Source organism: Styela clava, chromosome 2, assembly GCF_964204865.1.
Source record: "Styela clava chromosome 2, kaStyClav1.hap1.2, whole genome shotgun sequence".
In the NCBI taxonomy this organism is placed as follows: Eukaryota; Metazoa; Chordata; class Ascidiacea; order Stolidobranchia; family Styelidae; genus Styela; species Styela clava.
The window spans coordinates 7,220,083-7,338,702 of NC_135251.1; the positions used below are offsets into that span (position 1 = coordinate 7,220,083).

Genomic DNA, 118,620 nt, shown 5'->3' on the forward strand with positions numbered 1-118,620 from the left:
CCACCATCAAGTCCATGCTTCCGAGAACTGATAACTAATCCCAAAACCGACATGGAATGGTAACCGGACGAGAGGCCGTGGTTCGCCATATGATTAAGCCGTATTATCGGCTTTCCCGTGGGGTAAATCCTACCTTGACGGCGAACAAGCTTGACAAAATGAAGCGTCCCCAACGTCCTAAACAGTGTTTCCAATAATCATAATGAAACAGCAACATTTTGAGTGAAATATTTTGAAGGATTTTGGAGATGTATAATAATAGCAAATGGTCAAGATAATAATCCAATAAAATTTTCACCATACTTCTATTTAGGAAAATCTCAGCACCAAGAAGTCTTATGTGGTTATCCATTTAGCTAATATTTAATATATGAATTTATGTGATGAAAATGAGAACAGAGACCTGTAAACCGTAACATAAATTAGTCAATCTATAACAAATTGTATTTGACAGTGAATAAAGTCTAGACCAGTAGTCCCAACATTTTTTGTCACATTCCTCACTTTGCCTATTTTTATCTCTCTATTTCTCCCCCACTACACGTAAAACAATATTTGCATTTGTTATCCAATCTTTAACAGAACATTCACTTGCGATAAGTGCAAATTTTGGACGCTCCGGAAATATGTGAACCAAGATGGCAGACACTGGAACGAAGTATGTGTACCAAGTTAGGGTTAGGCAATAATTTTATTCCAATTTTTCTTATTTAGTTCTGCCGTAGTATTTATACCTGAAAGTATGGCCTAACCTGGTACACACACTACGTTTCGGTGTCCACCATCTTGGTTCACATACTTCGGGAGTACCAAATTTTGTGTATTTTTAATAGTTTATAACATGTGCACAAATATACATAAGTTAACACTAAATAAGCAAAAATTTAGGAATACTACATGGAAATACAGAGTAAACTCTCCTTCCCAAAAACATGCAAATACATCCCCAGTTGGGAGAGAGAGAGAGAGTTTATCATTTTTTTCAACCAAAATACAAACCAATTTTAAAATGATAAATTGCACAGCATTAATTTTGGTATAGACTGGGAGATGACGATACGATCAAAGTCAGTCTACGTTAGGCTCAAAATTGTGAAGATCTAAATGATAACAGTAATTACAAAAGATCACAATATGCAACAGAAATTTCACCAAACCCTTCAACTTACTTTTAATTTGAAAGCTCTGGTTGCGCACAAGGAATTTATTAAGCAAAGATATAATATATTAATTTAGTTAAGAAAAATGTGTACAGAAAACTACATATTGAAAATATATTAATCGTATCCAATGATCTATATTTGAATCCAGGGAGTTGGAGAAGACGCGCAATGAAATCCAGGTTTCAAAAGTGTTTCACCACCAGGTTGGAATAATTTAACGCTGGCTCGATGTAATTTTCGACTCCAAACAATAATGGAAATCAAATTTTGATGATGAAAACTTTTTTTCAATTTATATAAAAATTGATTTTATCTAAAAATAATTCTAAAATTTTAGCGTATTCAAAATTTTGTTTCCCAGGAGTATGAAAATACCCAGCACCGACTCCAGCGAAAACAAGTCAAGAAAGAGATATTATCCTCAAAACAAAGTCCACGCTATTATGAACATAATCTATTAAAACATATTTTTCAACAGTAATAACAGTGACTGATTATTTTATGAGGGTCAAACTACCTAGTATTCGATCCAATTTTGAGTATGATTCCAACAAGTTTGCAAAAACGAAAATATGCCTAACTTTGCAGCCCTCTTTGAATCCAGCAGTGGCAGTGATAACTTCAAATATTCTCTATCAGTGATATTTATCCTTTTAGAAGAGTATTTTAAGATTTAAAGAGTTAAACATATAAAGTGACAATCCTTTGTTAGAAATTCTTTAAAAAATTAAAGACTTTCATCGCAAGACAAAATAATTTTCGTAACATCAGCTTTGACATTTTCAAATTCCCCACTCGACAAAGAAACATCATTTAATGCTTTCACAATATCATTTTCATTCATTGAATTAAAGACATCTATATCCCCAAAATACAAGTGACCCATAAGTTCTGTAACATTGACTAAAAATTGACGATAACATTTCTCACCATATAAGGGTTTTCTTGGATAAATATATAAACGACCTACTAAAGGAATTGATGATACTTTAGGATCAATATCTTTTAAACCATGATATGGTGTCGCATCGTCTTTAATTTCAGGTATATTTGAATATTGAAAAACTCCATTTTTGTCTGATAACGAATTTTGCCCGTTTGAAACTCTATCGAGACAATGTGAATGAGCAGTATAATCAATGCCACAAGGTGGCAAACCTCGTATTATGACAATATTATGAGGAATTTCATTGGCATTGAAGTACTCAACAATTTTATGCGTAATAAGTGGTAAACGAAACGCATAATTTTGTTTCGTTATCAAAAAACCAAAACCCCTTACACAAGAATCATTAAAGTCCAGTTCAAAACAATCGGATAGAACATTTTTACAATTCTTTTCAGAACTAAATTCATCTAACAATGGTATCATCCTGAAAGCTTCACTATTCAGCCAATATTCTGTGTAATAGCAATGCAAGTGCAGGTGATTGACACTTGCTCCAGCACATAAACTGTTGTACATCACTCTGAAACCAGTATGGGAACTTCTTAGCAATACTTCAATTCCCATTTTAATTGCATTAAGTGTGATTGATTGTATATGAAGTTTGTCTAGTTCAGGTACAAGTAAGGAATGCCCGAATTCGTAAGGAGAATTATTTATTATTATACTAGTCTTAAAAAATGAGGGAACTGTGCTATGTTGTCTTTCAGAGTCTATATTACCATTTGTAAAATTGTCACACTTATTGGAATTTCCCTCAAATCCTACTTCTGGTGTTTCTGAACTTGTTATATCTTCAATATTTTCAATGTCTATTGTGAAAAGTTTTTCCGCTTCTTTCACTTTTGTAAAATTGAATGATGTTGAATTAATTGGCTGTTTAATGCTCATAAATGATTGCGGCTTTCTCTTTTGAGATGCCCGATTTCTACATAGAACAGCGACAAATTTTCTATCTCCTTCCACACGAGATGGCTCAGATTCCACTTCATGTAAGAAAACTCCTTTTTTCAGAGCGTCGTCCCAACTTTGTCTTAATAACAAGTCAAATTTAGATAACTTGATGTTGCATCTCTGACTCCAAGGAAGAACTTCAAAGTGAAGATGTTCCTCAGACATGCTGGCAACAGGGATCGCCATTTTTATAGCCTAGAAACAGATAGGCCTACCTATTTTGATTACATTCTGAAATAATATTGAATGAATTTTAAAGCGAGTTATGTTGAAGGGAAAAATCAGGGTATATATTTTCTATATGGTGCTTTCAACCCTTTCAATTCTATACATCAGCCACTGTTATCTAACAATACAAGTCCATGCTTTCGAAAAACAAACAACTAAAACTAATCCCATACCCGACATGGACTGGTAACCGGACGAAAGGTCGTGGTTCGTCATATGAATAAGCCATCTTATCGACTTTCCTCTCCCCCGGGATAAATATGTAAATCCTATCCTAGCTAAGGGGGCTACTATTTTTGTAAAGGATGTTATCATTATTAGGGGTCAGCATTGCTCACTCAATTTATTACAACGTGGTTGAAGTGGGAGGAATGGGATTGGAACCTGTGTTGCCAACTCTGAACTAACAATTTAATCGCTGAGTCGCATAGGGTACTGTATGTATGTATGTATGTTAATTCGCCTCGTAAAAGCAAAAACACAGGAGTTAGTAAATATCAACATCAGAACATTGAAGAAGGGATGTATACACAGGACCATACTGGCCTAAAACACATGAACGTGCGGCATACACCCTTTATGATAAGCGTAAAATGCAATAAATCGAATGAGTATAATATGGTCCTTTATACAGACAGTTGTGCGAGGAGGGTGGATTAGGCAACATGGGTAATGGTGGAGTATGCCCAACTGTTTGTACAAAAGAGTTGGTAGGACAAGACAACATCAATAAATTTTACTGACATATTCATGAAGATTGATTTTAAAATAAACTGTTTTGATTGGTTTTCTACTGCCAGACGGCAGACTGCAGGTATCAAAAATTAAATCAACCTAACACAGATGCCAATCGCACAACATGACATATTTCCAACTGGCAATATAGTTTATAATGCTAGTCCTCCAGGCTGCCAGGTCCTCTGCAAATTGATTGATTGAACCGACCGGTGATATATTCAATGGCATCAATTCAACTTTCCTCTATCTCAGTATCTGTATGCGGGTCTTGTGTAGTTTCGTACCTAACGTACTTCTAGTAGGCATAGCATACCAATTTTTTGACAGGCCAATCCTAACCCTTACCTGACTACGCCATCCAAAAATTACGTCACTACAACGTCACAATCACGTCATAGAGCTTGCCAAATACTCGTACGATCGCCCGAAATGGCATCGGCGCCGAGGATAAAGAACTGACTAACGTCAGCGATCTCTCTCCTATCGGGATGGTTGCGACGAGAAAACGAGAGAAATGGCTGTTCGATTTCAGGTTCTCGTCTGCGCGTCTTGGATGACAGTTCGCATAGTTTGAAGGGATCTATTACGTCACTGTGACGTAATTTTTGGATGGTGGGGTCAGGTGGGGGTTAGGATTGACATGTGAAGAAATTGTTATGCTATGCCTACTAGAAGTACGTTAGGTACGAAACTACATGAGACCCTCTGTTGTACCGGTATGCGTACCGGTACTACTGTACTAGATTAAAACTACTAGACCAGTGCGTTTTATTCAATTACATAGGTAATACAAATTTAATATTCATCCTGAATCCTTAAAGAGAGGAAAGCCGATAAGATAGCCTAATCATCGATGAGAAGAGCAGCAACCATTCCACAACATACCGTAATGAACCGCCACTCATCTCTGTGGGCTGTGGCAAGCAGGCTTTGGTGGCAAGGTGGTTAGCCAACTGTTGGGGGTTTCCCCAACCCTTGACCTCAATCAAATCTTTATATTTTCGGTATTTCGACATGAATGTTTCCCCGAGTATTGACTTCCTTGTCTATTGGCAATTGCCGTAATCACAACCAATCAGAAATAATTCAACAATGACGCAACAATTGCAATTTTTGCAGCCGCTCAGATACACCTAGGGTTGTCAACCGTTCTTTTTTTAAAGGACAATCCTTTAGGTCCTTGTGCTTTTTGGCATTTAGAATAGATGCTAATTGTCTATTATTCTTTCTAACGTCGTTTTGCCCGATAATTATAGTACTGTGTTTGATATTGTTCCGTTGTTGAAAAATCACCTCCGTTTATGTATTTGCAAGCTTTTAATTAATCTTTTTAGTTTCGCTTTGGTCCGGCTCAAATAGCCAAATATATTTTATTAACATTTCAAATATTTTACAATAATTTTCCGAAAATGGCAACACTCCAAGATGTGAGTAAATTTTAGTTCAATAACTCAAAATTCTACATATAATTGGTCTTTGTGACTTCCACAATCTAACAATGTTGTTTTTGTAAATGCTTGTGTAATCATAGTATGTTATCAAATTATCTAAAGCTAAAACCGGCGAGATATATCTTTCTAGCTTGTATATAATTTTTATTTCATTGTTTTATATTGTTCTTTCCTGCAAGTTACAAAATAAATGATGACGGTAGTCTATGTCCTTTATTAAAACTTTTCATAGTTGGCAACCCTAGATAAACCTATCACTCGGATATTCGAGCACGGTTGTAAATATTACCTTGTTTTCTGCTTCTTTTAGGTACAAACTTTCGATTTCTGAATTATTTGATTTATATCTAATTATCGGAAACTCGACTAAAAACTCGGCGATGTGGCACATCGTGCTAAGCATTAGGAATACGCTCGCCACCGCACCACTGATTATCCGGTGCTCCCGAAGTATGCGAACCAAGATGGCGGACATCGGAACGTAACATGGGTAACAGGTTAGGCGATAATTTCTTTCCAATTTTCCTTATTTTAGTCCTATTATCAGTTCGAAGACTAGCCAACCCTCCCGTAGTATTTATACTCAAAATTATGGCCTAACCCTAACCTAATACACATATTACATTCCGATGTCCGCCATCTTGATTCGCATACTTCGGGAGCCCCGATTATCCTACTTTGGTTCGCATCCCATGCAGGGATGGGCATGTGCGAGAGGATTGCTGGACTCCTCGCCGCCGTAGAGAGGTGCATGTAACCGCTGGTCGATTTCTTCTTCCTGCGCCATCAAGTCCATGCTTCCGAAAACAGATAACTGTCTAACTAATCTCATACCCGACATGGACTGGTGATACTGACCGGACGAGAGGCCGTGGTTCGCCATATGATTAAGTCGTCTTATCGGCTTTCCTCTTCCTTGGGATAAATATACAAATCCTATCCCAACTGATTAAAAGCATGTAAAATCATGAAAACGATGTTGTTTATCGGTACTCCCATTACTGAAACTCGTCTGAGTGGAAAAAGTTCATCAGTAGCGGCTGCATTTCACTGTTGAATGGAAATGGATTATTTGTAATTAATTAGTCCCGGCTTTGTTAAAAGTTAATAATTCACGTATACTTTGATTTGTATATGCCTTTTTCTGTACTGTTGTATGATTATTTTTGGACCTCCTGAAGTATGTGAACCAAGACCCAGCCCAGCCCACTGCGCTATTCTCCAGCCTTCCTATCCTCAAAGCTTCCCCATCACTGGCCAATTATTTACCCTCTTTCTGAGCCTTCCTATTCCCAAACAACTTTTTATACGCTTCGTCCAAAGAACTTCCCCCAATCCCACCGTACCTCGCCCAATCTTTTTTGGATACTTTAGTGGACATAACGATCGTTTCAATATTATGTTGTTATTGTTATTATTTGTCTCCATCATTTTAAAAAAAAATCGCTTTTTTCTCTAAGTACTGGACTTGCTTTGAAATTTTCAGTGAGTAAAGATTGATTTTTTGCCAGAAGGCTATTACTTTTATTTATTTCTAAATTTCGCATGAAATCTGATATTTCGTCTGAAATTTTGCTGTATTATTTTATCCATGGGAACACTGACTGTCTGGTTTGATTCTGTAAATTATTTCTACGCGAAACTCGGATTTTTTGTGGGTACCGGTGGCGTCAAAGGTAAATACTGCTTCGCTCTGGTTAACGTGTCCATATATTTGAGCACAGCTCTCTTGTTTTTTATATACGGATCAGACATCAGAGAAATTTGATTACCTGGGCCCGAAACTTGGTAGTTACTTTTTTTTTTATCGTATGTTCTTTTGACGATTGTTTCGGATGTTGAGAATTGTTTCAGCAGGTTGCACGTCGTTCACTACTACGTTTTCTGGCAGACGGTCTTTTTTTTCAAAACCGCCAATCAGGAATGACGTTTGCACGTTATAGACTTGGGTCCCTCGATACCAATTCTTCACAGCATTTCTGACCGCTCCACAGCCTAGCTGGTTGTTCTTCGTGACCGCCCGATTGTACGATGTTTCTTCCAAGATTCCCCGTATGGAGATCCGGACATGAGCTTCGTTTGGCAGTGATACTTCAATGGGGATCTTAGCCGTTTGTATCTGCCAACCTGTAGAAGAAAGAAAACTCTCTCTGCAACTGGAATTCGGGCTGTCAGTTGCCGCAAAGGTTAGGATCCAAGTCCTTCTGCGGCCTTCAAACAGCCCTTTGATCTGATTGCAGAACCTTCTTGTTGTGAAGTTGTTTCGGGGGACGTCCATCATCTTAGGGAAATCCATGTCTTCTTCGGTCTTCAGAAAGAGCGTCCGAGGTCGAGATGGTGCAGCGGAAACTTCTTCTGGAGCAGGAGTCGAGGATGTGGCGGTGGCGTAGCTCATTGTCTTTGTCTTTTGTTTTCTTCGGATTCCTTTGCTGTCGAGGGCCTAACCCAGAGAAGGGTTGCTTTAGTCAAACAGCAATAATCTTTCCTTTTTTTAAATAGTAGGCCTCGACCCACCGATACTTTCCTATTTATACTTACTTGTTGCAGGGGAGGCTTGTAGATGGTATTCCTTTTCTGAAAATTAAAAAAGATAGAGTTAACAGAACGTCTGGCCTCGACGAAACATTTCCCGCCACATAGGAGGGTTCGGAGAAATGCACCCTGATGCACACTCATTGAACCCTCTAGTAGCGAGTATTTAGTTTTGGCCAGGCAAATAGGAAATGGAAGAGAGAGAGTCAGAATGACGAAGTAAAAAGATTAGACAGAAAATGAAGGAGAAGAAAGGGCTATAAAAGAGAGGTGAAGAAATAACAAAAAAAAATAAGAGTATAAATGAAATGAGAACATAGTTGCCAGTTAGGTGTATTTGGCGTTGTAATTATTATACAACTATATCATAGTTGATTTTATTCTGCCAATATTATTAGCAATAGCCAGTAATATTAGTATCGATAGAGTTATATGGTTATAATGAAATGGTAATTGTCCAAAAGATATTTTTGACACCGCAAATCATTCCTTCGATAATGTATTAGACACCAGAGATTTTATCTTTGGAAGTCGTATCCTGAAAGGATTTCTTTCCAATTTGGGACTAGTTCGTACTGGATGTTATGCCCATATTTCATCTCTCGGGCTAATAAGTGCTGGCTTATATGGAGCATACGGAAAACTTAAGGAAGGAAATTTTCTCGTATCAAGAAGTCACCAGCTACTGATTCAAATATGTGAGTCGTGTCGTCTGCCTTCGCACAGCGGTCTTCTTTATCTAAAATCTTTTTTATTTTTATTACATATACTTTAAAGATTTAAAAAATCTTTAGGACAGTAAGAGTGCAGTTATCACTGTACGTGTTGTAAAAGATGTCATCCATATCAACACCACTGAACTGGAAATATATGGAACGATCTTCTCTCTCATTTTGCGTTGGGTCGCCACGGGACAATTTGATCGCCGCCATCTTGGCATTTATGCTTCCAAAGTTTCCTCGTGTTGCATATGGTTTAGGCCAGTTTTTCGTCTATTTTACTACCCAGTGCGCCGCATATGGATGTGTATGCGACACTTTCAGGGTAATCAAATACAATTATATTCGGGTTGTGATTTCAGAGCCTGATGTGGATCTCGTTCTTGAAAAATTTTGGTTGTTCATGCGATTGCACAATAGATATAAGTGGAAACAATTGTTTTCGCCTGATATCATAAAAAAGCAATAACCTTCACGGAGAAGATTTCACTTAAGTCTCCAGTTGATTCGAAAAATATATTCGATTCGATTCTGAAACCATCATGTATTCGAAAATACACAGCCCTAGTGAATATACATTTTAGTTCCTTTACACAACTTGATGTTAAGTAAGCGGACAACATAACTTACCTCCATATTGGTACACACACGTCTGGAGCGCCCTCTATTTATTTATATGCCCTAGTTCTATTTATATCTCTGGTACTACGGGACCAGGCCAAGCAACCGAGTTCTGGGACTGTGTGTGTTATCCAAGTGAATACATCCTTCAGTCCCTTTACACAACTTGATGTAAAGTAGGCGAACAATATAAGCTTCTTCATATTGGTATACACCACGGGTTCTCAACCTTTTTATCTCTATTTCCCATTACCTCATTTCCCGTTGCCTCATTTGATGGGGCTGCATATAACCATTGGATATGGTCTTAGTGCAATAAATGCATTCGGGCAGTTTCTCAAAATTTTTCCTCACAAACGTGAAAAGTAGCCGAGTTGACTATGATCGTACTTTATTTTTTACATAAGCCATTACCTTTTATTAACAATTTAGCAGAATGAAGGGGTCAAAAGCGCATGCCGACCAATATCACTGAGACATTTAAATAAAAACGGTTCTGTTTCGAGGCTCTGCAACGAAAGATCTTCTTGCGTAACATTTAAAGCATTGGTGCTCGTTCGAGACATGTCTGTGAGGTTGGTATCGGCCGGCCAAAAATCAAAATGAGTTACGTAGCACGATCAGAATATCATGGCGAACAACGTGATATTTTAGTAAAGAATTAATTGAATGGGAGTCATTTCCGCTTCATGGCATATATTGTGATTTTCATTGTGTAATATTTAAAAATTTTGTTGTTGTGCGTACATTTTTTAGAGGAGCATTCTATTTCCCACCTGCAGCCGCCAAATTTCCCACTAGTGGGAAATTTCCCACCGATTGGGAACCGCTGGTATACACACTTCTGGAGCGTCCTTTAAATCTATTTATATGTGTATTTCGGATACTACGTAACCAGGCCACGCAATGCATATTGAGATCGTCACGCAAAATACTTAAAGCGATAAAATAATGCCAAATACAAGTAAATATGGAAGTGATTCCGATAAGCCATCTTGGCTGATGTTCTGTGGTCGTTTTTGTTCGCTTTTGACTGATACGTTGGCCATATTATAATCCACGACTTACGTAAATTCATATAACTTTCAAAATTAGCACCGTATGGTTGTCTGGGATATATTAGCGTTTGATATATAATGAAAAACGAATCAAGGTCAAGAGAATATGCGAGAAAAATCGACGCAAATGATTGATTTCTGTCATATAAGTAATGCATTACGCGCCTCGGAAAAGTTGGAAGTCTATCGTCGAAACGAGAGAACCTTCAAATGCTCCCGTAGAAACGAGATAGAAGCGCACTCTATTCATTTATCTCTGTGATCAACACGTACAGTACTCAAGAAGATGTTATTTAAGATTTTAGATATTTCGGCCGCCATGTTCAGGCAATAAACTATGATGAAATGTACATCTATTCTAAGTAGGCTTATCTTACGTCCCGCTTTAGGCGGGACAGTCCCGCTTTTTAGCGTCTTGTCCCGCCGTCCCGACAAGTCAGCCAAAAGTCCCGCTTTGGCGTTCAGCCATTCAGCTAACATTTCCCGCTAACATTGTTAGAGATCGTATCACATGTAAAATCAATTCTAATTGGTCCTGTTCGTACGTTCACGTGAATGTAACGTCGAACTACGTCTTTTTGAAGGTGCTATCTACAGAAAAGTATGCTTTGGCGAATAAGTAAATTATCAATGCTTGAAAACGGCAAACTATTTCATTATACTTTATTCCTTTTATTGTACGAAAAAATCTAAATTCGGATCATTTGTATCGTTAGCGTCTATTCCTTTCTATTTTTCGACTGAACGCAAGATTTAGACAGAGAATATGCGCATGAACTCTCGATGGTCAATGAAGACAGCCGGGAAAGCTTTAAATGTAGGCCTATGTAGTAAAATCGGAAACTGTAAAGTTACAGGATCACAGCTAAGGGGTCGTGTCTTTGAAGGCGTCCCGGTTTGAAGTCAAAAAAATATGGTAACCCTAATTCTAAGAGATATGAATGTGGATGGTAATCCACCCATATAAAGAAGAGTACAGAAAAGGAAGGTTATTAAAAAAATAGTCTTATAACTCCGATAATAGTTAATTAACCAGAAGGCAAATCCGAAAAAAATCGGGATTTAGTTGGGGGGGGGGGGGGGGTGCGCTGAGGAAGCGTCAGAAGAAGAGCTCTCCTGACCCCTCTTTTCATCCATGAGGGTAGAAGTGTCATTAAGTGGACACGTCGGTGTACATAACGATCGTTTCAATATTATGTTGTTCTTGTTGTTCTTTGACACGTTTTGAAAAAGTCGCTTTTCTCTTTGATTACTGGACCAATTGCTTTGAAATTTTCAGCAGTTTAGGGTGGAAATTTTTTCTTGAAGGCTATTATTTTTATTAATTTCAAATATTCCAGTTTTATGGGATTCGTTTTTATTTTGAGCTTTGACGTCATCAGAATTTGCCACCACGTGGCGATTCCGCAAACACATATTGATCAAGTGATCGGCGAACAGTTTCCGTGGTCAAGCCTGCTGGTAAGTTACCGAACGCGTCCATATATTTGGGCGTAAAAAAATAGACTCACTGGAGCGGGGTTTTGACGCCCAAAATGACTCCATCCATCTGCTGTTGAAGGTAAGTGCGCGCCGGAAATGGCTTACCTTAATAGACAGCAAATACCCAACTGCTAACAGACTCACTGATTCAGAACAATAGCAAATCACGCTACAACTGTCAAATCAGGATGCATTAAACTAGAGAGATACCGTTACGAAATGTGATGATGACGTTTGGTTGTCATGAGGATTTCATAGCTTCGAAATAAAAGAGTTTAGACATAACGTTCAAAACGCTCTGTCTCAAATCTTGAAAAGTTGTGAAAGCTGCGATGCCACTGCGAAGTCGCCTTTTCCGGATATCTGATTATCAAACTCTTCTCTAATACCTGACTCGCTGTATCAGAACAAGAACAAAGAAAACCACAAATGATCGAGTCAATGTTTATTATCATGTTTGGTTATATACAGAAATCACATGGAGACAGCTATGAATTTATTTTCCTAGCAAAAAGGTTCAATAGACAAGGCGACCAATTCAAAGCATGGGTTATGCGGTTAATTATAGACTAATAGTAAAGAAACAATGTATAAGTAAGCAGTGGCAGGATTCAAGGGTCTCTCGCAAACCGTTCTTGTTTCATTGGGACCTCCTGAAGTATGCGCACCAAGATGGCGCACAACCTGAACTCATGTTGTGTACCTGGTTAGGGTTCAGGTGATGCGACATCTTGGTGCGCATACTTCAGGAGTACCTTTCATTGTTGGTTTAGTTCAGCATGTTTCTTTTAAATGAGGGAACCCGTTGTTAGCGAGTTCGATATAAATAGAACCAGTTCTTAAATTTCTTATATCCCGACACTGAAAGTAAACAATAAATAGTAGAAGCTAGTTTCATTTATAAAGAAGAGCATACTTGTGTGGCCTTTGTCTAATCATAATCACAGGCCGACTTCAGCGTGAAATGAAAATGCAGAAATAAAAATATCAGTAATTTAACTTTCATAAACACGTAATTCAATCTTCTCTCAAATAAAATCGGGTTTTAATGCTTGAAAACAGACATTGTAAAAATATGCGATTTAGTAAAATTGGAATAGTAATTTAAGATTGGATTATCTGTGGGCCGTTTATGAATTATATGTAATCAGGCATGGGCCTATGATAACTAGAACATTTAGGAATTAATAGTTTATAGAATCAACCACCATAGAAAATCGGGCGCATGTTCACTAAACGCCGTAAGTACTCCTAGTTGGCGTGGCACAAACATTTTTGCTTATGTTAATCCCAACCCTCCCCTGGCTACGTCATCCAAAAATTGGGTCTCTAAGACGTCACAATCACGACATATAGATTTTCGTCCGAAATGGCATCTCCGCCAACGATAACGAACTCGCTCACGCCAGCGATGTCTTTCATATCGGGATCGTTACAACGAGAATACGAGAGAAATAGCTTGCTTGATTTCGGGCGATCGCTTGCATCTTTTGGACGACAATTCGTATACTTTGACGCGCTTTATTTCGTCACTGTTACGTTGTAGTGACATCATTTTTGGATAACGTAGTCAGGTGAGGATTAGAAATGACACATGCAAAAATGGTTATGTCACGCCAACTAGAAGTACTTAACGACGTTAACTAGTCCCGAGAAGCGAGCAAAAATTTTAATAAAATCTATATAGATAATAACAAGTCATTTGCCTGTTTTTGTCTTTTTTATCATCGAATCCATCAACAAAGTTCTGTCAGGTCTTGAGCTGGTTTTATATTTCACAGATGACACCGTAGTGTTGGGAGGATGACTCATCATTGAAAATTCCCTGATATTTATTCTTTGGTTCTTTATTGACCACAACAGCAACAATTGTCCACGATGCATCCCAAGACGGATAAAGAGGAAACCATACTTCTGTTGCTATAGTGATTGGTCTTCCATCGGACAGTAAAAGCCGCTTCTGTAAGAATTGAATAAACAGTTTTAAAATCTGTTGCTTGAAATGTTAATACGACTGACATATTAGATAAAGAATAAAAATGAAAAGATGAAGTTTTAAAATCTGTTGCTTGACATGTTAATACGACTGACATATTAGATGGAGTATGAGAATATTTGCTTGTAGTTTTGAGCTTCATTGTGTAGGTAGCCATCATAGACAAAATATGGGGGGTAACGTTACTTCTGTCACTCGTGTGTTGGAAACTACATAAAAATGAATTAAAACCAGAAATCAATGAATTACAAATTCTAAAATATTAGGAAATTTGAAAAATACGCGATCAGACGGCCCGTCTATGACGTCACGATATATTGGATATTTTATTCAAAATTTTTGACTTTTTCTAATTCTCCAATTTCGGTACGCCTGAAGTATGTGCACCAAGATGTCGCATCTCCTAAACCCTAGCCTGGTACACGACCTGAGTTCAAGTTGTGCGCCTTCTTGGTGCGCATACTCCAGGAGGTCCCCAATTTCTTAATAAATCATAAGGCATCCTTAACGTGCCCACTATTTGGTAATTTATTGAAAACCCGCTTTTGGTTGGCATGATGAAGTTTACAAAAAACAGTCGAGCTCTGTTGAGATTGTGTATTATCAAACTGACCTTATACTCCATCCCTGTCCAGAGGGAAGTATCTGTCTTCCCAGAAGGCACTATTGAGCGTATGTAAGATAACAACGACTGGTAATGAGCGAGGTCGTAAATATTCGCGAGTTTCCCGTTTTTCTTTGATTTACAAATTGGTTCAGCTTCGTTGAAGGTGACGTTCTTTACATCATATACAACTACTCGATAGCATGTTTTCTTGTATATGACGTCACACTTATCTGAAAAATTATTGTGTCGTTGAATATTTTTTTTTAAAACCACAGAATAAATACGACGGAATAAAAGTATGTCGGTTTGTTAGTTCAATGCGCCTTCTTCCTTCTATTAAATCCGGAGAGAAAAGTCGATAAGACGAACTAAGGAAGGCGGAACAGATTGCAAATTCAGATGTATGGTGGTGGACGGAGTTGTAACCGACAGGTGGTGGAGTTAATCACGCAGCGACGACCAGGAGTTCAGTACTTTTGATATTAAGTATTTAAATCTATTTTTAAACCTACGTGCCATCCATTCCTAGCGCTTTGACGGGTGTGGCATATTTTATAGTCAAGTCATAAAACACAAATATATATATTACTTTCAGCCTTTTCCTTCTCATCGCGACTCTTCTTGATCAGTCTGACGATATCTGTAAGAAAATTGATATTTTTTATTCGTGTGTAGGGTAAAGTGTTAAAATCAGGTTTCGTCATGTTATAATGTCCAGAGTTTTTTCTCTTACGACCATAAGTAACTTTGTCCAACATAATATGAAAACACACTATAAATGCGTCGTGAAAAATATATTTTGCACAGTTTAAAGTAAATCCTGATATATAATGTTAGTCACAAAAATTATTGTGAAAAAGTTTTGCCAAACTTTTCTTCCAAGGTTGAAAATTACAGGCACAACGCTGATCGCCACACCCAAGGTGTGATGAATAAGAACGCAATGCAGAAAAACTACGGGGAGCGCCGTTTCACTAATTAAAAGTTACATGTTCAGAGTCTAATTCGGAATAAAAGTCTTCTTTTTAAAAACCGGGATAAGTTATTTTGGACCATTGCGTAATTATGAATCAAAATTCTGTGATATATTCAGGACAGAGTAAATATTAGTGAACCCAAGATCGTCGACGCTTTGTTTATCTTTGTAACAACTGTATAATTTAACTATCTTACACATCGAGAATATTTTTGACCATTGCGTAAACATGGCTTTATAATGAAGTAGTGCAAACTCACCGGATCCGTCATTTTTCTGTGAAATAAATAAAAAATGCAGATGATTAGTAAAGTAACTATAACAAGACGTTGTATTAGTTGCTCTGCTTCAAAGCGGGTCAGCCAAGTATCATCGGGCCAATATAAACGCTTTTAAAGTTTTTGGATCGATGATGAGATAGTTGGAGAGTTGGACCCAACAGATTTTGCATCCAAATATTAAAATCCCCCCCCCCCCCCCCAAATGCCTTCGCCTAGCACAGAATGCAAAATACAAAGAAAAGAAAAGCTTCCAATCATTCAATAAACATCAGTGGATGCTTCTTCGGAGCCTAATTTGGAGTTGGAGTTGGAGTTAGAATACACATGGCAACAAATAACAACTTTAATTTTACCTCGCAATCTCCAACTTGGACGAGTTTCCCATCCACGATCTTGGAAACGCAGGCTCCAGCTGTCAAAAATAAAACGAGGTATTTTGAAGTTAAAGAAATCATGAACATTTTGCGAAAAAATTTAAAAAGATCGCCAGACTACTGATTGTGTGTGGAATCATAAGAAATGACCTGTTATTAACATTATAGTCCTTTAGCACCAGCGGTGGAAGTATACAAAAATTGACTGCTAACCATTGTTTCAATTTCTAACTAGTAATTCCATCCAAAACTTATCTCACCGGGTATTTTTATCTCTGCAAGAAAGCCACATATGAGAGAGCTAAACAAAATTAATTTGACGAATTCCATATTCTCTTCTAGAAGGCTTTGATGATGGTGATATATACCTAGCTATGTAGCAAATATCTGAGAAAAATAATTTAGCTGTCTTAATTGCCATGTTTAAAGTATTCACCTAAAGTTTAAGTGCAAAATGACAATATTTAACGCATGGGTTATCGACCCTTAATGAAGCTCAGTGATTTAGAATTACGCGACTCGTGGTTTTGGGTGACCCGGCTTGAATTACGCATGTCCCAACAAACTATAGTCTCAGTGGTTCTTAAACTTTTTGAGCCGCGCCCCCCTTTGAAAATATTTACAAACTTCGCGCCCCCCCTATTTTTGCTTTGAAAAAATGCTTTTGTGATGGGCAGGTTGCTATTTAATAAGATGGCACTATAAGAGTGTTGGTCTCATATCGTCATTGCTAAGATTGTTTAGGCATAAAACGCTTCGGAGTACAACTTTGCCATTCACTGTCGTATGTATAAAGCCAAATAATGGTTGGTCATCATACATTCTCGTATTTCCCCTCAGTTTGTAATACCTGGTAAAGACAAACTAATTTTTAAGTAAAACTAAACACGCAATGAACCTATGCTTTAATGTATTTTCTGCTTAAACATTTACATAAGAACTTAAAATTTCAATCAATTGTTTACTTCATCACTATTGAGCGATGCCAAAATTATTTACTGTGTGTTAAAAATAAGCAACAATTACAGACTTCTTGGCTTGCCTAACGTTTCAAACAAAATGGAGAAGTACAAATGAATTTATGTAAATTTAAAAGCAGTTCATTTTTTAATAGTTATTATGAATGTGGACGTTTCCTCGGCCCTTGACCACTGAGAAATAAAGTCGCTAAGGGGTTTGCGATTGCATTTTGTTTAAATCTCGATTGTTTTCGTAAGCGTGGCCCGCTATGCCGTAAAAATCTTGATTTTGGTGATTTTTCTCCCTAAATCAGAAATTTCCCTCGACATATTCTTGTGCCGCGAAGACGATTATAATTACTTTTTTTATTTTCGAATAGAACCATGACATCTCTGAGGAACACGAGTTAGTTTTTATTATATAATCATCAGCGACGAGATGCTAAAGATAGAATAAAGTAGTGAATCTGCAACCAAATATTTCTTCAAAGTAAAAGCGAGATTATAAAATACTGAAAATAAAACTGAAAACACCATGAGTTTTGTTTTGGGGTGGACCGCGACAGATTAAAAACACTTTCTTAGACATTGCAAATCTCATGAATTCCTTGTGCCTGCGGCACACCAGTAGTGTTCTAAAACTACCGACTTGAAATAAATTTTACTCCGTGGGATTTCATCGTAGAATAAGGAATTAATCGAGCATTGCGATAAAGCGGAGTAAGAGTTGCAGGGACACCTCATAATGGTGACATTGGCAAGAATACAAATAAAAACAAAATATAATCGGGCACTTTGCCACACATTTTTATGGTTGCGGATTACCGTGGTATTTTGGAGTATTATTATTACATTATATATATATTATATATACATTACATATCCGTTGACAAAGTTGGGTTGGCTCTTATAAGGACTGGCGTAATGTCGAGGACAGACTCAGGATTCGTACCGCGGGGATTTCGAGTCGATGAATATGTATTTTAATTGTACTAAATTAAGTATACTTTCTGGGATATTATACCAGATTTTTCTAATGAAGTCAACGAATTCGCATCAGTGCAATATATATCAAAACGAAATATAATCGGGCAGTTGATCACACTTTGATATGTCCGCGGATTGGCGTGGTATTTTAGATCGGTAATGAGTTTATTTTGACATGAGTCGCCGCAACCGCAAGTTTCCTTGAACACAAATGAATTAAAATAGAGAGACATTTTGAATTTTTTTAGTTATTACGAGACGGAAAAAATTATTATACCACGAAAAAGCCGGTATTTTTAATGAACGCGGAGACCGTTTCAGGAGCCGTTACATGTCAATTTCCGATTCCATCTTGTGACCTCTTGCGCCCCCCTGTGAGCATCTCGCGCCCCCCAGTTTAAGAACCACTGGACTCTAAACAAACCACAAATATACCTTGCTGACCTGGCGACAATGAGTCACCCTGAAAATTATTCATTGAACCTTCTCAGCACGACTACCAAAATTATACATTCCTATCCCTATCTAATTTTAGAATACACGTATTCATACCTCAAGCCACCCATATCATATGTTTTCATTTACGTAATTTTCCTCCACCACAGTGAAATTTTACGCGTTTTGGCCGAAACAAATTTTACATGAGTCACCCATTACGACTGTGGTGGAAAAAACAGTTTGCTTGATCATTACTTATCGATCTTAAGATCGGTAAGTATGTTGATAGGTATTTGTCTGTTTGTTTGTCTGTTAGATACACGCGATATCTCACGAAAGCGAGGTTGAATCTGCTTCAAATTTTGCATGTCATCATAGTTCGGAACAGGAGCCTATCGATTTTGGATAGATCATGTCGTATAATTAGTGCGTTATTAATTAATTAGTGATGGGACACACAGTGTCACTATGGAGTAAGACCACTGTTTTGGGGGATCCCCTAACCTCCGATCGATAAGTCTTCGGTTTCCAACCGAATTCTAGTTTTACATTTTGTCGAAAATTTTGTTTCGCGCATTAGTAACGCGACTAAAATAGTATGAGCGCCTTTCCTCAATCCTTACTTGACATATTGCTACATCTCTACGTCATTCGTTCGGATATTCAGAAAAAATGAGTTTTGTGTCCCATTGTCTTTAGCAACGTCCGCTCAAACGCTTTTTTATAAAAAACTTAAAATTGAAATATCTTTGAAATTTTGAACTCCATTCCGGACTTGGTCGGTTCTTATGAGAAATTCCAAAGATATCAATAACGACCATTTATAATTCTAACTTGCCTATAAAAGACAAATGAACTGTATTCCACTATGTCGATTGTACCTGGTACAACCCAGGTCGGTAGAAATCATAGCGCTGGACGATTTAAAATATTAAACACATATTCCTAAAGTCACCCAAAAAACTCGCAATGAACTCGGCTCGGCTCATGAAGTTGTCCCTGAATTTCGCATGACCCAACGAACTGGTCTGACCGGACCGGCGACAATGAGCCACCCTGAAAAATTTTCACTGAACCTTCTCAGCACGACTACCACAATTATACATTTCTGTCCCTATCTAATTTAAATTACTAGTGTTCATACCTCAAGCTGCCCATATGTTACCATTTACGTAATTTTCCTCCATCACAGTGAAAATTTCCGCGTTTTGACTGAAATTTTTTTGTGAGTCACTTTTGCGGCTGTGCTGGAAAACCCAGTTTGCGTAATCATTTAACATTTTGTCGGGAATTTTGTGTTGCGCACAAGTAACGCGAATAAAATGGTACTGTGTTTTTCCGTAATACTTCAGTTTTCTTTTTTTTCAAAAGTTACATTAGAGGGTATTTTGGAGGTATGTCATTTAGTTTCATTTATCAAAAACAAAATTACAAAGTAAAGAATAACGAGATTTTTAAATATACAAAATATGAAAACCGATATCCATTTACTTATAAATAGCACGTTTTTATTGAAAAAATCTGCTAAGCATGGAATATTGAGGTCATTGAAACTTGTTCTCCTCAACACGTTTTATAGCAATCCTCTAAAACCTGTGGAAGAGATTTCACGCTAAATTCCCTGATATTTATTCTTTGGTTCTTTATTGACCACAACAGCAACAATTGTCCACGATGCATCCCAAGACGGATAAAGAGGAAACCACACTTCTGTTGCTATAGTGATCGGTCTTCCATCGGACAGTAAAAGCTTGTTCTGTAAGAATTGAATAAACAGTTTTAAAATCTGTTGCTTGAAATGTTAATACGACTGACATATTAGATGAAGAATAAAAATGAAAAGATGAAGTTTTAAAATCTGTTGCTTGATATGTTAATACGACTGACATATTAAATGGAGAATGAGAATATTTGCTTGTAGTAATGAGCTTCATTGTGTAGGTAGCCATCATAGACAAAATATGGGGGGTAACGTTACTTCTGTCACTCGTGTGTTGGGAACTACATGAAAATGAATTAAAACCAGAAATCAATTATTTACAAATTCTAAAATATTAGGAAATTTGGAAAATACGCGATCAGACGATGACGTCACAATATATTGGATATTTTATTCAAAATTTTTGACTTTTTCTAATTCTCCAATTTCGGTACGCCTGAAGTATGCGCACCAAGATGTCGCATCTCCTAAACCCTAGCCTGGTACACGACCTGAGTTCAAGTTGTGCGCCATCTTGGTGCGCATACTCCAGGAGGTCCCCAATTTTCTTAATAAATCATAAGGCATCCTTAACGTGCCCACTATTTGGTAATTTATTGAAAACCCGCTTTTGGTTGGCATGATGAAGTTTACAAAAAACAGTCGAGCTCTGTTGAGATTGTGTATTATCAAACTGACCTTATACTCCATCCCTGTCCAGTGGGAAGTATCTGCCTTACCAGAAGGCACTATTGAGCGTATGTAAGATAACAACGACTGGTAATGAGCGAGGTCGTGAATATTCGCGAGTATCCCGTTTTTCTTTGATTTACAAATAGGTTCAGCGTCGTTGAAGGTTATTTTCTTTTCATCATATACAACTACTCGGTAGCATGTTTTCTTGTATATGACGTCACACTTATCTGAAAAATTATTGTGTCGTTGAATATTTTTTTTTAAAACCACAGAATAAATACGACGGAATAAAAGTTTGTCGGTTTGTTAGTTCAATGCGTCTTCCTCCTGGGTTCTATTAAATCCGGAGAGAAAAGTCGATAATACGAACTAAGAATGACGGAACAGATTGCAAGATGTATGGTAGTGGACGGAGTCGTAACCGACAGGGGGTGGAGTTAATCACGCATATTTTGTATATTTAAAAATCTAGTTATTCTTTGCTTTGTAATTTTGTTTTTGATACATGAAACTAAATGACATACCTTCAAAATACCCTCTAATGTAACTTTTGAAAAAAAAAAAAATTGAAGTATTACGGAAAAACACAGTACCATTATATTCGCGTTACTTGTGCGCGACACAAAATTCCCGACAAAATGTTAAATGATTACGCAAACTGGGTTTTCCAGCACAGCCGCGAAAGTGACTCACAAAAAAATTTTCAGTCAAAACGCGAAAATTTTCACTGTGGTGGAGGAAAATTACGTAAATGGTAACATATGGGCAGCTTGAGGTATGAACACTATAGTAATTTAAATTAGATAGGGACAGGAATGTAGATCAAAAAAAAATTGCGCTATCGACTTGGTCAAAAAACATTGCGCTATCGACTTGGTTAGTGGTGTGCGAAATGTGGCTCACAAGGACATATTGTGCGTCTCATGGAGAAGTGCCAATTTTGAATGATGTGCCCGCGAAAATAGATCTTCATTTAGTTAAATTGGTACTTGCGAGAAATTCCAATCCTTTGCGTACTAGAGTACCACTGTCATATTAGCAAAACTAGCTAGCAAAATCCCATTGCAAAATACACGATGTTCTAAATATGACGAAAAACCGATTCCAACTATTTGTTCTGGATCTTTGCCGTGCGCATTTTAACAAGGTAGGATAGGATTTTACATATTTATCCCTGGGGAGAGGAAAGCCGATAAGACGACTTATCCATATGGCGTACCACGGCCTCTCGTCCGGTTTCCATTCCAAGTCGGGTATGGGATTAGTTAATATTGTTTGTTTTCGAAAGGACATAGAGGAAGCCGTAACCGACCAGCGGTACGTGAACCACCCAACGACGTAGTCCAGCAATCAATGTTCCCTCTAATTTTTTGTAGTATGTGTGCGCAGAAATTTTGGTATGTGCGCACTTTTTCGGAAATAACTAATATTTGTGCAAAAACCAATGAAGAAATTTAGGCGTTCTAACCGGGTAATAAGTGGGCCAACAACAGACTTTCTCAATCTGCCAAAGGAGCACATTGTTACATTACATCGAAATACGTCTGTGCGCAGTAAATCTATGCGTGTGCGCACCCTCTGAAAGCTGTGTGCGCGCGCACACGCGCACACCTTAGAGGGAACACTGCCAGCAATCCTCTCGCACATAACCATCCCTGCATGGGATCCGAACCTGCGAACCCATGTAGAGTAATTAGAGGTGCGGTGGCGAGCGTATTCCTAACGCTTAGGCCGTTGAGCCACGTAAAAGTAATACATTTTTATGCCACCAATGATGGTGGTCGATATTCATTTGATATTTCAGACAATAAGCCTACGTTTGAATGACTTGGCAAGTGGTTTTAAATAAACGACATTTTAACGACTTCAACCATTTTTAGTCATCATTCACACTCACTGGAGCTATAAATTTGTTTCAATATTTGTATATAATCATAACAATATCTTACAAATGCGGCCACGGCCTTTATTGACTTATTTTCTTGAAGTACTCTTCAAAATTATCATTGGCACAGTTGAGCCGTATAAAGCCTGAAATTTTGTGTAATCGGTAGCGAAGAAGATTAAGTTTGATGTCAGGGCGTGGGTAAGGGACAGCTATATTAGGCAGAGATCGTTAGGCTAAGCTTATGAAAGACGGATCGGGGATAGTACCGCGGGCCAGGGTTTTGGGAACCGGGATATTGGTCAGGGATAAGAAGACTTGGGCGATAGCGCAGTGGGTTGGAGACAGGAAGGATGATGTAATAGCGCAGTGGGTTGGGGATAGAGAGGCATGGGGGATAGGGCGGTAGGCGGAGGATATGAAGGCTGGTGGGATAGCGCAGTGGGTCGGGGATAGGAAAGCCACTGGACAGCGCAGTGTGGCGGGTATGGGAAGGCTGATGGATACCGCAGTTGGCAGAGGATAGTAAGGCCGAAAAAGAATTCGTACAAATTTTGAACTAATATAAAGAAATAAGTTCACGACAATTATTTTCATTCATTCTGCAAAAATCATTGCAATCGCAACGAATTTATCAAATATTTAAGGTCAATTCGAATTTTCTGCAAATATAAAATCCGATTAGGCTCCGCCCTTTCGGGTTTTACGCATGAGTAATGCCGGTGGCGTGATTTTGTGTTTATGTTTTGCATCAGTTTAGGCGTGCTCGATGCTGTTGCCAAGCTGCCGAGGTCAGGAAATTGGAATCGAATATTTACAATTAGGCTACATATTTAAGTTTTCAAGACAAGCGGATTCATTCTAGAATTCTATAACTTTTCTAGCATTTGGATATAACGGTCTTTAGTTGCACAGGCGTGGACTGAGCGCGGTACAGTACCGTGAACAGCTGCAACCAAAAAAAAGTAATTTTGAGATCTGGATAAACCAGTAAAGTCCACTGTTCAATATGGATGGGATGTATCATGAACATTTTCTCATTTGTATGTTGATTTTGTTCTGTTGGCTAGAACCAACAGGTGAGCATTAATTCAGTATTAATACATAATATGGTGTGGCAAGTAATTTTTATTTATTTATTATTTTTAATTATTTTGTATACTACTGTACTACCGATACCGTATGTAATTACTGAATTAATCCTAAGTTTAACACGGGTCTGGTATAGTTTAGTACCACATGCACTTCTAGTTGGCCTGGCTCAACAATTTCTGCATATGCCAATCCTATCCCCCACCTGACTACGTCATCGAAAAATTACGTCATTTCCACTTCACATTGGCGTAATAAGGCCCGCCAAAGTATGCGGATGGTCGTCAAAAACGTGCATATGATCACCCGAAATCGAGCAAGCTATTTCTCTCGTTTTCCCGTCATAACTTATACTTTGCCGGCTTTTATGGGGTCTAAAGAAGAACACATTGAAAGCGCTTAAATAATGTCAAACAAAAATGTGATGTAAAAATACTGCCTGAATTTTTATTTTTTTAGAATAAAAGTCAGTCTCACGCGGAACGCTATAGATACCCTATTTGGCATTAGACATACCTGCTTGATTGGAGACTGAGTGGGTTTGATTTCATCCAAATTTATCTGTCAAGATGTTTTTTAAAAATACAAAAAATTTTACATCACATTTTGGTTTGGTGTTATTTAAGGTGTTACAGAGTTACCTTTGCTAGACCCCTTTATATCAGGGGTGGGCAACATACAGCCCGCTGGCCGGACGAGATTTTGACCGGCCCGCTGACTGTATCCAACCACACTCTGTAATGTGGTCCGACGCATCATTCATAAAAGTTGCCGATTGCTCTACTCTCACCGCACTGTCAGTGCGAGCTGGTGAAATAAACAATTGCCTTAGTGAACAAACAATTGCGTTAGCACACTTGTTAAACAAACAATATAAGGTCAGAGCAGAGAGCGTTGTAAACATTCCCCACTACTGTTATCAGTTATATTTGGAACCTAAATATAAAAAAGTTGACAGAGAGTGTCGAGCATTTAACATAACGAGCATTTTTTGTAGTAATCCGGCCCACCGAGGGCTTTATTTTTTCTCATCTGGCCCGCCGACTAGAGAAGTTGCTCACCCCTGCCTTATATGGTATCAAGGTTTAACTTAACTTGTGACAATGTTTTTTAATATTTATATTTCTATGAATTTAAATTTGTGATGATTTGTACATGTGTCTTCTATAATCTTCTATAAAAATAGAATATATTCAATGTTGCTTATTTGAAATGCAATTTAAAGTTCTTTAGTTCAGTAGTTGTTCAGTTATCAGCATGCCACGGTTCTCCGATTCTGAAAATAACCCCCATATTCTGACATTTAAAAAAAACAAATTTTAACAGTGAGTGCAAATCCCTTTTTTACAAACCAGCCTGGCGCCTCTATATTGACAAAAATCGACACTGTGCACTAACCTAATAGTAAGCACAATGTAAAAACGTTTTCATTGGTTTTCTCAGAAAAAAATAATTGCTGTAAATTTTACCGTAATATTCGAAAAAATTTTTCTATTCTATGTATTTAAACCGTTTTTTTATTTCTCAAACTTTTATTTTTAGCATCAAAATCTCCTATATGTGATGCAGCACACAATCTATTTCAATGCAATACAACATCACAATGCGTCACTCTTACTCAAAGATGCGATTTTAGGTATGATTGCGACGATAGGTCAGACGAACTAGGATGTGGTGAGTTGATTTACGACATATTCAAAATCTGATTCTGTACATTGTACTAAGCATTGGTAATACACTTGCCATCGCACTTCTCGCATCACCCTGCGCGAGTTTGCAGATTTGATTTCTGTGGAGCAGGGGTCGGCAACCTACGGATAATGCAGTCCGGCTCGCGAAGCTTCACTGAATTGTAGTACCAAAACAGCTGTTTGGACGATTATATTTTTTACGCAACAGAATTTTTTGTGAGACGCATGTAAACTAAATTATATTATAATCTAACAAGTATATAATTCACAATTACTGGTTTAATGAGCCTATAAATTAATTATAATTAGACAAATGGCAACAAAACGCAGAAAAGTTGATGCCAATGGCAAAGGGTTCAATGGCGCTGAAAATATTCAAATGGAACTTTTTGAGATGCAATACAATGAGGGAATAAATCTATATTCTATTCGAAACTCAAGAGATGTTATAATGCCTGATTTTTACTTATAAAAAAGTATCATCCGTTCGGTTTTCAACTTTCTAAAAATATGTGTGGCACACCAATGACTTGCAACCCTTAATTTTGGCCCGCGAGCGACAAAAGGTTGCCGACCCTGCTGTGGATGATTATTATGGATTAGAGAATTAACTCGATACCCTTCAAGGTTCATGCAACTGCTTGTCAGTAACAGCTTCCTTCAACATCAAGTCTATGCCTTTGAAATAAATAACTGGTTAATTATTCATTTCCTGACTGACATGGATTGATAAACAGATGAGCTTGTGGTATTACTAACATTCTTCACCTTTTTAGTATTACTGTGATACTTATTTATGCACACATTTTAAACTATTTAAGTTGCACATATCATTAGCTAATTTCCATTAAAGATGAAAAAATAGAAACAGATTCCATACTTAGGATTAAGTTGCAAAATAGGCGATATGAAGAATGTTAAAGAATTAATTATTTTTCTTAACTTTATATCTTTCAGTTCGCCCATCATGTAACGCTACAACACAATATACTTGTGCAAATGGGAAATGTATTCACAGTAACTGGATATGCGACGGAGAGAACGATTGCGTTGATAGATCTGATGAAACTGACGAACTTTGTTGTAAGTTGAATTTATTGCGGCTTCTTTTATATTGTTAAGTCTAACGCCTATGATAGATAGATTTAGTCAAAAATCTTTAACAAGAGCAAGGTATAATAACAAAATTGTGTTCTGAAGTTCATGTCCTTTCTTCTTGTCTAGTTAAGCTTCGCTTTCACCACCCGACCATGACACCTGATTTGATGTTTAGGGACTTTACCCAATACTGAGTGAAATTATTTATTTTTTGATGAATTTAAATTTAATCAAACGCAACTTTTTGTTAACTCAGTATAAACCTATATTTAGTGAATGCCCATGAACATAAACAAAGCAATTCTCAACAGTCCCAAGACACACCAGCAGTAATGCGCCCTCAAGTATAGAAAAAACATGGCTACTTCACCTTCACAGCTGGTTGGTCATGCTCAGCCATTTGTGACTGATGACAACACAGATCATGCTCAGCCATCTGGGAAAATGCTACTTGCCAGAAATACAATAAAGATACATTTAACACTCTTTCTCTTTCCACAGCTGGGGATTGCAAGAAGGGTTATTTCAGATGTCAGGGATCGAAAGCTTGCATGCCAAATTCTTATAAATGTGATGGAGACGCGGACTGCACTGGAGGAGAGGATGAAGAAAATTGCCCTGCTGTGAGTATATTTCGTTTGAGAGAGTTAGATACAGAAAAATGAACTCAACATTTCAATAATTTAAAATTAGTCCTGGGCGTGGAAATGGTACTCCAGTAGTATGTAAACCAAGATGGCGGACACCTGAACGTAGTATGTGTATCAGGTTTGGGTTTAACTTAAATTTTTTTTAATTTTCACATTTGCTCCAAGGAATCTTTTTTCGATTTGAAAGATTGCTTCTGAGGGTAGTCTGATGATAGAACAGGAAATAAACTCAGATTAATAGATTATTCAGTTTTATCCAATCCTAGCTGTGAAATAACTCACTCCTATTTTTACCTTCAATGCAGGACTGGCAAATTCCAGTGTTTAAATAAGCAGTAATGTTTGATTAAGCAAAACGTCGTCTTAATCACTTTCCTCTCTCCCAGGATTAATATTAATATCCCATTCCAATTAGCTAATTGTACAAAGCCTTTTGTATAGCAAAACTGTAAACCTAGTCATTTTAAAAAATCTTCTATTTTTTTACTTGCACGTACCAGATTAAATGAAATGGAAAACTCGTTTAGCAGGCCACACATCATTTAAAATTGGCACTTTTATGCGGGCAGCATAATTTTTCCCTGTGGGCCGCATTTGTCCCATTTGCAGGTTGCACAACCCTGATTTAGGCGATGATAAATTCTCCACCCTGGATGTGCTCATAAAAGTGTAAACTTTTATTTTCAGCGCGAATGCAGGGCTGATGAATTCCAATGTTCAAATAAGCAACAATGTATAGACATTGACTATCGCTGTGATGGTGTGACTGAATGTAGAGATGAATCTGATGAAGTAGGATGCACTGATATGATATGTAAAGGTAGGTTTTTATGCCCATTTTTGTTTAGAGAATTTTCAAACTTTGTCCCCTGTGGCTCTCGCGTTTTCGTGTAGGGTTAATGAGCAAGTGGCTTAACCCTTGATGGCTTTCTCGGCATGTTGGAAAAGGCTTCAGAGAAGAAGTACTTGACTTTACGACGTGGCTGTTCGCTGGTGCTTGTTATGTGGCAGGAGTGGTATTGGTAGTAGCGTCCGGCAAGGAATTGCTTGGATAGCATTTCATTGTGAGCCTTCACTGGCAGCAACATTGTTTCTCGATGGAGATGATTTTTGCTTGCCATGAGGTGTGACATCCTGTGATAGTTCTGAGAGTCGTATTTTGCCTTCGTTGTTGGAAGTTCCGCTCCAGTGCATAGTGCTGAGCTGGGGCGATAGTTTTAATAAGTCTAACCACTAGGTCATGATTTGTATATTTCTTTCGCTCTATTGCATTTATTTATTGTTTGATGGCTTTTATTATTAAAACATTTCTTATACCAGAATTTATTAAAATTACTGTATTGGTGGGCAGTGTGGTTTTGAATAGACCAGTGTTTTTGTGACTTGAGAGTTACAAACTAAGCTGAATACTGTTTTATGCTTTTATTTTGTATGGAAATATAAATTGCCAGATTAACCTTAATCTAATACCAGTGTCTGGATTCTGACTGTTCAACTCCAGTACATTTCTGATGATTTTGCTCTTGTTCATGGCAGAATATTCTTAATGTATTAATAGGGTTAGAAATTCTGTCTGTTCTGCCCTATTGAATTTTTAAAATACTTTCCAGATAATCAATTCACCTGTGCTGATAAGACTCATTGCATAGATGAGGATTGGAAATGTGACGGAATCTCTGACTGCAGAGATGAAAGTGATGAACAAGAATGTGAGAATGAAAATAGAAAGTAAGCGCTTGATTTGGCTTTCTCAAAGAATTAGTGAATTACCTTGTATATCCTTGCATATAGGTCGGCTTTAAAACTCAAAAAAAAGTTGCCAAACTTAAAGTGGTCAGCTTATACGTGCCTAACTGATTGCACTAAGAATCCAGCTTATAAGAGCATAACTTGGATGGCAGCGGTGCTTGATACGCTATGGCAGTGATAACAGTCTTTGATTGGTCGCTCAATAGCGTTGAAAACCGTTTTGTTGTTTTTGTGAGTTTTTTTTAATCACATAGAGTCAAAACAGAAGTACTCCTTTAGTATGTGTACCAGGTCAGGGTTAGGCTATACTTTTATTCCGATTTCTATATTTTAGTTCTATTACGAGTTCGGGGACTGTCTGTGTTAGCCAAGTGAATATATCCCCTGCCCATAGGCTTCAGTCCCATTACACAAGTTGATGTAAACTAGCGAACAAAATTAGTTACTTCCATATCGGTACACATACTTCTGGTGCGCCAAAACCGGAGATGGAGAGCCTTTTAGTCATGACATTTTGTTAGAGCTGGCGCCAGAGCCCCAGAAACTATAGGCTCTAGGAATAATAAAATCTATATTTTGAGGTATGGTAGTTAGAGGTCATACCATTAACATTATTAATATCTATGTAGGCCAGCAACCTTGAAATGTTGAGAAAGGGGGCTCCCGAAGTATGCGAACCAAGATGGCGTACATCGGAATGTAATATGTGTACTAGGTTAGGGTTAGGCCATAATTTAAGGTGTAAATACTACGGGAGGCTATTGGCTAGTCTTCGAACTGATAATAGGACTAAAATAAGGAAAATTGGAAAAAAATTATCGCCTAACCCTAACCTGTCACCCATGTTACGTTCCGATGTCCGCCATCTTGGTTCGCATACTTCGGGAGCACCTGAGAAAGACTAAAATTACATAGATTTCTGATGGTATGTTTTGTACAAGTATATATCGAAATTGACTTTGAGCGAAGTTACGGATTGGGAAAGTTTGTGAGAAAAGTCACATATAGCCACTGAATAGACAAGAACTATTGAAAATATATAGAACCTATTATGTGTCAATTACTGCTGATTTGCACAAGACTTAAAAACAAGTCAAATCAATATGACCAGGAAAACAGCTGTGACTGTGAGGTAGTGAGTTCCATTTAGCTTTTTTAATATTTAAGTATATGACCCTTTTTACAATGGAATCTGGAAAACCTGGGGTTGCGAATTCTGTATGACTGAAGTTACGTATTGATAAAGTACCGTATATGACCCCCTTCCTATGAAATCGGAAAACATGGGGAGCGAAATCCTTATAACTGAAATTGCTTAATATTAAAGTAGTATACCCTTTTTCAAAGGAATCAGGAAAAAAATGGAGTGAATTCTATATAAATGGTGTTCCCTATTGATAAGGTATTTGAACAACTCTTCCAACAGTCTATCACTAAATGTTAATTCAATCTTTCCGTTGACCTGAGTGTTGTCATATCAAGACTCAATGTTTGCCCAGAGTAAATACTTTGTAATAAACTTCCATGTTTGAACATGATGATCAGGGGGGCGTAGCCAGGATATTTTAAAAAGGGGGGGGGGTAGCGTAAGAGATAGCAGGTCTGGATGAAGGCCGGGAAACATGGGTTTTCAAGAAGTCATGAAGGTCTAAAAAGCTTTTCAATCTACGATAAATTGCATGTATGATACAGGAATAGGCCTTTTTACATTTCAAAAAGGGGGTTTCCGATTCTTAATCTTTGAGAAAAACTCATTTATACCATTTCCTAGGCTTTCAATAGTTACTGCTATACTATAACACAAAAAATAACCGTTTACTAGATGTAGCAATCTTCACGCACGCCAACCATCAAAACCATCGCTTAGCCCTGCTCCTGAAAAAGATGTATTGTATTTTTCGACGAATAAGTCTACCCGGAAAATAAGACGAAGCCTATTTTTGGCACAAGAAAGGAGTTTTTCTATATAACCCTCCAATAAGACTGACAGAAAAATAGCTTCTCTGTTGGTCAGTTAAGCACTAATATGCACTCATAATTTTATTTGGTTAGAAACAGGTCATGTTTGTTTCAGGTGGAATCCTACAGAATTAACCATTCTTAACAATAAAGGGGTAATTTTATTCATTTTTAACAATCTATTAACTGGAACGTTTAAATATAAGTACAGTGATGTACTTCGATGGGTTAGTTAACAGCTTTGTTTTTCAGTCTGGTGTCGTTTTTCCTGAATCCGTTAAAACAAAGGGTCATAAATCAATCACTTTCTCTCATGCTAGTCGTTTTCTTTTTGAAGTACCGATATCAGGCATAAATAAGACAGACAGTGCTTCATAAAGAATGTGCTTTATAAAATATGAGACAATAACAGCTGGCAGTCCAAAGTTCATTAATTAACGTGATTGGTAGACACTTTGATACATACGCGTGAATACATTATAAAATATATCAATAAAATTTCGTGTCAGCCAAGTGAATATGCCCCCTACCCATAGGTTTCAGTAACTTTACACAACTCGATGTAAAGTAGGTGAACAAAATTAGTTACCCCTATATTGGTACACATATTGGAGCGCCAAAATAGGAAAAATTTCATTCAAAGTAAAAACCAAAGTTTTTATCTCTTGTTTGCTCTGAGTAAATATTTTCCGAATATAATGTTTGAATAAGTAATGATGCATTTACCATGTGGCGTTTTACCCTTATGTATGTTTGACGATGTTCAAAATTGGGTTACATACGATAGAAATGTTGGGAATCTATGTAATACTAAGAATCAGTCACTGTATGTCATTGAATATTAATACTTATGATGTCCAAAGGATGACAGCTCACGTAACGATTTAATAATATGCCCCGCCGAACTTGAGTGAAATAGTTTATATTTTTTTTACTTTTGTGTTCTAGACACTGTCAATTGTTACATTATTATTACAGTTGAAGCCCATGTATATTCAGTTCGGTATCTTAACAATTCAGCACCTTATTATGCGTACCAGTATCTTCAGATTCTAATTTCAACCCGCGGTCAATTAACTTTAGGAACCACTGGCGTAAAATATTTCAAATTATGTAAAAATTCAATCTCTATCAATATAAATATTTCCCTGAGTTAAGGTTTGTTAAAATTCATAAAGTCTCTTTGGAACAGTGGTTCTCACAAAGAGGTGTAGATAATTTTCTAGGAGGTGTTAAGCTAATTAAAAATTAAGGTGCTCCTGAAGTATGCGAACCAAGATGGCGGACATCGGAATGTAACAGGTTAGGGTTATGCGATAATTTTTTTCCAATTTTCCTTATTTTAGTCCTATTATCAGTTCGAAGACTAGCCAAGAGCCTCCCGTAGTATTTATACCTAAAATTATGGCCTAACCCTAACCTATACACATGTTACATGTTAGATTTGATCTTGTCCGCTTTATTTTGGATATTAATATTTATATATTTGGGATATTAACACTCCATTCAAATATTTTCAAAGTGATTTTTGAATGAAACATAGTTTCGCCTCACTATCTGTTATTTGTAACTTATCCTTAGGTACCTTAGTTATTTTCCAGATGGGACGCGAGACTTGAAAAATTCTAAAAGGGGGGCCAACCTTGAGAAGTTTGAGAACCACTGTTGTACTTCGTTTGAGAATCATCATTTGAGTCTTTGGAATTGTCATTACCGATTGATCTCAATTGTAATTTCCTTTTTTCTATGTAGGAAACAGCTGGATGGTTATTGATTGTTGTGATTTGTTACAAGTAGTTCAGCAAGATCTTGATATTTTATCATACTATGATCAAAGGATTAAACCAAGCCAACCATGGTTAATATAACTTTGAACAATTTGGTAACATCTGGCCCTAAATCTTACCTGGAAAATATAAATTCAACATAAAAATTTGAATGAAGTCTTTGTAGCTTTTTAGGTAAAAGCAGTGAAAAACCATGCAAAAATGAGCAATTCATTGATAAAAATATGAAAAATATAAATTCAACATAAAAATGTGTTGCCATAACAAGTTGGAGTCTTTGTAGCTTTTTATGTAAAAGCAGTGAAAAACCGTGCAAAAATGAGCAATTCATTGATTGTTGTGATTTGTTGAAAATAGATTAACAGAATTTAGAAATCTGAACAAGGATTTAACGTAGCACCCTAAAATGCTTATTTCCAACATTTTAATCTTAGCGTGACACCCCAAGTCTTGTCCAAAATTACAAATTCAACATTATTACTCGACTAAAATAATGAACCCAAGGTATATTTGACATTTTGTTTTGTCATAGCAACTTTATTAAAAGTCATTGTTATGAAAGAATAGCTTGTTTCTTTGTGCAGAACTGGAAATATACCTTCCTAGCGTATTATTAGATATCGATGGACTTCTGGACGGGAAATTAAATTATAAATGTAACATTTTTTTCAATCTCTGGACGAGAAAATATCTGAACTGAAAAATATTTTAGATCTTCTTATGTTGTCTTAGAAACTTTAAAAGTCTTTGTAATGAAAGAATGGCAGGTTCCTGTATGCCTTTATGATCTATAATAAGTCATTGTTATTTTGTCTATAATAGGAAGTGGGTGGGTGGATGACTCGCCTGTTTGCTTTATTATACCGGTATGTGGCCTAAGATTTTGATTAATTTAAAAAACAAGTTCTTGTTGTAGTCATTTTCTTTTTGAAGTACCGATATCAGGCATAAATAAGGCAGTACCTCATAAACTATGAGACAAATAACAGCTGGCAGTACAAAGTTCATTGAGATGATTGGCAGACACTTTAAAATACATACATATGAATACATCATAAAATATATCAATCCAGATATAAAGTTTACACAAATCATGTTTAAGAAGACTCATGCAAAAAAGAAGCCCACCTTTTAAAAATGAAACGAGAATATCGGTCAGAGACCGAAGACTTATCGATCGAAAGTTAGGGGATCCCCCAAAACAGCGCTCTTACTCCATAGTGACACCTCGTGTCCCATCACTAATTAATTGATAACTCGCTAATTATATGACATAATTCGCCCAAATTCAATAGGCTTTTGGTCCGAGATAAGATGAATGCACATGCAAAATCTGGAGCAGATTCAATCTCGCTTTCGTGAGATATCGCGTGCATCTAACAGACAAACAGACATACACACAGATGGACAAATACCTATCAACATACTTACCGATTAAAATCGATAAGTAATAAGCTTAGCCGCCTAATATGTGTTTTTTATATGATGCTTTTTCACACTCCAGAATTTTCTTTGATCTGATAATGCTTGGCTAACTCATTGCACACTGGGTGGGGTGAGGAGCAGGGAATTAGACCTTACATGTGATGTCACAGTTATATCTTCTCATATAAGCTGAGCCTCTAAAAACGGCCCTAAAACGTTGAGTTCATAAAAATTCACATAAAGTGACCCTACAAATCGTGACACGCAGAATGCATTTATCACAGCAAATGGTTGCAGAAGAGAATTAATGAAAATGATAATTATTATTGTTTCACTTACATTATTTTATAGGTAAGAATTGTCTCAAAATCCTGTTATAGCGTAAACATGTAGTCGATCATGTGCATGACAACCAATCACAGACTGTTATCTCTGTTTTTAGTGCGAACAGAATTATGTGCATATAAGCCGACCCCTTGGTTTTGCAACTTTGTTTTGAGTTTTAAAAACTCAAACGTGAGGATATACAGTAAGTCTAATGCTATAATTGCTGAGCCATTGCATCCTCTATGCACTTGCATGAAGGTAATAGAAACTGAATTTAAAATGTTCCATTTTTTCAGGTGTCTTCCGCAATACTTCACTTGCAAATCTGGAACAATACCTTGCATACCTTTAAGTTGGAAATGTGATGGAAATAAAGAATGCAGTGATGGATCAGATGAGTTGAATTGTGGTGAGTATACCCAAGAGGTTTCTGAACTCTCATGACTACTGAAATGCCGGTACTCCTGTGGCTTGTGAACCAAGATGACGCCCACCAGAACGTAGTATGTGTACCAGATTGGGATTAGACAATAAATGCCGAAATAACAGCAATAACAAAACGAGAATATCGGTCAGAGACCAAAGACTTATCGATTGAAAGTTAGGCGATCCCCCAAAACAGCACTCTTACTCCATAGTGACACCTTGTGTCCCGTCACTAATTGATTAATAACGACAATTGATTAATAACGATTAATTGATAAATATACGACATAATTCATCCAAAATCAATAGGCTTCTGGTCCGACATATGTTGAATGCACATGCAAAATGGAGCAGATTCAACCTCGCTTTCGTGAGATATCGCGTGCATCTAACAGACAGACAGACAAATACATATCAACATACTTACCGATTAAAATCGATAAGTAATTAATCTTAGCCCTTCTTGCGTTAAGAAATGGCAATTGACACAAGAGCAGTTGAAATGTAAAAGGGACTCTTTCCGAGCAAAGTTACTGGCAACCAATATAACAGAATTATGGTGGCACTTCATTAATTCATTAAATACTAATTAACGTAAGACCTGAAATTATTCAAGTCAATTACTCAGAAGTAAAAGAGACTCAATCCTGAGCAAGTTATGAGAAGTTACTGAAGGGCTTGAAGACTCATAAAATTATACAGCATTAATCTTCACTCTTTACGAACCAGTAAAGTATTAAAGAAAAGAAAATCAATTATCTTTAATGTTCATTTTCAGATAATATAAAAGACAGATGTCCATTTGGGGAATCACATTGTGCTAATCGACGCCAGTGCATCAGCAAACGCAAATTTTGCGACGGCATTTGGGATTGTGTGGACAAGTCTGATGAATCTGATTGTGCCGGTGAGTTTTATATTGGTGTGAATTCATTTTGAAGGCACCACTGATTTCATAGATAAGCGAGAACCAGCGGTGCAAACATGGTTGAATTTTATTTACAAAATTAAAACATATGCAACGCGCCTCTGGGTTTAATTAATAAACTGGATATGCCCATTTTTATGCTGCTTATTTGAATCCTTGAGCGAAGAACCTGGCGCAGTGCTTCTCAAACTTCAATTATCCGTGGCCCACTTCCAAAGATTATTAGCACTTATGTCGCCTGCTTTTTAATAAAATGAACAAGTTTTCCCTTAATGAATTTCTATCAGTAACTTGATTCCCCCATGTTTCGAAAGCCAGTAACGAAAGAGCGAAAGAGTGAATGCATTACAATCAAAGAATTCAATAAAATGCAGCTAATATACTTAATTTAATGTAGTCAATTTGTCTGTTGACATGAACTATGTAAGCTCCTTTTCCAGGTAAAAAGCCAGCAAAGTCGCCACAATCTTGTCCACTTGAGACACACTATAGATGTCCAGGGGACGCAGGCAAATGTATTCCTGCTAAAAGGTTGTGTGACTCTATTAAGGATTGTCCTGGGGGAGAAGACGAAAAACAAGGCCCGCACTTTTGCAGTAAGTTCTTTGAGTTTTGGATTCTTGAATTTATTTAAGAGAAATGGATTTTAGTTGTTTAGTGAGCTACAAAAAGAAGTTAGACATTTATTAAAGTGAAGGCGTATAATAATATGTGTAACCAAATGTTTACGAATAGATAAGAATTTCGTTACTCCTGAAGTATGCGCACCAAGATGGCGCACAACCTAAACTCAGGATGTGTACCAGGTTAGGGTTCAGGTTATGCGACATCTTGGTGCGCATACTTCATAATTCTGGAGCACCAAAGTTTGTGTGCAAGCATTAATGTAGAAATTGAAAATTGATGTAGCCAGTGGAAGCCTGATTTTCCTGGAAAACCAGAATTCTGTGGAATATATATGGGAAACGTGGGCTTAGTAGGAAGAGCCAAGTTTGAGCAACAGGCATAGAGGTCAGGGCTACTGTCTGAATCCAGATCTCTGAGTGCTTGATTCAGATTGCAACTCATTCTTTATTCCTGATCACTACTTGAATATGTGAATGTTTCTTTTTATCGTAAGATTTTTATAGTTTTGAAAGTTATTACTTATCGATCTTAATCGGTAAGTATGTTGATAGGTATTTGTTTGTCTGTTAGATGGACTCGATATCTCAAGAAGGCAAGATTGAATCTGCTCCAAATTTTGCATGTGCATTCATCATATCTTGGACCAGAAGCCTATTGATTTTGGATGAAATATGTCGTATAATCAGCGAGTTATTAAGTAATTAGTGATGGGACACGCGGTGTCACTATAGAGTCATGATTCGAAACCGCAGTTTCGATCGATAAATCTTCGGTCTCTGATCAATATTCTCGTTTTCTAATTTGTTAATATTTGCACCTGACTTTATATGATACGAATTGTATCGCTATACCGCTTGGAAGACTGGACCTCAGTAATTTTAAATTTTTTTTTTACGGATTTTTGGTAAAAATAATTGAGTGGTCTTGACATGGGCAATTCCAACTGAACGCTATTTTATTCTTTTTTATTTTCAGATTATAATGAATGCACCGATGCCACTTATTCCAATTGCTCACACACATGCATTGATATGAGAGTTGGTTTTAAATGTGAATGTAGAAAAGGATACAAATTGGCAAAAGACAAGCACACTTGTGAAGGTTTGTATCCACAAATGATTTCCCTACATCCCCCCTGAACAACCCCCCCTCTCTCTAAAATTTCAAACACCCCCTTATTTTCAGGTGTGACCCGATACTTTAATTCTCAACGTAAATTAAATTGTATTCAAATACTCAGAAAGTGACTTAAATGCCAGTGAAAATATTCAGTCAAATACATAACACATTTTTATAAGTTGCAAATAGGTTTACCATTAATAGCAGAATATATACCACCCCCCAACAAATTTGGAAATACCCCCCCTAACTTTCCAGGGGAAGTTCTAGTACTATTCACAAAAAGGGTTGCTGCCTGCTGGATGCCTGGACCATCATCATCAAAATTTGAATTATTATTATGAAAAATTATTGCCTAAACCTAACCTGGTACACACACCTACTGGAGTTTTTTTTTGGTAAAAATTACCATATTTATTTTTTCAGATATCGATGAATGCATTCGAGGTATTTCATATCCCTGTCAGGAATTTTGTTTTAACACAAATGGCTCGTATAAATGTTCTTGCTATGAAGGCTTCACTCTTTTGCCTAATGGTGAATGTAAACCTAATGATGAAAAACATGACGTCTCGTTTATTGTTAGTGGGATAGAAGATATAAGGAAAATTACTTTAGATAGGTATGAAGAGATTTATTATTGGACATGTTAGTGGACATACCGATCGTTTTGCATTATTGTTGTTCTTGTTCTTATTGGTATTCTTCTTGGTATCATTATGAAAAAATCGCTTTTCTCATTGATTACTGGACCATTTATGTTGAAATATTCAGTAAGTAATGATTATATTTTTCGCTAGAAGGCTATTACTTTTATTTCTTTCAAATATTCCGGTTAGCTGTATGGGATTCTTGTTTTTGGTGTGCTATGTTGTCATAAAAATTTGAAGGGGCGCTACGTATCTATATATTTGAACATAGCTTTCTTGTTATCTAAAAAATTTTCAATGCAGCGTTTTCACATTCATTTCACAAGCAGCCACTGAATTGTAAAGTGTTGCTCCAGTTTTGAGGGACTCTAATTATTTCGTTTCGTCATTGTCTACCCAAATTATCACAACCCCCGTTTCAAATTTATACTAACCAATCCCATGTCCACATTTGGTTACCAGTTCATGTCAGGTATGGATGCATGAACGATAGCGAAGGTAGCTATAATCGAGTGAACCACCCTACGACATCGAGTAAACCGGCAATCCTCTTGCATATTATTATTCCACTCCTAGGCCACGGAAAGATTTTGAAGTGGGCCTCAGGACTGTTAAAAATCGCTAGTTTTATTTTGATTGTAGTACCAATGATTGATGATGCTGTTTTCTGCTACTGAATGGTCATTTTGATTCTAATTATTGAAGGAAAGTGTCCATTTTCACAGCAAGATTTTGATTTTTCATTTATTTTACCCTCGCAGAAAAAATTCAATGGGCCACGAAAATTTTTGTGCAATGAAAATGGGCCACGAAAGAAAAAGGGTTGAGACCACTGGTTTAGAATAATAACCGTAACAAAAATTATTACAAAAACTCACAAAACAAAATAGAGCTTCCAGCTCAAATTAACTTGATGTCGATGATAAATAAACACAACCGGTGTTAGCGAAGCGATTTAATTTGCTGTTGTTTCAAATTTCTATTGTCGTCAGTTGGATTTCTAACATCAGGCAAATTAAATCGTTTTGCTAACACTGTTGGGTGCTCCCAAAGTATGTGCACCAAGAGGGCGCACAACCTGAAGATAGTATTTATACCAGGTTAGGGTTATCAGGTCGTGCGCCATCTTGGTGCACATACTTCGGGAGCGCCAAATTCTTAGTATTATTGAGTCCATGTCCTCTCTTAAATTTTATTTTTCGTTTTTTTTTCAGGCATCGAGGTCATAAAGTTGTTGTTCCTAATATCCCTGCTGTTGCTGTTCGCTTTTTAGCCCTCGATATTAGAAATGGCTTTGTTTACTGGACGGATCCCAAGAATGAGGCCATTTCAAGGTGGGTTTATTCTGGTGGCCTGTATATTTTTTAACCCATATATGCGCAGGTTCAATTTATATGCGGGTGCTAAAATCGATGGGTTAGGGTTAGTATGGGTTCAAATATTCATAGGTGCAATAGTGTGCAAGTGCAATTGTTGTGGGTTCAAATGTTATGGAACTGTTTATTCTTTGTGAGTGCGTCCCGCTTGTAAAGATCACTGAAATGTTTGTATATGGCAAGGCTTCCTAACTTTTGTTGTTGCTGTGAACCCCTAATTTTTTATTCAAAGTTGTATGGACTAGAGGTAAGATCGGGCCCAAAAATTTTGGCCCGACCCTGGCCCGTGGGTATTAAACCCGGCCCGAGGCCGACTAATTAACTGGATTCGCAGCAAACCCGAATTTTATTTAGGAGTTCATTGAATTGCATTGCAAGAGTTTAGTACAGTATGTATCGTGTTGATGAGGTAACTTCTGTTTTTTTTTTGCATACCACGGTCTCTCATGGCCAAAACACGGCGAAACGCCGCATTTAAAAAAAAAAGTGAGCCATAGAGAAGCCCGACCCGAACGTAATGATTGACATTTCAGGCCCAACTCTGTTCGAATTTCGGGTCGGGCTTCAGATCTTATCTCTAGTATGGACTCCCAAGTATTAATTCGAGATATCGGAGGTACATCACTGCAAATTTTTTTTGTTTCAGGTATAAAATATCGACATTAGATAGCTTGAAAGCATCGCCACCGAAGCCAAAAATATTGGTCCGTTCTCCGACAATCAAATCTCCTGGTCGTATTGCCCTCGATTGGGTTCATGAGCTATTATTTTGGGTCGATTCTGACAGAGAATCAATATCTGTGTCAAAATTAGACGGAACGATGTCTAAAACTTTGTATAGGTTTCCTAATACGATAGTGGCCGGATTTGCTGTCCATCCTAAGTATGGGTGAGTGAACATTTTATAATTTTTTTTATAAAATCAATCTTTTCTAATCAATCTTTTTTTGACCTAAAACAGAGGTTCCTCAAAATACAAATCATGACACATAAAAATAAAAATTTGACTTTTTTATGTCTAGTACTAAACGCATAAAGATAAGGAATTTTTCGTGTAATGAATTGCCATTTTGTGGCGCACTCAAAATGATGGAATACACGACACAATATGGTATCGAGAAAATCAGACCCCGACGAATTAATCGAACTAGTGTCCGAGCTATTGAGGGGGGTATAGAGAAATTAAATAAGTCCATCAAAACTGCAATTTACAACAAAGCAAGGCGTTTAATAAACTAAAAAGTATGCGTCAACATGAAACAAACAGGCCAATGAGATGGCAGGGCATCTGACAGGGCAGCTACCATGTGTTGATATTGTATTATTTGTACTATTTCATTTTGTCTATTTCTGGCAACACTGCCTGTTAACTTCTTTCATTGTTATTGTTTTACGCTTCGATGATTTTGTATCTGCTTGTCCTTGCATATGATGATTGCAGCATGGGTGCTGTGTATCTATTCTGATTGTGTAATATAAGGTTGTATTATATGATAATAGTCAGTTTAACACCATGGGCTTCAATGTTTATTTTGATCAAGAAACCGTCCGTTAATTCAGAAAAACGCAAATGTTATTACGCGATCATCAACATAATGTGTGAACCTGATTACCAAATCTATCTGCCAATGATGGAGAATTAAGACCGAAATTGTGTTTTATTTTCCGATTTGATGTTGATTTGAATTTTTTATCCTTATGATGAGTAATTTTTCAAATATCAAAGTTCTTGAAAAAGATTTCAGGCTAAAATCGAGAAGCAATAAACACAAAAATACTTAAATCATTAATAGAGATATTGGTTTATATAGCTATAGCTATTGCATAATTCCATATTAGTATATTACGTTTGGAGATAATCAAATTGGTGAATCGTTGTTGCGCTGCAGAATTATATAATAGTTAGCTGTCAACCAGCAGTTATTTTCTATACATTTCGTTCTCTATTACCTTTTTACTCTTATGATTTTATTTTTGCTTATAAATTAATACAGCCAGCTTTAACTGAATGATATTTTTCACCTAGATACATATACATGGGATGCATCTTAAACTCAGGGAAAGGTGAAGGCGTGATTCGTAGATGTGGAATGAATGGGAACAAGACTTCTTGTGTGTCAATTGTAACGAGGCAGATCAAGGCAGTATATGACATTGCTATTGGTAGGTAGTGGGCGCTTGGCAATTTTCACCCTCTCTCAGATTTCCCATTGTAAATTATACTAACCCTAGCTTTACAAACTTTTTGTTTGTTAATTGTAACGAGGCAGATCAAGGCAGTATATGAGATTGCTATTGGTAAGTAGTGGGCGCTTGGCAATTTTCACACTCCCTCAACTCGTAAACTACACTAGCCCTAACTTTACAAGACTTCTTACAGACTTTTGTCAATTGTAACGAGGTAAATCAAGGCAGAATACGAGATTGCAACTCAACCGCAACCTCCTTTTTTCCCTGCTAATTTCGCACCTTTCACTTTGAACATGGCTCTCTACAGATAGCTACCGATACGTAATGACCTGCTCAATTTAAAAACTTTCATGTCTATTGTATCAATCCAAAATAATTTTGTAAAAAATATTATGAAGAAAAATGTGCTTGCGATGATTTTGTTATCAAAGACATCACATTCACCCGAAGTATATTAATAATAAAAAAGTTAGATGTTTTCCTCACTGTACCAAAACATTTAATTTTTAAGTTTTGCACTTCTGGATTAAAGCACTCAGTTACTTGACAACGATCCCAAAATTTTACAGATTATGATCAAGATATCCTATATTAGACTGACTTTTCATATTTTCCCGAATTTAAAAATTTCCCCACTTTTACGAGACTTGTATGTTAATTTTAACTAGGCAGAACACTACTCGAGTTTTAAAATTTTTGCTTTTTTTAGTAATTACTTATCGATTTTAATCGGTAAGTATGTTGATAGGCATTTGTCTGTCTGTGTGTTTATCTGTCTGTTAGATGCACGCGATATCTCACGAAAGCGAGATTGGATTTGCTGCAGATTCCGCATGTGCATTCATCCTATCTCGTACCAGAAGCCTATTGATTTTGGGCGAATTATGTCGTATAATTAGCGAGTTATCAATTAATTAGTGATGAGACACAAGGTGTCACTATGGAGTAAGAGCGCTGTTTTGGGGGATCCCCTAACTTTCGATGGATAAGTCTTCGGTCTCTGACCGATATCCTCGTTTTTACTGTTTACAGATTATGATCAAGATATCCTATATTGGACTGATCCTGTACTCGAATTATTAGCGGGAAGCCGACTGGATGGTGAATACAGACAAAATCTGATCTACGATGAAGCCTATTCTCCATTATCTCTTGCTGTATTCAATGGAAGAAGTAATGTCATATTCATTGATTGATATTTTTGTATTTGTCCCTGGAAAGGGGGATGGGTTAGACCTTTGAGGTGGGAAGTCCTTAAAACGAGGGTACTTTTATGCTGAGGCTTTTTGTATATGTCCTTAAAAAGGGACATTTAAGGCATTAAAGTGAAGAATCCCCGAGACATGAGAAATTTTATTTAAAAGCTGGCATTGCAGCATCTGCTCCAAATTATGATATGCTAAAGTGAATCCAAAATAAAATGACTGTATTTTTTGCTCCATGCGAATCCATCATTTTCATAATTTTATTTTTATTGGACACGTTTAGTGGCCATAACGATCGTTTCAAAATTTTGTTGTTATTGTTATTTGTCTCCTTTGTCTCCATTTTTAAAAAATCGCTTTTCTCTTCGAATACTGGACCAATTGCTTTGATATTTTCAGTGGTTAAAGATAAAATTTTTCTCCAGAAGGCTATTACTTTTTTTTTCGCTATGACGTCATCAAAATTATTGTCACTGGGTGGCGCTACGTGTCCATATATTTTAGCATAGCTCTCTTGTTTTATTTAGTATACTGGATAGACAAGGAACGACACTATTTATTCTCCTCCAGTCGAAGTGGAAGTCAGGTGCGGGTCGTGAACAACGACATTTATACGAGAATGGACATGGCTGTACTGAACGCAGGAGCTCAGCCACCAGGTTTGTGTGAATTCCTTTATTTCGAATAGAAAATATTCTTGTCCATGCATATGCTGGGTTGCGTTGTCTAGATAATTTACACCAGTGGTTCTCAACCTTTTTTAACTTGCGGGGAAATTTTAAAAGTAGTTTTATGAACCGATAAACCTTCGAAATTTTCTCACATAAGTAAATTGTACAAAAAAACAGCTGTAATTTCGGTACTCTTGTAGTATGTGAACCAAGATGGCGGACACTGGAACATAGTGTGTGTAGCAGGTTAGGGTTAGGACATTATTTTATTCCAATTTTCCTCATTTTAGTTCTTTTATGAATTGATTTTGCATCTGCTTATGCTTGCTTCTGATGATTGCATCATGGGTGCTGTGCAACCTAATATATATCTATTCTGATTGTGTTATATAAGGTTGTATTATATGATATTATTCAGTTCAACATCAACCATTCAGGGCTTGGAATGGGTGTATGAGCTTTGACCTAGTTTGCTTCACACATCAATAAGGGTATCCACAATATTTTAATATGTAAAATATTTATATATTTTTATCCCAGGTACAAATTACTGCCTGAATTCTGAGTGCAAGTATCTCTGCTTACCTGAAGCTTACGACTCTTCCGACCCTCGTAATTACACTTGCTCGTGCCCGGATTCTTATGTTCCAGTGGAAAACGATTCAAATGACTGTAAACCAAGTAAGTGGGTTAATATGTGGGCGGGGGGAGGATACACCTGCCTTTACACCTTCGATTACCTAGCATGGGTTCACGGGTCAAATATTGTGGGGGATGATTATGGGAGAAAGTATGGTTGAGGTAACCTCTGGTTGGTTGCGCTTCCCCCCATTATCAGGTCTGTGCAAGTAAAAGAAATGGGTACTCCCGAAGTATGTGAACCAAGATGGCGGACACCGGAACGTAGTATGGGCACCTGGTTAGGGTTAGGCCATAAATGAAGGTACAAATACTTTGGGAGTCACTTGGCTAGTTCCCGACTAGTTCCCGAACTCGTAATAGAACTAAAATGAGGAAAATTGGAATAGCCCTACCCCTGTACTCTCGGTACCATGTTAGGGTTAAGCCATAATTTCATTCCAATTTTCTTTATTTTAGTTCTATTACGAATTCGGGGACTAGCCAAGTGACTCTCGTAGTATTTGTATCTGAAATTATGACCTAACCCTAACCTGGTGCCCATACTACGTTCCGGTGTCCACCATCTTGGTCCACATACTACAAGAGTACCTCTTATTTTGCATACAGAACTATCATAGTACCCTCGCAAAGTTACTGTACTTTAATTAACTATTTATTTTTTTGTTATTTTTGCTAACATTAATCTACTGCATGCTTTATTAATGGCTTGTATGCATTAACCCATTGCATCATGTAGCCCGTTGATTTTGCAGTTACACACAGATAATTTGAGTGTTCACTTAATCATATTAGATAAAATCGTGGTTTTATTTTGATTCTTGTAATGTTTGAAAATTACAAGATATAAATTATTTTAGTAGCAACATATACGCACTAATGTCTCTCCATCTTGTCTATTTTTTCTCCAATAGAAAAAATTATTAGCTTCTTGGCTTTTTTTGTGGGATGGTTCGATAATCCAAATTGTTCAATTTGTATGTGACTTGCTTATATGATTATAATGTATGGTTAATTTTGTAGGGATTTTACTCTCTTGATATTTTCTGGTAGTTTGTATCCCAATAGGCTTAGTGCCTGATTTTTGTCTAATATAGTAATTAAAAATTATTTCCAAAATATATTTTTGAATCAAATTTTGGTCCTAAATCTTCATGTTCTTGGACTTTTTGAATTTTTATGGATTTTACAAAGCTAATAATCCTGCCATTGAAATTCATGATATGTAGCCAATGCCTGTTTGAACTATTGTCATTTGGTTACCTGCATTTGACGTTTTTCTTTTTATTCATAAACTAGCAAAAACATACCGATGTCATTTTATTCAATAAATGAGGTCGAAAATCATTTTTCGTTTTTTGGTTGTTACTATTATTTTCCGGTGGGAATTGATTTGATTTTTAATTCTGGCAGTAATTGATCCTGTTCAACGAATGAATTCCCGACAATCAAAAATAAGTAAGAGAATGACTTTCACACTTTTGATTTTGATTGCATAATTTGTTGCTTGATTTCAGGGGATGTCCATAAATGACTGTTCGAAATAAAAAAAAATTGATTCATTTTTTTACATACAACACTCATTCGCGCCTTACACGCAGCCACTGATATTGATTTACTCGTTACACTTCAAAATTCACATATCGTCAAACAATTTTTTGTTCAACCCTGGTTTGATTTGATTGTGTTCAAGCGTCATGTTCTCACTGTTAACTCAGTATAAACGTATAATTAGTAGATGTCTTCGAGCATAACCAAAGTAACCTCCAAGACACGCCATGATAACTCAATTCCAGAGAACAAATGGCTACTTCACCTTTATGATGTCATCTGTGACTGACGACATCACAGGTCATGCTCAGCCATCTGGGAAAATGCTAGTTACCAGAAATACAATAATGAAAGTTAAAACACTCACTACTTCCTAGACGCAATAAATCGTGTGACTTTGGAGAGGCAAACTGACAGGGTTCTGGTCTTTTTTATACATAGTATCCGCTTGTGTATGAGTAGTCACTCAAACAGAGTGACGGTTTGGAAAATTGTTCGATAACCTTGATACCAAAAAGTCAAAGTTTCAAAACCTATAAAAATCATCATTTTATATGGACATCCTCGATTTCAAATTCTTAATTTTATTTTAGCTTCATTTTGCATGGCTTGTATTTGTTGCTGTGAATATTATGTTTATTAGAAAACTTTTGATCTGAAGTATAAGTTTCGGCCGTAGTATGTCAACCAAGATGGCGGACACTGGAACATGCCAGGTTAGGGTTAGCTCATAATTTTATTCCGTTTTTTGGTTCTATTATGAGTTTGGGAACAGCCAAGTGACTCCCGTAGTATTTGTACCCGAAATTATGGCCTAACCCTAACCTGGTACACAAACGACGTTTCTGTGTCTGCAATCTTGGTGCACATACTTCTGGAGTATCGTTTATTTTGTTTTTTTCACGTTATAAAACTTCTCTACTTGTATGTGCATGGCATGGTATGAGAGAAAATTCACTCAACCTCACCTCAAACTGATTTGGTTGAAAATTTTACATTACTTCAGAACTTAGAGAAGCGTATAATTCCTTAGAGATAAAATATGTACTTTGAATATTTAGTTCCTCAATTTACTTTATTGGGGGCTCCTGAAGTATGTGCGCCAAGATGTGGCATAATCTGAACCCTAACCTGGTACACATACTATGTTCAGGTTGTGCGTCATCTTGGTGCACACACTTCGGGAGGTCCCTTTATTGTCCATTAAAACCAAAATATTCTCATTCCAATTTTTTTTCCAGCCACCTCCCCCTCAACTGTCCCTCTTTCACAAAGCACTCAAACAACATCGACCACCTCAACTAAACAGACGACTACTTCGGTCACAACCGGGGCAGTCACAGGACAATATTCTGGCAACAGTCAAGGAATGTCATCAGGAACAAAGATTGTGCTTATAATTGGTATTATAGGTAAGTTTGTTTTATGTTCATTCAGATCATTTTGTCATTACTTATATGTATAGGGTGTCCATGAAGTCTTAAAAAGGAATTTATTGATACCTTATATTATTTTGGCGCTCACAGAAGTAAAAATACTTAAACAATTCCTGATAGAAAAAAAAAAATAACTGGCTAAGATATTATATTGAGAACTGACTTCATAACAAAATTGAAATTGCAAAGGGAATTTATGGACACCCTGTATCACTGTATGTTTATACAGTCAAGACAATCAACATGAGTTTCTCTTCCCACTATTTGTACAGTCATCTTTCTGCACAGGGCTTCTCTTAGCCTCTGGAATATTTCATCGTGGTTCCTTGTCGTAACCTAAGTTTAGTTTATTACTTTATAAACAAATCCATGAGTATCAACAAATACTAGATTTTAATTAACTTAAGCATTAGCAGCATCTTAAAGCAGTACACAAATGAGATGACAAAGCACTAACAAAACATGACTCAGATAAAGTTGACTGTTGCCAGTGAACAGAGAAAGTTAAGACACAAATTATATAAATTGCCACATCCATCTCCACCAAAAAGGTTAACTCCTCAGTATTCATACAGTAATATTTTTTATAGCACTTCTTGGGTTTATTGTAACCATAACCTGGTGTGTCATAAGATTGAGGAAGAAGCATTCTGCTCGTAGGAGCATGAACTTTAACAATCCAATCTATAGAAAAGTAACCGGATCTGTGGCTTCAACCAACTCTTCTATAATCGGTAAGTCTTCAAGCTGAAAACACCAATTTTTGTGGTGTTATGTATTTTTGTGTTTTATGAATTTTGGAATGATGCTGGTAGCCTTAATTAGACCTAAAATTGGGGGCGGGGGAAGCAAATTTTGATTGCCTTATAGTGCAATTCAACTCTTAACTTGGCAGTTGCCGCATCTCGCTAAACTTTAGGATTATAGTTGCGCTTTCTAATGAATTTGGTTAAAAAAGGTTTTAGATTAACGATATTGAGAAAAAAAGTGTATTTAAAATGATCAGAATTGATGTTTTTCATACAAAATTTGCCATTTTTGCTTAGAAATCAGTATTTCTTAAACATTTTTGCATCCCATTGACCCCAGGCTGATAAACTTGATCCCACAGCCTGGCTCAGAGACTTTTTCGGAGGGATTGTGTAATGGCTTGGTGGTGTGGCGCATCGTGCTAAGCATTAGGAATACGCTCGCCAACAAATCTCTGATCTGTGGATTTGCAGGTTCGAATTCTGTGCGGGGATGGTTATATGCGAGAGGACTGCTGGACTCTTGTAGGTGGTTCACGTAACCCCTGGATGGTTACGTTTTCCTCCACCATCAAGTCCGTACATCTGAAAACAAATAACTGGCTAACTAATCCCATACCCGACCTGGACTGGTAACCAGACGAGAGGCCTTGGTTCGCCATATGAGTAAGTCGTCTTATCGGCTTTCCTCTCCTCGGGATTAATATGTAAATCTTTCTCTTATATATTCCCCAATTATTGAATATAACCACAAACTAATATTTATTCCAGATAAAAAAAGCAAGTCCAGCATTAGTGAAAGCTCAGGTTAATATTGCGAATGAGTTGAAAATATTAATTTTATCTCATAATCAACAAATCTTAATTAATGTAATCAGTTGATCCTTATCAAAATAGATAAGAGCAGATGAAATGATTGGAATAAAAAATGCTAATTTGTCCTCTTCAGCTCAGATAAACAAAAAAATCATATTAATATTGCAAAAAATATTAATTTTATGATGAGTTATGTCTTTCTAGTAATCAACAAATCCTAATGAAAGTAATCAATAGCTCTTTATCATTATAGATAAGGGCTGATAAAATGATTAGGATAAAAATACTAATTTTCCCTTGTCACCACTTTAAATGTAAATCAGATCAATATTGTAATTAAGTCGAAAATTCATAATTTTATGATTGCTAGATGTCTCTCTCGATCAATTTATAAATCGTAATTAATATAATCAGTAACTCCTTATCATTATAGATAAGGGCTGATAAAATGATTAGAATAAAAATACTAATCTGCCCTTGTCACCTCATGTAAACGTAAATCAGATCAATATTGCGATTAAGTCGAAAATTCATAATTTTATGATTGCTAGATGTCTCTCTTGATCAATTTACAAATCGTAATTAATGTAAGCAGTAACTCCTTATCAATATAGATAAGAGCAGATAAAATGATTAGAATAAAATTGCTGATTTTAGTATTGCAACTGGGTCGAAAAATTATTATTTTATGTTCACTAGATGTGTCTCTCTATCACCTTACAAATCCTGTAGTCAGCAGTTCTATATCATTACAGATAAGAGTAGATAATAATACGATAAGATTAATAAAAAATGCTAATTTGCTCTCTTCATCTCAAAAAAGTCAGGTTATTATCACAAATGAGTTAACTCAATGGTCACTAGATGTATATTCCTATCACTTTACAAATCCTATCATATCGGGATGTCGTTATTTGTTTAATTATTGCAATAATACAAATAAGAGAAGATTAAATTAAGAATGAAAATTAATTGTTCTTCTGATTTTTCATCTGACCATGAAGTCCATGCTTCCGAAAACAAATAACTGACTAACTAAACCCATACTCGACCTGGACTGGTAACCGAACGAGAGGCCGTGGTTTGCCATATGATTGAACCGTCTTATCAGCTTTCCTCTTCCCAGAGATAAATATGTAAAACCTATCCAACAAACATTTTCTTTCCAGGATTAACAGATCCAAGTCCAGGAACCAGTTCTGGTGATGTCAGTAATTACTTAGAAGATGAAGAAGAAGGAACCGCGGGATTGATCAATAATGAGGAAGTTCCAGAAGGAAGTAATCCTTCTATTAGTTGAGGTGAGGTAAGGGTCGAAGGTCACAAGCATTTTTTACCTTGAGTCGTAATTTCATACTTTTCATGGTAATAATTGAATTCCAAATTTTACCAGAGAAACTCGACGAAGAAAAACTAAATTTGCCGTAGTGTTGTAACAGTCTCTTGAGGAAGGCTCGCTTTGCCAAAATGTGATTTTTACAGGAATTTAAAATAGTTTGCATGGAAGTGATTCAAATCTGTCAAGACAAACTTTTTATATTCATTTTCCAAGTTGTTTTCATTTTGTTGCAAACTGAATCTTTTGTAATTTTTCTCGTTAAGCTTCTTGTCATTAAGAACTAGATCATTGCATCATACGTGGTTTTCAAAGAGTTTTAATAGCATTGAAGTAGATTTTGCAGCTTCGAGTGGGTTTGAGTTTGATGGAAATGGTGTCAATCGGCTCCTTCAAGGCTAAAGGTTGCTGATCCGTGCACTAGGTCAGGGCTACTCGAATATTTTTACCAAAGATCCGCATACAAAATTACAAAAATACTTGGGTTCGGTCTTTCCAGAATTTATATTTCGGCATCCTTAAACGTGCACTTTCTTGGCCGACTAATGATTATTAGCTAATCAAGATTAATTTTAATTAAACGCTCGCCTTTAATTGATAAATTACAAACTCGAAATACAAAAATTGACGCATGGCGAAAACACAAAAATGGTGCAATAATGGGTCTTCGCCGTGAGGTGTACTTCGCCGACTTCTTGTCCAGAATACGGCGATCAAGATTGCCATGTTTACCGAGTTCACAGGTTCTTTGCGAGCAAACGCAAGTTTAAATGAAGGAGAGAGATTTCCACGCGCGAAAAAACGTGCCTTTAATTGATAAATTAGAAACCCGAAATACAAAAATTGTGCATGGCGACGGAGAGGCGGAAACCGAATCCTGTTATCGGATCCTGTTGGATTCGAATACTTTGGGATTCGAATCCTCCGGATTCAGTATTCTATATTGCTCATCCCTAGCCTGCACTAGGTCAGTTGTTGCAGTTGTAGTTAAGTTTAGTTCTAAATTCTGATTCTCATTTTATTTTCATTATTTGCAGGAGTCCAGATTTTACTACCATGAAGACTTCAAATTTTTGCTGCTATAAATTTCAACCAAGACAAAAAAATTGAAAAGCAAAGTCGAAAGAAATATTCACTGTGCCTCATTCAATATACACCATTTTATGCACCAGAATCAACAACGAAAAAACGGCTCAAAAAACGTTATTTTGATTTGAAATTTGAACGTTTACAACTATTTTCCTCCTCAAAAAGAGCAATGCACTTAAACTCAGACTCATGAATTTTGTATTTTTCGATATTTTATGTTTCCGTCAACTCAAATCCGTCCTTAATTAAAAAATGTCCGTACGCATCTGGAACAATTCCCACATTTGGACTGGTAAATTGATACTAGACCTGAAATGGACAAAGTATGACTCGATGGCCAAATTCGGCCCTTTGGGTGTGCCCACCTAATGCTGCTATAAATTTCTGCTTTTAACCAGTTCTGCATGTACTACATAGATGTTGTAATTAAAATCTCAAATCGGTTTTGCTAATTGCCACATCCAAACTAAAACCAAATTTTGATGTTTTAACTAAAAAAATAGCTCAAGGTATTTGTTGAGATAGCGATTAAATTTAGTTTTGGCACGAGGCTTATTGTTTCCACTTTCGGTTTTGTAACACTCTTCATAAAATGTAAATTTTCACGTCACACTTACATGGCCCGCCAGTCAGGATGGGCAAAATCTTTGGCCCCTCCTCCAAAAACCTTGCTCACCCCCGTGCTAGACTATGTATAATTATCGACTTTCCTCAAAAAATCTCAACTAGGGGTTAGGAATATCATATTATTAAAATCGTTACCACTAGAAGTACTTGAGGGCACGTACTTCAGGAGACTCAAAATGTCCGTATGCATCTGGGACAATTCCCATATTTGATAACTAGATCAGGGTGGTCCAAACCCAGGTCCACGGGCCACATGTGGCCCGCCACTTCATTATCTATGGCCCGCCACTTCATTATCTGTGGCCCGCGTCGCATTCGGAGAGGAATCATAAAATCGCATTTCGTGTTGTTTTGTTATAAAATTAACAAAAAAATCTTTTGACATATTGTTGCATCACTAATGTCACTGAATTAACTAGTGTTATGGCTTGCTGAGGCAACGAGCAAAGCTCTTGGCACTATTGTTGCCAGCGAACAATGCAAAAATAATTTTGTGGCCTGCGGAGCTGCCAATCTTGGCCCACCCTGAACTAGATGCTAGACTACCTAATTGAGCTTATGGGGTACATTCCGCTTAGAGGAATATGAGTTTAAAAAATCTCAAGTCTAAATCACTAACTGCTTATGATCTTGTGTAGCAACTCAACAAGGAAAGGGGCCATGTTTGTTGTTTGATTTGGCTGTCTTCACCCTCCACGACCCTGAGTTCAAGTCCAGTAAAACAGAACATAAGGTAGTGAAAACCGCATAATTGAAGTTCTTGGAAAAAGTGTTGAAAACCTTTTTTAAATGCAGTTTTCTTATTCACCATTTTCATATGTAAATTCGGACCTCCAGAAGTATGCGCACCAAGATGGCGCACAACCTGAACCTAGTATGTGTGTATGGTCAGGATTCAGGTTGTGTGACATCTTGGTACGCATACTTTTGGAGCACTGTAAATTCAATATAACTTTGTTATAAAGCTTATTATCTAGCTCAGCTGATTCTTTTTATTTCTAATTTGCACATTCAAAAATTCATCCATAAATACCTAAAATGTTCCGTAAAGGTGCTCATACTCCAGAAATTGATAAAAATTCCTTGAAACCTTGTTCCATATTTATTAGAGTGCTAAATTTGACGGATATACATTTATTTGCCCATCCATTCTGAAGTTCTATTTTCCGTTCTAAATTTTTATTTTGATCAACCAGAATTTTGATAATCAAGAGTGCAGTGCCTGTTTTTTAATATGAATCAAAACAGAAAAAAAAATTGCTTTTCCCATATAAATGTAGATCAACACTTCTGACTAGCATCTGTCACTAATGTGGGAGACGATACTACTTGTCCATCCAGTCAATTATTTATTTAATCATTGGAATTCTGATCATGATTGCCTGCTTTTTATATCTAAGCTAAACTATTTTCTGAACTAGGACAGTAAAAATTCCTCTTTTTTGAAATTAATTTTTTTCAGACGTTGTCACACACGCTTTACCAAGGCTTTGTACTAAAGGTAACTAATCTTCTATGAGAGCTGCTCTTTGCCCCCTACTCCTTTCCTACGGTTCCTGCGTGTGATTCGTTTACTTATTTGATTATTTCTATGTTAGGGTTGTGGCCAGGGGTGGGGAATTTGAGAGTCTGAATCCCCACTTTTGGAATGTAAAATAAAACAGTTATCTGTCTCATACACATTCGAAGTTTTAAACGTATTTTAGACTCTTCAGGATTCTCCCTCCTTTGAAAATTCTTCGCTCTGCAAAGTCGAAACTTTAAACTTCATGAAGTTCCATTAGGTATTCTTCATAATATTTTTAATTTCAATGCTTCAGTAGTTATAAAATTTTGTCAACTTTCAAAAATGGTTTTGCATGTATGGCAAGTTCAAATGAGCAAAAGCCGTTTTTGAACTATTTTTTATTTTTAAATATGGTCAAAGAATTGTCGTAATTGCTGCTTAAGTCTTTGAGGCCTCATCATTCTATTTTTTTCATTTGTGTATTTTTCAAGCTTATATTGCGAACTTTGGGACTTGTATGTGAACCCCCTTGAGAGCGTCTATGGGGAATTTAAATTTCTTTCTTGTAGAAATAAGGGTCGTCTTAAAACTGAATTTTTAGCCTATATGAGCAGTTTAAATTTCAATCTTGGGTGCTCCCGAAGTATGCGAACCAAGATGGCGGACATCGGAACGTAACATGGGTAACAGGTTAGGGTTAGGCGATAATTTTTTTCCAATTTTCCTTATTTTAGTCCTATTATCAGTTCGAAGACTAGCCAAGAGCCTCCCGTAGTATTTATACCTAAAATTATGGCCTAACCCTAACCTAGTACACATATTACATTCCGATGTCCGCCATCTTGGTTCGCATACTTCGGGAGCCCCCAATCTTGTAGTGTGAGTGTACTGGATAACAGAGATGAATATTTTGTACTTTAACCAGCAGACACAGTAGCTTAAACAGCTACCATAGTTATAATTAGTGGTGGGATTCAGCCGGTTTGCACCGGTTCTATAGAACCGTTTCACGGAATTTTACGAGATCAGCGAACCGGTTAGCATTACTGGTCACTGTCAATGACTTTTTGTAACAGAACCTGGGTGAAAAATATGACTTTTGTGATGGAACCGGCTGACAAAAAAATTGAATTCCAATTCTGGTTATAAAGACTGGAGAAATCTTTCCCTCCCGACATCGCCTATCTAATTTACAACACCTTAGGTGAAGGTGAACCTTCTTAAGCCATATGGTGTTCTTGCAAAACCAGAGGTTATTTCAATCTGGGACTGCTTTAATAGCATAAGGTTTATTTTTTACTGAGGGATATACAAACATACTTTTAACAACGAATAAAGTCATGAGGTTTTACAAGGTTTATACTTCGATTTCACTCATAACCTGTGAAAACTGAGTATATGTGAGTTCTGTTTTATGGGCGCTATTATTCTATTCATTTATTTTTAACCTTTGTGTGTTTTTGAAGCCTAACAGATGCAGATTTTTTTCTATGGTTGGGGAAAGATCATTTTTAACTCTTACTGCAACAGTGTGTTCAATCCATTAGTCCAAAATAGAGAACTTTTTATTGTTTTTGATAAAAAATTCAAAAATGTGTGTACCAATAAAGAGAAAGGGTATAGGGACGGAAGCCTATTGGCAGGGAGTATATTCACTTGGCTTACACAGACCGTCCCCGATCTCGTAAGAGAACTAAAATAATGAAAATCTGAATAAAATTTTGGCCTAACCCTGACCTGGTACGCATACTGCGGGAGTACCAAATTTTGATTCCATAATAAAGCAAGCATATCTGTTCCCAGATTTTTCTATTTTTTGAGACTATAATTTACTTTTTCTGCTTGCTTTTAAGCGTTTGAAATATTGTGTTAGCTTTGTTTGAGTAATTAATTTTTATTTTTTCTAACATTGAAGGTAATTTTTAATTCTATATTGTAATTTTTTATTTCAATTTTTTTTAATTGACTATTATTGTTAGAGAGTGCTTTTTTGTGAGGAATAGGATTATGCTAATTTAACTGAAATTTCTTCTTATAGAATTATAAATACAAATTACAAAAAATATCTCATTTTTTGAATTCTAAGTTCTATCATGTATATGAGATGTGTGAAGAAGTAATAACTTCGAGAATCTTACGACTATATTTGTAACACCAACAAAATACCCAAAATAACATTTATTGTGAAAAACAACATTTAATTAAAAATTTAATATAGAGAGCTTCATACACTTAATTTGCCTTCTAAAGTAGGCCATGGTTCATCATGATGTGTTCAAATAACTTGGCCTGAATTTTAAAAATGATTTTAATATAAGACCTCCCCCTAAAATAAGACCTGGTCGAAGGCGTGAATTTTTTTAAACTAATCAACAGCAAGAAATCTCTTCCACACGTTTTAATGATTAATAACCCATGTTTAGCAGTTATTTTAAATCAAAACATGTTATTTATAAGTAAATCGGTTCTCATATCATTTGAAAATCTCATAATTTTTTACTTTGTTTTGTTAAATGAAAATATAAGACATCCCCCCAAAATAATCGCTAGTGTTATTTTGCGAAAAAAAATTAACACGGTTTGATTAAGAAGTCTAATCAAGTTTTCTTTCCCTATTGTGCACACATACTGTTCTTCAAGGGCTGCTACCATGCTTTTAGAATAGGGATAAAACTAACAAAATGCTCTTTCGAATTCTCCGAAATAGTCAAGTTGAACTGTATGTAACGCACATTATTTTTTGCATTCTTAGAAATATTATTATGACGAATTCATCTGCTTTCTTTGTTTAATTTTTCTTTAATTTAACTCTTTGTGTTTTACATGCAATTTGCTTACTATGGCTCAATAAAAGTGTTTAATGAAACTAGTTTTCTTTCAATTCATTATGAATACGACAGAACAAGAATTCATTTAATTTGAAGATTTCATGAATTTAGACATTCATGAACAGACTAAGTCTAGAATAGAGCACATTTGAGAGTTACTCATCTACATCAAGATAACGCTTACGTCAAAATTACATGAAGGAGCATTATGCTTATCGTTTTATTAATGGGTGGGTGTCAGGAGGTCAATTTAACTCCGGTCAGCCAAGATAAGACAGATAGATAGATAATGATTTATTTCCGATACAAGTACAGTAATCATAAGCTAACAACAATAATCATAAAAGAATATACCTTTGAGAATTACTCATCTACATCAAGATAACGCTTACGTCAAAATTACATGGAGCATTATGACTATCGTGAGAATTTTATTAATGGGTGTCAAGAGGTCAATTTAACTCCGGTCAGCCAAGATAAGACAGATAGATAGATAATGATTTATTTCCGATACGAGTACATCATGCAGTAAGCATAAAAATATATACGGAAGGGGAAGGGCAAGACTTCCAAGGTCAACCGACCCCTAAGGAGAGTTTCTACCAGGACAGTGCTAAGGCAGGCATCATAATAGGGAAAAAAATAAATTTTTGAGTTTAAAGCTCGTTTAAGAGGCCTCAGAAATCAATTCCCCAAAAGTACTGGAATAAGAATAAAAAAATTACAAGGAACAAGAAAAGAAACATCAGTGCTCCAGTGTTTTTCTTTCAAGAAATTCATGTATGAAGGCAGATGATCTCAGCTCCCCAAAATACCCAATATTTGCTTGTCAATCTATTTAAGCTGAAGAGAAATATTAAGTTTGCGGTCGGATATGAGACAACGGGCCGGATTTGGCCTGCGGCTGTAGTTTGCCCATGTCAGTACCCATACTCTTTGCATAACACAGAGACTGAAGAACACTCGCTATATTTTATTTCTAAGGCACCAAAAACAAACGCACATAATTATTGCATCACAACGTAGCAGCACTCAAAAAAGACAATGGCAAAGTGAAATCAATTTGATGAATTGCACAATTTATTTGGAACGAATTTAAATGTCATTTTAAAAGATTTAATCAAGGCAATTAAGAGTGCATAGCAATTACGAAAAAGGAATTGGACGAAGGAATAACAACCTCTCTGGATGCTACAGCAGTTTGGGGCCCTGTGATACTTTTTCACCGATTCCAATAGAATCAGACAAAAGTCATTTTCGGATTCCTCGGTTGGAATTTCAGATATTTTGTAAAAAACTCACGCCAGTAATGCAAAATTGTGAGATTTGAGAGAAACACACCCACCATTTTAAAATGAAAAATTAGTAATTATCCATTTGGGGTTAGAGTAATAGAGTAAATAGGGTCAAAATACCAGGCAGAGACACAAGATGCTATCTCAGCACATAATTACGACCAAAGTTGTTGATCAAAATTGATTCGTCGGATATTTTGAAATTATATTTGGGCTCTGGGTTCTGAATTCCGTTTCGAATCCTCTAGAATCGGAATTTCATATTCTAATCGAAATTTCATAATACTAATTCTCAATTCTGTAAAACACTGAAAGAGATGCACAGTTAAAGTTGTTATGGAAATTTTATTTTTTTGGAGATGAAGTCCGAGTCGAAATTTCTTCCAAACTGGTGTGAGTGTCATTTATTTGAATTGCCCGTAGTTATAAAGGCAAAACAATGGTATTGGACAGCAACAAATTTTTTTAAATCTGTCTTGAGTTGCAAAAAGCTGGTTCTGGGAGTGTCTAACACTGTATTCAAACAATTCTGTAGGAAATTCTGAATCGAAAGGATTACTTGCAAAAACATGGCATATACTGATATATGTTAAGTTTTACTCTGATTTGGCATTAGCCACAATTACTCAGTAAAAATTGCAAATTTTATAAGAAAAACTAAATTCTTAATACAGATCAAGGAGTACAAATTTCAAATTCCATTTAAATGTTTTTTGATCATTCCGACACCCGATATTACAGTTTGAAAATTAAATATATTGTTAACACGTAAAGTTATGATTTAATGAAAAAAACAATATATATTATAACAAAATGAATTGTTTAAAAATCCGAATACACACCGACACAAATACATGTTTCAAATTTACTCAAAGCAAGACTTCTTTAAGGACAATTGCAATTTATTATGTGGTAACTTTAGCAACTGTGAGAAAACATAAAATCTACAACATATCTACTTTTTGGTGAGCTGGTAATCCTAACTCTTCGGATGCCATATTGACTATTCTAAAAGAACAAGTTTTTTGATGTTTTCGGGCTACAAATGCATGTTGTTTCAATAAGATGCAAAAACATATTCAGGGCTTTCTGATTGCAGAAGTTCTCAGTTTTGGCGAATTCACAAGCATTTCTTAAATGATAAATTCAGTTATACCTAAAGTGTAGTTCTAAGTCCGTGAATATTTCTTCTTGAATCTGTAAAAATTCGTTAAACAAGAAACATTCGTTGCCAACAAGAAAGTTATGATTTAATGAAAAAAGAAATAATTAAAATGAACGATCATAGCTTGTGTGAGAAACTTAAGCACACAAACACAAATTTCTTCAGCTCTGGAAGTGTCTAATGGATTTGGCGATTGTGAGGAAACATGAAATACACAAAAGAACATATTTTCGATTTAAACTGAATTTCTGTGAAAACTTAACCTGACATTTCAGCCTGATTTACCAGCCTCTTTTAGTTTTCACAGTTCATGCAAATTCATTGCTAACAGGCAAGATTATGATTATTTAGGGACAAAAATTAAAATAAAATTTTTTAAAAATAAAAGATGAAATTGTTGGCACATACCGACATACTTACTATCTGTTATTTGTAGTGTTAGATAGTTATTTTTGAAATGAGCGCGAGACTTGACATATACCTTCAATTTTGTCAGAATAATTCTACGATAGAAACACAATTTGTGTAAATAATTTTGGCAATTTAGACACGCAAGAGTATACAAAACATATTACAGGGTTGGTCAAAGTAGACTAGACAGTGGCCAGTATGCCCATATGAACAATTATGAGAAAAAGTTAATGAATTGTTTATTGATATTTCGAATATTGCAAGGGAATAAATCGACAATATTTTGGCCCTCACGGATGTATTAAATGAAGTAAAAAAAACAATTACTGATTAGAAAAACAACAAACCTGGTTAAGATATATTGAGAACTGACTTCATAACAAAATTGAAACTGTAAAGGGACTTCATGGACACCCTGTATATTTGAACTATGATGAAAAAAGCAACTGTGTAATAAATTTGGCGAAGACACGATGAAACATACATATTTAAAGTTTTGTCTCGCTAGAATTATCCAATGACAAGTGTATTTAAATTAAAATATGGTGCAATTGTGTGATAACTTTGGCAATTGACAGTGAACATGAAATGTACATAATAATATATGATTGATGGAACACACCAAATATGAATTCCAACAGCTGCTATAACCAAAGAGTATTCTGAATTGATTCATTCAACAATGATTTCCAATTACTGACATAGGGAGAGTTATTTTATTTTTTCGTCAAACCAGAAAACGATGATAAAAATAATAATAAAACAACACCTAATACAGTTTTGGGTATATGGCTGGGTGATAACGATACAACCTGTACTGTGATTTGTTTGAATTATTGGTTTCCAAACTTTCTGATTTGTTTTGGATGGTTGGAAGATTCTGGTTCTATTTTTCTTTGACAATGTCAGGCTTGAAATCATGACTTGCGTATTTCTTCAATGAGTCAGCATACATTTCATATCTGCCAGTCATCTGGAGAATGAAAACAAATTGAGATGAGTGGTAATTACAACTAAAGCAGAATTAGCGGGACTTATAGTGTTACTGTGCTTAACTTTAAACCAGGGGTGTGCAACAGGCAGCGCGAGGGCCATAACCCGGCCCGCCAGGACATTTAGTGTGGCCCTCGTCAACATTCAGATTTTTCCCTAACGAGCATAAAGTAATAATTGGACAGTTTATGTTTAAAAATGCGCTAACACAGGTAAAAATGCATAATTTTTTTTTTGCTTTTGTTGCTGCGGTATGTATTTTGCCGTTTTGCCCGATGCCTTTACTGTAATTCGTTCTGTATATGGACTTTTTTTGGGGCTCCCGAAGTATGCGAACCAAGATGGCGGACATCGGAATGTAATATGTGTACTAGGTTAGGGTTAGGCCATAATTTTAGGTATAAATACTACGGGAGGCTCTTGGCTAGTCTTCGAACTGATAATAGGACTAAAATAAGGAAAAATGGAAAAAAAATATCGCCTAACCCTAACCTGTTACCCATGTTACGTTCTGATGTCCGCCATCTTGGTTCGCATACTTCGGGAGCACCCTTTTTTTTTGTGTGTGGCCTCGCTATATGTCTGATGTTGGCTGACAAAATTGTTGCACACCCCTGCTTTGAATGGTACGCGACAACCCTATCCTGGGTGTAATAAATCGGGTAGGCAATGCTAAGCCAGAAAGATTTTAGTCCTTTCAAAATTGGCAGCACCTCATGTATTATAAACCAGGGCTACCCAAACTTTTGGGCTCGCGCCCTCTCCCAATTTTCCGCGACCAGCATTGTTATGCAAGCACCGCTGTTTATCTAATCCTATGTATTCTCTCGAAATCGAGAGATTCATGTTTTGCACTAGTTTTAATAATTGTGTTACAAATAAAAAGTCAATAGATATATTACTACGTGTAAAATCGGTACACTCTTTGCAAACCACAAAATACGATGTGCATCCCCCTGCGGGGTCGCTACCGACAGTTTGGAAAGCACTGTTTTGGATAAACATTAAACCACACTGAATTATGCCTGTGCACTCCACATAGTCATACCTAACCTGATCAGTGTTCCAGAATAGAATAGATGGGGGAGAGTAACTAACCAGTGACTACATAAATCACCCAAGGAAAGGGGTGGAGTCTAGCAAGCACAAATATTCTCGCATGATTGATTATTCTTTAGTTTTGCATTTTATGAAGCTAAATAAAAGATAAAAATTACCATCCAAAACAGGGATGTGCAACTTGCGCCACAAGGAAATAAATATTTTGTGCCCCGTGGAGAAGTGCCAATTCTGAATATTGTGCGATCCACATAACAGTTCACATTTAGTTCAATCTGGTACATGCAAAGCCTATTCCTGAGTCCAAATTATTATTTATGCCTGTGACGTTTTGATTCCTTAACACAGTCCCGGTCACAGCTGATTTTTTGTCTGCAACTGCTAGAAAGCGTATGTTAAATAAAGGTACGGTTCACAGTTTTACTAAGTTTTTTTTATCTGGCCTTCCTGTATTTACGGTTGAATGCACAACCTGATCTAAAACATTAAAATTTGGGGGCTCCCGAAGTATGCGAACCAAGATGGCGGACATCGGAATGTAATATGTGTACTAGGTTAGGGTTAGGCCATAATTTTAGGCATAAATACTACGGGAGGCTATTGGCTTAGTCTTCGAACTGATAATAGAACTAAAATAAGGAAAATTGGAAAAAAATTATCGCCTAACCCTAACCTGTTACCCATGTTACGTTCCGATGTCCGCCATCTTGGTTCGCATACTTCGGGAGCACCAAGTTTTTTTCATCTGGCCTTCCTGTATTAACGGTTGAATGCACAACCTGATCTAAAACATTAAAACTTGTCCCAGATTAGGAAACCTGGTCGAGATCGGCCTTGTCCAGGATGGAAGTCCTTAGAAAAAAGTACCTAAAAGGCTCAACGCCAGACAAGTGACATTTCCAACATTACTTACCCTAAATCCCCATTTATCAGCGATCTGTTGACAAGAGTTAAGGTCAATTGAGGTCACAAGAAGTCCATCACGAGTACGAGATAATCCTGGAGTTCTACTGCCATCTGGTGATGCAACATAACTTGAGCCTGAAAAAAAAAATTAGCTTTTGAGTTAGAATAGGGTGAATCTCTCGGATTTTAGAAGTAAGATCAAGTTTTCGATAATTTCGGGAATAAAAAGGCCAATTCCAAATCAAAATCAATTTGGCAGTATATTGCCATCTGCTGATAAAATATAACATGGAGTCAGAAATAATTGGTATTTCGACTTTCAAATAAATTGGGAGCTGAAGTTGTTTTATTTTTGAACCCATAGTTCGGGGGGCAAAGATCAAAATTTACAAATACCCAGAATTTTTCAAATACAATAGAATAGGAGAAGCGAGAGCTCCCGTACAGAGAATTCCATTATTGGATGAGTTGGGGTGAAAATTCATAGGCAGGGTATGTTTTGAAAATCGCTTTTCCCATGCTTCTATTCAAAATAAATTTTTTAGGGGTGTAACTAATGATACATAAAAGCTCACTATTTTTTGATGGGCCGGATTTTTCTGATTTGCATTGTATCACACCCTAGGTGAGATATTTTCTTGGGATTGAACAGTATAACGGCGCTCCAGAAGTATGTGTACTTGGAGTATATGGAGGTAAATAATTTTGTTTACCTACTTTACATCAAGTTGTGTAAAGGGACGGAAACCTACCGGTATATATATTCACTAGGCTAACACAGACAGTCACCAAACTCGTAATAAAACTGAAATAAGGAAAATGAGAATAAAATTATGGCCTAACTCTAACCTGGTACACATACTACGGGAGTACCCCACACACTGCCTCAATTTAATAAAAACAAAATGACGAGATAAGAATTGCTTTTTTTTTCGGGGGAGGGAGGAAAGTCGATAAGACGACTTAATCATAATATGGCAAACCACAGTCTCTCGTGGTCTGTATGGGATTAGGTAACCAGTTATTTGTTTTAAGATCCATGGACTTGATGATGGAGGAAGCCCTAACCGACCAGCGGTTACGTGAACCACCCTAAGGCGTCGAGGAGTCCAGCAATCCTCTCACACATAATTATCCCCACAGGATTTGAAACTGCGAACTCACACAGGATAATCAGAGGTATTTCCAACACTTAGCACAGCCAGCCTTGCCGTCGAAATTGATGACTCACTTACCATAAAAATGTCCGAAATCCTTGTGAGCCTTCTTTCCATCCCCAGAAGTAAATTCATTTGGAAAAGTTTCCTGAAAGTAAAAATACAAAGTAATATCTACTATAATGTAACCATTTAAAATGTTTTTAGACATCCCTGGTCTTAGGCCTTGTTCTGAGTAAACACCCAAAAGCATCTTACCGATCCAACTCTATTGATCGCACATGTAAAGTAATGATTCGCAATGGCGGCACAACGAGCTTCGATCGGCCACATTGGTTCCGACAATGCTCCGACTGTAGCTGAAGGATTGAATACGATCTCGGCTCCATTTAGTCCAAACATCAGCCTGGAAAAGGACATTTTTAAAACGTGGCGCTGGTGTTTTTCTCAAATCTCACATTTTTGCATTAGTAGCGGTGGCAAATGGTCCAAGTATTTGATCTCTGTAGACACGCATCAGCTTTGAAATATGTAATTTAGGATACTAATAGAAGAGTTGTAAGTTTGCTCAAACCAAGGACCCGATCCCTCAACTAAAAGTGGAAAGAGTACATAATAGAAGGGTTGTAAGTTTGCTTAAAGCAAGGCCCCGATCCTTTAACTAAAGGCGAAAGAGCACTAATAGAAGAATTGTAAGTTTGCTTAAAGCAAGGTCCCGATCCCTCAACTAAAAGTGGAAAGAGTACATAATAGAAGGGTTGTAAGTTTGCTCAAAGCAAGGTCCCGATCCCTCAACTAAAAGTGGAAAGAGTACATAATAGAAGGGTTGTAAGTTTGCTTAAAGCAAGGTCCCGATCCCTCAACTAAAAGTGGAAAGAGCACTGATAGAAGAATTGTAAGTTTGCTTAAAGCAAGGTCCCGATCCCTCAACTAAAAGTGGAAAGAGTACATAATAGAAGGGTTGTAAGTTCGCTCAAAGCAAGGTCCCGATCCCTCAACTAAAAGTGGAAAGAGTACATAATAGAAGGGTTGTAAGTTTGCTTAAAGCAAGGCCCCGATCCTTTAACTAAAGGCGAAAGAGCACTAATAGAAGAATTGTAAGTTTGCTTAAAGCAAGGTCCCGATCCCTCAACTAAAAGTGGAAAGAGTACATAATAGAAGGGTTGTAAGTTTGCTCAAAGCAAGGTCCCGTTCCCTCAACTAAATGTGGAAAGAGCACTGATAGAAGAGTTGTAAGTTTGCCCAGAGCAAGGTCCCAGGCCCTCAACTAAAAGTGAAAAGAGCACTGATAGAAGAGTTGTAAGTTTGCTCGAAGCAAGGACCCGATCCCTCAACTAAAAGTGGAAAGAGCACTGATAGAAGAGTTGTAAGTTTGCTCGAAGCAAGGACCCGATCCCTCAACTAAAAGTGGAAAGAGCACTGATAGAAGAGTTGAAAGTTTGCTTAAAGCAAGGCCCCGATCCTTTAACTAAAGGCGAAAGAGCACTGATAGAAGGGTTGTAAGTTTGCTCAAAGCAAGGCCCCGAGCCCTCAACTAAATGTGGAAAAAGTACTGATAGAAGAGTTGTAAGTTCGCTCAAAGCAAGGTCCAGAGCCCTCAACTAAATGTGGAAAGAGCACTGATAGAAGGGTTGTAAGTTCGCACAAAGCAAGGAGCCGAGCCCTCAACTAAATGTGAAAAAAGTACTGATAGAAGAGTTGTAAGTTTGCTCGTAGCAAGGACCCGATCCCTCAACTAAAAGTGGAAAGAGTACTGATAGAAGGGTTGTAAGTTTGCTCAAAGCAAGGACCCTAGCCCTCAACTAAATGTGGAAAAAGTACTAATAGAAGAGTTGTAAGTTTGCTCAAAGCAAGGACCCTAGCCCTCAACTAAATGTGGAAAAAGTACTGATAGAAGAATTGAAAGTTTGCACAGAGCAAGGACCCGATCCTTTAACTAAAGGCGAAAGAGCACTGATAGAAGGGTTGTAAGTTCGCTCAAAGCAAGGACCCGATCCCTCAACTAAAAGTGGAAAGAGTACTGATAGAAGGGTTGTAAGTTTGCACAAAGCAAGGTCCCGAGCCCTCAACTAAATGTAATTTAGGGGTTTCAATATGTATATCTCAATCATTTATGTTTGAGATTCATTTTTTTTTTCATTTCATGCACGGCCAAGAGCAGTTATATGGAGAAGAGAGTTGCAAGAAATGGGCACAAAGAGATTCCTTGTTTTGAAATTCCCGTATTAAATTTAAAAAAAACTTGTTGAAAATATCTTTAGGAATGTCAGTAAGTGATTATCCATATAACTATTGTCGCTTTTGTCCAAATAGAGAACCAAATTTCTATCCTTAATTATAGTCAATATAGTAAATTTTTGATTAGAAAAAGAAAATGTTTAAAAAGTTATTGCTGCCAGTGCCCATTGGATGAAATAAAACTTGGCAATCAACTTTCTGAGTTCTAAAATATGGATAAAGTGTCAAGTCTAACAAAAGTGCCTTGGGCATGGAATCAACATAAGCAGGTTGTTACAGCTGGATGACCAGTGTTTATAGTTGTTGTGAAGAGGTAAATCAAATAATGACATGGCAGTAATTATTGTAATTAGTGTAAACAAATTTGATAGTTGGAGGATTGGAGCGGATACGTTTGTTATCTGATTATCCTGCATGGGTTTGCAGATTCAAATTCTGTGGAGAATAATTATGTGCGAAAGGATTGCTGGACTCCTCACTATCATGGGTGGTTCACGTAACCACTGGTTGGTTACGGCTTCTTTCACCAACAAGTCCATGCATTCGCTAGATAAAAATCCTATCCAATTCTTATCTTGACATGATGAGGAAAACTATTGAACTGAAATGTCAATCATTACGTTCAGGTCGGGCTTCACTATCGCGGACTTTTTTTTAAATAAATATATGTTTATAAAAAATATACTAAAGCTATGTATGGATACTAAACTAAGATCTACATCAGGGGTCGCAACCTTTTGTCGCTCGCGGGCCAAAATTAAAGGTTGCAAGTCATTGACGGGCCGCACATATTTTTAGAAAGTTAAAAACCGAACAGATGACCGATGAATCACATTTTTTCACACAGATCAGGAGTTAAATTTTAAGCAGCGCGCGAAGACTGACCATTTGAATATTTTCTGCACCATTCAACCATTTGCACTTAGCATCAACTTTTCTGCGTTTTGTTGCCATTTGTCTAAATTATAATTAAATCATAGGCTTATCAAACGAGTAGGCAATTGTGAATTATATACTTGTTACGTTATAATATAATTTAGAATATAATCGACAAAACAGCTATTTTGTTACTATAATTCAGTGAAGTGTCGTGGGCCGGATTATATTGCCCCACGGGCCGTAGGTAGCCGACCTCTGGTCTACATGTTATAAAATAAATATTATTATTACTGCTCGTGAATAAAACATGAAATTTCGGTTCTGCTTGAAAATCCAGTTAATTAGTCGGGTTTCGGGTCGTTTTTAATACCCACGGGCCTGGGTCGGGCCGAGCTGGCATTTTTGGGCCTGATCTTACCTCTAGTTGATTTGACAAAATACAAAACACTCACCAGTTGAGAGGGTGATGTCTCCCATAGCAGATATTCACAGCAATTTTACCAAATGCTGTTTGAAAAACTCTGTGGCCGGTGTCACCCTCCATGTAATAGGTCGACTGAAAGAAAAACAAAAGTATTTTAGATCCATGGCAAGAATATGACTGAAAACATAACAAAAAAGTGATTTGTGTGTATAGTGACAAAAAGCATTTTGACGTCGGCCATTTGAGCACTGTATAAATTTTGATGGACATAACCAGAATACTGTCGCTCAGCTATGAATAAATTTATTTTGTAAAAAGGTTAATGAATAAAATATGAGAATATTTTTGTTTAATAACTCTAAATATGTACGAGAAGAATGCTGGAACCCGAACTGTCATAGGGTGGTTCATGTAACTAACTGCTGGTTGGTTATGGTTTCCTCCAGCACCAAGTCCATGCATCTGAAACAAATACCTGTAAAAATGGACAAGACGCCATATGATTTAACAAAGTGATTGACTCTCCTCTTTCCGGGATAAACATGAAAATCTCAAATACCTGAAACAAAACTGATAAACACTGGTTAGCTTGTCAGAGTTATAACTGGCAAAAATCTGTTCAATCAATTACATCACAGAACTATCAGAAAATGTATGTTTGGTTGTGAATGAGAACTAAATATCACCTAGTGTTGACAAATACACTAGATGGCAGGACAGAGCCAGTATGAATGTTAACAAAACACACTGCAAAACTGGCGATCAGTGAGCTGATTGTAACCAAACACCACTTGCTGGTGACAAAATACAAACCTCGTTAAAGTCTCCAACTCTCGGGATATGATTTTTCCTCGTTTTACCAAGAACTTCTCCAGAATTAGAAATAACGACCGCTGTGTTCCATAATACTCCACAATGTAGAGAATCCCGCTCCAATATCGGGGATATTATCACCATATTGTAGTTCTTTGCTAACTGTAAAGGTGAAAGAAGAATTTATAAGTCCTGTCTGCATAAGGTCCTAGACTCTTAGGCAAGTTAAGATTAACCCTTTCCATGCGATTTTTATTTTTTATTAAATAATCGTATTTGCTACGCCGATTTTATGCATTTGTACCCCCACAACTAATCGATCGACTAACGAAAAACTAATGATCCTCTGCTGCCCACTGACGGCTCGTTGGAAAGTTTATTTAAAGAGCTTGCAATTGGCAATTAAAAAAAAAGTTTTTTTAAAAGTGGTGGTCTGAGTCACAAACCGGATAGAAAAAAGGCATTTTTTTTCTTGGGAGTTGAAACTTCAAACCGTGATAAAAAATAGAAATATTCGCTAAATCCTTTACTGTTACCGCTTCGTGGTTGGCAAACAATAGCATAATATTGCTGTAGCGATTTCGTGATCTAACTCAAAATACTTTGGTAGATGGAAGGAATAATATGTCTTCTATTACCACCCAAAAAACACCGAAATTTGCATAAATTTCAAAAACACTCCCTCGTTCCGCCGCAATAAAATTCGCGTCGTAAACGAAAGCGAGATTTACCGTCGCTTATGTTAACCTCGAAGAAGACTTCTTATCAATAAACTAAAACCCGGAAAAACTAGACCAACAGTTTGCGACCGATTGCTGAATAAAACAGTTGAGTACATCAACGTACCCGCCGCAATCTAGCGACTTTTGTCGTTGGTACGTATACGTGCCCACCGCACGGAAAGGGTTAATATAAAGAACCTATTTGTATTTTTGTCATTTTTTCCAGCATTCCCATAGTTCTTTGCTGTAAGAAAGAGGAATTGGTCGCCATAGCGAACTCAGTCATACACCAGCGACTCTTGGTATGAAATTGATCTCACAACTGGCAACAAATAGGCGGACAGGCCTTGTGGCATCGGCCTTATTTTTAATTGTCAAGTTTAAAGAAAACTTTCAATTTCACCATAGTTGAATTGGGGCTCCCGAAGTATGCGAACCAAGATGGCGGACATCAGAATGTAATATGTGTACTAGGTTAGGGTTAGGCCATAATTTTAGGTATAAATACTACAGGAGGCTCTTGGCTAGTCTTCGAACTGATAATAGGACTAAAATAAGAAAAATTGGAAAAAAATTATCGCCTAACCCTAACCTGTTACCCATGTTACGTTCCGATGTCCGCCATCTTGGTTCGCATACTTCGGGAGCACCATTGAATTTTTTGGAAACTACTCATCAATTTCACCTTCTAATTTTGGGGTATTCCACGAGGCGAGATAAAAAGCGGAGGTGTTTTGGGGTAAAAAAGTTTGGGAAGCCCTGAATTAGATACAAATAGATTAAAACAATAACGAGAATATCGGTTGGAAACCGAAGACTTATCGATCGATAGTTAGGGAATCCCCCAAAACAGAAACTGCAGTTTCGATCCATCCGCTCTTGTAACTTGCGCACTGCGCATCGCACACACACACTCGGCGGGTCTCAAAATTCTCTCGCTTTACAAAAATCTAGATCACTATATCAATAATTGATTGATAACTCGCTAATTATACGACATAATTCGCCCAAAATCAATAGGTTTTTGGTCCGAGATAAGATGAATGCACATGCAAAATTTGGAGCAGATTCAACCTCGCATTCGCGAGATATCGCGTTCATCTAACAGACACACACACAGACATACATACAGACAAATACCTATCAATATACTTACCGATCTTAAGATCGATAAGTAATAAGGTTTTGGATATGCTGTCACTTGTACATACCAAGATAATATATAATATTATTTAGTTTGCAGTGTGATACAAGCACTTGGCACATGTGGTTTGAATGAAACTTGGGCGCTCCAGCAGAAGTATGTGCACCAAAATGGCGGACACCTGAGTATCTGTACGTGGTTAGGGTTGGCCAAAACTTATTTCAATTTTTCTAATTTTAGTTTTATTGCGAGTTCGGGGACTAGTCAAGTGACCTTCAGAGTATTTCTACCTGAAATTATGGCCTAACCCGAATCTAGTACACATACTACGTTCCGGTGTCCGCTATCTTGGTGCACATACTTCTGGAGTATCAAAATTTGAAACTAAGGCAGAATTAAAAACCAGTAATTTTACCTCCTGGCATAGCTTAGTAGTTGGCCCATCTTCTGCTGACTCAGCGAATTCAGTCCAAGGTGATTTTTCACGAGTACAAAAAGCAAATGGCATCGCTGAGATTGAAAATAGATGGTTAAATTATAAGGTGTTTATAAAGTCTTACAGTTTTTAACATTGCAAAGGGAATTTATTGATACCATATATTGTTTTGGCCCTCACAGATGTATTGAATGAAGTGAAAATACTTGAACAATTACTGTTTAAAACAACAAACCTGGTTAAGATATATTGAGAACTGACTTCATAACAAAATTGAAATTGTAGTGACTTTATGGACATCCTATGTAATCAACAATAATTCAAATCACATTCTTCTGCTTAGAATAAGGATCTGTACTACATATCCACCATCATATTTGTCTTGGGGATGTAAACTGTGTTTCAAACTTTGAAAAATTGCCATGTATGATAAAGAAAATGCATTTTTTCACATTTCAAAAGAAATGGGGAGGGGGAATTGGGGAATTTTGAGCCCCAACCTAAACCTCCCTGGCACGGCTCCAAGCCAGCTTGCAACTACTGTCTTACAAGTACTTTAGGACGCGAGTTACTGCTTGATGCAAATTCACATACAAAAAAACATAACCTACTCCAAGCCTCTTGAAGTCCGACGATGTTAACACCACAATCATGCGCTGCCTTGATCATCAAACTGATTCTGTCATGAAGTGCAGTCACCTGGAACAATTTTAGTATAAAATGTGATCAAGCGAAACATTTACTGTAGTTGCTCGTCCTGTAGCCCGGGCCCATATTTTTTTAACTAAACTCACTAACTGGGCCCTTATTCAAACCGGCCCTTATTCAAGCATGGGCGCTTGTTATTTTCGATCGTTACAATAATTAATAGCTATATTGTTATTTCCAATTCTCAAGTATGATTTAAACGAGAATAACGCAAATTTCAACTTTTTCTATGCACCGCAGGTACAAATCCGCAAAAGAAGGCCAGTTTGAGAACCATGGTGTTACGTAATCAATGCTATCTGTTCTGTACTTGGACGCCTAAGGCGTGAGTGTTATCTACTGGCGCTTAAAATTAAACAGCGTTGTGACAGAAGCGCTTCTTATTTCCGATTGTTCTCTACCACTGAAAAATCAGCTTTTACATTGGGCGGGTATTCAAGCATCGGCCCTTATTTATTTTTATGTTCTGTTCACACGGGCGGCTATTCAAGCGGGCCCTTAATCAAGATCGGGCGGTAAAACAAGCATATACGGTATATCAATGCTGCTGCAAGTATGTTACGAGATGTGATAGCATGCTTGTTCCTAATGCACGGTGCGGGAATCACCGAGCCTAACAACAAATTTCATCATTGTTATTAATCATAATATGAGAAACCTTTATGCACAGACGCATGGATTGGACAGTGAATGATGCCAGAACCGACCACCAGTTACGGTACATAAACAATCCTAAGCTGGCGAAAAGTCCAGAAATCTCCTCGTAAACATTAATGCTGTACAAAATTTGGCGCTCCAGAAGTATGGAGGTAAATAAATTTGTTTGCCTACTTTACATCAATTTGTGTAAAATGACTGAAACCTATGAGCAGGGGTATATTTACTTGGCGTTAACATAGACATTCGTGATAGAACTAAAATAGGAAAAATCGGAATAAAACTATAGCCTAACCCTATACTGGTACACATACTACGGGAGTACCCGAAATTCCAACATGCAGTATTCAAAGCTGTTAGGAGAAGTGAATTCCTAAAGCAATGTGCGGCAAGCACCGAGCCTTTTATTAACAGCAAATTTTATTCATACCTGTTCTTTTATCGGAGCATCAGTTGGTTTCACAATCTTATTCTGAATCAAACCAATCCTGACACGTCTGGGAGGTCTACCTTGTTCCATTCCTACGCTCGGAATCTCGTATCCAGCTATTTCAAATTCATTCTCATTTGCAGATGACACAGCAGAAGCAGGAATTTCTAGCTTGCTATAAAAATTGAAATAAAGTTGAGATTGGCATTGCATTATTTGGTGCTCCTGTAGTATGTGAACCAAGATGGCAGACACCGGAACGTAGGATGTGTGTCAGGTTAGGGTTAGGACATAATTTTATTCCAATTTTCCTTATTTTAGTTCTGTTACGAGTTTGGGGATTACGTAGTATTTGTAAATTATAGCCTAACCCTAACCTGGTACACATACTACATACCGGTGCCTGCCATTTTGGTTCACATACTACGGGAGTACCCATTTTTTATCCAGAGAAATGAAAAACTGAAAAAAAAAGGAACGAGCTCATTAAAAGACCAATAATAAATAAAGACCAGAGATTTATAGCTTGCTGGCAAAGAAAATGAACAGGTCCTTGATGACTGCACAGGGGGTCCGCAATGATATGAAAAAAGTCTTAAACATATCTAAATAGACGAGAATCTTATCGAATTGCCGTTAGCCAGCAAATTTAACGTTGGTATGTATCGATTCAGACTTTCATTAGTTTTATTTCGTCAAAAGAAATAATATCCTTCCTCGTTGGTTAGGCACAGAAATTGATACAACATAAGATGGGGGTACGTCAAAAACAGAATTCACAAACAGGGCGTTCGCCACCCAAAAAAGTTTAGTAAACCCTGCTCTATTTAACATAGCAAGCTTGGCACCAGCTTTAAAAACTTCAAGGCTTCATGGCTCAGATTCCCAGTCCTAGTTGAAACTCGTAACGCATTTTTGATTCAGAGAGGAAAGCTGATACAACAGACGCTTATACCAAAAAAGTGAAAGGCTGATAAAAGCTGACTTGTAGGTTGGCAAATAGTGTCAAATATTAGAAATATCTTTTGTATCAGGGGCATACCCAGGAGGTGGTCTTGTGGGTTGGAACCCCCCGTTCGAAATGTGAAAAAAAGGCATTGAAACACTTTTAGGCCCTAAAGACCGGATCCGCTAGAGGTTACAGTCTAACTTGGCAATCAGGAATTTCAGAACCATCACTTTCAATATTTCAATATTAATAGTGCACATTATTTCGGATCAAAAAGAGAAATATCATATATATAATATAAGTAGATGTTTGGAATTCAAATGCTTTAATTGATTCAGATGCATTGAGCACTGGCGCTAGTGATATCGGTGTTCAATTAGAAAACTAATAGGAATTGGCTACTGTTGGAATTAAAAATAAATGAATGTTTAGCCTACTTATTGTATGAAACTGATACATTGAGTTGCGTGTGAGGATTTTGTGCAAATATAACGTCGTATTTTATATTTTACACGTCGGAAAATCCACTAATATTCGATTGATATATTTCTCCATAATTACCACGTAATATTAAAAATTTTAATATAAAAAGTTGGCAGCGAAAATACTCGAATTGATTGAGCCAGTTTGGCTGATAAATGGCTAGAAACAGGCCAGAATACGATTCCCATTACTACTAGCAGGGGGTGGGAACGTGCATGGCTCATAGTTCACGAACAATCCCAAGCAAAAAATAATTTCAAGATCAGTATTCTAACCTATTTTTTCAAACATTCTGGATCATATTGAGAAGCTAAATATATCAGAAATATCGGTCTAAATTTAGCCGATACCGATACCGAAAAATTGGCCGATATTGCCGATACGTCTCTAGTTTTCCTATGGTGTTTATTCATGTCATGCCTTTCAGTAAGTAATTACATAGTATGCCGTTACACAGAAGATACATTATCGATCATATGCAGCAATCATGCTACAAATTAAAAAAGCAAAAACAAGTTACAAAATCCATCAAAATCAAAACAATAACAATTCAAATACCATCATTGAAAGTTTCAACTTCTGACTCTCGACTAAAATATAATCCAATTGAAATCCGATGAAATTATTTTTTAAAAGAATTCAGTAATTATACTCTCGAACAACGATCTTCAAAAGCAGTCACTGATATGCAAGGAGAGAGTATTTTGAAAGAGCTTTGCGATTTGACCTTATTTCGTGTGCATGGACTTGATGGTGGAGAAAGCATTAGGTGAACCACCCTACTACAAAGAGGAGTCCAGCAATCCTGTCACACATAATTAATCCATCATGGAATTCGAACCTGCAAACCATGCATGGTAACCCGAGCACATTCCTAACACTTAGAACGACGCCCCACACCGCCCCAGGTGAGATGGTGACTGAGCATAGGTTTTGAAGTGAGATCACTATCTGCTTGACCAACGTTAAGGCCAACATTCTAATTACTACTAAGTAGACTTGTCTTCATGCGCAAAAACTAAAAAATTATAAAATAAAGTACAATTTTCCATATAAAATTCTTTGTCATCAGATTAAATCTTCTGGCACATAATGTTCGTTCATATATTTGATAAAATCTCAGTCTTGACAATTCAGTGATCGCCTCTAACTTAGCTCAGAGATGAGTGTGAGTATATGCGAGCCTACTATGAGCAAACTCTCTCTCAATAGTGATCGCTCAGAGATGGATGCGAGTATATTTGACCCTGCTTGGAGCAAACTCTCTCTCTCAATAAAAATCAAAAATTCTTACTCGCAGGGTTTCCCATATAAAATCCTTTTTACTTCTGATAAATCTTCATCTTTCATTTGTTCCAGAGCACTTTCAACATCTTGAAATTCACTCGCCATATTTTTGAAGTTACTTTTATATCATTTATTACTATTAAAAACAAATATCATCATAAAATAAACAATATGTAGCAATATTAACGATGTATCTTGTATGCTGTAATACCAAACTTCAATGCATTTCGATTCTATCAGACCGTTTCATTGCTGTGATGATTAAGAACCCCCCAAATTTTATTTAAATTTGCAATACTTTTAAAATCAAATGCAATCAAAATGCAATTTTGCAACATTATTTTGTGCAAGATAAAATCCAAATAACCGGAACCATACAGAATAATCACCATATTGTTTAAACTCGAATATTCCGAATGGTCAAGCTTCACTGGGTACAAGACTGAAATTTTAAATACCTGAGGTTGAATTTATTCCGAGTTAAAAATGCAATGGAGTAGAACTGGCAGAATCTAAACACTGATAACATTGTGGTATAATTCTGCAATTTGTTTTTTAAGACAAGATGGAGGCATAGAATATTAAAAATAAATTCCTAAATTTTTTTAACAAAATAACATTTATTGCAATACAACTATAATTTATAAATTACTGCTCATTTCAAGTCCTGAACTATTTTTTCAATACTACAAGTCATGCTTCATTAAGTCCAATACTAGGATGGAGTACGATAATACAAAAAACCATGCCGAAATCTAGAGTTCAGAATGAAAAAATACAAAATTTACAAATTTGCACACTTTTAACAATATATAACAATAAAATATACTGCATTTTCACAAACACTATTGCAACTATGCGATGTAGTAACAGATAATGATATATAATAATACATGATATATCAAGATAATGAAAAAAAGTTTGAATATGCAATGAACCGGAATTGTCGGAATAATTTCTATTCAGAAGGGTAAAGAAAAATGCTGGCAGATAAAGGACCAAGGCTGTGAAGTCGAAGTTGCATATTTTTATTGATACTGGAGACAGAATTTCTGACTTCTAATGGTAGTAATCCAAATCAAAATTACCAACTAACAATAATGAGAATATCGGTCGGAGACCGAAGACTTATCGATCGAAACTGCGGTTTCGATTCATGACTCTATAGTGACACCGCGTGTCTCATCACTAATTAATTAATAACTCGCTAATTATACGACATAATTCATCCAAAATCAATAGGGATCTGGTCTGAGATATGATAAATGCACATGCAAAATTTGGAGCAGATTCAACCACGCCTTCGTGAGATATCACGTGCATCTAACAGACAGACAGACAAATATCTATCAACATACTTACCGATCTAAAGATCGATGAGTAAAAAGTATTAAATTGACATAGCATTCTATAGAAAATGCAATCTTGTATACTGCCGATGTTTTTACTATCACAATTTGGTTTTCTCAGTGTTGCGAGCTGTAAGCGAAGTCTCCTCAACATGCAGAATGAAATACATTTGTTTGACTTTTGAAAAGCAAGTTTTTATTGGTTCGGAATGAGTGTAAATGTTTTCCACCTTACAGCCTCGTACAAGACAAAGAAGCTACTGCAAACAGTAAACTAACATAAAAATGACAGGTAGATAATATCATACAAATATGATACAAATAAGACAGATAACAACTTCAAAGTAATATATCAACGAAACTGAGAGATACAAGATAAGAGGCCGTCAGCCAGACAGTTAAATGTGACCAAAACAATTGCAAATACACCCATGTAATATTCTATGTCAGAAAATGAATGAATCAAAATTGATAATATAATGAATATAAAAGGTATGGCAAGAGGCTTGAGAAATGCAACATAGGCAACAGATTTAGTACAAAAAATAACAAAAATTGTGTTCGATGTGTTCACATACTGAAAATAATGATAAGGAAATAGTTCAAATAATGTACATACAATAAAAACAGCTTCAATAACGAAAATGGACGCTCCAGAAGTGTGTGTACCAATATGGAGGTAACTAATTTTGTTCGCCTACTTTACATCAAGTTGTGTAAAGGGATGTAGCCTATGGGTAAGGAGGTATATCCACTTGGCTAACACAGACAGTCCCTAGAATAAGGAAAACCGAAACAAATTATGCCCTAATACACATACTACAGGAGTACCTGAAAATGCACATATTATTCAAGGTGTGTAAAAAGACTGAAATGTTTTTAATTGGAAATTTATCGATACCATATATACTATAGATTGTGCCCCTACAGGTGTATTGAAAGAAGTAAAAAAATGATTAAAATAAAACTTGGTTAAGATATATTTAGAACATACCAAAATTGAATAGACAACGTAGTACAATTTTTGTAATAAATTATTATTGGTATGAAGTAGTTTCGTTTCGAAATTTAACAAATTTATGAGTGAATATAGTGATTAGTGACTACTGCAAATGATACAGCACGACTTCAAAAAAAGGATGTACGTAAATGACAAGTTTTATTTGTAAGATGTTTTGGAGTCTCCCAACTTAATAACAGTTTTTTGATAATAAAAATTGCAAATATTGCAAATTATAGTCTATTTTTAAAAAAATAAGCTTTTAAAAGGAGTAAGTTTTATTAAAGGTCTTATTTTCAATGTGAAATGTTGTTTGGTGGAGACATGGTAGATAATTATAGCATGTCTGTGTAAAACATTTGATTAAAGGAAACTCAACATGACTGAGTGAGTCCTGAAAAAGAAACAGTTCAAAGTCTTCAAATTCATAATAACAAATTTATGATGAATAATACGTGAAATACTGCACAAGATTTAGTACGTTTCGACAGCTATAGGAAAAAAATAGACGTCATGATATAGTACGTTTTGATAAAATAACAGTATTAATAGAGGATTTGATTTTTTTTCAATAATAAATAGTACTTTCAATTTAACAAAATAAAAAAAAGTCCATTGTATCGCTAAAAAAAAAATTGACACAAATTGCATTGTTGCTAATTGCTATGGCAGGTTTATATATTTAATTTAAGAGGGTTACTACACACTAACACATTGGCATTTGTGTTAGTGTGTAGTAAGACTCTTTAGTCTTTTCACTCTTGCTATAGCATCCTTGCCTTATACGCATACAGATCCACCTGCCCTAAGCCATTGAGCAAGGATAGGTAGGTAGTTTCATGTAATCCCAACTGGTACTTACGCAAGTTTATATCAAAATTTGGGAGAGGAATGCTGATAAAAGGGCTCAATTGGGCTCAAAGTGTTTGTAAAGTCAGTGAACGATTATATGTGGGAGATAAATTTACGACCCAGAATCACCGAAGTACGACCGAGATAGCAATGGCAACCAATTTAGCACAACTGTTTGTAAAGTCAGTGAACGATTATAATGTGGGAGATAAATTTATGACCCAGAGTTGCCGAAATTTGGCTAAAATCGCCATGGCGACAAATTTAGTCACAATTTTGATCCCTGTTCCATGAAACACTCAGGAAACAGTTTGGGAAACACTGAATTGGGTAAAAGAACTTTGGTGTGTTTCGTGCGACCGATGGCGGGCATATACAACTGTAAAAACTTAAACAAACATTGATTACGGTAGATTAGAATAAAACAAACCTGGTTAAGATATATTGAGAACTGACTTCACAACAAAATTTTGATTGCACAAGGGCTTATGAACATTGTGTATAGTGAGCCACGACCTCTATTCGAAGTTCAGATTTGATAAAAAAGCAAAGCTAAAATCATGGAAGCAATATTGTTGATGTAATAGGTAATAAAACATTAAAATGTCATACATTATTCAGGGCATCAAAATCTCTTATTTCATCTGTAAAATATCTGTTGTCTTTATTCTGATAATTCTCGGATGATCCCACAGGTAAATACCCAGCTAAATCCATAATTTTCGTGCAGACGCTTTCAATCTGCTGCACAGTTGTATAAGGAAGTAAGTTTGTCCATTTTTGAACTATTGCGGTTGAGTTCCTTTTGCGTCCATACGGGTTGAATATTACTTTTGGTTTTTTTACCAGATTTATTCGTCCTCTCAGAAGATGTGCTTGTTGCTTGGGATCAACATCTCGTTTGCTAACACTAGGGGTCTCCTCGAGTATTTCACTTGGAATCTCGATATTTGTGTTCTTTTTTATCCAATCTTTTAGCGATTTATAAAAATCCAGCCCAAGGAAATCGTACACTGACTGGGCGATATCATATGGATACAACGCTGCGTCTTCATATCTAACGGCTTTGTAACGACCTTGCAACCATTCAGGCGTATCAAACAAGCCCATCATCATATTATGAGATTGACGAGCGCACGTACTACGTAATGATTCTTTCATATCTATACCCTTTAATAAAGGTTTTCTTGAATTTGCAATTCCTCGGGGGTCGCGAATCAAATGCAATACTTTGACATTATGTGTTGGGAGTTTCATAATCTCTTCTAAATTTAAAATATCGCAGAGTCTAATCACTTTAAAAACAACCATTTTCTTCCTGCGGCAATCATTCATAGCCAGATTTATATTTACGGCACCACAATCGGCACTCAAATATTTTGCACGATTTACATTTGGGCAATGTTTTTCTTCAATGAGTTCCTTCGTATTAACACGAAAACAGACTCGATGTGCCAAACAAAATTTCATATTATGATTATTTTTAAGATAATCAGACACTGGAATACTTTTGTATATCTCTGCCCAGTTCGGAAAAACGCATTGTGCAATATTTGCAAGCACTTTTTTTTTTAATGATGCCATTTTACATTCCGATGAGTTTGAAAACGGGAATATCGGTTCAAAAACATAAAAAACGTCTGGATGTTGATTAAAAAGTTCTCCAAAAAATGATGATCCTGATCTATGATTAGTTAATATCACAACAGCGTTCGTTTGCTTCGGAAGTAACAGTTCTGTCATTTTCAGATATTCGACATATTTTTGATAGCCTTGCACATCATGTATGTATCTTCGTGGGGCACCAGGTTGTATCTTTAGCATTGGAATTACATTATTATTAGGAAGTTTGTGAACTTCAGGTTTTCGTACAACTACTTTAGGAGGAACGGTTATCTTCTTTGAAATATCTTGCATGGTTTTTGCTATACTTTCATTTTTTATCTTAGATGCTTCAGTTTGAAATTGAATTTTCCGTTTCTGAGTTGAAGTAGGCAAAGGAACTTTTGATTGAGTTTCTACCAGAATCCGTCCTTTTTCAATTTCAATCAAGTTTTCTTGATTACCGATGCGTTCTTCTTTCAACATAACAGGAATATTTATACTTCGAGGTGCAAAGATGATAAAACTTATCAAAATAATTGATGTAAATACGACCATACCAGTGAAGAAACGTCTTTTCATGAGTATGCGGCATATTGTCATGTCAAAATTTCCAGCCTGATTCCAAGAGAGCTCCACCATTGGTCATTTAATTATTAATTATGATTAATTAGATTATAAATTATTATCAAATTATTTAAGGAAAAAAACTGAGAATAGAAATGAAGATATCATGAAGAATATGATTTACATATTTATCCCGAGGAAGAGGAAAGTCGATAAGACAGCTTTATCATACAGTATGGCACAATATACAGATCAAGCGACATTGAGAAACCCATTTTACCGATGACCAGACACCCCTCCTTTGGGAGACGTCTGACATTGTTGTCCTTCAATATCGGTGAAAATAAAGTATAATGAAGTTGCGCAAAATACTACAAAAAAGCGCAATCTATAGTCTGTATAGTGTCCAAATTTTTGTAGTATTTTGCGCAACCTCATTATACTGTATTATTACCGATATTGAGGGACAACAATGTCCAGACGTCTCCCAAAGGAGGGGTGTCTGATCATCTGTAAAATGGGTTTCTCTGAAACGGGACAATGTCACCCGATTTGTATAGTGTGCCGTACTGAATGAGATTGATAAGATCGCGGCCTCTTGTCCAGTTACCATTTCATTTCGATCTCCCCCCAAAAAAGTACACAAAACAAACAATGAACACATAAAAGATAGGAATAAACACACCGAATAATTGGGAAAATCGGGTTCACAGGCAAAACCTTTAGTAAGGATTAAAACATGCAGAAATGCATGTGCCTGTTCACCCATTTCACGCACACAAACACTGAAACATATTACAAAATAAAAACATGAAGGTATATCGTTCGGGCGTCGTCTAGCTTATGTACGGTACCGGTACAAACAAACTGCGGGTACGGTAGATTCCAAACTCTTTACATCAAACGGACATGACTGGGTTGTGCCTTTTTTAAATATGACTTATAAAGGACCTCGATTTCACTGGCGGCCGTAGACCATTTATAAAAATGTATAAATGTAATGTATAAAGTAAAAAAAAGTTGTGCGCCCCTGTGCTATCGATACGGTACGCCCCCTAGAAGTACCGGGTCTAGTATAGTACCACAGGTACATCCAGTGGGCGTAGCATAACGAATTTTGCATATGTTATTCCTAACTCTCACCTGACTATGCCATCCAAAAATTATGTCACTACGACGTCGCCATCACGTCATGGGTCTTGCCAAAGAATAATTACGATCGCCCGAAATGACATCTGCGCCACTGACAACGAACCTAAAGCCAGCGATCTTTCTCCTATCGTGATCGTTGTGACGAGAAAACAAGAGAGATAGCTTGCTCGATTTCGGGTACTCGTCTGCGCGTTTTGGACGGCCATTCGCATAGGGTACTTTGGTGGGCATTATTACACCACTGTGACGTCGAAATGACGTAATTTTTGGGTGACGTAGTCAGGTGAGGGTTAGGATTGACATATGCAAAAATTGTTGAGGATAGGATAGGATTTACATATTTATCCCGGGGGAGAGGAAAGCCGATAAGACGGCTTATTCATATGGCGAACCACGGCCTCTCGTCCGGTTACCATTCCAAGTCGGGTATGGGATTAGTTATATTGCAAAGACTAACTGTTGCAAAGACCCGTCTAACCCATGTGGAAATGATTACAATTCTTGATTTTGCCAGCGTTTCCTTCAATTCATCTGTTTATTTTTAACTGTCGAATTTTTGTTCATACCTTACTTGTTCCATATTGCTTTTTGATTTCAATTTTTACTTTTGCCAGTGTTTCATTCGATTCATCCGTTTATTTTTAATTGTCTAATTTTTGTTCATTCTTTACTTGTTCCATATTGCATTTCAATGTCAACCTACACCAGTGTTAGGTACTTTCAATTCTTCCGTTTTTTTTTTTTGTGAATCCTTTTCTTGCATTGAAAATAAACGATCATAAAAGAACGAACTAGCATTTTGCAATAAATTAGGAGTAGTTAGTGAAATATATACGAGTTATAATAAAGGACACAAGAATAAATAGTTAAGCTTCGCGAAGCGGCAAGAGTAACGTCACGTACAAACGTCAGTATGCAACACGCAAGATGGGTCGTGGCGGCGTAAGGTCCATTCAGCGACGTTGTCACACGTCATTGCTTACGCAGACATTTATCTCTCACGACGAGTTGACGCAAAGAGAAAAGTGGCCATCCGAAGTTAGATAATTTTAGAATAGACGAATAAAGACAATAATTTCAATGAAAAAAGGCTTTGATGGATATGGAACCGACTTTATCAAGACGAGAATAGCCACAATGTATTATATTCCAAATTTGGCTTCAGTTGAACAACATGCGGCGGAGATATTGTTCAAAATATAGTGAAATCATCCGAAGTTAGCCGGTTTTACGGTACCCATCCCTGCATGGGATTCGAACCTGCGAACCCATGCAGAGTAATTAGAGGTGCGGTGGCGAGCGTATTCCTAACGCTTAGCCCGTTGAGCCACACCGCCGCACAAACCAGGCCAACTAGAAGTGCATGTGGTACTAAACTATACCAGACCCGAAGTACGGTACCGGTATGGTACACAACCCAGACTGGATTCCATGGCAGGTGCACGCCCGAGGGCGCTAGCGCTCCGCAAGAATGCACGCGAGCGAAATCAATTTTGCACGCCGAAAATTTGCAATTGCTCACCAATGTAAATCGGTTTAAATGGTTTTAAAATCAATAATCCAGTAATATAAAGATGCCAAAATATTATAACTCCACAATTGTCGACAAATACCAGCTTGCAAGATTTGGTCTGATCGAAATATTGCGAAGCAAAAAGACCATGGACCTTTCCCCAACCTTTGACCCGCGAAAAATTCCTCTCATTGTTACGTCCTTTTTTGCATCTTGCTGATTGGCCAATGTCACGAAGTAAACAAGGAAGTCGATGCTCGGGGAAAGGTCCATATCGTGTTGAATGATAGGAAATAGGAATCCCGTGAGAATAGTTATGGACGAAAAGATCGCCTCCGCACCAATGGCCAAGTACGGCTCTGATTCAGCGTATTTTTCATACAATAATTTTACACGAATGTACTGAACAGTACCGGTATCTAAAGTTGCTCAAACACTCCCAAAATTAGTGACAAAGTATGAAAATAATGTTTGGGGTCAAAGGTCAAACGTCCATTTTGCTCTAATTTGACGTATTTTTTATCCATTAATTCTACGTAAAAACACTACCAAAATTAATGACAAAGTATGTCCATTTTGCTCTGGTTCAACGTATCTTTTATCCAATGATTTTACGCGGATGTACTGAACAGTACCGGTATCCAAAGTCGCACAAACACTCTCAAAATTAGCGACAAACTGTAGAAATAATGTTTGGGGTCAAAGGTCAAACGTCCATTTTTTCTCTGATTCAACGTATTTTTTATCCGATACCGGTAATTTTACGCGGATGTATTGAGAGGTATCTGATGTCAAAGTCAGTTGCACGCGAGTGCAGTTGTTTTGCACGTCGTGAGCTATAATTGCACGCCAGGAATTCTTATTTGCACGCGGGAATTTCTGATTGCACGCCCGATTTCTCGTTCAAAAAGGCCATGAAATCCAGACTGGTACACAACTACGGTACCGGTACACTAGATCCCAGCAACCGTAACACACACTTTAAATCCCTGTTAAAACACATGATGGATCTAATGGTCGTTCTTCTATTACAGGTACCGGTACCGTACAATATTATGTTGGCTTCAATTGAACAAGAGGCGGCGGAGAAATTGTTCATAATATAGTGAAATCATCCGAAGTTACCGTAAAACCGGCTAACTTCGGATGCCTTGTAACTTCGGATGAAATTTTCAATCATTCATATCTCAACTAAATTTCGTCGTATTGCGCTTCTGTCGGTTTCTATAGTAAGGTCTTACATATCTGAATCTGCCGTAGCCTCCAATCGCTCGATTTGATTTTTTATCATTCAAAAAATCATATTTTACCAAAAAAATGACACCGTTTTTTCGAGCGGCTCAAATCGTGACTTCTACAGACGCTACCTTCGTCAAATCACCGCCAAGCGCTAGAGAGCGTACACAATGTATACAAAAAATACAGTGATCACAAGGTGTCGTACGAGATTCGAGTGAAATCGATTATTTTGATTTAAAAATTACATCAAAATATCGACGTTTTGATGATTACGTACAGCGTGACGTCAACGACGCAAATCCCTTTCTCTCTCTTCGTAGCCGACGTCACTTTGCGTAGCTCGTGCGTTACTCGCTGCGACATTTGAACGCCAGACATCGCGGCGCCCAGTTTTGTGAAATTTAAAAATTATGCTTATCCATGATCCTAGTCACTAAATCCTACAAAAACATCACTATCGTCTCAGTCATATGTTGTTTATTTAAAAATATGGGTATGCATACGCTTAATGCATATGGAATTTGTCGATTTTTGTTTTTGCATACTTCCTCCGACACCGATAGATACCGTAGCAATTGGTAATACGTTAGGCCTGAAACATGTATCTATACGATCATAATGATTGGATATGTCTGTTTACGATCGACAGATGATAATAATATCTTTAACAGGTGAGCGTAGAACTCTACATAGATGCACCCAGCAGGAGGTTGGACCACATACAGGTGAGGCGCAAAATGAAAAAAAAGTGGCGAAGTTTCTTTATGTCGTTTTTATCCGTTTATTGTCATTTGACTTTATCTATCTACCTGTGAACACATTAAATCTGATCTATCACATTGGTTCCACAAGAACTGTTGCAAAGACCCGTCTAACCCATGCGGAAATGATTACAATTCCTGATTTTGCCAGCGTTTCCTTCAATTCATCTGTTTATTTTTAACTGTCAAATTTTTGTTCATACCTTACTTGTTCCATATTGCTTTTTGATTTCAATTTTTACTTTTGCCAGAGTTTCATTCGATTCATCCGTTTATTTTTAATTGTCTAATTTTTGTTCATTCTTTACTTGTTCCATATTGCATTTCATTTTCAACCTACACCAGTGTTAGGTACTTTCAATTCTTCCGTTTTTTTTTTTGTTAATCCTTTTCTTGCATTGAAAATAAACGATCATAAAAGAACGAACTAGCATTTTGCAATAAATTAGGAGTAGTTTGTGAAATATATACGAGTTATATAATAAAGGACACAAGAATAAATAGTTGAGCTTCGCGAATCGGCAAGAGTAACGTCACGTAGTAACGTCACGTACAAACGTCAGTATGCAACACGCAAGACGGGTCGTGGCGGCGTAAGGTCTATTCAGCGACGTTGTCACGCGTCATTGCTTACGCAGACATTTCTCTCTCACGACGAGTTGACGCAAAGAGAAAAGTGGCCATCCGAAGTTAGATAATTTTAGAATAGACCAATGACATTAAACAACATGATGCGCAACTCCGGCATTTTTGTCCGAAGATCGTATTCGATAGCACGCTCCAATGCACATACTTGACGAGACGAAAACGAGCGGATGTGTGCTGCTTTCAAGGCGTAGCACGAATGGTGTTCGTGCCTGCTTTGACAGTTGTTGTCGATTTTAATGATATTTTTGAAAGTTGGGGTAAAAAGAAATCGGTAAAAGGTAAGGTGAATACTATTGTTGTATATCACACCCGGGCATCGCACTGTTAAGTACATGTGGGAAAGCCAGCCTTTGTCAAATACTACGAAGTTATTAATTTAGTACGGTACGTAGTTGCCCATTTGCCGAAATTACATATTTACTTACCCCTTATGGTTTCAAATAGTTCATGCACCTCCAGTTAGATTTTTTTAATCAGTGAGGATATATACTCATTGTTGATTGCTGCTCATTGTAACATACTATTACGCATTCACTTTTATTTGCGTATTGAATCAAAGTGTTAACAAGTTCACCTAACATTTCACTCATACCGGTCTATATTGTATAGTCTGATTTCTCAAGTATTTGGAGCCACGAATGCTTGTAATTTTCTGACTAAACCCTTTTATTAGTTGGTTTATATACCAAATTCAGTAAAATATTTTTTAAATAAAACATGAGATATTGGATTTATTAGCTTTTCCATTCTGAATCATATGGACTGCTTTTTTTATTCTTAACGAAAATTAATAAATCTCCTCTCTTTCTTCAGATGTGAAAGTTGTGGACAAACCTGTCTAAGCATTGTGAGACTCTTGTAGCACAAGAGGCAATAGCAGAAATAGTAAGTATATCAATCAAGAAATTAAGCCGACATAAAGCAAAACTTTCAACTATTCGTCTAATCTCAATTTCCTATTATTTATTCACAGGACAACTATAGCAGACGGGGAGATATCAGAAGTCTGGCGACATATCAGTGACAGTGTGATTCCAAGAAATATAATGCAATTGAAAATAGAAATTTGCAATAGAAAAACAACCTATGCAGGCATGCAAAGACATTTGATCCTCCGGTAGAGTTGTGTATGGCCCCCACATCCTGCAGGGCTTGAGGAAAATAATTAAAAATTCCAAAGCGTAAGATTGCATAAGCGGTCTTATTTGTAAAAAGGCACAAAACACGCCAGACATACTTAAAACAGCTTTGGAAATGAGGATTACGGGTACCTCACTGCACCTGTGTTATATTTGGTTCATCAACTTTTGGTAGTACTATAGAAGAAATTCCGGAAGGGGTATAATCATCATTCATGATAAAATACTATCATATACTTTATGAACAACTTCAATCTAGACCAGGGATCTCAAACTCGCGGCCCCAGAGAACTTCCAGTGCGGCCCTCGAACGCTTAACAATAATTGTAATAGTATTTTGGAAGTTTTTTTTTTATCTAAATGTAATAGATTTTTCAAACCTTCTAAAGTGAAATTGATTATTCACACAGAAAACAATTTACTGAAAGTAGTTTTGAAATATTAATTTTTTTTGTCCACATTTTGACCCAATTAAGAATACACATCAAGCTAGCAAAAGAATACTTGAATAAAACACTTGAGTAATTAAATTAAACGCAAAGTACATGAAGAAGGTGGCATTTTCGAAGAAAATGGGGAGTTGTAACATTTCTGCTCTTCACAAAATTCTGAAGCACATTGTTTAATTTGTCATATTTCCATCAATACAATCAAAAAACACAATAAGCTCAGCAGTCAATATGACAAATTCGAAGACCAACTTCGAACAGAAAATTTCCATGTGTTTGTATATTAATATAAATATACAACGACTTAGTTACTAAAAATCAATATCAATAATAATTCAAGCAATCCTATGCCACGCAATGTAGTGCGAAATGTCTTTTCGAAAAAATCTGTCATTTGTTTTTTTACTGATCTATACATGAAATGATAAAAGTAACTTTTTTGCATTACTGGAATTAATTAAACATTCGTAAAGATCCAGATAAACCCATGATCATGTGGCCTCGTTAGTTAGAGTTGGTACTATAAAATCATTTCAGACTGGCCTTAGTATGCTGGTGACACAAAAAAGATGCCAAACGCCAGGACAAATGTAATTATTAAAACATTGAGTTTATACTGTAGTATTTTTGTTAATTTTAGGTTCATATATTTAGATTAAGTTATTTTTAGTCTATGTATTATTCTTTCCTTATTCAAAGCTTGTTCAAAAATGATTTTGATGGTTGTACATAGAATTTTACGATTTTTTATAATAAATACTGTAACTTGCAAATGTTGCAATAATAGTGGAATGCAAATATTAATATGTAATTGCATTTGAAATTGAAGAAAATAATAAAACTTAATCCAACTGTTTAGTTGCATCACAATATATGTCACAAACTAAAACTATCTTAAAAATATCTTTTAAGTATACATTATCAAAAACTGTTTGCGGCTCTTTTTACAATTTTCCAAATGCAATGCGGCTCTCGAAAACCCATGAGTTTGACACCACTGATCTATTCTAGACGATTCAAGCATTGTTTTGGGAAATTATATCACTTCAATTAAATTGAAATAATCTCGCTATATTAAATACAAAATCGTTGCTATCATAAAGGTAAACCAATTCAGCCACTCGAAATATATTGGCCTTCACAAAGCAATGGAGGCAAAATTGAGAGTTCAGGAGCTATGAACATTTGTTCTTTTCTTTGTCTTGAACTTTCCATACTCCACAGCCCCTATTAATTTTTTTTAATTTTAATTACCATGTGATGGTCATACATATCTTTAACTTGTATTTTCTGTCATGATGTATTATCTCAATGTGCCAAACCATTAATTAGTGTGCATATTTTGCTTCCAGATGACATAAATGTATTGTCATGTTTATTACCTCAGCTTGGAGTATTGACAAGAAAAAGGTGCCAGTAAATTAGGTAAAAAAATTTTCAACTCATTGTTATAATCAGAATTCACAATCAATAGGAATTATAAACAGCCAACAATCAGTGAGAATTATATGCGAAATCCCTCAGAATGAATTTGTCTAAAATCGGAGGAAGGCAAAAAATATAGGTAGTTTCCATCCACACAAGCATTTCAAGAAGACTTGCTCGAGCCAAACTAAATGAGCATCGTCAGGTGATCGGTAAGGCTGCAAGTTGAATTCAGCCCTGCAACCTCCTGCATAGAAGATAATATTAATTAGTGGGCTATGAGCTAAATTCCTAAATTTAAACAAACCTATCTACGATGCATTATGTACCAGCAATGTTACCTACGATTAACTGAATATGTAATATGTCTAATAAATTCACCTACAAAAGCAAGTTCGATAGGTGCAAACTTTGTGTTATGGAATTGTATCGCAGCACAGTTTTGTATGACACCCTCTTTAAATGAAATTTCAATGATTGAGCGCAAACATTAAAATTACTAACTTTGTCATTATCTGCAAAATGTTCCACACAAATCTTTCCGCTATCGCGTTTGTAATCTTCTCTGATAAAAAAAAAACGTCTATGATGTCCAGAATTGCTCTTTACAGCTTGCCTGTTATTCCAGCTTTCCAAGTAAGCAAAACTTCTTAGATATAGAGATTATTTTGTTTCGTTACAGGCGCAAAAAGGCAGGTACTACACGTAAAAAAGACGCCGAGTAGCAAAAGCGAGCGGAAAACGGACGCGAAAGGCGACGAGAAATATGTGCATTGGAGCGTATCATGAAATACAATGTTTTGCCTGTAGTCTTATGGAGTGACGTCAGAGTTGCCTATCATGTTGTTTAATGTCATTGAATAGACGAATAAAGACAATAATTTCAATGAAAAAAGGCTTTGATGGATATGGAACCGACTTTATCAAGACGAGAATAGCCACAATGTATTATATTCCAAATTTGGCTTCAGTTGAACAACATGCGGCGGAGATATTGTTCAAAATATAGTGAAATCATCCGAAGTTAGCCGGTTTTACGGTACCTGCTTTTACGGTACCGGTACCGTATAGTTCGCTCACGCCTCTTCGTCTTTGTTCATTTATGTTACATTGTTTAATTTATTTAACTCAATTAGAATTTTATTACCAATTTTTAAACAATTTTTTACTGGCTTTAGTCTGCTATCCAAAGTTAACGGTATTGGTAAGGCAACCCAGCAGACCTCTCTCAACAAACAACCTCTTGGCTTGCTTGCTTTTGCAGCAACTGAACAGAGCACCAATAGATGTTTCCCTGACATTTGACCCCACGAAAATCCTTCACTCTTCAGTCTGCTAACCAAAGTTACCTAAGAGACTACTTTTTGGACACGTTTAGTGGACATAACGAACGTTTTGTTGTTATGTTGTTCTTGTTGGACACGTTTAGCAGACATACCGTTTGTTTTGTTGTTATGTTGTTCTTGTTGGACACGTTTAGTGGACATAACAATCGTTTTGTTTTTATGTTGTTCTTGTTGGACACGTTTAGTGGACATAACGTTCGTTTTGTTGTTATGTTGTTCTTATTGGACACGTTTAGTGGACATAACAATCGTTTTGTTGTTATGTTGTTCTTTTTGGACACGTTTAGTGGACATGACGTTCGTTTTGTTGTTATGTTGTTCTTGTTGGACACGTTTAGTGGACATGACGATCGTTTTGTTGTTATGTTGTTCTTGTTGGACACGTTTAGTGGACATAACGTTCGTTTTGTTGTCATGTTGTTCTTGTTGGACACGTTTAGTGGACATAACGTTCGTTTTGTTGTTATGTTGTTCTTTTTGGACACGTTTAGTGGACATAACGTTCGTTTTGTTGTTATGTTGTTCTTGTTGGACACCTTTAGTGGACATAACAATCGTTTTGTTGTTATGTTGTTGTTGTTGGACACGTTTAGTGAACATAACGTTCGTTTTGTTGTTATGTTGTTCTTGTTGGACACGTTTAGTGGACATAACAATCGTTTTGTTGGTATGTTGTTCTTTTTGGACACGTTTAGTGGACATAACGATCGTTTTGTTGTTATGTTGTTCTTGTTCAATCAATCAATCATCATTTATTCGTCAACACAATTTAAACATGGTATGATATATAAAAAAATATTACAAATACAAGTGGAAACTAACTTAAATTGTGGGACAGGAGTCGCGAGGGACCTCAAGAGGTCTTCAGGCAGCGACACCTAAACGCTTGTTGATTCAGGTTAATAACTTAAAAAGTTAATGAAACACCAAAACATTTCAAAATAAATATTTTGAGAATAAAAGAACATTTTCAAAAAATACCAAATATCCATCATAAGTATTTAAAATAAAAAAAAACATAACATCCTGGTTACGAGCATGTTTTTTTATTATTTAAATCAGTGACCAAATTCATAAAAGATGAAATGCACTGTATGAATTAAACGGTTGCACGAAAAGACATAAAATATGTTATATATCGATGTGGAGTAAAAAAAATATAACGATTAACTATAATTCCCTTTAAACTGAATCTTTTAGTATCCCCTGACATGATGTACGCAAGGTCTTTAACCAAAATTTGGTTTTCAAAAATTACGACTCCACGCACATCTGATTCGTTCGCAGAGCTGCGCTTTGTTTGGCAGAGTAGAATAGGACACGATCAGTGGACCTAACGATCGTTTTGTTGTTATGTTGTTCTTGTTGGACACGTTTAGTGGACATAACGTTCGTTTTGTTGTTATGTTGTTCTTGTTGGACACGTTTAGTGGAAATAACGTTCGTTTTGTTGTTATGTTGTTCTTGTTGGACACGTTTAGTGGGAATAACGTTCGTTTTGTTGTTATGTTGTTCTTGCTGGACACGTTCAGTGGTCATACCGTTTGTTTTGTTGTCATGTTGTTCTTGTTGGACACGTTTAGTGGACATAACGTTCGTTTTGTTGTTATGTTGTTCTTGTTGGACACGTTCAGTGGACATAACGTTCGTTTTGTTGTCATGTTGTTCTTGTTGGACACGTTTAGTGGACATAACGTTCGTTTTGTTGTTATGTTGTTCTTGTTGGACACGTTCAGTGGACATAACGTTCGTTTTGTTGTCATGTTGTTCTTGTTGGACACGTTCAGTGGACATAACGTTCGTTTTGTTGTCATGTTGTTCTTGTTGGACACGTTCAGTGGACATAACGTTCGTTTTGTTGTCATGTTGTTCTTGTTGGACACGTTCAGTGGACATAACGTTCGTTTTGTTGTCATGTTGTTCTTGTTGGACACGTTCAGTGGACATAACGTTCGTTTTGTTGTCATGTTGTTCTTGTTGGACACGTTCAGTGGACATAACGTTCGTTTTGTTGTCATGTTGTTCTTGTTGGACACGTTTAGTGGACATAACGTTCGTTTTGTTGTCATGTTGTTCTTGTTGGACACGTTTAGTGGACATAACGTTTCTTTTGTTGTTATGTTGTTCTTGTTGGACACGTTTAGTGGACATAACGTTTCTTTTGTTGTTATGTTGTTCTTGTTGGACACGTTTAGTGGACATAACGTTTCTTTTGTTGTTATGTTGTTCTTGTTGGACACGTTTAGTGGACATAACGTTCGTTTTGTTGTTATGTCGTTCTTGTTTGACACGTTTAGTGGACATAACGTTTCTTTTGTTGTTATGTTGTTCTTGTTGGACACGTTTAGTGGACATAACGTTTCTTTTGTTGTTATGTTGTTCTTGTTGGACACGTTTAGTGGACATAACGTTTCTTTTGTTGTTATGTTGTTCTTGTTGGACACGTTTAGTGGACATAACGTTTCTTTTGTTGTTATGTTGTTCTTGTTGGACACGTTTAGTGGACATAACGTTCGTTTTGTTGTTATGTCGTTCTTGTTTGACACGTTTAGTGGACATAACGTTTCTTTTGTTGTTATGTTGTTCTTGTTGGACACGTTTAGTGGACATAACGTTTCTTTTGTTGTTATGTTGTTCTTGTTGGACACGTTTAGTGGACATAACGTTTCTTTTGTTGTTATGTTGTTCTTGTTGGACACGTTTAGTGGACATAACGTTTCTTTTGTTGTTATGTTGTTCTTGTTGGACACGTTTAGTGGACATAACGTTCGTTTTGTTGTTATGTCGTTCTTGTTTGACACGTTTAGTGGACATTAGGATCGTTTTGTTGTCATGTTGTTCTTGTTGGACACGTTTAGTCAATCAATCAATCAATCGTTTATTTTGTCATCACAAAAAACACGTTCAAACATAAAGTGACACAATGAATAAATTACAGTACTAATCATGTTTTTGCGTGACCCGAGTCGCGAGGGACCTAAGAAGGTCTTCAAGCAGCGACACCTACAGCGCTACAGGTTAGAATAAACATAATTAAATGAGGGATAAAATGAATAAATCTTAGGAATAAGTCACAACTGATACAAATACAGGGACATTCGAAATGTATGCGATTATGACACAGTAGCCTAAAACAGAAAATGTAACTTTCACGGAATAATTACTAACAACTAATAAAAACGCGAGGAAAGCAAGATAAAAGCACAGAAAAAGTATAGGAAGGGCAAGTTTGGCAGAATATTTATATATGCATGGACATAACGTTTGTTTTGTTGTCATGTTGTTCTTGTTGGACACGTTTAATGGACATAACGATCGTTTTGTTGTTATGTTGTTCTTTGACATCTTCGGGACACCTAGTGGAAATATTAAAAAAACACTTTTCTCTTTGACCACTGGACCAATGGACCTTTCCCCGAGCACCTTCCTTGCCTTCCTTGTTTATATCGTGACATTGGCCAATCAGCAAGATGCAAAAAGTGACATAACAATGCCCCCTTTTTGCATCAGCTCAGACACTTTTCTCACTCAGACAGATTTTCAAGCGTGATTGTAAACATTACCTCGTTTTCGCGTTTTTGAACTCTATTCGTTAGTTTTCAGTTGTGTTTTGGGAACTTGAATAAAAATCAGATAATTCAATGATCACTCTGTCTTTCTAGGAGTTTTAATTTAATTGCAGTAATAAAAGTTAGTGTAGAAATAGCTGTGATAGACTAGCCTGAAATTCTTTACCGGTACTTTTAAAAAACAGATTGTTGTATGCGATGAATCATAATGATGGTTTGAAACACATACCCCATTTTACAGGCGCCAGCTCGCAAAAGCACTCTTAAAATAGCCATGGCAATTTTGCAATGGTAAAGTATAGGGAGAATTTTCCGAGGGTCAAAGGTCGGGGGAAGGTCCGTTGCTTTGAAATTTTTAGAAGGTAAAGATGAAATTTTTCTCCAGAAGGTTATTACTTTTATTTATTCCAAATATTTCTGTTAGCTCTGTGAGATTTGTTTTTGATTGCTATGACGTCACTGAGCCGTTCTGCGGACATCGGACGCCATTTTGTGTCCAACGAACCATCTTGCAATTTTAATTCACGTTGTCACAAGACAGGAACTTCTAAAGATAGAGAAGTTCTGGTACCGTAACACAGCGCGGTGACACTGAACTAACTCGTAGCTGTCAAAAGCTTGAAAATCCATACAAATATGAGAAATAAAAAGCTGAAACTTGACAGGTGGGTAGAGTTGTGTTTCTTTTAACTATCTTTGAAGGTTTCGCGTTTTTACATTCAAAGGAGGGGGAATAGGGAGTTGCGCATTTCCAATACGTCGATAATATCTTTGTCAACCAATTTGCGACCACCGTGTTTTTGTCTGTTCTATTGCTGTAATGTGGTGCTTTGTTTATAATTTGACAAGTTTTGTTTGAAATAATCGTGTTCTTAAAATATATGACGGTCAGAAATGCAATTAGAAGCCCAGATAGAGAAGTTCTGGTACCGTAACACAGCGCGGTGACACTGAACTAACTCGTAGCTGTCAAAAGCTTGAAAATCCATACAAATATAAGAGATAAAAAGATGAAACTTGGCAGGTGGGTTAAGTTGTGTCTCTTTTAACCATCTTTGAAGGTTTCGCGTTTTTACATTCAAAGGAGGGGGAATAGGTGCGCATTTCCTATACGTCGATAATATCTTTGTCAACCAATTTTCGACCACCGTGTTTTTGTCTGTTTGATTGCTGTGATGTGGTACTTTGTTTATTTATTTAGACAGGTACTAATAAGTAACCGCATATGATTTTTGGGGAATTTAATTTTATACTGTCACAATCTAATGAATTCATTATTGAAGCTTAATCACAGTGCGAACAAAATGCTCAGGAGTCAGAAGAGGGCAAATTTTAATATTTTAAATAATAATATATCGACATAAACTTCGCAAGAAGATTTATATAAATTTCAACAAAAATTGAGTTACCGTAATCTTCAATTTCAGTCTTCTGAAGATAAAATGACGGCCAATATATTTGTGAATGTTTGTTCATTTGCCTCAAACTTTAACAGCATCTATATAATAATAATGGGGGCTCCCGAAGTATGTGAACCAAGATGGCGGACATCGGAATGTAATATGTGTACTAGGTTAGGGTTAGGCCATAATTTTAGGTATAAATACTACGGGAGGCTCTTGGCTAGTCTTCGAACTGAATATAGGACTAAAATAAGGAAAATTGGAAAAAAAATTATCGCCTAACCCTAACCTGTTACCCATGTTACGTTCCGATGTCCGCCATCTTGGTTCGCATACTTCGGGAGCACCGAATAAACATCATATCAGAGACAGAATACATGTAAAAGACCTTGCCTAAGACACAGTTGCGTGACATGTAATCTTCACAATTACAAGTTCAGGACTGCTACGTTATAATAGGACGATACACATCTCCAAAAATATACAAGTGTTTTGGTGCAAGGGTTCTCAAACTTTTGGTGGTATGGAGCCCGTGATAATTTTCACTATCATTTACAGAGCCCCAAAATAAATTTATAAAAGTATCTATTGGAACTTATAGATAATGTATTATTTGAAAAACCACCTTGTTGCCACATTTCGACGCTACCGTTGTCAAATTTTATAATGCTGTTATTGCTTCTTTGGACAGTTACACAATTAGTCAGCATTTCAATAAGTAAACGAATAGCTCGCAGAGCTCTCAGGTATATTTCAAGGTATTCTGGGGCTTCGTATTTTATGGAGCACTTTGACAACCTGTGTTTTAGTGTATTATGTAGCGATTTTGGTGTTTTACAAAATATAGAAGCATCAATCTATCTATGTTTCCGACCAGAAAGGAGCAAATTTTATTATTTTAAATAAAATATCTCAACATAAGCCAAGGCAATAACAACAGGAATTCGAATGAATTTCAACAAAAACTAGAGGAATTTCAATTTTTGCTTGAATTCCGATATTCTGAGGCAAAAATACCACACAAACATATTGCACTTTCATTATTATTTGTAAAACCAGTAGCATGTCGTTACGGTCAGAAACGAAGGAAGTGTATTGTTTTGAATAAAAGATATTGTCACGTGATTTGAAAATAATAAAATTCATCCATTCCCAAATATTTTCCAGACACTTCTCAATTATCAACTGTGGGACTCATCTCAAATAGTCAATCATGAACGGTTTTTATTAATTAACAATGCATGAAAATGTCGCAATCAAGTATGTTTATGTCATGACGACAAAAAATGGCGCTCCCGAAGTGTGTGTAGATGGAGGTAACTAATTTTGTTCGCCTACTTTACATCAAGCTGTGTAAAGGGACTGAAACCTATGGACAGGGGGTATATTCACTTGGCTAACACAGACAGTCCCCAAACCCGTAATATAACTAAAATAAGGAAATTCGGAATAAAATTATGGCCTAAACCCAACCTGTTACTCATACTACGGGAGTCCCCCAGAATGGCTGTAGCGAATTATTGAAATAACGCGGTTTAACGCGGAATTTTACTGCAACAGATTAATTTGATAGAGTTTTTTTTATCATATACAAGCGACATGCTTTCCAATTTTTCCAGCACGAAATGCTATTTTGTCAAAGTGCTTCGTATTTCTTGTAATAAAAATAAGTAAAAATAAAGAAGTATGAAAATGGTAAAGATGATAATCGTACTGAATTTTCATGGCCCAATATGGCCCGGGATCTTAAACTCCTCAAAAAACACAAGTTTTAAAATCCATGAAAAGCCTGGATAAACTCGTTTGATTTTTTTTTCTTCTCATTATTAGTTTGGGAAACATTAATTATTGTGGTAAATGTGAGTAAATTCTTGTCAAAATAACAAAATTACCCAAAAAATCCAACAAAAAACATATCCTGCATTACAAATTAGCAATAAAATTGATTAAATACGTTTTACACGATCTATGAATTTCCTGGAATTTTCCGATTTTTATTATTAATTTTTTTGTCATGCTTTTGCAATAACGCAATTCTAGCTCTGCATTGTCCAATAATACGCTATTTAATAATATTGATATAATAATTATTGGACACGTAGTGGACATAACGATCGTTTCAATATTATGTTGTTGTTGTTCTTGTTCTTTGACACGTTTTTAAAAAGTCGCTTTTCTCTTCGAATACTGGACCAATTGCTTTGAAATTTTCAGTGGTTAAAGATAAAAATTTTCTCCAGAAGGCTATTCCTTTTTTCGCTATGACGTCATCAAAATTATGTGACTCTACGTGTCCATATATTTGAGCATAGCTCTCTTGTTATTATTGTGGACATTATCAGTGATTTAACTAATATGGGATTAACACCCCGGACGTTTTACGACTTGGTATTCGTATTCCTTTCACCAAATGAAGCGACCGAGATAGACGGAGACAGTTCAAAAAATTATAATTCATTTTCACAGATAGTTCCCCTATATAGCGAGGAAGGTAAAACGTTATAAATCCCCGTCTTCGTGGATTCCGGGTCTTTGCTGGCGCGAACAACAATAGTTGTGTACCTTGCACCGGCAGACGGAAAATCAGGAAGCCAAACTTCACTTGGCAGAGATACATCTTGATGGTTTGTTGAATACACGTGACCGTTCTGTCGAGAAAAATGTAGCAATATTAGATGGCTAGTTTAGAAAAAATAGTTTGAGAAAAGCTGATGGGATAATCTAACACGACAAAACAAGCTAATTTCGCTCCTTCAGTTTTCTGCAAGAAACTCTATGAAGCGTGATATTCTGCTCAGTCACACTTCGCTGGTTACTGTTGCGTCGTAAATTTCTTACTTCTACAAAAAATGAAGAATATTCATTTAACACTGTAATACACCAATTCACCTCGTAAGTCATTCCGGTGCGAACTACAACAACTGACAATTCGTCAGGAATCATTGTGCGTAAATAATCTTGCATTTGGTAGTAGTGTGTGACGTCATAAATATTCGCCAGTTTTTTTCACAAAGAGATCCAGCATCGTTGAAAGTGACGTTGTTCGACTTATAAACAATCGCTCGAAAACATTTCGAATTGTAAATCAGGCCACAACTTTCTGAAACAAAAATTACAAGTTTTACCATACAGACGTATCTTGTATAATGACGCAATACGACACTGCCTTTTCTTCGATCAAAGCTAGATAAAAGTAGTCACCGATATCTAGCTATATCTTGAAGAATCTCTCTACAGGCCTACTTCGCTGTCGAAGTTATACAAGGTATACGACCGCGCATTTTCATCTATTTTGCTTGGTTGATTTGGTAAAAGGATTATTGATAGCACGCCATAAAACGATCGGTTTTCAGAGAATCGTCCAAGAATACAGCAAAATGGTATGGGTAAAGGCGTATGAATTTATGCCTAACTGCATATGCCGCAAAATTGCTGGCTACGCCTATCTTTTAAGCCGAACAAAGCTCTGTGCAATCATCAACTGCGAGATAAGTAGCTATTTTTGAAATCCTACCTATTGTCACAGATAGGTGTTTGCTACTGTGATAATTGGATCAGACGACCCACAATTCCGGATTGGTAATTTATTGACACGGCAACTTCAAAGTTAAAAACACAAACACAACTTAAGAGCAGCACACATAAGCAATAAGCGTCCGACCTCCAGGCCAGCGAGCGAAGAAAACAGCAATAGATATATTTTCCCTCGCACGTGTAATAGGTGTACGGGGTCTTATAATACAAATTCAAATGTTAACGCAATACTCAGACCCGACAGAACAGCATTGATTAAGGAGCGCTCCAGAAGTATGTGTACCAATATGAAGGTAACTAATTTTGTTCGCCTACTTTACATCAAATTGTGTAAAGGGACTGAAACCTATGGGCAAGGGGATATTCATTTGCCCAACACAGACCGTCCCCGAACTCGTAATATAACTAAAATAGGAAAATCTGAATAAAAAAACGGCCTAATCTTAACCCTGGTACACATACTACAAGAGTACCGAATAAGGCACATAAACATAACAAAAAAACTCAACATAAACACGTACATTATGGTTCGTGACACTATTACGCACTGACTAGAATGGAGACTTGGGATTTCTACACGAGATGTGAAAACTGCGATTTTTATAGTTGGGTGTTTTGAGTAATACTACCTTGCATCCCAAATCTTTTTTTACACCCATCCCCAACACACATCCATTGACACATCCATTGACTATATTTTTTTTTCTAGAAGGCTATTACTTTTTTAGTTCTAAATTTCATATGAAATCTGAAATTTCGTCCAAGATTTCGCTGTATTATTTTATCCATGTGGACACTGGCTGTCTGGTTTGATTCTTGCTACGCAAAACTCGAAATTTTTCTGAGGGTAACGATAGCGTCAAGAGTAAGGACTGCTTCGCTCTGTGTAACGTGTCCATATATTTGAGCATTGCTTTGTTGTTATTGTAAATGTAATTGCAATTTGATATTTTTTGCACAAAGTAATTGTAATGTAATTGAAAAATTTAAGGAAGTAATTGTAATGGTAATTGTAATTATGCAATTAATGCAATTGATCCAGCTCTGCAATCTAGTAAGCTTTTCATCAGTTCAGAATGAAAAAAAAAATTAGTCTAACCTGTCTCTGTTGTCGAAGTCGACTCCTGGAAGGATTGAGTGAAAGCCGTGGAAGTGATTGATAGAGTTGTGTACTGGTTGTCAAGCACATTCGTAGTTGTGACGTCACTATTTTTTGTTGTGCTGGAGATATTTGCCGATGCAGACGACATAACGGATTCACAGATGGTTCCGAAATATAGCGAGGAAGGAGAAACGTTATAAATCCCCGTTTTGGATTCCGGGTCTTTACTGGCGCGAACAACAATAGTTGTGTACGATGCATCGGACGACGGAAAACCAAGAAGCCAGGCTCTACTTGGCAGGGATACACCTTGACCGTTTGTTGTATAAAGGTGACCGTTCTGTCAAAAATATAGCAATATTAGATGTGTCGTTTAAAAAAAATATGTTGAAAAAGGCTGATGGTATTTCCTTGTCACATGACATATTCTGACAAAGCAAAACGAGATAATTTGTCTCTTTCAGTTTCCTGCAAGAAACTCAATGAAGCCTGATATTCTGCTCAGTAACACTTCGCTTATTACAAAAAACTTCTTACTTCTACGAAAATGAAGAATATTTATTTAACACTAAAACTCCTGTTCATGTATGATTGTACCCAAAATTTTCAGTAATCTAAAACGCTTTTCCCAAAAGTTATGTTATCTCCAGAATATGCTTTAGGTGACCAGCTTTCCGTTTTTTTTCTGGGGGGTTGGGTTACCCTGTAATACACCAATCCACCTTGTAAGTCATTCCGGTGCGAAGTACAACAGCTGACAATCCCTCAGGTATCATTGTGCGTAAATATTCTTGCATTTGGTAGTAGTGTGTGACGTCATAAATATTAGCCAGTTTTTTTTCACAAAGAGATTCAGCATCGTTGAAAGTGACGTTGTTCGTCTTATAAATAATCGCTCGAAAACATTTCGAATTGTAAATCAGGCCACAATTTTCTAAAAACAAAAATTACAGTTAACAGACTTTTGTATAATGACGTAATACGACACTCACTCGTGCCTTTTGCTCCGAACAAAGTACCAAATATTATAGTCTAACCTGTATGCGTAGTCGAAGTTGACTCTTGGAAGAATCGAGTGGAAGGTATGGAAGTGATTGATCGAGTTGTGTGCTCGTTGTCAAGCACATTAGTAGTTGTGACGTCACTAATTTTTGTTGTGCTGGAGATATTTGCCGATGCAGACGACATAACGGATTCACAGATGGTTCCGAAATATAGCGAGGAAGGAGAAACGTTATAAATCCCCGTTTTGGATTCCTGGTCTTTACTGGCGCTAACAACAATAGTTGTGTACGATGCATCGGCAGACGGAAAACCAAGAAGCCAGGCTCTACTTGGCAGGGATACACCTTGACCGTTTGTTGTATAAAGGTCACCGTTCTGTCAAAAATATAGCAATATTAGATATGTAGTTTAAGAAAAATATGTTGAAAAAGGCTGATGGTATTTCCTTGTCACATGACATATTCTGACAAAGCAAAACGAGATAATTTGTCTCTTTCAGTTTCCTGCAAGAAACTCAATGAAGCCTGATATTCTGCTCAGTAACACTTCGCTTATTACAAAAAACTTCTTACTTCTACGAAAATGAAGAATATTTATTTAACACTAAAACTCCTGTTTATGTATGATTGTACCCAAAATTTTCAGTAATCTAAAACGCTTTTCCCAAAAGTTATGTTATCTCCAGAATATGCTTTAGGTGACCAGCTTTCCGTTTTTTTTTCTGGGGGGTTGGGTTACCCTGTAATACACCAATTCACCTTGTAAGTCATTCCGGTGCGAAGTACAACAGCTGACAATCCCTCAGGTATCATTGTGCGTAAATATTCTTGCATTTGGTAGTAGTGAGTGACGTCATAAATATTAGCCAGTTTTTTTTCACAAAGAGATTCAGCATCGTTGAAAGTGACGTTGTTCGTCTTATAAATAATCGCTCGAAAACATTTCGAATTGTAAATCAGGCCACAATTTTCTAAAAACAAAAATTACAGTTAACAGACTTTTGTATAATGACGTAATACGACACTCACTCGTGCCTTTTGCTCGGAACAAAGTACCAAATATCTTAGTCTAACCTGTATGCGCAGTCGAAGTTGACTCTTGGAAGAATCGAGTGGAAGGTATGGAAGTGATTGATCGAGTTTTGTGCTCGTTGTCAAACGCATTAGTAGTTGTGACGTCATTAATTTTATCCGTGCTGGAGATATTTCTTGTTGTAGATGACGTAACGTCTTTAGTGATGTCATTACCTTCAGTAACGAAAGTCGTGCCATCCATCTGATTCGGAGTTGTTAAGTCAAACTTGGTCATCTGGGATGAATGAACCAATTTCTTCGTGCTGGAGACATTTATCGTTGCAGATGACGTAACGTCTTTAGTGATGTCATTACCTTCAGTAACGAAAGTCGTGTCATCCATCTGATTCGGAGTTGTTAGGTCGAACTTGGTCACTTCAGTTGAATGAACCTTGTTGCCATGGTAAATTTCGGTTGTTATGGTAACTTCATCAATCTGCTTGTCCCGTAATGCTTTCTCCAGATTTTGAGTCAATTTATTTCTCAATTCTGTGGAAACAGAAGCTTTTTAACGATATTTCTCAATTTTTACCATACTGTCGGGTATAAACGATTCCGGATACTATCTATGGTGAATTAATTTTGACTCCAACCTCATCTCTCAAACTCATATTTTCTAAAACAATCTCAGGTTCGAATTCCATGCCACCATCCAACACAGGGTGTAATAAATACGGTGGGGAATGCCAGAGTGGAAAGATCCTAAGCCTCTTAAAAACATCGTTTGATATTAGTTGCTTTTCACAGCTCAATAACTCATAAATTTGCCCATATCTCTAATAATTATAGAAAATAACACGTGTCCAAAAATTCGCTGCACGAAATTTCGCAGTAGGAAATTTCGTCGTATAGGGTTATGGTTAGGGCTGGGCATTTCGAATCGAATATGAAATTATTCGAATCGGTTCAGAGCAAAATTTCGAATCGCCGCCATCTTGTTTTTTTTCCGTTAATGGTCGAGGTAAATTCCTCAATTCTTTTTATTGAAGCCATACTTTTTCAACGCAATTCTGACATATGACGTCTTGATGAAAACGTGTTTTTTATTGTGTGTGAACGGTCAGGAATCTGCCTGAGTGATGTATTCTAGTTTTCGGTAGTTTATGTGTCTGGAGGACCTAATACAATAGGGAAGTTACATACATTTACATATCTCCCAAGTATTCGAGATTCGATTCGAAAAAATTATTCGATTCGAATCTGAAATAATCAGGTATTCGAAAATGCCCAGCCCTAGAGTATGCTCTTAAAAAAAAATTTTTTAATGAGAATTTATTTCAAAAATCTAATTGTTTGCATCACAAATACTTGTTTTACAGCAAAATGTTCTTGCGACGATTTTCCCTATGCGGCGAGATTTTCCACGGCGAAATTTCCTAGAACAAGAATAACAAAGTAGTAACTTACCTTGATCATTTTTTGCCTGAAAAATAAAACAATAAAGTTAAGTGAATTACAAAAGGGTTAATGAACATGATATTGAGTGCAGTGTTCCCTCTAAGAAAATGTTACACTGCGCAATTGTTTGTTTTACTGCGCAGGAATATTTTAAGGCTGAGCAGAGTCCTAAATGATTTAAAAACTCTGTGAAATATTACAACAATAATATATTATTAGAATGCAAACAAAGTACACATTTAACCTAAATAGCTTCTTGAATTGCGACATCGGCCTGGCATTGTAAAATCGGCTAAAAATTTTCCGTACCAAATGATTCCAAAGAAATCAAGGCATTTGGACGTAACAGACACGTGTGTGACATCACAACGAACAGTTTCGTCATTTTTACCACTACGTAAGCTTACCACGTGAGCTAAATGAACATGATGCGCTTTACATAACTTTTGAAACAATATTTTTTTGTATAATGACGTAATACGACGCTTACTCGTGCCTTTTGCTTCGAACAAAGCCGTTTGTCGAAGTTCGATCCAAGGCATATAACCAGTGGTGAGATTCAAATTTTTTGTTAGCCAGTTCCGTCACAAAGGTCATTTTTTTCAGCCGGTTCTGTTGTCAAAAAGTCAAAGCCAGTAACCAGTAATGCTAACCGGTTCGCTGATCTCATAAAATTCCGTGAGACAGTTCTATAGAACCGGTGCGAACCGGCTGAATCCCACCAGTGCATATAACGCATTTTCATCTATTTCGATTGGTTCACGCGGTGAAAGAATTATTAATTTCAAGCCAGAAAACGTCTGGTTTTCAGTGAATCGTTCAAGAATAGAGCAAAATGGTGTTGAATTGAATGAATTCATGCCATACTGCAAATGCCGCACAATTGCATTTAAAAAACGTTAAAAATTGTTCGAGAAAATGCCCACTATGCCCACTATAACTCACCGTAATTGTTTCCTCCTGGCGGTATGACGTCATCACAGCTCTGCCTCTGAATTGAACTTTCACAGAGATATCGACTGGGAATGTGAAAAGAAATATTGACTTGAATTTTGTACACTTCCGACTCCGGAAATTTGAAAACAAGACTCCGACTCCGGAGAATGAGATTCGAAAAATTTGAAAGAAAAACTCCGGCTTTGTTTCATTTAAAAATCAGAATCGAACTCCGGAAAATTTGTAAATAAGACTCCGACTCCGGAGTGCGTGAATAGTACTTTATGTGTTCGATCTTCATGAAATATCACTCGCGTCGGTTGCGTTCAGTTAGAATAGCACGTATCCCAACCAGGAAGGGATTTTGTGTTTGATGTATAATCATCGATATTGTTTAGTCTTTCTGGTTACTATAATACCAATTTATGCACATTATTTGGTGATTCCGAAGTATTCGTACAAAGATGGCGTACAACATGAACATAGTATGTGTACCAGGTTAGGGTCGTTCAGGTTGTACGTCATCTTGGCACGAATACTTCCGGAGCGCCCATTATTTAAACTGCACAAAACCGGGAGCGGTGCTCCAGAAGTATGCGCACCAAGATGTCGCACAACCTGAATCCTTACCGGTCCAAACATACTATGTTCAGGCTGTGCGCCATCTTGGTGCGCATACTTCTGGAGGTCCCCGGGAGCGCATAGAACATCGATTCATTGAACACCCCGACGAGAATATTACCAATATTTAAATCAATCACCTGCCGTGGAAAATCCAATGCACAAGAACAACAGCTTCAATCTTTCCATGGCAGCTTGCTTTAATTCCAAGCGCGAAACTTGCCTTCGTAAAGAGAAGTCGATATCAGTGTTTTTTAACCGTTTTGGTGGAGCAGTGGTCAAGTCCAGTTTTTTCCAACCAGTAAAAGACAAAAATCATACAAAAAAATAAGGAAAAATGATATTTGCAACACTGGGGAATGAAAGCCGGATGCAACTGAAACTGGTTATCGAACAGCGACACCAAAGGTTCGGTACTTCCGAAGTATGTGAATCAAGATGGCGACACCGGTACGTAGTATGTACACGAGGTTAGGTTAGGGCGTTAGGCCATAATTTCAGGTAATAATACTGCGGGAGTTACTTGGCTAATTCCTGAACTCGTAATATAACTTTATTATAGAAAATTGGAATAAAAATATGGCTTAACCCTAACCTGGTACACAGACTGCGTTCCGGTGTCCGCCATTTTGATTTACATACTTCGGTAGCGCCACCCAAGGTTCTAACATCTAATTGGACAGATTGTGGAGGAAAGTTTCAAAATAACTGATATTAATGGTGAATACCATATCGTCACGCTAATAACCGAATTGCGCAAGTCATTTTTCGCAGTTTGGAGAAAAACGTAAAAAACTTCCTAAAGATATTGTTATGCCATTGAGAGTCAATAATTTGCCATGGTTCAATTTTTTGATCGTAGCCGGATTTAAGTTAATTTGTATGACGCAGTTAAGTGACGTCATAATGACGCACTGTGACTTAGGCACAAATGTGTCTATGACTTGGGGACATACGCAATTTTGCAACTTTACTATATGCACCAGTCATGAAAACTAAACATTCCAAATATTTCATATTATGAATTTTGCGTATTAGCCAACTAATACCATTTATTAGAGATTTTTACTAGAAATTACCGTGTATATGAGCAATAAGCCCAGCGAATAGCCGGGGATCTAAAAACTCTCATGAATTACTGCACAAAGAATTGCATAAAGTATACAAAATTATGATACTAACAAAACAAAATGTTCCTTTAAGTGTCGTGGGTTTAAAATCATATTGGCAAACTTGATAGATATTTGATTATATGAATCTTTCGTACAAAGCCACTAATGAAAAAAAAAGAGATTTGAAGAAACACCCCCGCCGCCATGTTTTATAGTAATTATCCAGTTGTGATTCGTAATGATTTTAAAATTTGATTTTCCAGCGCAATCTGCATTCCTAACCCAAACCTTAACTGGATAACGAGAATATCGGTCAGAGACCGAAGACTTATCGATCGAAAGTTAGGGGATCCCCAAAACAGCGCTCTTAGTGACACCTTGTGTCCCATCACTAATTAATTAATAATTCGCTAATTATACGACATAATTCATCCAAAATCATATGATGAATTCCATGCAAAATCTGAAGCAGATTCAATCTCGCTTTCGTGAGATATCGCGTGCATCAAACAGACGAACTGACAAATACCTATCAGTAATTACCAATTTTCCTTTTTTGAACGTTTTTTGTTTTTTTCAAGTTTGTATAAAAGATCCGATTATATTTAAACAGTATACATATATTAATATAAACTCTCGAATTTGAATGGAAACATGGGGAACCCACTGGACTGAGCTGGTGGAACCTCAGGGACCGATTTAAAGCCATTGGTCTTCAGGGTGGTCCAAACCCAGGCCCACGGGCCACATTTGGACCGCCACTTCATTATCTGTGGCCCGCGTCGCATTCGGAGAGGAATCAAAAAATCGCATTTCGTGTTGTTTCGTCATAAAATTGACCAAAAAATCTTTTGACATATTGTTGCATCACTAATGTCACTGAATTGACTATTGTTATGGCTTGCTGAGGCAACTAGCGAAGTTAAACGAGAGAGGTTCTTGGCACTATTGTGGCCCGCGAACAATGCAAAAGTAATTTTGTGGCCCGCGGAGCTGCCAATCTTGGACCACCCTGGTCTATATATAGTTCTCCATGGTGGCGGCTGCAATTCATCTACGAATACTATTCCTTGGACCATGTTCACAACCAGCCGCTGCATTCCGTGTCAATCATCGTTATTACTTATCGATTTTAATCGGTAAGTATGTTGATAGGTATTTGTCTGTCTGTTAGATGCACGCGATATCTCACAAAAACGAGATTAATTCTGCTCCAGATTTTGCATGTGCATTCATCATATCTCGGTCCAGAAGCCTATTGATTTTGGGCGAATTATGCCGTATAATTAGCGAGTTATAAATTAATTAGTGATGGGACACAAGGTTTCACGATGAAGTAAGAGCGCTGTTTTAGGGATCCCCTAACTTTCGATTAATGGCTTTGGTCTCTGACCGATATTCTCGTTTCATAAATTGTTAAATAACAGGTAAGACGAATTGTGGTAACGTGTTTAGCGTTTCCAAATTCTAATCGGCTTCCTTGGCACTGACTGGTCCTTCGCATAATCGTACGTTTGATTTGGATTGCCCGGTATCTACAATATTATTTAAAAAGAGCACGGCGTTTAGTTAACTTACGCCCTAATCTTAGTTGAGTGCTTTATTTCAGCAAACTTGTAGAACAAATCTAAAACATAACTAACTTCTTAGCATCGCGACCTGACTGAAATTGAGCAATTTCCCGGAGTTATTTTTAGGTCCATACTGTTGAAAAGTTAGTAATTTCAATGTCATTTTAGTGTAACCCTCTTAGGTGATTTATTGTAAATAAGCTTGTTCATTGACGAGTTATTTATGGCCGAGTATAATTTGCAATAAGTTGGTGTGAATACTTTATTTCGTCGCTGACCCTAATCTGTGTAGCTGTATGACATCATAGGTCAATAAAATACTTCCGCGTGTGTACTTGTGTGAGACCAGTTTAATGAGTGCACGGGATATAAATACCTGCAACATGTAATATAGGTTCATAATAAATTTAGGTTAATTTCTTTTGTATGAATTCACTAACAACGGGCTCCCTCGTTTCAGCCAAGCCGAACTTATGGCCCGACAAACAAACTCCGGTGCTTATAGCGACATCCCTGAATTCTATAATAGGGCCTATATCAGGGATGGAGAACCACTGACCCACGTGTCACAAAGTGACCCACCGCGTTTTATTCGTGACCCGCCAAGGCACGAATAAAATAAAAATAAAATGCTAACATATTAGTAATAAAAATTGATAAAACCGGTCATAAATTAATCTAACAATAACTAAACTATTATAATGTACCGTTGGGGCCGCGATCGCTTATTCTCAAATTGTTACTTTTTGGACCGGTATGGATATTTTCAAAACCCCTAATCTTAGACGCAAGTCTGCACCGCCGTGTACCGTTATTCAGCTATTGGCTCTGATATCGTTTATGACATAACAATGCAATTGATCTGTTTATTTCTCGCAACGTCGAGATAATACGAGAACTAGATTTTTATTAGTTTATCGCCTACAATGCCGTTGAGAAAAAAAAATTTCAGACTTGAAATAAAAACCTAGAAATCTGAAATAACAACGGGGCAGTGTAGAAGTGCCTTAATGTGGTTGAAAACTGATCAAAAAATATAACACTATCAGAGTGGAATTCCCTCCAAACGCTTTGGAACAGTGAAATAGTTTGCCGCATCGTCATAAACGTTTTTGGTAATTCATATCCGTGTTTTCGTACTCTTATTTCATAAAATCGAATGCCATAAAAAGTCCCTGATAGAAGTACTGCATAAGTAAAGCCCAAAACTACACCAACACCAACAGAAACTCATAGGATTTGTTTCAGAAGTTTTTTTTATAGATACAAACATTGATTAAATATCTGTGACCCACTCTCTTCTTTTACGCGATAAAAATATTATTTTCGACCCATTCATCGAAAAAGGTTCGCCATCCCTGGCCTATATAGTACCAGTATCAGTAGTTTATTTTTACACATTCCGAAATATTTATCGAGCAGCGTCACCTATAAGGGAGTCTAACAAATAAATTACACTCAGGAAAAAAGTCGAACATTAAATATTAAGAGAGTACGGAAATAAAATACATTCAGGTGATCCGAATATTCGAGTCTCGTTCATAACATGGGAAGCAAGCGACGACAGGCGGGGTAACCATGTCAACCGCCTTATATTAGATATTAAACGGGCTAAGCAACCTTGCTTGCCAACTGCAGTATCGGCTATCGTTTTTTGGGGCAGCACCTCATTTGGAAGACATTAGCAAACAATATTATTGGAATCAGGGTTCGGAAGAGGTTTTTAATCGACACTCATGGAACTCTACAGTGGTATGGTGACTGGTTGCTGTAGTCAAATTCATACGCGAAGCAGTAGTACAGTAAAAGAAATCAACTAAACAAAGGTAAACATAATTCTGGTGAATACTAGATTATCGTTGAATCAAATATGGGTTAGATCTAGCAGAAATCCACAAACAGACTGCACAGATATTATAAAAAAAAATAGGCTAATGAAGGCAATTGCAATGCAATAAGAGATCAGAAACATAACTTCTAAGTTTAGATCAGAGCTACTCAACTGGCGGACCGCGGTCCGAATCCGGACCTTCCGGGTATTCGATTAGGACCGCGCCTAATTCTTTATTTTGGATCATTAGTCCCACTTTTGAAGTTTCCTTTTCTAAAATCAATTTTATAGAATTAAATATATATGAAAAGAACTATAAGGCTATAACAAACAATCTTGATTAGCTAATAATCATTAGTCGACCGAGAAAGTGCGTGTTTAAGGATATCGAAATATAATTTCTGGAAAGACTGGACCCAAATTTTTTTGAATTTATATGCGGATCTTCGGTAAAAATAGTCGAGTAACCCTGGTTTAGATCATGTACCACATTGATATTGTGGTATAATTTCAACAAAAGGGAGAACACTCATGTTTGACTGCAGGTAACAGGTAACTAGATGTAAGTTGCCTCTTTAAACGCAATTAAAGATATTGGCTCAGATATTAATTCAAGTCAAAACATGAACCCTCGAGTGTGACTGCACTTCCACCAGATATCTGTGGATTACAGGTAGAATGGAGACAAACCGGGTCTTATAGTTTAGTACCACACATACTTCTAGTGGGCGTAGCATAACAATTTTTCACATGTCAATCCTAAACCTAACTACTCCATCCTAAAATTACGTCATTGCAACGTCACAATGACGTAATATAGTCTTTCAAAAAATGCGAACGTATGTATATTTGGCAAGCTCTATGACGTAATGGTGATGTCGTAGTGACATAATTTTTGGATGGCGTAGTCAGGTGGGGGTTTAGGATTGACATATCCAAAATTGTTATGCTACGCCCACTAGAAGTACGTTAGGTACGAAACTACACGAGACCCTCCGTAATTTACCTTGCTAACACCTGTAATTTAATTTTTGAATTTTCTCGAAAAAGTTCAGCTTAGACTGTTTGTTCGTGAATTAAACCGATTTTCGAAGAGAATCTCTTTCAAATTTATTACATTGACAAATTTATACCCTCACAAATTTGAAAGTAGTTAATTTAACGAGTTTTGTAACAGTGTCGTTGCAAAATGACTCAAAAATTCAGAGACCGTCTTAATCACCCCATCATGTCTTGAGTTTATTATTCATTCAAAAATCGTTCATCTAAGACTGACATGGGCAAACTACGACTAGTGGGCCAAATCCGGCCCGTTGGGTGATTCAATCTGGCCCGCCTGATGCTGCCACAACTCCAAAATCTCATTACGTAGAATTCACATTGGAATAAAGTTCAATACGAGAATATTTGTCGGAGACCGAAGACTTATCGATCGAAAGTTAGGGGATTCCCCATTCATTCACTCTGACTCTATAGTGACGCCGCGTGTCCCATCACTAATAAATAATAACTCTCTAATTATACGACATGATCTATCCAAAATCAATAGGCTTCTGGTCCGAGCTATGATGAATGCACATGCAAAAATTGGAACAGATTCAACTTCGCTTTCGTGAGATATCGCGTGCATCTAACAGACAGACAGACAAACAGGCAAATACCCATCAACATACTTACCGATCTTTAGATCGATAAGTAAAAAGTTGTTAAATTTAAGTTTAGCGTCTACTAAATAGGACTACATGTACTAAGGGACATGCAAAACAACGAAATTTACGGACTTTATTAACTTTATATATATAACTATTAAATTCATATTAAATCATCCCCTTCACAAAGGATATTGTTAATGCTGAATATATTTTGCTCTTTATAACTAACAGGAGAGCTATGCTCAAATATATGGACACAAAATCCATAACGAAATGTGTCTCCGAAAGTCATACAGTTTTTGTGTCCCATGGGAAATACAAATGTGTGATGTCCCGTCCCATCCGGTGGGACATTTCCCATAGACAACCCTGTGCATATCAACATCTATAATTTATTTATCTCTCAAATTAATTTTGAAGTTTGGGATAAGAAGGATCATTATCAGAAACCCACCCCGGTAGGCGAAAAGTTTGACACGTCCCAGCACACATGTACAGCATCATAATTTTGCATGTCTCTAGCTTTTTTGCTATTCTTCTTTTTGCACTACCCGATTATTTGAAGAAACTTGATATAAAAGGAGTACCGTATTTGCTCGTTTTATAGCCCGGGTCCATATTGTTTTAACCAACTTCCCTAACCGGGTCCTTATTCAAACCGGCCCTTATTCAAGCATGGGCACTGGTTATTTTTTAGGGAAAATTATAGACAAAAATATATGAAAAAAAATATATATATATATATATATAGATAAAATCGATCGTTACAATAATTATTATATTGTCATTTCTAGTTCTCAAGTATGATTTAAATGAGAATAACGAAAATTTTGACTTTTCTTCGCACCGTAGGTACAAATCCGCAAAAGAAGAAAGGTTTTGCGACGCCCTATCAATATTGAAACGACGCACGCGACGCCAGTTTGAGAAACAAGGTGTTACGTAATTAATGCTATCTGTTATGTAATTGGACGCCTATGGTGTGATTGTTATCTACTGGCGCTTAAAATTCAACCGCGTTGTGACACAAGCGCTTCTTATTTCCTATTGTTCTCTACCACTGGAAAATCAGCTTTTACATCGGGCGGGTATTCAAGCACCGGCCCTTATTTACTTTTCATGTTCTGTTCACAAGGGCGGCTATTCAAACGGGCCCTTAATCAAGATCGGGCGGTAAAACGAGCATATACGATATGTGTACTAATATGTAGGTAACTAATATTGTCTTTCTACTTTACATCAAGTTGTGTAAAGAGACTGACCCCTATAAGCAGGGGGTACATTCGCGTGGCTAACACAGCCAGTTCCCGAACCCGTAATAGGTCTAAAATAAGGAAAATCGAAATAAACTTATGGCCTAGCCCTAACCTGGTACACATACTACAGAAGTACCTCAAAACACAATCAGAATCATCACTCAGTAATGAGTTGCCAAATATTCGTTTATTGTAAATTTGAAATCGAATTGAATTATACCAAGTGACAGATGATATGAGAATACAAGTGGTAGCAATGTAAAATGCATTTGAAATATTAACTAGAAATAACTGACAATAATGTCACTGTGGTCAAACGTTGCAAAGATTTTACACTTCTAGAAATTAGAAAACTTTGGAATTATTGGTTAACAAATTATGGTTCGAAAATATTGCTCGTTGTACGGAATGATATTCTGAATTGTTATATATAAAAAGTAAATGAATGATGATAATAAAACAAAATGACCGATTAATTACGTACCGTGTTTCCCCAAAAATAAGACCTTGTCTGAAAATGATGCCTACCCTGAATTTATAAAATGATGTTAAATAAGTTTCATATAAGCCCTCGCCTTAAAATAAGATTTAGTTGATAGAGCGAAATTTTTTACCTAGTCAAGAATCTCTGTCATACGTTTAAATGATTATTAATCTACGTTTAGCAGTTATTTTAAATAAGAACGTGTTTTATAAGTCAATCGATATCCGTTTTCATATTTTGTATATTCGAAAATCTCGTTATTTTCCACTCTGTAAATTTGTTTTTGACGAATAAAAATAACAGACATCCCCCAAAAATAGGCCCCTAGTGTTATTTTTCGAACAAAAATTCATGTAAAACCCAGATTCGATTACACGAAAATTCAAATTGAACCCAGTATTATTTTCGGGGAAACACGGTAAAAGCATAAAAATGTTGTCAGCAGTCTGAGTGAGCTAACTCTGGTGTTGCCGTTAGCATAGAATGAAATTGGTGGAACGCTAGAATTGATTTCGACTCCCCCCCCCCCCCCCCACTCACCCCCTCTACAACCGCCCCCCAACTTTTTTTTTTGATACAGTCTCATAGAACGAAATTGGTGGCCAACACTTTCCCCTCGCCACCACTCCCGAACGTTTTTTTTTATTTTTAGTTTTTTTTATCAGTTTTTTTTTAGTTTTTTTTTTTTAGTTTTTTTTTTATTAGTTTTTTTTAGTTTTTTTTTTAGTTTTTTTTTTTTTAGTTTTTTTTTAGTTTTTTTTTTTTAGTTTTTTTTTTTTTTAGTTTTTTTTTTTCAATATATCAGCAGGTATAGTACACATATGGGGAGGTTTTCCACCAAAGATAGAAAGATAGAAAGATAGAGTCGGTTGGTCTTAAAGTATTCTGGTGAAAACCACGTGCGAGGCTAATGTACGAAATTATATGCATATATATCATCAATATGTTGTTAACAATAGCAGGTAAGTAAGGTTGGTTCAAATTGGTCCAATTAATCATTCCTTTTCCTTGTTTTCCTAATAGGTTGTTGGCTTGCCGAAAATGTCCGCAACCAAGAAAAGCATACTTTGTGTTTAGTGGAGATGGGTGACCAGCAATCAATACTGGATGTTTGAATTCGTCGATGAGAAGCCTTTTATTTTGAGCTTCGTTTCCCCATAGCATGAATACAATTCCGGTGTAGTTAGCGCTCAGATATTGAATTACAGCATTGGTAAATATCTCCCATCCCTGATTTATGTGTGACTTTGGTATTCCGGGTCTAACTGTCAGTATTGAGTTCAAAAGCAAAACACCTTGCTTTGCCCATGAAGTTAAATTACCATGAGTGGGAATTGTAAATCCAGGATATTCTAACTGTATTTCTTTAAAGATCCTCATCAGTGATGGTGGTGGTGCCAGAAATGTACTGAAAGCCAGCCCGTGTGCATTTCCTTCCCCGTGATAAGGATCTTGTCCAATAATAACAACTTTTACATCATCGGGTCCGCAGTATCGTGTCCAAGCGAATACATCTTCTACTGGAGGATAAAATTTATCTTCTGCCTTTAAAAAATGACACAAATCGAGAAAATACGTCTGTCTAAATTGATTCACTAATACTGGTTTCCAAGATTTTTCGACCGAATTCCAAAAGAAGCTACGCAACGTTTCGCATTTCTTGCAGCATCTCGCCGAATCGGCTGACTGCATGTCTGGACTAATCATACTTTTAACTCTGAACTCCACTAACTGATTTAGTTTGTTGTTTTCTTTTTATAAAATATTTTCTGATATTCCAGAAGGCTCCTTGTCTTGCGTGCGAAAAGCAATTTAAACAAGTTGGAAAGGGCCGTCCCTCGATACAACTGTGTATTTTATAGTATCCTAAATCTGATACGAAGCGACAATAAAGAATAAAAGGCCTTATTGTCATCGCGAGTAATACACCGTGGAACATTCCATCGTCGCGTTGTAATGTTGTTTCAAGACCAACACTCGGGACGTTTTCATTGATCTATTCGCCTCGAGCCGGTTGTAACTGGTCCTCACCGGTCAGCTCTGAACGTTATTGTTACATATGTATATAAGCTTTCAATTTCCCATTTCGGTCTTAACAAGACTCTATAGATAAGAAGCCACTTATATTTAGGGTGCTAATACAGCTTAAAAAAACAAGAATGTGCAACATTTTTTGTCGGTGGGCTATATAACCAACTTCTGACATCTAGCTAAGCCACAAAAAAATTTAGCTGGAAAGGCAAGAAAAGAGAATGTGGCTATTGCTTAGCCCTATAGTCAGGGATTCCATACCGTCCTTATTTCTAAGGATTGTCCTTATTTTTGGCTTACTTTTAGCTGGTGTGTCCTTATTTTGTCTTATTTGAACTTCAAAATAGAAGCTTTGTGTTGTTTGTCTTATTGCCAAAGCCCTATTGTGGCATCATAAAAGCAATACAATCTTATTTGGAACACAAAGGGCAAGGCGCAGATAGGCATGAAGCATTGTTAGTGTGCCGATCCTTGGGTTTTGTCTCAGTGTTGGTTATTTTAGCCTAAATTTAAAAATGAGCAAACGTAGGAACGTTTTTCGTGAATACAGGAAAGAATTCAAAGTTAAACCAAGCTTGAAGGGTAAGTGCTTCGCACACTGTGACATCTGTAATTGTGATATTAACCTGGAACCCATAGGAAAGCCAGCTATTTCTGCTCACAATGCAGAAATTTTTCCAGTCGTCCTTATTTTGGGTTACAGATCGATGAAACCCCTGCTAATAGTTATAAAGGCAAAACGGCAAATAATTAACGCAGTAGGCTATGTACTTTTACCCATGTGAGCGCCTTTTCAAACATGAAATGTCGTATTAGGATGTACACTTGGCGGACCGGTTTGTAGACCGCGGGCCTCCTCTTGCTCACCCCGGCTTTAAAATAATCGGAATCTGGCTGAAACTGAACTGGACACATTGATTCAATTACCACAAATGATGAAAGAAAAGATCACCATCAAACCAAAAACCCATTTTGTAGTCAACTCAAGGGAGGCCAACGCAGGTAGCAATTGTGTCCTGATTGTTATTTAGTAACCACTTTGGGATTTACCCAAAGTGAAACAAAGTTTTCAATTTGAAGCGAACAATACAACTGAAATATTTGTTAGGCTTTGTTTGGATAGTTTATTTTTGTCGCTTTTGTCTCACTAACAAAAGAAATGGCATAAAGGGTAAAGCAAAAGCTTATAAATGAAGGAATTCTCTGAGGAGAATCTCTTTGTTGAACAGATTTTTATCTCTGTTATTCTAATGATAAGAGAGAATATGCGCTTCGTCGGGAAAATAATTTTTACATAAATAACATGGCCTGAAAATTTTCGGGCGGCATATGATTGAGACCAACGACCCGTTGAACAGGAGACATGAAAAGGGAATGAAATTCATTTGATTTCGTAATTGGGTTATTTAGCATCAAAGGAATTACCTTAACGTGAAAACGATTTTTGGTTTGAAACAATGCAAGAGTGATTTCAAGCACGAACATGTATCAATAATTTTATATGGTTATGACCAGGTCTCGCTTGTTTCAGGTACAATAATACTCACAGCAATAATTCTTACCAATAAAAGGTATTTTTATCATTTCGAACAACCCATTGACTGAAACGTTGAAATAACCTGTGAATATGGTGCGATAAGTACCGCACTGTACCTCAACACATACTAAGTTCAGGTTGAGCGCCATTTTGGTGCACATATTTCGGGAGCTCCCCCTGATCTAACATAGCCCATTAAGAAGAACGCAAATGTTGCATAGGCATTATTTATTTAAAACGACGAAAGAAAAATTACACGTGTGATCCAGTATAGATTACGATTATTTATTATACATTTATTACTGCAAAATAAAATGGGATTTGTATATTTATCCCGGGGTGGAGAAAAGTCGATAAGCGGCACATTGCATACCACGACCTTTCGTCGGTATACACGTCAGGGTATTGGTATACCGGTAGGTATTTACCCAGAGGAGAAAAAAATGCGACAACACAGCTTAATCACATGGCAAATCATCGCCTCTTGTCCTGTTACCAGTACATGTCGGGTATCGGATTAGGTAGCCAGTTGTTCGTTCCAGATACAAGGCATTGGCCTGCATACTTCATATCTGATGAAATGAAGCTAAATTATGGACGACAAAGAGCAATATTAAAACTTAAATTTACAGATTTGACATGTTTATCTTGGGGAGAGGAACGCCGGAATGATGACCCATATGCCCAGCCATTCCCTTTCGTCATGTTGGATGTGGGATTATTTGCTAAATATACAACGACTTTGATGGGGTGCAGACATCCCACTCCTGACAAAAGAGCTCATTGTTGAATTATATTTGGACGATTCTTATGGCATATTATGTACAGAGCTCAAAATGAAATCATAAACTCTTGAACATGAAGTCAAAGGGTAAACGAAAAGATGGCTTACTAATGTGGAAAACCGCGATAATGTTCGGACCATCTCAATGGTTCGGTTGGATTGTTGCGCATATTTTGTGCAAAGCTTGAAATGAAATTTTTTTTTGTAAGAGTGATATCATTCACAAAAAATGGGATTGAACATGCATAATGAATAAAGGGATATCATGTTTACCCAGGGAGTGAAAAGTTGGTAAGATGACTTTTCTTCTGGTTACCAGACCATATCTGGTATGGGAATAGTAAACCAGTCATTTGTTTTAGATGCATGGACTTGGTGATGGAGGAAAGAATGAATAGAACGTTCCATTCTTCGCAATTGGACGTCGAATATACTATTGGGTGTCCATAAAGTCCCTTCACAATTTAATTTTTTGTTATGAAGTTAGTTCTCAATATATCTTAGCCAGGTTTGTTGTTTTAAGTCAATAATTGTTTAAGTATTTTTAGTTCATTTAATACATCTGTGAGGGCCAAAACAATATATGGTATCGATAAATTTTGTATTGCACTTTGCATTGCAATTTTCAAATTTTTGAAATTTCGTCCAAGATTTCGCTGTATTATTTTATCCATGTGGACACTGGCTGTCTGGTTTGATTCTTGCTACGCGAAACTCGGAATTTTTTTGAGGGTAACGATAGCGTCAAGAGTAAGGACTGCTTCGCTCTGTGTAACGTGTCCATATATTTGAGCATTGCTTTGTTGTTATTGTAAATGTAATTGCAATTTGATATTTTTTGCACAAAGTAACTGTAATGTAATTGCAAAAATTTAAGAAAGTAATTGTAATTGTACTGAATTAATGCAATTGATCCAGCTCTGCAATCTAGTAAGCTTTTCATCCGTTCAGAATGAAAAAAAAAATTTAGTCTAACCTGTCTCTGTTGACGAAGTCGACTCCTGGAAGGATTGAGTGAAAGCCGTGGAAGTGATTGATGGAGTTGTGTACTCGTTGTCAAGCACATTCGTAGTTGTGATGTCACTATTTTTTGTTGTGCTGGAGATATTTGCCGATGCAGACGACATAACGGATTCACAGATGGTTCCGAAATATAGCGAGGAAGGAGAAACGTTATAAATCCCCGTCTTGGTTTCCTGGTCTTTACTGGCGCTAACAACAATAGTTGTGTACGATGCATCGGCAGACGGAAAACCAAGAAGCCAGGCTCTACTTGGCATGGATACACCTTGACCGTTTGTTGTATAAAGGTGACCGTTCTGTCAAAAATATAGCAATATTAGATATGTAGTTTAGGAAAAATATGTAGAGAATGACTGAAAGGATCTCCCTCTCGTATGACATATTCTGACACGACAAACAAGCTAATTTCGCTCCTTCAGTTTTCTGCAAGAAACTGTATGAAGCGTGATATTCTGCTCAGTCACACTTCGATGATTACTGTTGCGTCATAAACTCTATACATGAATGACAGGGGTCGACAACCGATGGCCCGCGGGCCGGATACGTCGCGCAAAGTAAAATAATCTGGCTCGCGAGGCTTCCCTAAATTATAGTATCAAAACGGCTATTTTGACGATTATAGTTTTTACGTAAGTGTGTAGACTAAATTATATTATAACCATACAAGTATATAATTCACAAGTACTTGTTTAATGAACCTATAATTTAATTATAATTAGACAAATGGCAACAAAACGCAGAAAAGTTGATGCTAAGCGCAAAGGGTTCAATGGCGCAGAAAATATTCAAATGGGATTTTGTTGAGGTGCAATGCAACGGGGAAATAAATCTGTATTCTATTCGAGAAAAGTATCAATGCTTGATTTTTTAAAAAATTATCTTCTTGAAGGAAATTCCTATCCAAATTTGACAAATCATTGAAAAACATATACGGCTCGCCAAGAATTTCAACCCGTAATTTTGACCCGCGAGCGACAAAAGGTTGCAGGCCCCTGATCTACGAAAATGAAGAATATTTACTTAACACTCGAACTTCTGTTTATGTATTATTGTACTTTTCAGTAATGTAGAACGATTCGCACAAAAATTATGTACTCTGTTAATACATCAATTCACCTTGTAAGTCATTCCAGTAAGAAGTACAACAGCTGACAATCCCTCG

At 36.7% G+C, this 118,620-nt stretch overlaps 5 protein-coding genes and 1 pseudogene across 8 annotated transcripts; 1 reads left to right on the forward strand and 5 right to left on the reverse strand.

Moving 5' to 3' along the window:
* Positions 1-554: 554 nt before the first annotated feature.
* On the reverse strand, positions 555-3,290 carry LOC120336599 (GDP-D-glucose phosphorylase 1-like). Its single transcript, XM_039404317.2, has one exon. The coding sequence runs from the start codon at positions 3,247-3,249 to the stop codon at positions 1,891-1,893; it is 1,359 nt and encodes a 452-aa protein (XP_039260251.2). The 5' UTR covers positions 3,250-3,290; the 3' UTR covers positions 555-1,890.
* An 8,893-nt stretch (positions 3,291-12,183) lies between these two features.
* On the reverse strand, positions 12,184-15,922 carry LOC144431195 (uncharacterized). The gene is made up of 5 exons (XM_078119022.1): positions 15,860-15,922; positions 15,732-15,747; positions 15,085-15,135; positions 14,502-14,725; positions 12,184-13,852 (listed from the first exon to the last, which is right to left on the reverse strand). Exons 1-5 carry the CDS (start codon positions 15,920-15,922, stop codon positions 13,661-13,663), a joined length of 546 nt encoding a protein of 181 aa, XP_077975148.1. The 3' UTR covers positions 12,184-13,660.
* A 7,607-nt stretch (positions 15,923-23,529) lies between these two features.
* LOC120336588 (low-density lipoprotein receptor-like) lies at positions 23,530-56,376 on the forward strand. Of its 4 annotated transcripts, none has more exons than XM_078120322.1 (23): positions 23,530-23,869; positions 25,425-25,556; positions 26,531-26,656; positions 27,173-27,294; positions 28,009-28,141; positions 28,932-29,049; positions 34,865-34,977; positions 35,773-35,901; positions 36,363-36,518; positions 37,525-37,650; positions 38,095-38,290; positions 39,533-39,652; positions 40,341-40,583; positions 41,721-41,857; positions 42,917-43,057; positions 43,617-43,748; positions 44,301-44,441; positions 45,813-45,857; positions 47,192-47,362; positions 47,977-48,120; positions 48,907-48,942; positions 50,121-50,257; positions 51,325-56,376. In XM_078120322.1, the coding sequence occupies exons 1-22, from the start codon at positions 23,800-23,802 to the stop codon at positions 50,249-50,251; spliced, it is 2,862 nt and encodes a 953-aa protein (XP_077976448.1). In that variant the 5' UTR covers positions 23,530-23,799; the 3' UTR covers positions 50,252-50,257; positions 51,325-56,376. The 4 variants fall into 4 exon arrangements, with proteins under 4 accessions (XP_077976448.1, XP_077976442.1, XP_077976454.1 ...); XM_078120316.1 differs by having other exon boundaries at positions 50,121-50,252; XM_078120328.1 differs by lacking the exon at positions 45,813-45,857 and having other exon boundaries at positions 50,121-50,252.
* A 920-nt stretch (positions 56,377-57,296) lies between these two features.
* Positions 57,297-74,632, reverse strand: LOC120336610 (beta-ureidopropionase-like). Its single transcript, XM_078109988.1, has 10 exons — positions 74,502-74,632; positions 71,776-71,950; positions 70,592-70,679; positions 69,960-70,054; positions 67,679-67,840; positions 66,894-66,997; positions 63,583-63,730; positions 63,403-63,472; positions 62,175-62,302; positions 57,297-60,182 (listed from the first exon to the last, which is right to left on the reverse strand). Exons 1-10 carry the CDS (start codon positions 74,597-74,599, stop codon positions 60,096-60,098), a joined length of 1,155 nt encoding a protein of 384 aa, XP_077966114.1. The 5' UTR covers positions 74,600-74,632; the 3' UTR covers positions 57,297-60,095.
* Positions 74,633-74,639: 7 nt separating this feature from the next.
* Positions 74,640-80,024, reverse strand: LOC120336596 (carbohydrate sulfotransferase 1-like). Its single transcript, XM_039404313.2, has one exon. The coding sequence runs from the start codon at positions 79,937-79,939 to the stop codon at positions 78,302-78,304; it is 1,638 nt and encodes a 545-aa protein (XP_039260247.2). The 5' UTR covers positions 79,940-80,024; the 3' UTR covers positions 74,640-78,301.
* Positions 80,025-112,670: 32,646 nt separating this feature from the next.
* On the reverse strand, positions 112,671-114,022 carry LOC144419898 (uracil-DNA glycosylase pseudogene; annotated as a pseudogene).
* Between the last annotated feature and the right edge of the window lie 4,598 nt (positions 114,023-118,620).

What these genes read in the sequence shown, in the direction of transcription:
- LOC120336599 (XM_039404317.2), bottom strand. Translation starts at nt 3,249, where the DNA reads ATGGCGATCCCTGTTGCCAGCATGTCTGAGGAACATCTTCACTTTGAA.
- LOC144431195 (XM_078119022.1), bottom strand. Translation starts at nt 15,922, where the DNA reads ATGCAAAATCTGTTGGGTCCAACTCTCCAACTATCTCATCATCGATCC. An exon ending in TGAGAAGGAAAAGGCTGAAA is followed by an intron (nt 14,726 to 15,084) that starts GTAATATATATA and finishes ATAATTTTTCAG; the next exon opens with ATAAGTGTGACGTCATATAC. An exon ending in GGACAGGGATGGAGTATAAG is followed by an intron (nt 13,853 to 14,501) that starts GTCAGTTTGATA and finishes CAATTCTTACAG; the next exon opens with AAGCGGCTTTTACTGTCCGA.
- LOC120336588 (XM_078120322.1), top strand. Translation starts at nt 23,800, where the DNA reads ATGGATGGGATGTATCATGAACATTTTCTCATTTGTATGTTGATTTTG. An exon ending in TGTGAGAATGAAAATAGAAA is followed by an intron (nt 29,050 to 34,864) that starts GTAAGCGCTTGA and finishes CCATTTTTTCAG; the next exon opens with GTGTCTTCCGCAATACTTCA. An exon ending in AGACAAGCACACTTGTGAAG is followed by an intron (nt 37,651 to 38,094) that starts GTTTGTATCCAC and finishes TTATTTTTTCAG; the next exon opens with ATATCGATGAATGCATTCGA.
- LOC120336610 (XM_078109988.1), bottom strand. Translation starts at nt 74,599, where the DNA reads ATGGCGAGTGAATTTCAAGATGTTGAAAGTGCTCTGGAACAAATGAAA. An exon ending in AGACATCACCCTCTCAACTG is followed by an intron (nt 63,731 to 66,893) that starts GTGAGTGTTTTG and finishes GTCCTTTTCCAG; the next exon opens with GCTGATGTTTGGACTAAATG. An exon ending in CTGATAAATGGGGATTTAGG is followed by an intron (nt 60,183 to 62,174) that starts GTAAGTAATGTT and finishes TTCATTCTCCAG; the next exon opens with ATGACTGGCAGATATGAAAT.
- LOC120336596 (XM_039404313.2), bottom strand. Translation starts at nt 79,939, where the DNA reads ATGGTGGAGCTCTCTTGGAATCAGGCTGGAAATTTTGACATGACAATA.